The sequence below is a fragment of the Cyprinus carpio genome, chromosome A2 (genome assembly GCF_018340385.1).
Source record: "Cyprinus carpio isolate SPL01 chromosome A2, ASM1834038v1, whole genome shotgun sequence".
Classification (NCBI taxonomy): domain Eukaryota; kingdom Metazoa; phylum Chordata; class Actinopteri; order Cypriniformes; family Cyprinidae; genus Cyprinus; species Cyprinus carpio.
In genome coordinates, this window is record NC_056573.1 from 5,189,371 (window position 1) to 5,333,549 (window position 144,179).

Below are 144,179 nucleotides of genomic sequence, written 5' to 3' on the forward strand. Positions count from 1 at the left end.
GGTTTAGGGATTGATGTATTAAGGGCAGCTGTTTGTGATTTGCTCTGTGTGTACTGCGTCTATGCTGCAATATGAATTAGAAAATTTGATAAACAGAAAATCACTCAGTGCTTTTAAACTACTAAAGACCTTTAGTAGTAGCTTTATAAGAATACATTTCTTACTTGAATGCTGATTTTAAATGCTGTAGCGAGAAGATAAACACTGCTGTGTATAGTTCACTCAGGGGAGGAGCTAAGCTAAAAAGTAGATATAGTTACCAGTCATGGGCGGGGCATGTGCCTGTGTGTCACAGTGGAACACAGTCCTGAACGCTTATTTTAAGACTTCTGATTTAAGGGGGAAATATTTTTAACACATAATAGAGTGGATGTGAACATATACCGTGGACATATTATTATGTTCAAAAACAATATAAAAGTGAATTTTTGCATAATAGATCTCAAAAAACATTGAAAATAATTTTTATGTTCTATGAAACACAAATGGCAGCAGATTTTTTAATTTTTTAATTTTTTTTTTTATATCAATCTATAGAGAGACATAAAGAGAAACATTTGAAATACAATGAAACCATTATGCCACAATAAAGTTTATGCAGTGAGAGTTCAGACAATGAAATCAGTATTGGTAATCACACAACAAGGCATGAAAAAAAAAAAGTTTTGTGTTTGCAAAATATAGTGCAATAACAATGTAATGTAAATAAACTACTCAAAATATTATATATAAAAGCCTTAAAATATAAAAAAAAAAAAATAAAAAAAATAAAAATAACAATGTAATGTAAATAAAATCAAACAAAAAAACACTAACAGCAAAAATTAATTATATCAACAGCACAGAAACACTTTGGCAGAATATATTATTTTACCATCAGAAAACCATGATAATATATTCCAAATAAATTAATTCATAGGCAATACTGTTATCTAAAATCTTATATACATTTTTACAAAGGTGTATCAAAAGTATTTGTATGAAAACATATTTACACTTCGCATTCCATAATCACATTGCACACAGATTTAACTTTCACACCACAAATACATGCATTCTGAATGCATATATTAATATCCACGCACACACACAGGATATTTAATGCTCCTCTCTTATGAGGGAGTCTTCATTTGAAATCCTAGAGCGATGCTCTTTAATATTAATGAGGTAACATCTGATTGCAAAATATGTGAATGAACAGCTGGTCTTCCTGACCACCCTAATGAGAATTTTTTTTATTTTTTTTATTTTGTCTGACAATTTATTCAAAGGATAGGACACCCTCCTAATATAAAGTATAAGGGAAAAAAGCTTTAGCAAGTAAATCTCACAAAACATGTTCAGGTCATATTTCACCCCAAAATCAACAAAAGAAAACAAAGTGTACTTTTGGGAACAATAAGATTTGTAAAATGTACTGTAAAATTTGAAAAACATTTAGCCATGGTAATTCTCATTCTCATGACGATCTTCTTATTTCCTTACTATGAAATTTTGTTTGTTTGTTTTATTTAGTAATATTTAAAATGTAATTATTTAAATTTAGTACAATTTACATTCAGTGTTTATACATCATTTATACAACATTGAATAATAAATGCCTGGTATATGTACAAGCATGATATATAATTTATAATAAAAGTAGTGTTAAGATAATTTAATAATAATAATTAGAATTTTTTTTTCAGCAAATCAGCATATTTGAATGATATCTAAAGAATCATGTGACACTGAAGACTGGAGTAATGATGCTGAAAATTCGGCTTTGCATCACTGGAATAAATTACATTTTATAAAGTATTAAAATAGAAAACAGTTATTTTAAATTGTGATGTTATTTCACAGTATTACAGTTTTTACTGTATTTTTTGACTGAATAAATGCAGCCTTGGTGAACATAAGAAACATCTTTCAACAGTAGTCTGTTTAAATACAGTACATATTTCCCCATTTCAGACAGCTTTTCTTTGTGCCAAATATTTTTTCTTTCTTTTCATTCTGGGGTGAAATGTGACTTTGGCATGTTTGGTGACCCGGACAACAATACTAGTATCCCAACATTTTCATAATTTTTTTCGACGGTGAATACACATTATATCCTATTCCAATTATCATGGCTAAACTAAAATCCCTCAATGTTGACACTCTCTATTCCATCTCCCTGAGACAAAATGAAAGATCCCCACAGCACATGACAGAAGAATGCAGAGGTACCCCATGTTAAAAACAAGCGCATGAGTAAATGTCCAGCATTTGGAATGTATGGCCTTTGAGAGCGTCTTTAAAGGTCGATACGTCTATTACAGTGAGGCATGAGCACTAAATCTGCTGAGCAGGCTGTCTGCACATATGGCAGCCCAAGACACTTTTTTCCAATGTTAACGTGATTCTAATGTGTTTAGACGTTAACCTAGTGCTTATGTAACCTTTAGCTTAGCGCCTGTAGCTATGCTAGACCCTTGGGGCGACTATCAGCTTATGTTCTCCCCGTTTCTCCGCTCAGAAGACAGTAAGTAGGCGGCGTGGCAAACCCGTTCTGCATGCAACAACTCCAATAACAGAAACATACGTGTGAAACTGTGACATTTCATAAATTACCACTGGTTTACGCCTAGCGAAACGCAGCTCAGTGTGAACCACAAGAGACCCCGCTGTGTAACGTTCTCACGCTGACCCTCGTAACATTTATTCCAACTTGTTGTGATTACGCTAGGGTTTGCTCCACTAAGCAGGGTACTCTGCCAATGTCAGTGTCTTGCCAAGTTGTAGCTGCAGTGCGGAGGATCCCCACAGAGACCCGTCCGCAGTCTCACCAGACAGTCGTGTAATTTCAAGGACAATGGCTTTTGATTTGCATGCGAGTGATGAATATAGATTGTCTTTCTTTGGAGTAAACACACCTATAAAAATTGGATAATACTGATGAAACGGACAAAACATATCAAATTTGTGAATATTTTTGTACTGTTATCTTTCTGTTGGGTGGGTTCTAAGTTGAAAACCTAAAATGTGTTTCCTCAAAGTGAATAATGGACATCCTAGTGTTAAATATATATAGTTCAGTCATGAAACTCTAGATGGCACATGCTGTCGGGTTGTTAATGTAACAGATGATATTCAGAGAGTTAAATGACTTGGCACAAGCTGATTAGTTCATGCTGCATATGCAGCCAATGAGCTTACTGCCTTGCATTTATACGGCTGGCTAGCATTCACTAGAGATTCAGCGTGCTTTCAGAGTTTCTCGGAAACCCTCCACCTTCCCCAGCTCCACCTGTATAGATCTGCTACGGGTTATTTTATATGTTATTTGTGCAGCAGTAGTATGTCTTAAACACTCACGGCATCATATTGCCATATGCATTGCAGCAATAATCTACAACTACAGCAATAACCAACAGCAGCAGCAATTCAGCAGCAGCGTAGCAGATCTATTCCGCCAAGACCAAATACATTAACACTGTCATATCCATCACCATGATAAAATCTTCAGAGAGCTGTCATGATTGAATGACTGTTAATTCAACATGAAACAACATTTGCAGCCCATTTTACTCTTACAATGGCATATAAAATTTGAATATTTAATGAGGAAAAAGGGTGGGACTTTGTTTTTATGCACTGGGAATTGAAAGGGTGTTATTATGTCTGTAATGAGGCAACTGGTCAAAGATTATTAAAATAAAACAGTTATACTGTATAATGTGTGATACAGGTAAACAGTTTTAGAAATGTGGGTCATTTTTTTTTAACTACTTGAACTGTTCATGCATGTTATCATTAAACAATAAAAAAAAGTCATGACACCAAGCAGTTAAAATCTCTAGTTTGCCCATGAGCCATCAAAAAGTGTTACTTCTGTAATTGTCTAATTATTTGTTAAGCCTATTAAAAGGTACTTTACATTTAATTGAAATGGTAATAAATTGATTAATTCAAATTTATTAGGTAATTTTGAAAACAAGCCTGATAACTGAATGAAACAATGCCATGTTAGTGATAAGGATCAAAAATGGTTTCTCTCTGCAGCTTTAGCTAAAGTGCTAGACATTTCTAGTCCAGTAGACTAGTTTCAATATTTAAGTAGTAAATTTAATACCAGTTACAGTGCTAGATTGGTCTGTGATTATAAGATAAATATATATAATGCAGGTTTAAACAGGCTTGCCCTGCTGGTTCCAACCAGCAATAAAATGATGCTTAAAATGGCTCAAATAAATATGGGTCTGAAATGTCTAAACCTTTTGTTTAGTAATCAATCCAGCTTTTGCACTCCAGCAGACTTCAAAACCTAGGCATGTTAAGAATGATTCAGCTCATTAAATGCCATTCAGTTCCTGCATAGCTTGGCAGCCACGTGTCAGTCCTGCTCCCTGCAGTCATAGTATTTCTAGAGTCATTCCTTCCTTTCATTTAGCACTAGAGATGGTGGGCTGTTCTGTGTACCAGTGTGTGGCAGGGTCTGGTAAACTGGTCCCCAATGGCAGAGCGATGAATGGCGGGCACGTCCCTGTGCCGACTGGTGTCATGCTGACCACGGGCCCAGGGTAAGGGTGGTGATGGCCAGTGAGCCCGTCAGTCCGTCCGATGTGAATCTCGTCCTCCTCCATCTCTCCTGTGGTTTTGCGGTAGACAGGGTTGTCGAAGTTCATGCTTTTGGTACTGTTCCTCCTCCAGTTGCGGTAAACGAGGTAAACGCCGGCACACACCACTCCGAAGACCACTGTGGCAACAATAGGAACTGCATGTGTTTAACATACAGCCGTGAGGGGACATGTTAACACACGCTTGACTGGCGGTGGAATGACTGACAAGACAGCCAGTGTGACAAACAAAAACAGACAGATAGACAGACGGACAGAGGCAAATAAGTGTATAATTAAAAGAATAGTTCACACAAAAATAACAATTCCGTAATTTTCAAAAATTTATGTTGTTTTAATATCTTTATTTTGTTATAATGTGTTAAGCTTAGTGTAATGTTCATGCTACTCTGTTCCTCAGAAGAAAAAAAAAACTCTTACATAACTTCAAAAGATTTGAAGGACAGTATAGTGCATGAGTCAGATAAGACAGATCATTTTTATGGTGCTTTTTGTTATTTTTAAGCTCTTGTAGATTGTTGGTGTGAAAAAGAGCAGGATGAACAGTCTACCTAATATTTCCTTTTGTGTTCCCCAAAGGTCAGTCAGTCATACCGATACGAAACAACATGAGGGCAAGTATTGTAAATGATGGCAAAATTGTTATTATTGGTGAACTGTTCTTTTCAATTGGTTGTATTGAAACTAATGATAGTAAAAAAGAATGTGATTAGCAGATGAAAACTGAAACAGAGCAAAAAGGGTTGATAGGGAATGAAGAATAAAGGAAGAAGGGCAAAAACTCCATACAAACTGATCAGAGAAAATTCTTATATGCCTCTCAGAAATCTTTGTATGCTGCTAAAAACCTAACCTAATAAAAATCAAATAAATTCTAACATCTGCTCTCTCTGCAATGCAGCAGGCTTGATGTTAGTCAGTTTCGTTGTAATATTACCAAGGGAGTTTCTTTCTTGGATCACAAACACAATAAAGTAGAATGAATCTAAAGTCGTTCAGACAGCACACACACAAACTGCATCTCCATACAGCTGAGTCTGCTGCCCTGGACTCTCTCACCTTGTAGTTAGAGCATCAGTGAGCAACACTGGTGTCAAAATGTCCTCAAAATAGCACAGGGCAGGACCCTAGCGGCCCCAGAGAGGCAGAAGATGTACATACCTATGGGAATTACAACTCCAAGCACTGCCACTGTCAGATTACGGCCAAGGAGAAACAACTCATTGCCAGCTGGGGGAAAATGAAAGAGAGGAGCAACACTTACACCTTCAGATAAACATTTGTCACATTTGTTTAACATATCTAGTCAAACAAGTTGATGTGGCTGATTGACCCTTCTCTAAGCTACCCAAACAAAGTGACCAATTACAGCTTGGTGACTATTACTAGCATTAGATAGTGCAAGCTTTCAGGCTTTCTCAGTATAGATGAAAAGTTTGGAGGGAAGAGTATACAGTAGTACACAGTAGTTTAGGCCACATTATCATCTAAAGCAGGGGTGTCAAACTCAGTTCCTGGAGGGCAGAGCCCAGCAGAGTTTTGTTTTAAACCTGCTCCAACACACATACCATGTAGTTTTCAAATAAGCCTGAAGGACTTGATTAGTTGGATCAGGTGTGTTTAATTAGGGTTGAATCTAAACTCTGCAGCGCTTCTGCCCTCCAGGAATTGAGTTTGACACCCCTGATCTAAAGGAACTTTACAGTATGTAAAAACTGTAAAACCATTTTTGCAATCTTTTAAATGAAGATTTTGAAATCCTGGTGAACTTCTGAAGCCAAGCCACATGAATTACCTTTATGAGTTGTTTATAGGTTTATCTTAATCTTATTACATGGCTCTGTTGAATACTTGATTCTGATTGGTCAGTCACGACATTCCAAGGTGTGTTATCCCTCAAGATGACACTACAGACTCAGTTATTTACTTTGTTTAGAGTTATACTCTTGCTAGGAACAGTTTTTCCAAAATTATCTTAAAATAATGATGTTGAGGTTTAAATATTTATATTTAAACTTTATATTCTGCTTAGAAATGCTAAAATTGCAACAGTAACCAAATCACGTTCATGGCATTTTCTCACTATGCAAGGCATTTCTGATTAGCAGTTTTGCACTCAAAGCATTTCACTCCAACCCACATAATAACACAAACTTCTATTTAATGAGCATATTTTGCCAAAAAAATCATTCATGGAAATCAGTCCTCTGAAACACTCTGTGAGCTCGTCAACAGTAACTAGGATGGCTTAGCAAAGGCTTAACTGAGGTTCCTCAACTGCATGAAAGCACACAGACCCATACTTACAGTGATGAGACGGGTTACTCAGGCTGTCTGGTGTGGTGCTGGACGCTTGTGTAGGACTGTGCTCTGCTGTAGTATTAGAGGAGACGGCCAGTTCTTCTTGACTAGAGGTGAGGAGTGATGAGAGAGTGGTTTCAGCCATACTGTCGGACTGAGATGTCACTGCTGCAGGGGACTCTGGTGCCCGGCCAGCCCCTGTCTCCATGGTGATGTTGATGGGCACAATAGGTGTGAAGGCAGTCTCATTTTGCACTGTTGGTACAATGATGGGAGAAAGGTTAGCCATGGAAAAATAAAAAAAATTGCCTATAGCCACTGACTTAATATTATGGAAGTTAATGGCTACCAGCAACAGTGTCTTTACCAACATTCTTCAAATATCTTCTATGATGTTCAAAAATAAATAAATAAAATAAAAATTGGTTACATGGAATAATTTGTGTCCTGCCTGGTCAGGACACGACGTTAGATACAATGTGATAAGCTTATAGGGTGTACACTGTGGTGTGTGTGGGGTGTGATCTTCTCGATGTGGGGGAGCGCAGGTGTATTTGGGTGAGTGTTCACTGATCTGAGGAGCTCGCAGACACAGGAAGTCACAGCCTCCGTTAGTCACGCCACTCAGGTTACAGCTGTCAGGAGCTACACACACACACACACACACACACACAATGATTAATCATCCATAAGTGGAGATGCGTTCTCATTCTGTGAGCCACATGGGTCAAATACACTTTATCTTCAGTCTGTGGAGCCTTAAACTATGATTAATATTTAACTGTAAGCTGACACTTATTGTCTTCGGTACCAGACTGTTAAGTCAAAATGACTTAGATGCCGATTAAAATAGAAATGCCGGGTGTGATGGATAACAAAAGGAACAAATCCTATGGTGGATTTCATAAACTGGATTAAAAATGTTATGTCGTATGCCAAGTCAACATGTCAAAAAGGGCCATAAGATAAATAGAAATAGCTGAGTTGAAGTCCAAATACCTGCAGGCTGGCTCAGCTCGTGGAAAACCACTATATCATGAGGGTCATTGAGGTGCTCGGCAAGACTGGTAACATCTTGTCCTGTGAGTCTGTTTGCACTGTAGATGGCCTCCTTCTCACGGTCTGTCCAGTACACGCGATCCTAAGAGACACAACAGTCAACACAAGATTTTCACATGTCCTTGTGAAAAGAAATCTGCTAGGTGGTTGCTAGGGTGTCTTAGGTGGTTTCTATAGTGTTGCAAGGTGTTCTGGGTGGTTTTAGGTGGTACTCTAGCTGAGGTGTTCTAGATGGTTGCTAGGGTGTCTTAGGTAGCTTCTATGGTGTTGCTAGGGTGGTTTTAGGTGGTACTCTAGCTGAGGTGTTCTAGATCGTGTTGTTAGGGTGTTCTAGGTGGTCTTAGGGCATTTCTAGGTGATACTGTGGCTAGGTTGTTCTTAGTTGGTTTCTAAGGTGTTGCTAAGGTGCTAGGGTGGATTCTAAGGCATTGCTAGGGTATTTTGAGTGGTTTTAGGGCATTTCTAGATACTATAATTGGAGGGTTTAGAGTGTTGTTCTGTGTTGTCGCTAAGGTGTCTTAGATGGTTTCCATGGCATTACTAAGGTGTTCTGGGTTGTTTTATTGAAAGGCTAGGTGGTTGCTAGGGTGTTATCAGAAGGTTTAGAGCAGACATGAGCAAACTTGGTCCTGGAGGGCCACTTTACTGCAGAGTTTAGCTCCAACACTGATAAAACTCACCTGCCTGTAACTTCTAGTAATCCTGAAGACATTGATTAGCTTGTTCAGGTGTGTTTGATCAGCGTTGGAGCTAAACTCTGCAGGACAGTGGCCCTCCAGGACCGAGTCTGGCCTAGTGATTGCTAGGGTGTTCTGGGATGTTCTAGTTCAGGGGTGGCCAACCACAGTCCTGCAGAGTTTTGCTCCAACCTTGATTAAAACTCACCTCCCTGTAGCTTTCTAGTAACCCTTAGATCTCGATTAGCTTGTTGATTTTTGTTTTTTTTTGTTTTTTGGTGATGTATTCTGGATTGTTGCTGTTCAGGACCAACGTTGGCCACCCCTGTTCTAGGGTATTTCCTTGATTGATGATTGGTGGGTGGTTGATGGTTTTTTTTTGTTTTGTTATGTAGGTTGTCCTGTTTTGATTGCTATGGTGTTACTAAAGTGATGTGTGGGGTTTTAGGGCATTTCTAGTTGATAGCTAGGGTGTTTTCATTGGTTGCTAGAGTTTTAGGGTGTTGGTAGATAGCTGATAGGGTGTCCTCGCTGGTTTCTAGTGCATTGCTAGGCTGTCTTGAGTGATTGTTAGAGTGTTTTTGGATCTTTTTTAGAGTATTGCTATGATATTCTGCACAGCTGCTAGGCAGCAAAGTTTGCGACTGTAATTTATGTATTTAAGTAAATGCAGCAAATTTCATTCTTTTGAATTGTCAAAAAACGTCACGTCAATCACATGTTAAGTGAGTGAGCAGCAAGCAAGCAGCGCAGTTAAGTGTTCAGTGGTCTGTGTGGTTGCTAGGGCATTGCTAGGTGGTTGCTAACACATCTTAGGCAGTTTATACATTTTTGCTCAGGTGTTATAGGTGGTTTTAGGGCATTGCTAAATGGCTAGCAGGGAAAATCTGATTGCCTTCTGTCTGTTCTCCTCTCTTCAAAACGCATTGAAATTTTAAACTATAGCACAATGGTGGGGGACATATTTAGCATACTAACATTTGATATTTTAGGTTATGAGTTTGTTCTAACATTTGATATTTCAGGAGGCTGGAACCAGACATCAAGAAGGAAATCACAGTACAGTAAAGGCAGCCAAACATAGGCATGCCTGTATAAAAAACTATAGCACTAGATCATCGATTGCATTAAATTGGAAACCCTAGGGCAAAGAATGAATTAATGCTCAACTAGAAAGAATTCCTCCTTTGAATGTGTTTAAAAATATATTGCGATGTAAAAATGAAATGAAGTGTGTGACTGTTAAACCAGGCAAAGCATCTGCTTGCATCATAGATTTTGAAGTTTGATTGAAACAATGAAAATGGTTTAAATAAATAGCTGCATAGTCTGTGTAATGTGTAAAACATTAATTGCTTGTTTTAAAAAAAAGTTCCACATTAAAAACTGCCTAGCGATCCCACATTGTTTTCTGTAGAAGCTCTGTTACTGGGGTGAAATCCACAGCAGGATTCTCTGTCCAGCAAGACCTTTAATTCTGCAGCTGATGTGTAGGTGTGTAAGACTACAGCCCTTCAGCATTCAGCCCTGCTCTGCTGTGAGAGGAAGTCAATCTTAGATTAGTGTGCTCACCACTTGAGCCGTGCTTGTGTGAAAATACTATAATCTTCTTTCTTCCTCTCATAACTCTGCCCAGGATCCGTCTCTACGTTACCAAGGAGACCGTTGAGCTTAAGCAGCAACACAATAAAGGGAATTGTCCCACAAAAAATACAATACATCACTAAAGTAGGTTGTTGAACATTAATAATTCTGAGCATGTTTCAGTTTTACATTTAAAGTGGCTTCAGAGACAGCTTCAATCAATTCCCACGGTCTTCCACAGCCAACAACAGCCACTCACCTAAACATGGCATTTCTGTAGATGTTTTAATTCTAGACAATACAGTATATAGCCCAGGGAAACTACAGTATATTGCTGATATTTGTCTATTTTGAGACCAATTGTACCCAATAAGCATGCCTGCTGAATCAATTAACAGTTGAACAGTGTTCATTATATGTAATATGAATGGATTGATATATCATCATATTATTCAATTAGACAATATTTGGACCTTTTGAGATGATCAGAATTGGTCAGTCCCTTTTGCACCAGTTCCAAATCTCCAAAATCCATAATTTTTAAGTGACTAGATACACTTTATTGATAAAAAGTGACAGAACACTGCAATAATATTTCACAATATTACTCTTTTATTGTATTTTTGGTAGTGTGAATGGTAGTGTGAATCAATCCAACAATCCATTAGAAAGCTCCACCACCAGTAAAAATTGCACAAATCTCTCATTTGCTTTCATTAAATTAAATATCTGCATTATATTTGCTTTCCTTATACTGCCATTGGCTGTTGAAAAATCTATATTTTTTAAAAAAAAAATGGCTCTGAGCATTGCTAAAAATGTAATCTGATCTTGATATGCTTGATGTAGCTTTTGATTTATGAAGAAAAAAAAAATAGATCTGGACTACATCACTGGCCAGAGTCCTGCAGCTCTTAAAATGCTGCTATATTAATAAATCATAAAGAGAAAATAAGAAAGGCTTTAATGCTAACTCTGCTGTAAGATACTAGTCTCGCATAGCCAATTCATGGCATCTGGAATACATGGCAACTTTCATTGGCCAAGGCCCTTCCATGAGGCCGTTTGACCGACATGTCAAACAACCAATCACAGTTCGTTTCGTTCATCGTCACATTTCGGGGCGTGGAAATGTCGCCACAGTAACAGACCGATGTGTAAAAACAAATTTTAAAGTTTTTGTGACGCAAACTTTAAATATTTCACATACTTTTGAAAATCCAGTGTTTAGCTGATCCTGATAAGCGCTCGTTGTCACAGTTGTAAACATGACGGCTTTCTTTTTTTTTGTGAAGGGGTTTGGCATCACGGCATCTTTGTTTCCAGGCAGAACGTTAAAGAACGCGACACATCTACCGAAAATCCTGTATAATTCAACCAATCCAATGAAGACAAAGCTCCTCAACTGTTCCACTTTTGTGTGCCATATGCATCAGACGTTTAGCCAGTGGTCCGTGGGCGTGACGTCTGAGGCTGAGACTAGTAAGATACTGACCACACACACACTCATTTACATATGCTCCAGTCGGCACTGCCTGCGTGTGAGCGATATGACCAGGGCTTCTCAGCAGTGTGAGTGGGAGTTATTATTAAGTGCTGGACAGCCTTGGGCAGCGGTTAAATTCACTGTAATGGACTGATTAATTCACACAAACACAGACTAGCTGGTGTTAACCACATGCATGTAAACACACACACAGAGTTTACAAAGAAATTGAAGAAGCTGAGACACACAGATATTTAGGAGACTCACTCACCTCAAACACAGCGAGGGCATACGGATGGCCGAGTCTCTCGCTGGAGGACAGGATGACTCTGCGATGGGCCCCGTTTAAATCCACGCTGCAGATCAGGTGCAGTTTTGAGTCCACCCAGTACAAGCGCTTACCAACCACATCTGAATTCAGAGACACAACGCTACTGTCAAACAATTCATTCTTACTGATTCATATAGAGTGCATAAAGCTCAACTGTTTTAGACACAAGACATCTCAATCCTCTTCCTCTTTCCATAGAGCACTAATAACAGAAGGGAATAACCATAATAATTCCTACCGAGTGTGATTCCATTGGGCCACTCAATGTCCTCAGACACCAACACCTGTCGATCTACACCGTTCATGCCCGCCTTCTCAATCCTGGCCCTGATGCCCCAGTCAGACCAGTACATGAACCTGTGAAAACAACCTGTTTATTTTTGTTTTTCACCAAAAATACATTCAAAATGCAATTCATACATACATGACCTGAATCCAATATGATTTCTGAACTAAAACTGATTTAGATAATTTTTTAGTTAGTTGAAAATTTTGGAGTGGCACAACTGTCCTTGTGAAAAGCCTCATTAAAACAATGTTATTCTTGGAAAGACAGTCTTATAAAGTAATTTGATATATAATATTTTTTATAATTTATTATAAGTCATGCGACCAACAATGTCATAGTAAGTCTTTTATAATATCGGATAATTTGACCTGTTTATTAGTAGGCAAGTAATAAAAAGCAGTGCCATTTTACTATTATTTTTTTACTACTATAATATTTATTAATATTTTGAATTGTCTTTTATATGTTTTCAGTTTTCATTCAAAATTTTAAGTTTTAGCAATTTTTATATTTCTATTTAGTTTTAATTCATTTTTTTAAATTCCAGTTTTAGTAATTTTATTACTTTAAAAACATTTTATTTCAGTTAGTTGCCAAGGAAACATTTCTAATTTTTAACAAGTTTCAATAAGTCTTATGTTTTCATCTAGTATTTATATTTTGTTGTATTTCAGATTTATTTCAATGAACAAACATATTTTTATATTGTTTAAGTTTTTATTTTAGTTAATAATAAGAACACTGTGTGTCATGGGGTGTGACTCTCCAAAAATATTATAGATATTTATAAATTAATGAGTCATGATATTTGCAAAAACAAAAAAACAAAAAGTCTTGAAAATATATTATCACCTTTCACTTGATGGTTGCACGTCACATTTTTAAAGTCATTAAATTTAAACTTTTTTTTGAAAATGGTATAAAATTTTCAAAAGTGAAATAGATGTGTAAAGGATTTTTCTCTTTTTTACTGTCAAGACAATGACAAAAGTCAAGACCAGAGCAGCCCTAAGTTTGTCCATTAACAAAAGGACAATTTTGTGGCATTCACTACTGCAAGCAAAAAACAGCACAATTAATGTGGCGGTAAGGTTATCTCTATGGATTAACAGAATTCAATAACATTTCCTCTGTAAGACTCCACAGCCTCCATGTGCATGTCACTGAAAGCTTCTCTTATCATCTCAGTGACCTTTAAATGCAGTCAGTCTGGCCTTTTGTGGTTTTGTCATTTGGATGGCAGTGATGTGTCTGATAGCGGCTCACCCTCTCTCTGGATCCACAGCGATGGCCCGTGGTTCGCTCAGATCGGTGCTGATCAGCACGCGTCTCCTGCTGCCATCCGCTGAAGCCACAGAGATGGTTCTGTCACCCGAGTCGGTCCAGTAGAGGTTGTGTTGGACCCAGTCCAGTGCCAGACCCTCAGGGGAATGCAGATCTGAGTCAATCAGAGTAATGTGTCGAGACGGGTCGCTTGCTTCGTGGATGTATGCACTGCAGAGACATGTAGACAATTATAGGTTCTGCTACTAGATGCTGAGTCTAACAGTCAAATCACATGACTTCAGGTAACAGGCAAAAATACTGTCAATGAATGTAATGTCCACAACTGTACATGTTTTTAATGCAATATTTGCATCTTGGTTTGTAATTTTTTGCAATATCCCAAAATTCACATAAAAATACCATTCAAAAATGTATGGTCAGTAAAATTTTTTTCCATGTTTTTGAAAATAAAAGTCTCTTATGCTCCCCTAAGATGCATTCATTTGATAAAAAATACAGTCAAATAGTAAATGAAAATAGTAATATTGTAAAATATTATTATAATTTCAAATAACTGTTTCATGTTTTAATATATTTTAAAATATTATTTATTCCTGTGACGCAAAGTCTTCAGTGTCACATGATCTTTCAGAAATCATTATAATATGCTGATTTACTATTCAAGAAAATGTTTTATTATTATCCATGTTGAAAACTTTTGCTTCTTAATATTTTTTTGGAAAACTGTGATCCATTTTTTCCAGATTCCTGGATGAATAGAATGTTTAAAAGTACAGCATATATTGAAACAGAAATATTTTGTAACATTCTAAACGTTTTTACTGCCATTTTTGATCTCAATGAATGGAACGTCAGTAACTGCTTTTTAATGCTTTAAAATGTTATTTATTTGCATTGTGGAGTCTCCAAACACTTTTTAATTTTAATTTTTTATTTTTTTTATTTATTTTTTTAGGATAAAATGAAATTCTACTTTTGGAAAACTTTACTGTTGTGTTTTGCATATTGTTTCACATACTTTACATGTAGAAAACATAGAAGACCTACAGTATAATGTGCAGTATGCAATAAACCCCTGGTTAGTTACTAATATAATATTTTTGTCTGAAGCATGCTTTCTATTTTTCTGTTTTATTAAATATCATTTATGTTGTTATTCTGGACAGTTTTAACTAAAATCATTATCTAATACTCAGTGCTTCTCGTTATAGATCCTCAAGTCATCTGAAGTGTTCATGAGTGCCACAGATGTCTAAATGAATGAACGGCCCTGTAGGACCTCAACTCACCCCTCAGCCTTCTATTATCAGCTTCAATATCATCCCAAACTAGTTCAAGCTCACAGTGGAGCAGTTACGGCTAATGACTTTGGACTTTATCCTGACTTATAAGTCCAAAAGAGACAGACGATAGGCAGAGAGAGAGAGAGGGCAGGGGCAGAGTACTGACATTTAATAAGATAACACATCATTTTGGGCAGCCGCAGAGGTATCTATTATTAGGAAAGTGATGTCCCAAATTAAGGAGATCACATGGAATGTGCAATCAGGAGGAAAGGGAGATGGACCGTGGAAAAATGAGTCAAGAGGTTCCTTGCAAGTTTTAAATGAATTTGTAACTGGGCCAGACCTTCATATGGCAAGAGTCAAAACCTTTCCTGTATTACATTACAAAGAGCATTCGACCTGATGTCTACACAGGGCACTTTGAAGGGAGAATAAGCATTGTAGGGTCGTTACAAACATTTTCAAAGGGTTCAAATGATGGTCGTTTCACTCTCAAAATTGCTCATATTATAAAAGGGTTACTATCATTAACTTTTTAATAACATTTTTAACCTCATGGTATTTTGCTGTTATTATCATTGCTGCTGTCATTATGCTAAAAATCCTGTTTTTCTCAGCTTTTTTTGGTAATGGAGTTTTACAAAAGTGTTTTAAAAGCACACACACACATTTAATTCACAAATAACAGACAAATTAATTGACAAAAATAATGGTAGCACTTTATTTTACATTCATGCTTTGTGTGTACATACTGTGTACGTATTATAGTGATACAATAACTGGGAAATAACTAGGTATTTAGTTAACCCTGAACCTAACCCTAAACCTTATCTTAACCCATGTAGTTACTTATATTGCCAGTACTTTCTTAGGTACTTCAGTACATTGTAAGCACACGTAAGTGTATGTACTGTAAAATACAGTGCAACCAAAATAACATACTGAAAATATCATTATTGTAAAACAACAACAACAACAAACAAACAAACAAAAAACAAAACAAATGGGACATCATAAAAAAATGCATAAAAATATGCATTAAAACAAGTAGTTACTGATGTGCCATTCATTAAAAGTGCATCATGTTACATTTGTTTATATGTTTACAGTTTTTGTCAGTTTTTGTCTTTTGATTGAAAACGCATATTTTTGAAAATGGCACTGTTATCGTTTCCGTGTAAACACCCAATACGGGAATCTTTGAAAATGGTGACGTCATGCGCGTGTGTAGTACGTGTTATATGTAGACATGCGCAGTACGTGTCGATTTTAAAGTCAAGTGCGAACAAACATATACAACAATGGCGGAGTACATGGTACTGTTGTTGCTGCTCAAGAGTTTGCTAATGCTTCTTCAGCAAAGTGTGGATTTAATTCAAGTTTATTTTATTTGTATAGCGCTTTTTACGATAGAAATCGTTGCAAAGCAACTTTACAGAAAATTCAGTTTCTACAATATTTAGTAGTAGCTTATCAGTGGTGACTGTCAGTTTATGGACATATGGCAGAAATGTATGGAAAATCAAAGACGTAATCAAATAGATGATGAACACTATTTACAGCAATTATTATATGATGCAATCAAACTTATAGCAAAATTTGGTAGTTCTGTATGTTGTTTCAGGGTTGGCATCATATGAGGGGTTTTTTACTACTATTACAACCAACAGCGGAGACTCGTCATATACATCATATAATCGTCACTTCCATTCAGGTACTGTTTAATAACAAGGTGACAGCGCCAACTCCTGGCCTGGCATACGTAATACAGCGTTTTTGGTTGTTTTCGCATATATGTGTAAACGCAAATTGTTTTGAAACGTTGTTGTGTATACGTGAAACTTTTTTAAAAAGCAAGGGAAAAACTTTTCCGTTATCGTTGTCGTGTAAATGTAGACTAATAATATATAAAAGATTTTTATTTAAAATAAATGATGTTCTTTTGAACTTTTGCTCACAGTATACAGACTCATAAATAAGCAGCAAAACGGTTTTCAACATCTGTAATAAGAACTGTTTCTTGAGCAGCAAAGCAGCATATTAGAATGATTTCTGAAGGACGCTGAAAACTGGAGTAATGATGCTGAAAATTCAGCTTTGATCACAGGAATTAAATTACATTTTAAAATATATTAAAATATAAAACTTATTTTAAATTGTAATAATGTTTCACAATAATCAAATAAATGCATAAGAGACTTCTTTCAAAAAAATAAAAAAATCTTACTGACCTCAAAAGTTTGAGCAGTAGTGTGTATATACAGTACATACAGTACATAATCCCAAGAAACATAAGAATGATCACTTCTGAATGGAACACCTAAAAAAATCTGTTTCAGTAATGTGGCAGTTATAATGTTTCGTAAGTGCTGTTTTTCAGCCTCTCTGCATCGCATTTTAATTAATTTCACTAGAGAGAGTGTTATCTTGAGAGTAACGGTCTGAGTGTGTGAGGGAGGGATATGTAAATAAACTGAGCCATATCTCCTGAGTTTAAAATAATTAACACATCACAAGCATGTGAAGCAGCACTTTGCCGTTAAATAAATCCTGGCTCTCACTGTAATGGCCACGGCTTCCTTTTAAGTGCTCAGCTAAACCGCTTCCATATTTACAGCATAATATCCAAAAGGTCAAGATGAGGTCACCTGTATATTTTGTGTTGAAAACGGTCACACCAGTACATGCGGTTGGCGGCGACGTCGATATCAATGGCCACTGCGTTCTTCTGAGTAGGAACCACCTGTGTGTAGTCCCTCTTCACCAGGTCAATGCGTCTGATCTCATGCCTGTTTGTGAACATCAGGTAAGGGCTTTTTCCTAAAACAAGCACAAAGACACAGAGATGCACAAAATCACAGAGAGTTCAGAGATAACTCGATCTTGAAACAAAGAAAAGCTTTCTGCCCAGGATTACCAGTATATATACACATATAATATAATTTATCAAAAAAACAAAAACAAAACAAAAGCACCAATCATTCAGAATCATTAGGATACATAAAAATAAAGTTAACGTTTAAGCGCAATGATTTATATATACAGGTGCTGGTTATATAATTAGAATATCATCAAAAAGTTGATTTATTTTATTAATTCCATTCAAAAAGTGAAACTTGTATATTATATTCATTCATTACACACAGACTGATATATATTTCAAATGTTTATTTCTTTTCATTTTGATGTTTTATAACTGACAACTAAGGAAAATCCCAATTCAGTATCTCAGAAAATTTAAATATAACTTAAGACCAATACAAAGAAAGGATTTTTAGAAATCTTGGCCAACTAAAAAGCATGATGAACATGAAAAGTATGAGCATGCACAGCACTCAATACTTAGTTGGGGCTCCTTTTGCCTGAATTACTGCAGCAATGCGGCGTGGCATGGAGTCGATCAGTCTGTGGCACTGCTCAGGTGTTATGAGAGCCCAGGTTGCTCTGATAGTGGCCTTCAGTTCTTCTGCATTCTTGGGTCTGGCATATCGCATCTTCCTCTTCACAATACCCCATAGATTTTCTATGGGGTTAAGATCAGGCGAGTTTGCTGACCAATTAAGAACAGGGATACCATGGTCCTTAAACCAGTACTGGAAGCTTTGGCACTGTGTGCAGGTGCCAAGTCCTGTTGGAAAATGAAATCTGCATCTCCATAAAGTTGGTCAGCAGCAGGAAGCATGAAGTGCTCTCAAAACTTCCTGGTATCACGGCTGCGTTGACCTTGGACCTCAGAAAACACAGTGGACCAACACCAGCAGATGACATGGCACCCCAAACCATCACTGACTGTGGAAACTTTACACTGGACCTCAAGCAACGTGTGGATTGTGTGCCTCTCCTCTCTTCCTCCAGACTCTGGGACCCTGATTTCCAAAGGAAATGCAAAATTTACTTTCATCAGAGAACATAACTTTGGACTACTCAGCAGCAGTCCAGTCCTTTTTGAAGCGAGACACTTCTGACGCTGTCTGTTGTTCTAGAGTGGCTTGACACAAGGAACGCGAAAGCTGAAACCCATGTCTTGCATACGTCTGTGCGTAGTGGTTCTTGAAGCATTTACTCCAGCTGCAGTCCACTTTTTGTAAATCTCCCCCAAATTTTTGGAATGGGTTTTGTTTCACAATCCTATCCAGGGTGTGGGTTATCCCTATTGCTTGTACACTTTTTTTCTACCACATCTTTTCGTTCCCTTCGCCTCTCTATTAATGTGCTTGGACACAGAGCTCTGTGAACAGCCAGCCTCTTTTGCGATGACCTTTTGTGTCTTGCCCTCCTTGTGCAAGGTGTCAATGGTCATCTTTTGGACAACTGTCAAGTCAGCAGTCTTCCCCACGATTGTGTAGCCTACAGAACTAGACTGAGAGACCATTTAAAGGCCTTTGCAGGTGTTTTGAGTTAATTAGCTGATTAGAGTGTGGCACCAGGTGTCTTCAATATTGAACCTGAAGATACTGAAGTTGGGATTTTCCTTAGTTGTCAGTTATAAACATCAAAATTAAAAGTAATAAACATTTGAAATATATCAGTCTGTCTGTAATGAATAAATATACAAGTTTCACTTTTTGAATGGAATTAGTGAAATAAATCAACTTTTTGATGATATTCTAATTATATGACCAGCACCTGTATTTTTTAAAAACATTTTAAAATTATATACATACATCTGTCTATATTGTACTGTAAATATTTAATATTTATTGATATTGATGTTGTATGACTTAATATTTTTGTAAATGTCATTAACTTTATAATAGAATTTATTTTAAAAAATAATACATTGATTCAAAAATGAAAATATTGTGAATCTGATTACACTAGTGGCTCTGTATGTTTTGAGTTTTGTTGCAAAAGTGTTGTATCAAGATATCTGCTGGTGTATTTGACCCCTTTTGCCTGTTTGACACTGATTTTTAAGATTGCCTTCTAAACTTGGTTTTGCTTGGCTCAGTAAATAGTCTTGAAAATACTGTAAATACTAAAAATTGGGATAGTAAGAAGTTTGACACCATTTCATTTGTAAAACCTTTTGATCTCTTTTTTTTGGGCTGTACTTTCTTTTCTTTTCTTTGGGTTAAAAAAGGTTTAAAAACTAAGAACATTTAGTTTGTTGTTTTGGCCTTGTCGGCTCCCGAACTCAAACTTCCAATAAACCTGTTGTTATTGCAATCTTTTTTTTTATGCAAGTCCTTTCATGTTGCGCTTACTCTCTAGACGGGGCGTAACAAATATACATACTTATATATATATATATATATATGAAGTTCTGGTCCGCTCGTAACAAGCACCTTACTAGCATAAAAACATCTGCTTTTTTATAGGAATGTCTTACCCTCAGCTTTGCAGGTCTTGCTTACAGGGTCCATCTCATAACCCGGGTGACATTCACACTTGAAATCCCCTTTCAGATTAATGCAGATCTGACTGCAGGCATCAGGGTTCTCACACTCATCAATATCTGTGGAGTACACAGACACGTGACTGCAGACATGCTCACTTGCTCAAGACGGCTGAATATCATGACTACATTGTACAGTATATAGGAAAAGACTGTCTGTTATGACCTGCTATTGTTTAAGGGCACATTGTCAAGACCAAAATAGACTAAACATGCCTCATTTAAATGTAGTTATTACTGTGAGATCTTAGTTTAATATTTAAGTCATATGTACCATGTGTTATCCATGAACAGAACACAGATGCCTGTAAGCTGAAGGCCCATGTTCTTGCCCAGTATAAAATTCAGTTAAATCAGCTTTACTTTTACTGTCAAAATCATCTCATCATTGAGCCAGGCCTGACCTCCACATGTCCTCTTGTCCAGGAGCTTATAGCCAGCAGGACACTGGCACTCGTATCCAATGGGACGATCCACACAGATGTGTGAGCAGCCTCCATTGTTAAGCAAACATTCATTTAAACCTACAAAAGAGAGAAGAGACGTAGAATGTAGATTTTGAAAGGTACAGTGCCCTCCAAAAATTTGGAAATAGTCTAAGTGATGTTTTTTTTGATAATCGAAATATCAATTTAATCCACAACTGATGTTGACAAAAACATGTTTCCTTCATATTAAAACAAAACAGCTTATCCCTTTTAAAAGGGAAAATAAAGAAGTGCATTTAATTGTATTGAATATACACTTGTTAGTGTTCCTCAAATTTTTTAAAGTTTATTTTTTGAAAAACTGTACTTTATGACTTAAGTGCACTTTTAAAAGTACATTTTAATTGATTGATATACAAATATATTTAATTAGGATAATAAAATAAAAGATAATACAAATTACATTAAATATATTTTTAAATATATGTTTACCATAAATTATTGTCAGTACATTCAGTCAGCACATTTTTAACCATATTTCAAAAACAGCAGAATTATGAACTTACATATAAAAGTGTACTTAAGTCCCACTTAAGTGAGGAAAAAAACACTCTTTATATACATTTAAACTTTAAATAAATTTTATTTAATTGTAATTAACATGCAGTTGAGTGTCAGAAAACATTCCATTCAGTTTGCACTTATGTATATTAAGTATAGTACTTCCATACTTCATTTTAAGAATAACTTCTTTCACAAGAGATGACTGACAGAAGATTTCATTCAATTTATGCAAAATACAAGCCATTAGAAAATAACTTTCACTCTTTGTTTACATTGATATATGATTATTTCATGTTACAATAATAACAACTGAGGCGTGCTGTTAGTAATAATAACTAGTGCAAAATAGGTGCAGCGCAAATATAATTCAGACACATTCCCATGTTGTCAGCAATTATTTTTGTATCACTTCAATTTGCTCCACTTGTTTAATACTGTTGTCGCTTCCTTGTACTGAAAAACATGAGCCATGAGCTTTTTCCTTCATCTGGCAAAGAAAATTTTATTCTTCATCTACGTGAGTGAGAGCAGCTGTCTACATCTGAGCAATAAAAAACCAACACAATTACCATCTTCAGGCCTCATTTACATTCCAAAGGGTCTGTTTTAAAAACATATGCAAGTGTGAGTGATATTATAGAGAAAGCTTCAAGACGACATTGAAACTTTCAGGCACTGAACCATCTTGTGACTTAGTGTGTTAAAATAACGTTGCATTGTTTGCAGTTGAATCCCAGGAACATATTGTGTCTGAAAGCTTGAGTGAGCAGCAAGACATATTGAGCATTCTGCAGACAATAATTTAATGAGGCAAAATGGAGATGGCTGTGTGGGCCAGAAACGAGCAACAATGTGCTTTCTCTTTCTTCTGCGCTCCCTCATAAGGTAGCATTTGTGGACCAGGTGTTCTTTTCAGCTCTCTGCGTTCATTAGTAGGTGCTGGCATCCTGACAAAATCCATGGAATTTAACAATTTGGGGCAGAGCCACGTCGCTCAGAGCCAGCCATATGTCAGAGGATGGGGGATTAAAGGTGAAGACACTGAGGGCATTAAGATGGAGTTATGAGCTCTTTCTTTGGAGATTTTGATTATTACGGCACGTGGGTGAACGTGGCATTTGAGGGAAGAGGATAAGGGTTCATGTTTGGTGATTATTTAAAGAAGAACATTTTGTCGGCACGTGGGTGAACGTCACACACACACACAACACACACACTTCATGTTTGGTGAGGACACTCAGGCCTCTAGAACAACCACTGCAGGTCTTCATTCCTCTTTGAAGCTAATGGATTCTCTGAGAAGATGGCAGTCTGTCAGCTCTGCCCCAGATAGTGCTGGGATATATGAAAGTGAGAATGAATAAAAAATCTTGTTTTCTCTGCCATATAAATTACGATGCACTTTCAGTGGTTCTCCAGCAACTTCCTACGTACTGTAATCTATTTGATTTTGGCATTTTTAGCATGTTGCTACATAGTCTGGGAACACCCTCAGCATAAACCGCTCTGAATCACGTGTGTAATCAGTCCAATGGATGGACGAGACATCATAGGCGGGTGACGTCAGAGACCAGAAAGCTTAAAAGCACGTGCGGCGAAGCCGGCATTAGCCTTGTGTCTTTCAGCAAGCGCTCTGTGTGTGTGTCAATTGCTATCTGTTTGTGAATCTTATTTAGAGTTGTTTGTCCACTGATAAGCTCCACTGTGTCATAGCTTCAGTTAAGAGAAGTTTTGGGCGAGAGCAGGGAGCGTTCAGGCTGTTTGTTTTCCCTGCTCACAAAAAAAAGGGGTAGGGACACACACAGTTTGTGTATTTTCTGCTTGAGAGTGAAGCACGCAGAATCAGCTCTCGAGGGGGTTGACGGCTGCGACGCGAGCATTTGTTACTGCTTTGCTTCACTCTCAGAAGGCTCTCTTTGGCGTTTCTCGCAGTGCCAGCCCAGCTTTCGCCGAGGCGGAGCGGTGGTTGTACTCGCGGGTTTCCCTGTCGGATCCGGTGGAAGGAATGTAGATGGGCAAGTCCCTATCTTCTTCCTTAACCACCAGATCCGGCACGCTCCGAGGAGTGTGTCCGTGCATGCGATCCTGCGATTGCGGTTCTGCTGCTGCTGAGGTATGGCGGCGACCGAGTGTGCGGGATCGCGCATGATCGCGCATGATCTGGCGGACAGGTTGGAGACGGCTCATCCTATCTCCACCCGTGTTCCCTAGATCTAGAGCTCATTTTCGAGGCTCGGAAGCCCGTGCTGTGGTTTCTTCCCCCTCTGAGTGAGAGCTCGCTGCAGTGTTCATCTTTCTCTGAGGAGATTGATGTTGTTTGTGTGACTGAGTGTCTCGCGCGCTGCCGAGGCAATGTGTATATTACACCATTTCAGTTTTGATGTGAATTTTTCTACACCAGACCGTGTTACTCGTCTGGTTGTTTGACTACATTTAATTCTGAGGAATAAAATTAAATATTTATCTGACTATGAGAAGTTAGATATACGGGCTCTTGGGATATAATTTCTCGAGTGAGAACACATGTTTACCTCTCTTCCTCTGAGGAGGTTGAAGACGTCAGCAAGGGCTGCTGGGCAGGAGCAGTTCCAACCCTACTGTGTTCCAGCCCCTCGTGCTGGGGGTTTTACTTCTTGTACTCCTCAGAGTGGCGCTCCCAGGCCGAAGGCTTCTAGCAGAAAGCGGTTCTGCAGAATGTCATTTTCGCTGGATAGCCTACACCGCATTACATGGTGCCCGTCTCTCCTCAGTGCCCTCAGGAGATCGATCTGCCAACCCTGCCGGTGTTCCAGGGCACAGCGGCCTCCGGCAAGCACTTCTCTCAGCTACCGCCTGGAAACGTAGTGGTGCTAAGAGGCGTGCGAGCTCTTGGGAGGTTTCCAGAGCAGCTAGTTGGCCGTCTCCTGCTGGTGCGCCGCTTCAGGGCACCGAGTTTACTGTTCTGATGACACTAGAGATCAGTCTCGAGGGGCTGATTTCCTTAGAAGACTATTTGGCAGCGTGTAAACTACTGCCAAATGTGTCTCAGTGGGACCTGCACACTGTAGTGAGAGGCCACAGAATCCAGTTCGGTTCTCCTCCGCCTCAATTCAGCGGGGACTTTCCCACCCTGGTGGGCCCCGAGCAGGCTCTGGTAATGGAACAGAAGTAGAAACTCTCTGAGGATGGAGGCCATCGAGGTGGTCCCTCCTCGCGTTGCAGAGTCTGGGTCCTACAGCCGGGTACTTCACTGTTCCGAGGAAGGGTGAGGTGATGCGTCCTATTTTAGATCTGCGTTTTTTGGAACCGCTCAGTCAGGGGACTGAAGTTCAGAACGCTTGCAAAGACCAAACTACGAGGACTGGGTGCGTCACGATCGATCTAAAAAGATGCACTTATCTCCATCCTTCCTCATCGGAAGTTCCTGAGGTTTGCTTTTGGGGGCAAAAGCCTACCAATACCGGTTCTTGCTCTGGCCTTGCACTCTCACCCCACACTTTCACGACTCAACCACATTGAATATTTTTTTTTATTTGCTTAGTTTTTACTATTGATCTTCTTTGACTATTGGTTTTTTGGGTATTAAACTATACCCATCACTTTCGACTTAACGCAGTACAGAGAACCACTTATCTGGGCGTGGTGTGGATTCGCCACGATGCAGGCACATATGTCACCTGCTCGGAATTGAGTCGATCTTCACTGCAGTTGCGAGAGTGAGAGAAGGCCGGTCACTCACTGTCAAGCAGTCTCGGAGACTGCTGGGTCTGATGGCAGCTGCATCCAACGTGGTACCTCTTGGCCTGCTGCACATGAGGCCCCTACAGTGGTGGCTCAAGACCAAGAGGTTCTCCCCGAGGGGAAACCCACTTTGCATGATCAAGGTCACACGGCGGTGCCTACGTGCCTTGGGACCATGTGGAGAAAGCCTTGGTTCTTGTCTCAGGGCCCAGTACTGGGAGCTCCTTGTCGCTGTGTAGCACTAGCGATGGACATGTGGCTGACCGGCTGGGGTGCGGTCATGAGTGGCCACCCTGCCCGCGGTCTGTGTAGTGGTTGCCATCTGACATGGCATATAAACTGCCTGGAGATGCTGGCCATGCTTCGAGCACTATAATATTTTATTTTCTCCCGGACCTAAGAGGTCACCATGTGTAGGTGCGCACCGACAACACAGCAGTGGTCTCTTACATCAAACACGGTGTTTGATGTAAGAGATGGCTCACGCCATTTGTACAAACTAGCGTACCAGATCCTTATGTGGTCCCAGGATGAGCTCCTCTCGCTGAGAGCAGTTCACATTCCTGGGTATCTCAATTTGGGAGCAGACATCCTGTCAAGGCAGGGGCCGAGGCCCGGGGAATGGTGGCTTCACACCGAGGTGGTGAAGCAGATTTGGAGAGTTTTTGGCCAGGCTCAGGTGGACCTGTTTGCGACTCGAGAGACATCGCACTGTCCCCTCTGGTTCTCTCTCTGACTCATCCAGCTTTACTGGGCTGGATGCCATGGTACAGACGTGGCCGAGGCTTCCTCTGTACGCTTTTCCCCCGATTGCTCTGCTCCCGGGAGTTTTGGAGAGAGTGTGCCGGGACTGAGTCCGGCTGCTGTTAGTAGCCCCGTTCTGGCCGGGCCGGGTATGGTTCTTGGGCCTGATTTCTCTCTTTGACAGCACTCCATGGGAGGTTCCCGTCAGGAGAGATCTCCTATCACAGGCGGAGGGCGTGCCCCCACATGGAGTTTGGAGGCTGTAGGTGTGGTCTCTGAGGAGGCACAACTCATAGCTTCCGGTCTCTCAACCAAGGTTTTTGAGACTATTCTCCAATCCAGAACTCCCTCAAAGAGGAAACTGTACGCCTTGAAGTGAAAGCTTTCACTTCTTGGTGTGGAGACCGCCAGCTTGACCCAGTTAACTGCCCGGTTGGTACAGTTCTGGTGTTCCTGCAGGCCCTTCTCTCCGCAGGGTTGACCCACTCCACCCTGAAGGTCTACGTGGTGGCTATAGCAGCCTACCGCGTCCCTCACGGTGGCCAGTCAGTGGGCAGACACCCTCTGGCAAGTTTCCTCTGCGGTGTAGCAGCGTACTGCGTCCCTCACGGTGGCCTGGATCAGGGTGCTGTCCTAAAGCCTCGAGTCCTCTGATCTCCCCTCTCTTGGGGGTCAAGACTCACTCCTTCTGAAGTTTTGCCATTGGACGTGTTGTCCCTGATTACTGTCAGGCTCCTGGCTCCTTCTCTTGCTTTAGCTGTGCAGTTTCCCACACTAGGCATAGATTTGTAAGTCTGGCTGCGTGGGCATTCTCGTTCCTCAAAGCGTTTCCGACGCAGCTCGAGTTCCTGAAGAGGAACGTCTCAGGTTACATATGTAACCATGGTTCCTCAAAGGAACGAGACGCTGCGTCGCAGTGCCACACTTCCGGCATCTCTTCCAGCGCTTGCTTCATCCACTTGAGGCTAATGCCGGCTTTGCCGCACATGCTTTTAAGCTTCCTGGTCTCTGACGTCACCCACCTATGATGTCTCGCCCATCCATTGGACTGATTACACACGTGATTCAGAGCGGTTCACGCTGAGGGCGTTCCCCGAAGTATTTCCGACGCAGCATCTTGTTCCTTCGAGAAACCATGGTTACATACGTAACCTGAGACGTTTTCATATCAGACACAGTTAACTATGACATTTTACACATAATTCTGTAATTCTGCATGTATCCTATTGAAAACAAACTAGACACTTGTGACTGTCACGTCCCGTGTGAAAGGGCTTTAAGTATGAGCGATAATAAATGAGATTTTGCAGAAGATTTCTTAATGTTTCAACTGGTTCTTACAGACAGTGGTTTTTAGGCTTTGTGAGGAGCAGTAAATGTTGCTCCACATGAAGTCAATGTCTGCATGTCGCTAACAACGTGCATTTGGGAACATGCACAGGAATAACTTTATTTTTACATTCATATAATTTCCAACATTTTTGTGGACCATTTTCAGCATTTAATAGAAATGAGAAGCAAGAATAAAACCACTGTCAACTAAACACACAAAACCTCCCTGCAGTTTTCCTGCAAAAAAATGTCAACTAAACACACAAAACCTCCCTTATTTACGTAATTTATTATTATTATTATTATTATTATTATTATTTTAAAGTTATTTTTTATCATAAATTTTTCTTCTGCTTTTTCTTCTTTAAACTGAAACCAGTTTGAAACTGCCCCAGTTTCCTGCCATCACAAACATGTAACCAATCCCATCAATGTGTGGGGCAGGGCTTTTCATATCTGGTCACAGGTTTCTATTTACAACGTATTTTTGGTGCATTGAGCATTGTAGCCAATCACAGACATTTATGTTGATGTCTTGAATGCCATGGTCAATCAAATCCACTCACTGCTCAAAACACCAGAGTTTTGTTCAGTGCCGAGTTCTGCACATTCGTGAATCCTCTCATTGTAACAAAGTGTTGCCACAATGTAAATAAGAGATTCATTGAGCAGTTTAGAGCTTCATTGATTATAACGGAACTTTGTGTGATAATAGTGATTATATCTGAATAAATTCACTCATGGATTCATTCTCGAAATTGCAATGAATTACACATTGATTACCATTTATACAATATTGCCACTTGCCATTGTATAGCGTTAATAGAGTGAAAGTGGAGCAGGTCTGAACTGGTGCGATTCAGTGGAGGTGGATACTAATTAGCATATTCATGGATCTTCATATACTTAATGAGTTGCATTCAAGTCATTTTAAGACATGAATAAATTATTTTCATGGGAAAAATGCTTAAATATGTAATTTTGATTAGTAAATATGAGTTTTAAAGGATCAAATTAGTGGCGGGGGGGCTTTAAAAAGTTATCCATTCGACTTTTCGCACATGCACTATATACTTTTCTAATTTCAAAATATTCTCAGAAGAACTTAAAATGTCTTAGATGTGTAATCAAAAGTCAAAGATTTCAATGTAAACTCTACATTTCTAAACAAATTCTTCTAAGACCAAATAAACTGAACTAAACTATCCACATTCCATTTACAGCTCTCTACTCTTCCAGTATGTCAACAAATAGTTTTCTTACTGCATTCCTTCTTGGGTTCGTCTGACCGATCCTTGCAGTCCTTCACGTTGTCACACACCTTGCTTCCGTCTATGCATTCCCCATTCCTGCAGAGGAACTTCAGAGGTCCTTCACACTTTGTGGCTAAAGCATGAGAGGGAAAAAAGATGATGATGCTTACAGAACATATGGCAGCTGATTTGTTAAGTTCTTTTCAGATTAGCTTTATTTCCTCCCACATAAGCACAAATACTCAGAGGTCTTTTGTGTACAGACTGGTGATTTAACAGATGTGGGCCGATTAGGTGAAGTCTCTGCATGTCTTCCATATAAAAGCCACTTTCAAAGGATTGGCCAATTTATTTCCACACATGAAAGCTTATTACTGCTTAGAAACAATAGGACATGCTTCTGCTATGGACAGACAGGTCTGCACTCATTAAACCTTGAAGGGTGTCATATTAAAGGCCAGAACCAATCTCTGGGATACATTTCACCCTGCTGAATAAGCAGCACAAAAGATTTGTTTAAAGAAGTACACACACACATACACGCCAAGACGTACCATTGACACAGCCAGCCTCGTCGCTTTTGTCGAGGCAGTCATGTATTTTGTTGCACTGCTTGATGCCATGGATGCAGGATCCATCTCCACACTGGAACTCATCAGGCCGGCACGTGAGCAGAGCTGCAGATGAGCCAAACACAGCACAGACATCAGCCAAACACTGATACTTCATGATATTTTGTCTGTAGGGAACATGCATTGGAGCTTCATAATTAGTAAACACCCATATGAATACTTATCTTTTTAAGTCTTTTTTGTTATATGTAATTGATTAAAAAAGGTAAAAATGACACATTTTATATCCACATTGTTATTTTCCTAGTAAATTAAAATTTTTAAACAAGTTTTTGACAGATTCATATAATATGTGTGTTTTCTCTTTATTATGACAGGTGGTCTGCTTCTGTTTTTTAAATATTTAAACAAAATAAGAAAAATGTACACTTTGGCACTTAATGCATCGTGTTTCCCTCTGTAGCATCAGTGAATTTTTTAGCATTTTGTAACAGCTGTAATAGTTTTGTGATAGCATATGTGTCCCGGATCATAGGTATCTACACTCAGCATGTTTGTAATTTTTTGAAAAGTGTTTTATCTTTTGAAAAGGGTTATCTTTATAAAATCAGCAATTTTTTTTCTTGAGAACTATATGTAAATATCTTTTATGTAAAATATTTTATTTTAAACAGTACTTTGTTAAATTTATTTTGTTAAAATAAATAACATTTTGCAGATTCTGCAGGTTGTATGTAAACTTTTGACCACAACTTCACTCACTCACACACACACACACACACACACACACACACACACACACACACACACACACACACACACACACACACACACACACACACACACACACACACACACACACACAGTATATGAGCAAAACAAATCCGACCTGATCTCAAAGTGTGTGTGGCACTTTCAAAGTCCAAGAAAAACCACAAAAACACAAATGTTTCCTCTTTATTGAGTGTTTCTGGAAAGCTGCTTTTGAATAACTGCAGCTTAATTACGCAAACACATATGAGAACACAAACAATATTGGCCATTATGAAGTTCAAAGTAAAACCTCCTGAAATGCTGCATAAGAATGAGGGATTAATGTGATTATAGAGCAGTCTGTGGTGGATGTATACTCCCTCTATTTCAAGGGCTTTAAGATGCTCAAGGGCATACACCTGATGGTTGCCTAGTAACGCATGTGCCACTCTGCTCACCCGTTTTCCCTCTGGCCTGGGCAAAGCGACATCATAATTGACCTGGATGTGTTACCTGACGGTGGGAATGAAGAAAGAGGCAGCAGGTTTAAAACAATAACCCAGTGAGCTTATCTTGCCAACAGAAGTCAAGTACAAGAATGCATCATAATTAAAATCAGGCCCTCTCCTGAGCACCTGTCTTTCTCCCATGACTCTCGAGATCTTCAGGTCGGTTTATACTCCTGGGATCTTGTTGTTTACCAAAGCCGCTCTTCTTAGACTGCTATGTTAGATAACAAACACCTTGTGGCAGCTCCATTTTGTCAGAGGCGCCTGGGGAATGAGTATGACAGCGGTGATGTGAAATCTGAATTTTCCCAGCTTTCAGAGAAGGGTGTGTCCTGGAGATTTTAAAAGGATGTGACAGCATTTTGACAAATCTGATTTCTGCGCATCAATGTCATTGCTGATGTAGATGATATTAAATTGCAAAATCGAAACAAACCATCTTGTGCGATATTGTAACTAGGGCTGGGTGGTAAGAGGTATACTGCGCAATAGAAGTGGAGATGCATTAATGTAGAATTCTGATGTGTGGTCAATGTTATATCTGCTATTTAAAATGGTTTTCAGAATGAAACCCTGTTTCCACTACTGAATAAAAAATAAAAGGTAATTGTGACTTTTTATCTCGCAATTCTGACTTTATTTCTTGCAATTGCCAGTTTATATCCCACAATTCTGACTTTATATCACTTAATTTCTCAAAATTGCGAGTTTATGTCTCACAATTCTGAGGAAAAAATGTCATAAAATGCGAGTATGCATCACATAATTCTGAGAAAAAAAGTAATGATTGCGAGATAAAAAGTCACAATTACCTTTTTTATTTTTTATTCAGTGGCGGAAACAGGCTTCCATACTTCAGATATGTGGTTTGTCAAATCATATTAATAAAGTATGAAATTAAATGAATCACTACTGTGCAGACTCGGGTTCCAAATAAATCACTACTGCACAGACTCGGGCTGCAAATGAATCACTACTGCACAGACTTGGGACTTGGGTTCCAAATGAATCACTACTGCAGAGACTTGGGTTCCAAATGAATCACTACTGCACAGAATCGGGCTCCATATGAATCACTACTGCACAGACTTGGGTTCCAAATGAATCACTACTACACAGACTTGGATTCCAAATGAATCACTACTACACAGACTTGGGTTCCAAATGAATCACTACTGCACAGAATCGGGTTCCAAATGAATAACTACTGCACAAACTTGGGTTCCAAATAAATCACTACTTCACAGAATCGGGCTCCAAATGAATCACTACTACACAGACTTGGGTTCCAAATGAATCACTACTGCACAGAATCGGGCTCCAAATGAATCACTACAGACGTGGGCTGCACAAACTTGGGTTCCAAATAAATCACTCTACTTCACAGATCGGACTCCAAATGAATCACTGCTGCACAGACTCGGGCTCCAAATGAATCGGTACTGCGCAGACGGGGGCTGCAAATGAATCACTACTGCAAAGACTTGGTCTGGAAATGGTGTTATCTAATCATCTTCCATAATGCAGTGATTATTTATATCTTATACCATATGTTAACACTTAAGTGATGACCATGCAAATATTTAATGATGCCAAAGCTTATATCTCAGTAGAAATGAAATTATTATTTGAAAATAAAATAAAATTAAAAATTATTTTTTAAAAAGTATTAAATTCTTAAATGAAGGGTTATTTCACCCAAAAATGAAAATTGTAATTACTTACTTTTATGTAGATTCAAAAATTTTCATATCTTTAATTATTATTATTTTTTTTTACTAAATCAGAGATTTCTGCCCCTTTATTGACAGTCCATTCCACAAAAATTTCAAGGAAAAAGTCCATAAACACATTGTAAAAGTAATCCATATGAATTTAGTAGTTTAATCCAATTCTTCTGAAATGACATGATTATTTTATATTATGAACAGATTTAATTTAGGCCTTTATTCACATATAAACATTGATAAATGTACATACATAGAGCACATCAAATATGGTACTGCTTGATTCATATGTTTTATGTTTACTATGTCTATATGAACTTTCTGAATCATTGACGTTTTGACTGTGTGGGCTTTCACTGAAGCAACAAAAATCTGTCAGAAAATATCCTTATTTGTGTTTCGAAGATGAAAGAAAGTCTTATGGGTTTGGAACGATGTGAGTAATGACAGAATTTCCTATCCCTTCAATATAAATAATTTAATTTTCTTTCCACAAACTTTCATATCAGGCAGTGAAGGATACATGCTTCCATTGTAGCTTAATTCTAAGTCTTGTTTTTTTTTGTTGTTGTTTTTTTTTTACCCACTATGATGCGACACAAAGATAAATGGTGTTATGTGTGGGTTGTGCAGAGTATTCTCTACATTAATGAGCATCAGCACTGTGCCCTTGAACAGCCCATTTAACCCCAGGATGGTCCAGATGGCCTTCTATATAATAAGTGCACTGGAAGATAAGACACACTGAACTCTACATGAATACACAAACACTTGGCTAACATACTGCAAAAGTGCATGAAAATGCTATCATTGTTCTATGACGTTACACAACAATGGTGTGTGTGCTGCCATCACTGTCAAACTAAATTAAAGTGTGTCTCCACACCAAATGCCTTGAGTCACGTGGCAATAATGGCTTCAATAATACGAATTGTCTTTGTGTGGGTGGAATAGATAATAAATGGCAGGCAGTCAAAAAAAATTATCTGCTGTGAACCGTCGCCTTCCATCTCTTGCAAAACCTCACAGTATCTAAGAGAATTTAATTCCCATCGGAGCATATAAGAGCGACATGCCCTTCAGAAACATTGTTGAGGTTGTGTGGTCCTCACAATGAGAACTCCTGCTGAGAATCCTGCAAAGATATTTCCAAAAATGTGGTGGAGATGCTGAGCACCTTCATGTACAATCCCTGGGAGTGTTTGGTTTGTGTGCATCAATGCAGCAGCCAACAAGTTCAGTAAGTGAAAACTGAGAAAGAAAGATGAACCATGAAATCTTCAAAGAGACAAACGGAGAGAGGGCTGATGCACACTCACAAATACACACAAGCATGTTACAAAACCAATCCACATTCTTAAACATCCTCTTAAATGCTACTTTTATGAAAGAGAATTTCTCATAAACAGAACACCCTACACAAATTTATTTTATTATGCTTTTGACAGGTGTTAGGTTGTGTTATTGTTAAGAAGATTGTTACGACACCATCATTTTAGATACCAGCGAAATAAAACAAGTGCTTTAAAGGGGACAATGGTGAAATTTTCACTTTTTTAGCTTTTTTGTATTTACTTACTGTAGGTTTCTGGCTTGTCTGCCAGCTCAGAAAAGCTGAAAAGAAAACACACAAGCAGCTGATATGCATTGTCTGATTCTGGAATTGTCATCCAGCACGTTGTTTCAATATGCAGTCGGTTTCTACGCAGATAGCTACTGTAGCTATTTGAATGAGACCTCCAAGCCATATACGGAGTGAGTGGAAGGCATTCATTTATTTGTTTGTTTTTTTTGTTGGTGGATGTTTTATTCATGTTTTTTGTTGCCTTTTTGTTTCTCTGAAAATATTATTTGATTTCATTTCATTTTTCATGGGTCTTAATTTTTTCACATCTTGCGAACATAAAGCATGGCGCTAGCAATGTCAAGGTCATGTGTTGGATTCCCAAGGAAAGCTTGAACTGATAAAATGTGTACCTTAAATCATTTATATCTGCATAATTTATAGTTATTGAAAATTTAAAAATCTAGATTTTTCCAGAAGAAATAAACGAAACAAAAAGAAACTAATTAAAATATTTTGGTAATGCTTTTTTGGTAACCAATTTTCACTATTAAGTAATTTCTTATTATCATGCATAGGAGCTAATAGTGAGAACTGGTCCTTAAAATAAAGTGTTCCCATTTTTATTATAAAGTAGTTATTGTCAAATTAGGGGTCAAAGTTGTACAGTGAGATCCAAGGACTCAAGTAATAGGAAGTATATAGGAAGTAAGTGATAGTGCACACTCACGGCAGTCTGCCTCATCTGACTTGTCTTTGCAGTCAGGGTCCCTGTCGCACCTCCAGGCCAGTTTCACACACTCTCCACTGCCACAATGAAATTCTCCAGCCCCGCACTGCAGTCTCCGGGTAGGGGGCAGAGCTGGCCGTCCAGACCCACCCCCACATCGCCCCGCCCACTCATCTGAGCCATCAGCGCAGTCAGGGTCGCCATCGCAGGTCCAGGGCTGTGGCACACACTCGGAGCTGTTACAGCGAAACTCGTGTGGCCCACAGGTGGGCGGAGAGCACTTCTCCTCATCGCTGCCGTCTCCACAGTCATCATCACCATCGCACACGTAGACCGGTGCTAAACATTTACGGTTACGACACTGGAACTCCCCCGCTGAGCAGGACCTGGCATCTGGGGATAAAAAACACAGACTTGATCAAAAAATTGCCCAATTAGAAATGAGATTGTCTGAATGATGTGTAACAACCAGCTACACTTCCTGCATAGTGGTAGCTCTTTCAAAGTGTGCAAAAAAAAAACTATATTTTTTTGAGATTTTAACAGAAAGGTGATTTTTGCATTCGACATCCAGTTCATATAATTTAAAATGTTATGAAAGTGAAATGTTATAGATTATTAATAATATATTGCACAACATAGGAATTATTACAAAAAACACTTATTCATGAATTAATTAGGTACTACCAGAATTTAATATTAAAAATGAAATATACACTGCCATTCAAAAGTTTGGAGTCTTTTATTAATTATTAATAGGTGTCTACAATTTTTTAACACGATAGGCCAAAAACAAACTTGATTAAGTGCCATGGGCCAAAAGTGATGTGTATTAAAATTGTTCAAATGTGTTAATATGAAAAAAAAAATTACATTATTTAGAATTCAATTAATGCACATTTTAATCCAAAAATGAAACAAAAATGTTAAAAAACAAAACAAAAATATGAGTTTAAATCCTACAATCCTTTTTGTTTTTCCTTGTGTGTGTGTGAAAAGTGACATGACATACAGCCAAGTATGGTGACCCATACTCAGAATTCATGCTCTGCATTTAACCCATCCAAATTGCACACACACAGTTGTGAACACACACACACCATGAACACACACCCAGAGCAGTGGGCAGCTATTTATGCTGCGGTGCCCAGGGAGCAATTGGGGGTTCGGTGCCTTGCTCAAGGGCACCTCAGTCGTGGTATTGCCGGCTTGAGACTCGAACCCACAATCTTAGGGTTAGGAATCAAACTTTCTAACCACTAGGCCACAACTTCCTCAAGTCAAGTGTGTGATATGGCATGGTGGGCCAAATCAAAGGTCATCAAGGGCCAGCCATGGGCCCCGGTTGAGCATCTCTGCATTAAATTGATCAAAAGCCACAGTAAAGGCATTTATAATAATACAAAGGTTACAGATTTTTATTTCAAATAAATGCTGTTCTTTTGAACTTTATGGAAAAAAAAGGTTGCTGTTTCCACAAAAAAAAAAAAAAAAAAAAAAGTAAAAAAAAAAAATAACCAGAGCAACTGTTTTCTTCATTAAAAATAATAAGAAATGTTTTTTAAACAACAAATCAGCATATTAGAATGATTTCTGAAAAATCATATGACACTGAAGATTGGAGTAATGATGCTGAAAATTCAGCTTTACCACGAGGAATGAATTACATTTTAAAATATATTAAAATTTAAAACAGTTATTTAAAGTTGTAAAAAAGATTTTTTTAAAATTTTAATGTTTTATTTTTTTTTGTAAATTGGACCTTAGGACTTGTTAGTATAACATTTTAAAAATCACTACTATATTTGGTAGTATTATATATATATTCAAAACTATATATAGAAAAAAATTACCAGAGTGTACAAAAATACTGAATGAGTGAAGCCAAGTTATGTTAGAGGAACGTTATTTTATATTTTATTTTGTGAAATGATTCATTCCATTTGTACTGTAAGTTGTTATTATCATCCCTTTCACATTTTTGGCTTCTAACAGGTTTAAAGAGGTTTTCATAAGCAGGCGTTTCTCCTGTGTTTGTGGCACAGACAGATAGCAGCTGAAGTGAAGGGGGCGGTGAAGTAAAGCACAGGGGCTCAGAAAAAGTTACCCGCTAGGTGTGAAAGGGGCAACAGAAAAAGAGAGCGATCCTGTGAAACCCTGAATATGCAGTACATCACTGATGTCTGCAGAAGCAAAGCACATCTCATTAAAGGTAGGGTAGGTGATTTCGGAGAGGTTAGCAATAGCAAGCTAGCTTTGAAAGCATAAGATCCCACCCTCCCTGCAAATCACTCTTGTAACACCTGGGCAAATCAGACCCACAATTATTTGTTATATTTAACAAATAATCCCTAACACCCCTCACCCAACCAACAAGCCAACTATGAGGGTCTATGGACCCTTCCCCCGAAATGCAAATAACCCTCTGGTTATCACAGTAACCAGATAAAGTTTTCGACTTGTAGACACAGAGTCTCCCTTTTACTTAATTCCCACTGAAACAGACACATACTATATAGATATTTAGATACTATATAGATTTTTTTCAGCACATCAAAGAGATTTACATCAAATGGTTCTGTATCAGAAATTTGTATTATCTGGTTCCGATTATAATCGTTACATTTAATGTTATTTGTTTTTTATGATATGCATAAAATCACAGAATAGTGGTTATTTTTAATAGAAAAGCAAGCATGGGCTGCTGCATGCATGGTTTGGCATGGCAGAATGCGAGCAGCTCTTCCTTTGTTTTCACTAAAAGCTGACATCTCAGTTCATCGCGATCTCACAAAGCTCTGTTATAACACAATGAACATATGCACAATGCATTTACATTTATGCATTTAGCAGACGCTATTATCCAAAGCGACTTACTTTTGTATTCAGGCTATACATTTTTTTTATCAATATGTTTGTTCCCTGGGAATTGAACCCACAACCTTTTGCACTGCTAATGCAATGCTCTACCACTGAGCCACAGGAACACTGGATCTTTGTTTGTTCCCTGGGAATTTTGCACTGATAATTTTGTGCTGTTAATGTGATCCTCTGCAACTTTGGATCTTCGGTGAGTAAATTCTAACTTAATCACCTCTGATTGGCCTTTGCGTTCCAGAAATCAACAGCTGAGCTGTGATTGGCTACATTGCGCAACCCTTTAATCACGTGTTATTAAAGGGGTCATATGATGCGATTTCAATTTTTCCTTTCTCTTTGGAGTGTTACAAGCTCTTGGTGCATGAAGAAGATCTGTAAAGTCTCAAAGGGGTAATGTGTTGAGATTAAATAGATATTCTTTATCAAAGTTAAGACTCCGCCACACCCCCCTGAAACACCTTGTTCTAACACGCCCCCACATTTCTATGTCACTATGTGGAAATATTTGTGTAATGCCACCCAAATGTTTACGCAAAGAAAGAAGGTATGGTTACAGTAACCACAGTTAGTGTTGAAGCAGTCATGTCAGGGAGATGCTGTGTGTATCTAGGCAAAAGCAAAAGCACTTTATTTGCCTTTCCGTGAGTAAGATGCATTTAGGAATCTTTAAGATTACTTACAACAGAACAGCAACGCATTTTATGGACGACCATTTCGTGAACCTAGGAGAGGAGGTTATGCTGACTTTGCTATGACATTCTGGCGCTTCTGAAGCAGCTACTGTAAGTGTTTTTTGTTTTAAGTTTAAGTATTTGCTACTGACTGTTCAAATGCGTGTCATGTGTGTGTGTGTGTGTGTGTGTGCGTGCACGTGTGTGTGTGTGTGTGTGTGTGTGAGAGAGAGAGAGAGAGAGAGAGAGTTAAGTATTTGAGAGAGAGAGAGAGAGAGAGAGAGAGAGAGAGACAGGGTCACACAGTGGAGTCAGCTGTCTTAACCGTCCGTGGATTGTGTACTGCAAACACATAGGAGCTTCATCACTGTGTTCCCCTTTCAGGCTTGAACTAATGGTAAAACAAAGGACATTATTAACTTTCTTTACATTTATTTTGAAAGATGAAGCTCGCGATTATAGAAAGGGGCATTACATTTCTGACGAGTGCTTGCGGTGTTCAGCCAATCATGATGCACTGGGCCAGTTGGCCAATCAGAGAAGACTGCGCTTGTCAGAAGGAGGAACTTTGTAGAAAACGACACGTTTGAGAGAGACGGGTCAAAGAGGACCTACAAAAATGTACAGTATTTGAAAATAATGTGTTTTTGAACATTAAAGCATGTCAACATATTCTGTTACACCAAATACACAAAATAATGATCTTATTATAGAAACTCTGCCTAGCTTGTGCGTGTTAATCATTTTAATGTCATTCTTTTTGCTTTTGTGCAACACATTAAAAACATTTTATATGTTTTAGACATTTTGTGTTTAGATCATTTCTATTTTGTGGGTGTCCCGCAAATCATTGTATTCTCCCGCATCCCGCACACACAAGAGTCTCTTCCCGCTTGCGCCCACACTCGGCCATCAAGAGTTGTCCGGCTGTTGCGTTGGGACCCGCGGGAGTGCAGGTCTCTAGTTTGAGCACATGGCTTGTTGTGTGTTTGTTGGTGCCATGTGCTTGTTATCTCATTATTGTTTTAGTTACTTTACCTGTGTCTCCCTCGTTACCCTCCACATTTGTCTCCCTATTCATTCTCCTGGTGTCTGCAGTCCTGTGCTGTTTCATTATTATATGTTTAGTAGTTCCTGTTGTGTAGGTTTGATGTTTCTGGTTTCCTTGCCGTGCTGTGCCCTGTCCTGGCTGGTCTGCCTGCCTGTTTTCCCCCCTCAGGGTAGCTTATGTTTGCTTTTGTGTTACTTTTTATTGTTATTAAAAGCCCATTCATTCAGAAAAATATTTCCCCGACTGAGAAAATTTTCATGAACGCAAATTGGAAAGCTCTGATGATACAAATCCAACACAGCTTTGTAGTAATGCTAGTGTCCATGTTGTTTTCACATTTTGGCTTAAAGGCACAACTCAGAAAATTAGACCATCTGAGGAGTGCATAAATATAGCAATTACATTTGCTTTGATGGCAGCAGGTATAGCCTACCGTTAGCTAGCTACATTAAATGTGCTTCCATAAAAATGCAAAAATAGGGATTTAATGGAACATCATGAGTTGTATTACTTCTGTGGCTCATAGGTGGTGTTTCTGCATGAGGGTGCCCTCTGGCTTCCAGTATGAATGAAACAGACATTACATAAGGAATAATTGATGACGGGCCATTGAATTTTTACAAAAGTAATGCACTCCCGTGGTGTGCATTATTTTTCTAATAATTCAACGGCCCGGAGTCAATTATTCCGCTTATACTATGGTTACCAGACCTCAAGACATCGATCCGATTTATATTTAAAGGGATTCCATCCGGTTTTTGTACTTAAATTGCTATTGTGAGAGGACCTATTTCTTCCGCATCTCATCCAATGCCTCTTTTGCTAGTACCAAAACGTCATTTTAAACTGGTAATGGAGGCTTGAGACGTTGATAGCATTCTAATGCAGTTATTAATGAAGTTATTAGAAAGAGAGCGACAGAGACACACACAGAGAGAGAGATTGTGTGAATTAGGCTAACATACCTCTGTGCGTCTCTAAACACTCTTCTACTGCAGCGTCTCTAAACAGCGCTGTTATTACATCGCTAGTGAGAAATGTCATGTGTAGCCTTTAAGTTGCTACACTGTATAGGCTAAATGATAAAATCGTCAGGCCTTTTTGTGCAAACTGCGTGACCGTTATTATAGCTTTACTATATGTGAAGTGATATGGAACTTTAATGCGGTCAAGAGAGCTGCCTGGAACTACGTTCGCCGTGCGTTTCCCTGAAAATAATTGCACACCTCAGAACGTTCGTCAGCCAATCAGATTCAAGCATTCAACGGCCCCGTAGTATAAATGTGTTTATAGCACTCAATAATGGCCAATCCATCCTATTTTGGGTAAAAGTAGAAAAAAAAGAAAAAAAAATGTAAATGAAAAAAGTGTTACAAGCTCTTGGAGCATAAAGAGGATCTGTAAAGTTGCAAAGACTAAAGCCTCAAACCCAAAGAGATATTTTTTTATAAAATTAAGAGTCAACCACGCCTACCTTAAACAGCTCGTTCTAACACACCCCCACATGTCTATGTCACGATGTGGGAAGATTTGCATGACGCCGCCCAAATGTTCTACTTTTATTCTCACTGTTGTCGCCGCCATGTTGTGGAGACGCTGTGTGTTTTGTTGTGAAAGCGAAACTACTTTGTGTGGTCTTCCAAAAGAGGACACAACTAGAAATCTTATTTATTTGGTTAAGTAGTATTTACAACACTGTTCTAGAACAGTCCAACCCAAATATTCAGATGTGTGCAGCATATTTTACAGAGGACGAGGACTGTTTCCTGAGAGAGTAGCCTATAATTCCGGTGTCTGTTTCTTTAAAGTGGGGCAATTCCAACTTTACAAGGACAGTCTGGAGCTTCTGACTCACAGTCTGTAAGTACGTTTTCATATTGAAAAAAATTGCCACTGATGATTCAAATGCGAGTTTTGAGCTGTGTAGAGTAGTGCTTGTTGTTTCTCCGATCACAAATGCAGACATGGTTTTATGTTTGCGCAGCACACGTAAAAAAAGCCAGTATAAGTCATTATAATCAGTAATTATGTCCCCACTGGATGCATCAAATGCTTTGTTTATAATGGGTTTTATTGTTTTTGTCTCGTCGTGCTGGGAGACGGCATCACAGTATGGTAAGGGGCTTAACATTTCTGTCACATGCTTGAGGTATACGGCCAATCACAATGCACTGGATAGCTGGCCAATCAGCATACACCTTGCTTTTCAGAACAAAGAGCTTTGTAAAAATCGACATGTTTCAGAAAGGTGGGGCATAGAGGAGAAACAATAATGTACATTATGTGGAAAATAATGTTTTTTTTTTTTTTATTAAACCGCATAAACTCATTGCATTACACCAAGTACACAAAATAATGTTCTTTTTAGCAACATCATATGACCCCTTTAATGAGAAGTTATTCATCAGATACAATATGGTTTAATTTGAAAAGCATTAAGTTCTGACTTTTTTATAAGGATCAAAATTGTCCCAGGAATGTAACAGGCTTTGGCAGTTTTTGAATCCATTACGATGGCTATCTTTTTGTGTTATCCTTTCAATAACACAACAAACACATAGCCAAACTGACAGCAGTGTAAAGGACAGTTAATAAACCATCTGATCATAGGGATGTGGATGTAAGAAACCAATTTAAATTAAATTAAACTGAAATTGTAATGAAATTTAATATGGATTTCATTGGATTCTTGGATTTCTGAAATGTATGCATTTTATCTCACAGTATAATCCTCTATTTGACACATGTAAAAGAGGCTTTGAATGATGTGTGCAGCTCCAGTTTAAAGGCCTCTGGCTTGAGATTAGCCTAGATTAAGTGCAGATTAATGCGTGGGAACAGGCAATTATCAGCATTGTGCCAAAACTCCCTCCATTTAGATGATTCATTTATTCCAGTCAGGAAGCAAAATCCCTACAGCACTTCAACATACAGTAGAAAAAAAGTGATATATATTTTTCATGGCCTGACCTTGTTTCAGATAAGAATTTGCCTTATTTTCCTGGCCAGAACAGACAACATTAAACCCTTGCTTACATAAACTAATGTTACATTTAATTTTCAATCAATCATTAATGTCAAAGTTAAACAATGTTAAAACTGATTTTATATTAACTGAGAAGAAACATACAGGCCAGTAATTTTGAGGTATACTACATTGCGCTTTCCATTTCAGAATGACGTCATATCTGAACGCAATGTTGCAGTGGCTTGTGGAAGACTACTGCCATCCTGAAATTATATGCTAAATTTTCAGCATAATTACTCTAGTCTTCAGTGTCACATGATCTTTTGGAACTGGATCTTTCGGAAATTACCAAATCAGTATATTTTTGTATCTGGTGCTCAGACAGCATTTATTATGATCAATGTTGAAAACAGTTGTGCTGCCTAATTTTTTTTTTTTTTTTTTTTTTTTTTTTTTTTTTGGAAACTGTAATAACATCATACATTTATTTTTCAGGATTTTTTTTTTTTGATGAATATGAAGTTTACACAGAACAAAGGAACAGCATTTATTTGAAATATTTTGTAACATTTTAACTGTCAGTTTTTCTTTTGTTTTTTGTTTTTTTGATTTTTTTTAATGAATTTTTTGTCGTCTTTGATAAGTTTTAATATATAAATTTATATTGTCTTTTTTTAATCTGTTAATACAAATAAAATTAATTATGATAAATTTTCTAGACAAAAAAAGCAATAATGCTACATTCTGTAAAGTTTAACATTTTGTAAAATTATATTTATGATGTTTTTATTATATTATAATATTATTTTTTTTATTATTAATACGACTTCTACTATATGCAAAATCATATGGAACCATTTCTAATTTTCTGAGCTGAAATTACTTTGAAGTAACACTTGGAGTGGACAAAAATAAAATAAAATCAATCAATTTAAATGAGGCACTCAAAAATGGTTAATATTTTATGTGTTTAAGGTGAAAAGGCAAGAAAAACTTGACGAATTAGCTTGGCAAAGATTTGGAATCTGAGTGGAAGGTTGGTCTGCATTGATTTTTCTATAACTCTGAGCTGCAGCCCAGTCAGCCGTGCTTCTAAGGAGACTCAGTAGAGGTGAATGCTGGAGCAGAGCCAGTCTGACCCAGTTCCCTGGAAACTACACTGCCATGATGATGAGAGCTTCTGATTAGTAGAGGTGAAGCTCTGGGCCGTGGCCAGCCTGGGGAAGAAAGGTATGATGGACCAGTCCACCCACATTACACTGTACTAGTGCCTGCTGAAAGCCTTTGAGCACACAATTCAGCAGGGTCAATCCGTTTTTTTTTTCTTCTTTTTTTTTGTGTGTTTTTGGTATATATATATTATATATATATCTATATATATATATAGATGATATATATATATATATTATAGATGTGTGTTTTTGGTATATATATACCAGGGGACAGTTTTTATGCTCTTGGACACAATTGTACTCAAAAGCAGAGCCAAACATGTTTCCCAGGGGACAGTTTTTGTTTTATTGATCCCATGCAACAGTTCAGTCACCCAGAGACTATATATTTTTGTTTTTGGCAAGAGAGAAAGTTAAGTTTAGATTAGTAAATATTTTTTCTTTAATCTCATTCTTTTTTTTAGTGAATTAATTAGTGAAGCGTAGCCTCCCATCCAATAAATCGCAATAAGCATTAATCGCAAAAGGTTTCATGTTTCAATATACAGGTGCATCTCAATAAATGAGAATGTTGTGTATTTCAGTAATTCAACTCAAATTGTGAAACTCATGTATTAAATTAATTCAGTGCACACAGACTGAAGTAGTTTAAGTCTTTGGTTCTTTTAATTGTGATGATTTTGGCTCACATTTAACAAAAACCCACCAAAAAAAAAAAAAAACATCTCAACAAATTAGAATATGGTGACATGCCAATCAGCTAATCACACTCAAAAACACCTGCAAAGGTTTCCTGAGCATTGAAATGGTCTCTCAGTTGGTTCACTAGGCTACACAATCATGGGGAAGACTGATGATCTGACAGTTGTCCAGAAGACAATCATTGACACCCTTCATAATGATGGTGGTAAGCAAAAATTATTTGTTGTTGTTAAGTTTTTTTGTTAGTGGGGTTGGAACGAAACATTTAGTTATATTGCTGTGATTGTGGTGGTTGTAGAAAGAACCAGACACAAATACGTGTTTATCCCCAATTAAATATTTTTAATTTCCAAAAGCCGAAGCCACTAAACAGTGTGTGAGCTATCTACAATGCATATATTAGAAAACAAGAAAAAAAAAAAAAAAAAGATACATTAAGTTAAGGGGAAACAGGGAACGAGGAGGGCGGTGGGTGGTTCAACAAAATGAATAAAAAAAATGACTAATGTAGTTCCTAAACTGAGTTCTTAAAACCCTTGTTGATTAAAATGTTGATTAAAATGATGTATTACTGTATTCCATGATTTGTTGTTGTTGTTCTTTTTTTTGTTTTGTGATTGAATCAAATGTTTTATCAGCTGTTTTCATATCTGTTTCCTAAAGACATTTTTACAGTAAAACTCAATATGAAATGCAAAATAACTATTTTATTAAAAAAAAAAAAAAAAAAATTCCAATGGAAGTCACTTGCAGACCAAAACTGCCTGTAACTAACCAAAAAAAAAAAAAAAAAAACATGTAAAATGTTCTTGTGGCAGATGTGACAATAATGTAACATTTATTACTGTTTGAAATGACTATTGTTGCATACTATTTTCAATAATACACTACTGTTTGTTCAAATATTTTAAAATAATTACTATTTATTAATTATTAGTTATTAATACTTGCTGACTTATGGATGTATAAAATTGATCAAAAGTGACAGTAAAGACATTAATAATATTACAAAAGATTATTTTTCAAATAAATGCAGTTCCTTTAAACTTTCTATTTACCAAAGTAGCCTGAAAAAAAAATCACAGTTTTCTCATTAATAATAATAAATGTTTCACTATATTAGAATGATTTCTGAAGGATCATGTGACACTGAAAATTCAGGTTTGCCATCATGGGAATAAATTAATAATATATATATATATATATATATATATATTAGATTAAAATATCATTGCATAATATTGCTGTATTACTGTACTTTCATAATAAATTCAGAGACTTGAACTTGAACACTAGTGCAGTATTTAGTGTACAGTATGCAGTGAGAAGTACATGAGTATTCTAGTATATCTTTTGTGTTTTTGAACAGCTAATAGATCAGGTACAGAAGCTGAACGCTGATGTTTGTCAGTAAACAGTAATTAGCATTGCACATAGCCTGTGACCAGATTTGAAATGCTGAGCGGGATGTTGCATGTGATTTTACATGATGAGCAATTTGAGCTTCTAGAGGGGCTGATAATCAAACCTGCTCAGGAGAATCATGCATAATTCAATACAGGGAATAATACATTCAATATTGCTTGCTAACACTGATGGTTAGGAGGGATCTGAGGAAGGAAACACTGTACCAGCAAAGTGTGTTTTTGATCAATGACTTGAACAATGAATATGCCTGAGAACTCCACCTCCTACACAATATCTGGTAATAACACAGCTAATTACACCGCTCTGTAAAATACTTGATTCTGACTGGTCAGTTGCAACATTCCAAGGTATGTTATTGTAAATGGCTGCCCACTGTTCTGGGTGTGTGTTCACGGTGTGTGTGTGTTCACTGCTGTGTGTGCACTTTGGATGGGTTAAATGCAGAGCATGAATTCTGAGTATGGGTCACCATACTTGGCTGTATGTCACGTCACTTTGTCACTCAAACAAGAATTCAGAAGCAGGTTTTTTGTTTTGCTATTTTATTTTATTTTATGAAAATATAAGTTGATATGAAGTTGCTAAACAGGTAAGTTTACCACAGACCTTAAAATGGATATTTCCCCCCAAAATGAAAATTTTTACATCATTTATTCATCTTCAAGTTGTTTCAAACCTGTATGAGTTTCCCACAAAAAAAGATATTTTGAAGAATGTTATACTATGGAATGCTAAATTATGGACGTCAATGGCTACCAGCAAGTCTTATCTTAACTATCTCTAAATATCTTCTTTGGTAGAACTATCCCTTTAATATTCTACAGTGGACAAAAATATAAAAATTCTGAAAACTATAAAAAAAAAAAAATCTAAAAATAAAACCACAAATTTTAAACATAATTGAAAATGTAAAAGCAAAATAAGTCAGAAAGCAATACAACAAAGTTATATTTTGTAAAAGGAATAATTACTGCTGATTGATCAATATTTTATTTTATTTATTTTGTACCAAATTCAAATCCACTCTATAGGTTTCCTCTCACAACCAGAAAAGCTCAATGTTTTACGGCAATGTTTTACCATATTTCGGATAGTTTCTGTGAAATTGTATAAAAACACAGATCCTCCATAGTGGATTATTAAAGTATGCAATTTCTTTTCAGCATTTATGCGAAAGCGTCTGCCAAGAACATTAATGTTGAATCAAACTATTAGATGCTGGTAAAGGATCTTTTAGCTTCATTCTGTGGCACTAGAGGTCAAACCAACAGGAAATTAGACAAATGCAGTACTGAGTAACATTAGCGTTCACTGAGATGAGACATATCCTGTCTGAGCATTATGGCAGTGAATTCAAGTTATGCGGCCTTCAGCAGGGGATAATTAGAGGTGTATTACACTGCACAGACCTGGCAAGGCAAGGCAGGAAATCAATTATCATCAGGGCCCAAGGTGAAATATAATTTCGAGCCAGGGCTACGGTTGTCCTGACTCAATACTGTGGCATTGGCACAGATGTACTAATCAAGAGTCTGAGCAGTAAGAGATTGTCTGGACTCTCAGTTTATAGCTTGATGAAAATAGTATCATGATTACCTCAATAGGAGGAAAGAATGGCTCAGTGATGCCAAGATTTGTGCCATTGATGAGGACGGCTGAATAAAACGCTGATTGATAAAAATAATTTGGAAAACATACAACCATACCAACCATCCAAAATAACTGCTTGTAGAAGATGCATTACGATTAGACTTTGTGTTTCGCCAAGCCTTTTAAAAACCATGAATTATCATCCCCCGAGAGTGAAAAATACTTAGGGGGTATTTCATTTGCTCTTAATAGGGCAATTAACATTGCGATTTATATCTTGTGAGATTGCATGAGATTTTAATGTTTCAGATGGCCTGACAAAATAACAGAAAGGATCTGGAACATTAGTCTGGGTTTTAATTCGTTATAAAGCAAATATATATTAAACAAAATCCGTGGCACCTTTTCAAGTTAATTATAAAGGCAAACCTTTTTTTAAATGACCTTTCTCTAAAAACACATTGATGCGTTTTCAGCTAATTTGCCTTAAATCCTCAGAGTGTGTCAGCAGAAGTCATCTGCAGGTTAATTACAATTAATGCAGACCAGCAATAAGGAAATATTTGTCCTTTAAAAAGACCAGATCATAATCAGAAATGAACTAGACAAATTAATTAAAACACAGACAGATAGGAAACATTAAATTACGTAAACTAAAGATAACCCAAGAAAATGCATGCTAGAAAAGCATTATTACTGGATATTTAAATAAAATAAACTATTGTTATGTAACTTCTGGAAAGGCCATTTAAATAAAGACTTGACTGTAAAGTATTATTTAAACAAATATACTATTATATGTATTATTTAAATAAAGGATTCTATGCCTTTTTCACATTTTCTACAATTATTTAGATTTTTTGTAATATAAAAATATAATAGTTATTATATTATACTTTATTACATACAAATGTATATATATAAAATTTTATGGTAACATTTTATAGATAAGGTTGTAGTTAACAAACAAAAATCCATATATTTGTAACAGTTTTAAAAATTGTTTGTTAGTTAATAAAAATACAGCTGTTCATTGTTTTAATTGTAATAATTTTAATAATGTATTAGCAAATGAAAAAATAATAAATGCTTTAGATGTGTTTTTTTATTGTAAGATCATGTTAACGAATGTTAATAAGGTGGAACCTTATTGTAAAGCGTTACCACATTTTAGAGAGTTATAGAGAGAGAGAGAGAGAGAGAGAGAGAGATAGTGTTAGAGAGAGAGAGAGAGAGAGAGACTTTGAACAATATTTACATTATTTAATTTAGTTTTTTTTTTTTTTTTTTTAGATATATTTTTTATATATTATTATTATTATTATTATTATTATTATTATTATGTGTGAGTAGCTCAAAATGATCATATTTTAGCACCTTCAAAACTATTCTTTATTTTAACTGGCAGAATTAAAAAATAGAGAGAGATTGGGGGTAAATTGAGGGAGAGTGAGATGCCGTGAAGACAGACAGTGATGAGATAATATTACAAAGAGGAAGGGAAGGGGAAGCTAGAGAAAGAGTCAATTTTCACAGCGTCTTAAAAGTAGGGCAGCGGGATTCACAGCGGGGGTCTGTGAGGATGTCTGATTGGATGAGGTAAAACAACCGTGTTTAATAAGCAGAGCTCAAGCACCTCCCACCAGAAATGCTGAAACATTCCATGATCATGACACATGGATGAGCTCTGCCACTAACATCAGTAACCAAGAGTCTATAGACAATTTATCAAGGAAACCATGGCATAGGATGTCAAGGACATGCTCTGCTACTCCTTAAGAATAATAGCATTTAGCAACTTAGCATTCAGTTTAAGCTTAATATACTGTAGCAAATAGTTTCTAGACACCTAAGCCACTTTTAAAAATAATAAAGTATTAATTTAAATGCATATGCAAACAAATAATATTATTATTTTTTTCCCTTAGAACTAACTTTTGAGCCATTTTACTACTTTTCATGTAGATTACCACATTAACAAAGAATTTCTGAAATGTACATTATTCTGAAGAGTATCTATAATTTTACTGATAACACATTAGTTTAAGGACTAATTCTCACTATTAACTTGTTGTTTATTAATCTGCATATTACTAGCATATTGGCTGTTTATGAGTACTTATAAAGCACATATTAATGTCTTATTCTTAAGGATGCAACGATTCACTTAATTCTCGATGCAATACGATTCATGATACTGGTTACATGATACAATTTACTTGCCCATTTCTTTGTGAAATTAATATGTGTAGAATAACATAACTTAATTGAAATTTTAAAACAAACCCCCAAATCAAATAAATAAATAACACAAACAAAAGTAATCTCTTCATATAAACAAACTAAGGCTTTTCCGTTTAAAATGAGAGGCAACCACTATATTTAATCACAATAACAAACAAAGATGATGCATACATGCAGCATGAGCAGTTTTTTTTTAAATTAATTATTTTTAATTCATTTTTAAAATTAGATTATATAATTTCAAAAATTGAAGTAAAAACAGAATGGTTTAGTTTATATAATTTAGTTTTGTATAACTATACTACGTTAAACATCTGAACGAAACAAAAACAGCAGATGGACTGAATGAAAATGCAAATTCACTCTCTTATAGCAGGTGGTGTTATGGAACAGCAGTGATACAGCGTTTCCTTGGTTACACAACTTTAATATTCATTACACAGAGGCAAGTATTTGAAACGATAGTCTGTGAGCAAATTCAATTCTTCTTTAAGGAGAATAATTTATTCTCTGAATTTCGGCATGCAAGTCAGGAAGGACATTCAACAGGAACTGGATTAACACAAATGACAGATGATTGCTTAGCAGAGATTGATAACAACAATTTAGTAATATTGTTAGATTTTAGTTCAGCTTTTGATGTACTGAATTATAAATTATTGCTGGAACAATTGAAATGTTATAAATGTACTTCTTATACAGTACACTGGTTTAAAAGTTATCCATCTAATAGGAATGTGTATTGTATAATGGAAGTTATTTGGAAGTGAAAGAGTTGCAATGTGGCGTGCCTCAAGGAAGCTGTTTAGGACCATTTTATTTTCTACTTTTACCAATGATCTTCCTCTATAGTGTGCAAGGACATTTATGTACGGAGATGATACAACATTGTGTTTACCAGCAACAGCAAATTGAACAATTGTCTACTGATCTGTATGAGGAATTGCAATTAGTTAAAGTGGGTATGGATTTATAAGTTGGCTCTAAATCTGACAAAAACCGAAAGCATTGTGTTTGGATCAAATTTTTAATTTAAATCCAAACCACAGTTAAATATGTCTGTAAAGCAGGGTTCAATAATAGGTGGCCCGCGAGAGAAAAATGTTTGGCCTGCGCTAATTTCAAATAAAGTGGCATGAAAATTCAAATGCAGCATCAGAAAGCGACATTACCTTACATCATGCTACACCGGAGATAATAGAACTTATTATAATTAGTGATGCTGTCTACACTGGATGCGGCGTGACAAATCCCCGACAGAAAACTGAAAAAAACAGAAAACTCGTTCTATTTATGACGTGCTAACACAAAGTTCAAATGATTTGTTGCATCCAGTGTACATATACGATATATGATATATATATATATGTCAGTGGCCCTTTGCTTGGTATCGTTGGCAGAATTCAGCCCCCGGCGAAAACTAATTGAGGAAGCCTGCTGTAAAGCGTTTGCTTATTGAACAGGTAAAGGGAACCAGACTTTTTGGAGTACTAGATAGCAGGTTGAAGTGGTCAAAACAGATCTATCAGTTATTAATAGATGTGAAAATTTTTACACAATATTGCTTTTCTCAAATTGTGCAAACAATGGTTCTTACTTATTTAGACTACTGTCTAGTGGTGTGGTTGAGTTGAGTGCAAGTAAAGATTTGTAAAAATTACAGTTAGTCCAAAATAGAGCTGCACGACTCACTCTAAACTGTAATAGAAGGGCTAATATTATAAAACTTTAGGTTGGCCACTAGTGAATGATAGGACAGTTATTTCTCTGATTTGTGTTAGAAGTATTTCAGTATCTAAACTTCCTAATGTCCTGTAAACTAATAAATAAACAGCACACATTTGTGGATCAGAATGCTTAAAAGTTCACCCAAAAATGAAAATCACCCATGATTTACTCATCCTCAAACCATCCTATGTGTATATGACTTTCTTCTTTCAGACCAATACAACGCACAACAGACAGGTTTTTTGCCTGGTTACAATGCTCAAACTCTGCAAAACTCATTGTAAATTTAATAATTACACACCGGAGCAGACATAAAACAAATGCTCTAATCAACACTTAATTGTAATTATTTAGTACTAAAATTGTCCAATCAGTGTAATTGTCCAGTACTGGAGATTTTAAATAAAAGACAGAATATACACATAACAAGACAACAGTGTGCTCAGGACTAGGTCTTTCTTTCCACTTTGTGCCTTTTTGAGTCACGACTAAAGCAGGTCCACAGCATCAGGGTGAAAGTCAGTTCAAACTATCACCTCAGCCTTGAACAAAACTCCCTGCGGAGAATCAAACACACAGTCTGGGAAAGAGAGCAGACTTACCTGCTGCACAGTCTGCTTCATCTTCACCGTTTTCACAGTCTCGTTCGCCATCACACCGCCAGGACAGCGACACACACTTCCCTCCACAGTCAAACTTCTCTGGAGGACACGTCTGGTTGACTGCTGTGGAACAGAAACAAATGTTTGAACATGTCAGCCTTAAACATGTGGCAAGTAAACTGACCGGCATCGACTCATTTTGTTGATCTCCCTGTGTTCCTCAGATCAGTGCTGTCTGTCACAGTGAGAAATGAGAGATCGCAAATATGATAAAAACACACAGGAAACCTCTAAACCGAATTTCCTCAGATTGTTTGTGTGTGTGTCGTTGAGATATGTGATATGGCAAATATTTCAAATATATGGCTAGGGCTTACAGTGCAGCTTGCTTCAGAACTGTGAAATCAACATCTAAGTTGCGTGGTCTGCCTAATTGAATTAAAAAATGAGCAACTATAATCAAGTTTAACTAAGTGTCATGTTAGCAGTTTGCATTGTATGCAGGAGCGATTATATTAGCAGCAGCATTTAGCATCCGTGTTATACAGCTGGAGCAAAATGCAGTTTAGAGCATATTAGGGATTACTAATATGCTAATACTGCATATTAGAAATGCTAAATTATATGCTAATATTGATTTCTCCTCTCTAAACTTTCTCAAGTGCATTCTGTCATCACTGCTGCTGCGTGATTGTGACACATCACAACACTACGGTGACCCGAGGAAAAGCGGGGATTAAAGTCCATGCGTGATTGTTAAAAGTGGTTCCATAAATGACAAATTAAGTTCACACAATCTCTCTATTTGTGCATGCTTATTCTTAAGCAGCCCTTAATGTCGATCATGGATCAAGTCAATGCACCATCGCAAACAGCAAATATATCTGTGCTGTTTAATGCATTTGAGATGTTGCTAAAAAGTTTGTCTGGGCGCTAAAAAGAATGTCTGCGCGTGCACGCAGCGTGATCTGTGTGAGTGACTAAATGTGCGTCTGAGATACAGTGAAGACAGTGCATTAGTTTAGAACTCTTCTAATTTTTATATTTTAAACGTAGAGGGTGTGTTGATTTGTGCAATGATAACCTACCAGCAATGTTATGATGATTTTAATATACTAGAATGAGTACAAGCATTCAGATAATGCATTTCATAATTTTGGACTGCAGTTATATCTGATCAAATGCGCATTATTATTCTTTAGCTTGGGTTAAATTAATTAATTTTACTTGGTTGGAACAGCAGCTACACTAATTATGTCTCTATTTGTTTCTCTAGCTCCAGTCTGGATCCAGAACACCTGAGAAGAGATGATGCCAACCCCTCAGAGGACCTCAGATGATGCTAACCCTGAAAAAACATACAGAAGTACCACATTTTGCTATAAGTTTAATTGCATCATATAATAATTGCTGTAAATAGTGCTTATCATCTGTTTGATTACGTCTTTAATTGATTTTTCTGTACATTTCTGCCATATGCACATAAACTGACAGTCACCACTGATAAGCTACTACTAAATATTGTAGAAACTTAATTTTCTGTAAAGTTGCTTTGCAACGATTTGTACCGTAAAAAGCGCTTTACAAATAAACTTGAATTGAATTGAATCACAAAAAAACAACAAAAAACTGTTAAATCATAGCTAAAAAAAAATCCTCAGTTGATGGGATACTGTACCCAAAAACCTGTATCCAAACCTGCAAGGCACAATAACAGAGGGTGAGTAAATAATGACATTATTATAATGTTTGCGTGAACTCTCTTTAAGTGAGAGTAAACAGGGTCAGGTGGTTGATAAGAGGGTCTGTGGCCCCTATTTTACCAGATCTGTCCCCCTCTCTCCTTCACAGTCACATCGAGTCTGCTCAATTTGGCAGGCTGTCTGTTGATATTAGATCACAGTTTGAGAGGTATCAGAAATGCAGGTTTAAATAAATCATCTCTGGCTGCAGAGGCCTGGAGAGCCGCCACAGTCAATGAGTCTGCCGGGGCCATTCGACTGGCCTTACATCATGAAAGAATTCAAAACGGCTCAACAAGTTATACAAATTAGCCTAGCCATATTATGTTTGGAATCGGGGTGTATGGGAAGGTGTGTTTAGGGTTGCTGTTTTTATGATCGTGCTCTTGAGCGAATTTATTATTCATCACTGGATTGGTTTCATCATTTAAATGAGTGATACATGTGATTTCTACATTAATGCAGCCTCTGTCAAACCTTCAGTATCATTCATACTGTCATTTATTTTCCTGACTTTATTATTTTACTGAATTCAAGCCGACCTGGCTATGAAATATTGAAAACCAACAGTGTCATTCAATAACACTTCATGCCACTCCATGCTTTTTTGGGGGGGGGATCTGCATTGCAGTAATGTGGTGTTTGAGTGTGCAGGTTGGAGGGTGTGTGTAAGTATAAAGGCACCAACCCAGACATAGCAGATGCTTACACAACTAGAGGAAGTGAATTAGTGAATGTATTATGGACTAGTCATTGTATAAATGCACAAAGAAAGAGCAAAAGATCAGTGAAACATTTATGATTTTTTCTTAAATCATTTGAATGCTTTAAGCATAGACTAATTGTGAAAACATCAACAGGAAACATTTAATCTGGAGCTCTGTTCCAACAACTACTGAGCTGTCTCGCTGTCTATAGCCTATGTAGGCAGCTGATAGCATCTATCTGACATGGAACCTCAGAAGTGACAGATTTAGAATGTTCTTCATAGCATGTGTCCCAATCAAAAACATGAGACTTAGTTCACAACTGATATCCTTTTCACATTTCTGGGTTTCTCAAGCAGAATTTGTCATAGTTGGGTAAACTTTTGGCTAAACCATTTGCTAAAATAGCAAAAGAAAAACTCAAAATAGGAAAAAGAAAAAACAGAGAGATTGATAATGGCAGTCAGAAGACAGGACAATGTCAAATTTATCATCACTCCCATTGCCACTGTGTTAGAAACACTCTGACAGCAGCACTGACTATTTTTTGTGATTTGATGCAAAGGTAACATAATGCAAAGTATATTGTTGAAATGTGTCATCACAGACTGTGAAAATGTTCCATTTTTGAACGGTAAAATGTTGCTGAGCTAATGACACAAATACAAGCATAAAAAATATGCAGCACATGAACGTTTGGTGAAAGTAATTAGATGGAACTATTTTTAATCAATTCTTTTCAGTATCATTGTTAACTAAATGTATGATTACAAAATGATAATATATATATATATATATATATATTACTTTATAGTTTGTGTCCAGTATCTCTATTAGTTCTGATAATGTATTCTAAATGTTATTACATTGCATTGCATCTGTTATCTGTATACACAGGGTGCGATTTGCCGGGGGGGATCCCCCTCCCCCCCCCCCCCCTCTGGTCTATGCATCCCTGCCTCTGCTGAATAACTTTTATCCCCGGTAGGGAAAAAAACATCATGCAAACCCGCTCTGACATCCCGATCTGAATCAAATGATTCGCGATACACGCTTTGAAGTCCCGATCTGAATCAAATGATTCGCGATACGCGATCCGATTGAAGCGCTTCGAAACAGTGAATCATTTTGCGACGCAATGGTTTAACTGATTCGGAGTTTCAAAAAGCTCATTACAATTAATAGGCCTAACGTAGGCTTACAATGTTTTTATTAAACTGAGATCACACTAAATACAATTTCCGTCGTATTAAAAACATTTCATAAAAACTTTCGAAAGCACCCCCCCCCTCTGTTTTTTTCACAAATTGCACCCTGATTACATTGCATTGCATCTGTTATTATAGAGCTTTTTCTACTTGACGTAACCCATAAACTTTAGCTTTGTTGGTAGAAATTAATATATTTAGGTTTGGTTCAGCGATATGAAATAATTTTTTTGGCTTGAATAAAGCTTGAGTGATGTTTCCATTTTTAGGTTACCATTTTTTCAGTGTTGTTCTGATCTTCATATAGTGTGTGTGTTTGTGTGTATACACTAATGTGTATGTATGTATGTATGTATGTATGTATGTATGTATGTATGTATGTATGTATGTATGTATATATATATATATGTGTATATATATGTATATATATATATATATATATATATATATATACATACACATTAGTAAATGATGGCATCTTTTTTTTTGGGGGGGGGGGGTCAATTATCCCTTTGACTGAATTATTTTTTAATGTAATTAAACATTTTCAGAGCATTAGTACAGCTTGAATCTTAGCTCTATTGTTAAGATTGTTATTGAGGCACGCATGAAGAAATAAAGAGAAGAAATAAAGTCACATGAGGGTGAGTAAATGATAACAGATTATTAATTTTTGCTATGTCCTAAAGCAGATTAATAGTGTAAAATACTGTCAAGATGAGGTTGAGATGACTGTGGAAAAGTGGGAAAAAGAGAGAGAAGGAGAGTGAGTGAGAAAGCATGCGAGGAACAAATGATAACAAGGTCAGAAGAGCTTTCTCTGCTCCCATGTGACTTTGCACTTGTGCTGTAAATGCAGTGAGGTAAAAGAGAACGGTGTTATGAAAAGGTCACAGTGAACTCAGAGGAGACATCTGGCTTTGCTGATGACTATTTGATGAAGAGCTTCTTAACTCCACTTCACTGAAATCAGCAGAGTCAAATATCGCTGTTAATCTCTAGACACATTAAACTGACCAACACTTCTTGAAGCCAATTCTGTTGTTGGGGAGCTGCCATATGGAAATAGAGCACAGGAATATCATGTGCTGGAACATTAATGCAGTCACCTTTAACTTAAAGCTGCAGTGTGTCATTTCTAAGCCAGAAGTCACACCAGAGAGAATAACAACAAACTATATATTGGCTCGATCAATGACATGAGAATAAGGCAAGAATATGTGTTTTTGGAACATTAACAACAAAACACCTTTAACCCGCTGGTGCACTTTGTCATTTTAGACAAAAAAATTTATGTTTTGATTTTCTTGAATTTTATTTTCCTTCATCAGAATGGTATGAAACTTTGTCAATGTTATGACACTTGCTATGTGAACACCAAAAATAATCATGGCCATAATAAAAAAAGGTTAAATGGGCCAGTCAAAAATGACCACAATAGAAATTAATAGAAAATGGATTTCATCTAATAGAAATGTTTGGTACTGTGCCCAAACAAAATCTTACCGAAACTCATTTTTTTGACAACAACCTCAAATGTAGAAAACAAAGATTTTTACTAAACAAGATGTTTTGTTTTTTTGTTGTGATTTTTGTGAAGTAGATGTAATGTAGAATGTTTTGGAATGTTTTGTTTCATGTACTACGCTAAAAATAGTGTTATTATGCAGGTTTTCATGGACGTAAAACGTAAACTTCTATAACTTTCATTTTATTTTTTTAACATAAGGAAACATAAGGAAATTTCATATTCAGAACTCTGCTCAAAATGGGTGGGAGGGTGGAAGGCGGTCAGAATTGGTATCCTTAGTAAATATGATCCAAAAAGTCTGTGAAAATAAATCTGCTTTGTTGATACTATTGATCTTTTATTTTTAAAATGTACAAAAATCTAAACTTTCATTGAAGAATAAGAATTTAAAATGGGGGGACATCTCATTATGAATTGATAATTTGTTTTTGGATCATTGTCCTGTTGTAAGATTGGTCCATTATAAGATTTCTAGCATGGACAGTCTGTTTTACATTTTTTATTTGTCGTTATTTGATACAATCAATGATTGCCTTGTATCTGAACAAGATGTCCAGGACCTCCAGCAGAAAAATACACCCACAACATTAAATATACAACAGTATATTTCATTGTACACATGGGGTACATTTTTACTCCTGTGTGCACCAAACCCATCTTTAGTGTTTGCTGCTAAAAGGATTTTAGTTTAGATTTTTTAGTTTTATCTGACAATAGAAGCCAGTCCTGTTTGAAGTTCCAGTAGTGTCTGGCAAATGAATATGCTGGAGTTTGTTTTTGAATCCGAGCATTTTCTTTTCTTGATTTTCTTCTTGAAACTGTCCTAAACAACATGTGGTGATGAAGGTGCTGTGTGGCATTTTTTTTTTTAGTCTTTCTGGCCCCTAGACTCAACTAATCTCTGCATTTCCCCAGCTGTGATCCTTGGAGAGTCTTTGGCCACTCAAACACTTCTCCTCTATGTGTATTAGGACGATATAGACACACGTCCTCTTCCAGGCAAATTTGCAACATATTTAGTTGATTGGAACTTCTTAATTATTGCCCTGATGGTGGAAATGGGGATTTTCAATGCTCTAGCTCTTTTCATAAGGCACTTTCTAAGTTGTGAAGCTCAATTATCTGTTGCTGCACATCAGAACTATATTCTTTGGTTTTACTCCTTGTGATGGATGATTAAGGCAATTTGGCCTTTGTTTTCCCTCATATTTATATTCCTGTGAAACAGGAAGCAATGGCTGGATAGTTTCATGTTCATAATCAGCCTGGTGTGCTAAAAATTGTAAATATGAATGGGATTATACTTTAGAGATATCTTACTCATAAGAATTTCTAAGGATACCAATAATTGTGTAATTATGTAATATGTATTAGAGAAAATTATTTATTTTACAGTGTTACATCCCCACCCCCCCTTAATGTTTTACTTCAATTAAAGCTTAGATTTTTTTTGTTATTATGTTTTAACATAAGATCAAATGGATAATCAATGCAGATGTATTTTCTTTTTTGATCATATACTTATCTCTGCATATGAAGAGCACCAGAGGGATAAAAACTAAAGAAAAAAAAATAAATATATATATATATATATATATATATATATATATATATATATCTAGTATATATATATATTACGAAAAAAAATATTTTTTATATATATATATATTGTGTCATCATCATGTCATTCCAAACCTGTATGCCATCCAAACATGGATGACTTTGCATCACAGGAATAAATTACATTTTAAAATATATTAAAATAGAAAACAGTTATTTTAAGTTGTAATAATATTTCACAATATTGCTGTTTTTATTGTATTTTTAAATCAAATAAATGGGCAAAATAAACAAGGGTTTGTAAATGCTGACATCTCTCACTTTTGTCAATTCAATTTTAACTTTATTAAACATTTACAGAGCAATAGTACAGCTTGAATCATGTTAGAGTACCTGCATTTTTAACTATATATTGTTAGTGGTCATATATATATATTTCTGTTTCTTTAATTTGACCCATATCAAGAAATGACCTTGTTTATTCCTCTGCTTAAATACATTATTTAAGCAGTGTTTTAGTTCAGCTAGTATTATAGTTCATATAGACAGATCGGTAAACTAGTAATAATCCTTTGATTATAGCTGGGTAATGTTACAGCCAGACAGACGATATATTTAAGGAAAAGACTTCATGTAGTCAAGCAGTGATTTACTAAACATATTGGACAGCATATGGCAGTCAATTAGATAAAGTGGGGCAGCAAAACCCTATTTGTGCTGTATTTTGACCTTAGAGATCACAAACATTCTTAGCTTTCAGTCGATAATGCTTTCCCTATGAAAGGGGGTTTGACTGTTTTTCCTTTTAAAATCCATTAAATCAGCTTTTATAATTCCTGTGTGTTTCCTTGCAATATGAAATTGTGCTGAACATGGAAACATCATTTATTAAATAAGACATCCAGAACAGTGCTCCTGCAGTAGTGTTTCACCAGTGTGAGAGCACAAGGTTACTACAGCATGAAAACTGTGTGTGACAGACCGAAAAGCCATGTGTGTGTGTGTGTGTGTGTGTCTTTTACAGGAATGTGCTGCACCTTTGGGTTTATGAGGATGTGTGTGAAGCTCAGCTTATATAGTAATTTATATCAATTATTATTGGTTATTAATAATGGTATGTTGATAACAATTTTTGTTTCTTAATAGTTTTGTGGAAACCATGATATGATAATTTTTCAGGATCCTTTAATGAAAGTTAAGTTCAAAACTGCATTAATCTGAAAAAAAAAAAAATGAATGTTATTTATGTATTTATTTAATGTTTTTTTTGGTTTAATTAATGATTGATTGATGAAAGTATTTGTTTGTTTGTTTGTTTGTTTGTTTGTTTTTTATTATTATTTAAACTTATCCCAGTATCCCAATTTCTACAAAAATATGAAGCAGTGAAAACTGTTTTCAACATTGATGATAATAAGAAATGTTTCTTGAGCAGCAAATCACAATATTAGAATTATATCTGAAGGATCATGTGACACTGAAGACTAAAGTAATGATGCTGTGAACTCAGTTTTTTTAATCACAGGAATTAATTATATCAATTAAAGAGATTCTACACTTAAACATAATTCTGTTATACTGTATGTACTGTAATAAAGCAGCTAGTTTTAAAGTAAAAGTGACAGTGAAAGTTATATGTCATACAGCCAAGTATGGTGACCCATACTTAGAATTTAACATGATTTTGTTACATTTAACCCATCCAAAGTCCACACACAACACAGCAGTGAACAACACACACACACCACTGTGAACACACACCCGGAGCAGTGGACAGCCATTTTATGCTGTGGTGCCCGGGGAGCAGTTGGGGGTTCAGTGCCTTGCTCAAGGGCCACTCAGTCTTGGTAATTGCCGACCAGAGGACTCGAACCCACAACATTGTTTTGGCAGCTAGATAAATTTAAACACGAAATGTAGGCTAACCTGTGCAAACCTTAGGGTTGTATGTTGATAGGAGACAAACTCTCTAACCACTAGGCCACGACTTTAGTCTCAAATAAATTTCACGACTTCCCCAACTTCCCACGACGTTTGATAATATGTATATATATCAATGCACAGCAGTTTTGCCTTTACTGTAGACAGACAGATTGCAACAAGCATGATTAGGAGACAGTGAAAGTCTGAGGATGCTGAAAAGCTTAGGGCACAATCTCAGGACTGTCATCTTGTAATGGTTTTTTGACAAGACCTGAATGCTGAAGAAGGTTGTTTGAGGCAAAACGCCAAACAAAGCCGCTGAGATATTGCTGGATAAAGGAAATGCTTCATTGTTTATGGCAGCTAGACAAATTAAACAAGAATGAGGCTACCACTGTGTTTTGCTACAGACATAGAGCTTTTGGAGAAAATATGTCGACTCGAGAGGATCCAATCATTCAGTTGTAATGAGTTGTAATAGGACACTCAGTATTAACAAATTTCAGTCAACTAGAACATGGCATTATCGTCCTCGAATATATGTCCTATTTGACGACATATGATAGCATACCAAGACTGAAAGTCTGTGCTAAGAACTGTATTCCATTTGCTAGACAAAAGGGTCTATGCAAAAGGAGATGGAAAATTATATATATATACCCTCTATATATGTATATATATATCTCTATATATATATATATATATATATATAATTATAATTATGATATGAATAATTCAATTTTATTTCCAATACAAACAATTACAATTGAATTTAACATACTTTTTGGGGAATTTTGACTAAAATTATGTAAAACCTGTCAATAGGTTAACAGTAAGGCCTGGTCCTCTCTCGTCCCTGTCAATAGGTTAACAGTAAATTACTGGACTACTGTGCAGGGGATGTGTGTTAAAGTCATGTAATTGTAATCATTCTAATTCTTAATGAATATTTAATATTATAAGAAAGAATTCCAAGTCTTAAAAGTATACAGATTATTTTTTTTTATATCTTGTCCATCAGCTAATGGTTTTCCAGAAAGCATCAGTCTTACTGTGTGAATTCATTAGAGGACCTTCTGTTAAAATGGCCCTTGAGTATTTATTCCATTTAAATGCATCAGGAGACTCTTTTGTTGGACATTTCTGTTGAAGATGCTTCTTAAAAATTATAAAATCCTATTAGCATGCAAACTACTTTCTCAAAACAGCCTACGTAAAATGAGCAGCAGTCTACTGATGAAGGGAACAAACACAATGATATTCCCGTGCATTAGCGGAAATTAAATTACTTATTATTTCTGTCTACATTACTGGCATCCACAAAATGAACATGAAAGAACATGATGGTCTCTTTATGCTGAAGTTAATGCAGACATGGAGCGCCAAAAGCAGGAATACCGCTGGGACGGCTCATATCTGTACTGCAGTCAATCTAAGATGACGTTTCATTTTGTAAAGCTGCTCTCCTCACCTACAGATGCCATCGTACAGTAGTCATGGAAACACGGCCATGGTTTTATTGTGCAGTTCAGAAAATACACACATTGGCCACATTAAATCAATGTGATCCGTGTCTCTTTTTTCACTTGTCAAAACAGCCACAAGAGGTCTATTGGACAGACTAAACCTGTTTGAAATAATGTTATGTTTCAGTGAACTGATGTACCCATGTGCTCAGCTGAACACACTGAAACAACTTTTCTAGCACTATGGCGGCTAAAGAAAGCAACAGTAATAAGGTAAAAAGCATAATTCAAAGCATGACGTACAACCATTGTAACACATGGCCTTGTATGATGTATTGCTTTTATAAAACAGCACTTAAATAAAACTGATAAAAGACATCAACTTATTATTATTATTATTATTATTATTATTATTATTATTAAATATACTGGAATATTAACAACAATAATATTATTTAAAAAAAATAGCTAGGTGTAGATAGACAGTAAGGCACCACATCCAATAAAAAGTGTGACTTATTATCAATAATAATAATAATATACATCATTGCATTAGAAATATATAATATTGCACAATAACTATTATCCAATAAATAGTTATATGTATTATTATTAGTAGTATTGCTAATAAAAAAAAAAGTAATTTTATTGGGCATGGTGTCTTGTCTTATTAAACAACAAAATACTGCAGAATCTTAAATATTATGTCATAACTTTCTTGTACATTTTTAATCCTAATACTTTTGTCTTTTTCCAGGTTTAAATTAGATTTTGTGTCACAGATGTTCAGCATGAAGACTCTAGTTCCTCTGCCTGGTTCATTAATTCATTAGACTGTTTACAGCTGCCAAGCCATGCAGCAACTTGGCATATTAATACATAATTCAGATGATGTGTGGTCACAGGTGTACGTTTACAATGGCTTTGAGCTGATCTAATCAGAATTTAGAGTTGGAACTATTGTGTTTATAATAAGCTTATGCTTCATATGCTTCAGATTAGAAATGCTAGATTCTTTCTTACATATTTACATGCTCAAAAGAAAGTATGGACAAACATATCAAATAATGGTATGATCCACAGGACAACAACATAAAGTCAATCTGATCTTTTTTCTGTTTTACAGTAATGAAGATTCATGTTAGGGTAGAATTGAGCTGTGGACTCATTCATCTTTAATGAAATTTAGCATACACAGCCCATTCTTTTAATATCTCTTATGTTTTCCCACTGAATATCATCACTGAACAGATATTTTCTCAACTGGTTGGGGATGGCGACTGAATCATTCATGAGAAAAGTGCACATGCAATGGCAGAAGGTGAAAATGTAATTAAATACTAGATGAGCTGAACCGATGAACTTCCCCTGAATAAAATAACACTCCTATAACTTGTTCCAAGGGCACGAAAACCATTGGAAATAATGAATTCTATGTTGCTTCTACTGTAAGTTCACACTCTGATTTTCAGCCTTGAATACGGTCACAAAGCCATGAGTTCATTCAGTGTAAATGACTTGATGCTACCTACATGAACACTACAAGATCACATTTGATTTTCATTCAGAGAAGAAACAACACTTACTAGATAAATCAGACCAAATATCAGACAAACACAATCAAGCTGTTGCACAACAAACACACTGGGTGGCCAATCAGTGACTGAGAGGCCGACTCCACATCAGGTGTGGTTTACAGCAGCGTGCTTAATGTTAGTAGCCCAAAGGAATCTTCTGGGTTCAATACAAGTTTAACCCCTTGGATTACCAAAGAAAAAAAAAAGAGATTTTACATGTGCCACATGTGACAGTAATGCATTATAGATGGTTCTATTCTAGAGGCTTGTTTTGTTGGTATAAATTACTATAGGTTGGTTGAGTGATGTTAAATAATATTTTAACCATTTAATTTAGATATTTCCATTTTAGGTTGCCACTATTTTCGTTGTATAAAGCAGCTCCACAGAAGACAATAGAGTCATTATTCAGCTCTAATTAGTTCAGTGTTGATTCGGTTCAGTTGCAATGCGTTGTAGAGGCTTAACCAACTGAAATGTGAAGCTTGTATTTATATTAAAGCACTTATATTAAATCTTCTGTTCAAAAATATGTAATTGGAGCTGTTAGAAGTTGTGTACATGATTCTTTTAATGCTGCGACTATTGCTCTGCAGATTAACTTCCATCAGTGCCATACTATAAACATGATTGTGCTTGATTTTGCAAACAATTGTGGTTGTTTTTGCAAAAATGAGTATTTCTCAACCCAGGGCCTCGACAAACTTCCAGATTTCCAATCTTAAAATTATTAAATACTAGAACAGCCTTAAAATATTATCTCAGACAAAGGTGGACCTTGAAATCCAAAAGGTTGAGAGCCACTGCTTTAGATAGATAAACTTAAGTGATAAGACTTTTATGATGTGACTTACTGCAGGTGGCATCAGCCTCATCTGATCCGTCTGGACACTCGGGTTCTCCGTCACATCGCCAACGCCCGGGAACACACTGACCGTTCGCACACAAAAACTCTGAGGGAGCGCATGTGTTCTTCACTGGAGAAAGAAAAGAGAGAGTTAAAGGTTTTTACACTCTCTAAGCAACAAGCATTCATATAGTGGCATGCAGAAGTCTGAGACCACATTGAAATGATCTGGTATTTAAAAACTAAAAATTAATTAAAAAAAAAAATAATAATAATAATTCTATGATGTAAACTGAAGAAAGAACACTTAAAGTCCCCATGAAATCAAAATGGAAGTTTTTGTTTTTTAGCACAATAAACTAACACATTTATAGCACGTCAATTAACGCGATTATGACGTCATCGCAGATCACATTTAATTTATCCCCACCAAGTGTGCCGCACAAGTCCTGAAAAGTGAAGCCAAATCAGTCGAATCAGTCTGCGGATGTCGCTGTATGCATAAATAATGCCCAGGTAAAATTATTACTCACAAAATCATTACTCACAAGGCTGATATGGATGGCCATTGGCTTGCAGTAGTCTTACACTTAGACAAAATCATTTTCATTCATGTATATAATGTCCGCACCCAGAACAAGGATCTTTTGGAGACCGTAATGTCATAGATGACCTCAAAGCTAGATATACTACAATTACACAATATGTGTTAATTGGCGGTGATTATAACCTGATTATAACCGGATGAATATATAGATAGACATCCTTCTAAATTTAGGATTTCTCATATGAACAATATTATTCAAGACTTCTGTTTATCAAATTCCTTAACTGCTATGAGAAGAAAATTTAACGCCACTGCCAGACACTTTTCATGGTTTGAACCAATTGCTTCTTCAAAATTGAGAATCAATTATTGACTTGGATCTGATATACTTTCAAGTTATGCAAGTAAGTATTTCAGGTGCCCCCTTAACAGATTATTGTGTGATCAATTTAATTTTAGAACAAAATAAGAATCTTCTAAGGATATTGGAAATTTCATGCAGATTTACTAAATCATAATCAGTGTTTGAATTGAGGGGAGGCTGGGGGGGTCATGGACCTCTCATAAGCATTAAGGGACCCCCATAAAGCCCCAAAAAATTTACTTGGAGGTCCCCTGGTTTTTCAAAAAAAACTATAATACTTGAAACATGGAACTAATGAAAATGAAAATTAAATGAAAACTGTTGATTGCTTTAATAAATTTAAATCAGTTCATGTCACATCACAATTAGTTTTTACGCGCTTTTACAGCATTGCACATTATAACCAATCACACATGATTCTGTTGAGTTTAGGAACACAATGGCCAATCAGAGGCGTCCACATTAGTCATCGCTGAAACCTCAGAGTTTTTGCATGCTAAATACGTGCTAAATGAATCGCAAATTTTCTCATCATATGCGACAAAGTGCAGTTGTATGAATTACGTAAGTAAGAGATTCATTTATGATACAGTGTATGGACAGCTTCATTGATTATAACAGGAATTTTGAGTGCTCTGGCTAGACTGAAGTCAATGATAATATTCTTTAATGCGAATGTTTTTTGATCAATTTCTCCATAATTTACTCGCTATTGAATAACTATGTAAATTAAAGCATCTGAATTTGTAACTTAGAATGTTTTTATTGAGTTGTGATCACTTTACAAATTCAGTCGTGTTAAAATATTTCCTGACATCATATTAGGTCCTTGTCTAAACAGGGGGGTTGATGATGTGTGTAGTTTATAGCCAACATTACATTAACATTAGGCTACTTTTAGCCGTTGGTTCACACTCTGCCTATAGGTAGATATTTAATTCTTCTTTGCATAATGATAGTTTGGTACACCAAATTAACTGATACTGAATAAGCTTTTGTCTTAGAACCGATGAACAGCCACAAGGTTCTTAGGTTTTCAAAGCGATAAAGAGGATAAGACAAAAAATATATATATATATATATATATGTACCAAATTTAATTTAAACAATGGATGCATGCATGAATTGTTCACAATAAGATAAATAACATGCATTTAGAAAACAGACAGGGTGAATTCTTATTTTATACCGATTTCGCTTGTGTAATACTGCTGCATTCACTGATCTGAGCAGACTGAGCTGTATGCAACAGAGCATGGACAACAGTCTGGAGCTGCAGATATTATATACAGAGGCTTGCGCTCCACCTGCCGAGTTCTCACAAACACTCACAGACCTTCAGTGGACGGCAATCACAACATCCTAACACAACTCCACAAGACCTGTCGACAAACCTGAAGGATCTGCTGCAGCAATATTGCATAATTTTCTTTCTCCACAGCTCTGTGAGGCTTCCTATTGTCCTTGGACTCTGGTAAATGCAATGTGTGGTGTGGGGCAGTAACCAACCAACAGGGACGTGTCTAATCAAATGGAATGCACCCGCAGCCCTCCCCGAATCCTCAAGCTGTGCATCTGACTCATCTGAGAATGTGTTTCTAACAGGAACATTACATCAGAGACTCTCTTTTTCCCCTCACAACAGGAAACACACATTTATTGAACAGATTGTAATCATGATAGACCCTTTGGCCCACTTTGGAAACACGCTGACCAACTCTTTTCACTTCACTCTTTTCTAATGCAAGTCTGTGTGTGTGGTTTTTTAAATGCAATTTTACACTAAATTTTAGTCTTTTTAGCCATGCTACTGCATAATTTAATTATTTATTTAAAGAAAAACATCATATAAAAATAGTTTACATTGTCTCTTTTTAGAAATGCTACTGCATGAAAAACATCAGATAAAATTCCAGGTCAAGTAAAAAATGATTTCTAATTTATTTTGACCACTTTATGAGCACATTTTGCAGAAAAAAATTACACTGTGCACAGAAAGACAGAGCTTAGCAAAAGGTCGATTAGGTCAGATGAATGTGTTTGCCCCCTTTTTCTATGACTACAGGTGCAGCTGTTAAATTTAAGAATATGTAATATGACCTCATTTTAAAAAGTACATTTTCAGTTTTTATGAAGAAAATGTGAGTGGTCAAATAACATCACCACACAACACACAAACAATGCTGCTACTGAATTAAATCAACATTGAACTTAATTGAGTTGAACAATAACATTATCGTATTTTATGAAGTGCTATAGAAATAAATGTGTTATGAATGTTTTTTGCACGTTGATATATGGCTGCCAGAAAAGAAAAAAAAAAAGAAAAAAAAACTTGGTTTTGGTTTTACCGAGATGAAAATCTAATCCAAAAGACTAAAAAAAATAATAGTAATGATTAACCTTATCATGTATATGTACAAAATGCTCTGTGATCCCCAGAGTTTTTATTGCATGAGAGGCAAAATATAAAAAAAATGCATAATCTGTTGGGACATGGGAATATTGCACTGCTGTGATCATTTGGGAATATGTGACATGAAATGAAAAATGAAAAACCATATTGTGTGCTTTAAAAAAAACAAAACACAGAGCAGCTGTTTGTATGCTTAGATTAAAATTTGAAGTGAGTTTAGTCGGAATGATAGATTTAATTTTGAAAATGTGAATTTTTTTTTTTTGGAGCTGGATGGGGGTGTGTGTGAGTGGGAGGAAGTGGATGTAAGTGTAGTTAGTAACTAGAGTTCCCTTTCAGTCAGACACTCTCGACGTCACATTGGGTGACCGATGAATTGGGATATCGCTTAGATAGACCAATCTACTTTGAGTGTAAACTAAATGAGCCAATGCTCATTGGCATGCGATTATTGCATCCAACTGCCGCTGATCACAGCGTGAGTATAAGTAGGCAGCAGGTGCACCGCATATTCAGCTTTTTGCTTTGGAGCCGAGCGGTTCTATCGTTCTGCTCCTGATCTCCTGCTTTGAGTCTGCAAGACAAGTCAAGCATGCTCTTTGAGGGCTCTTGTGTTGGTGGTACGGTGCTTCACCGCAGTAGTTTTCCCGTGTCGAGTGGGTTGCACACAGCAGGCTGCACTATCCCCTTTCTGAGTTGTAGGCAGCCATCTCCCCTGTGCGCTTCAGCACACTAAAAGAGCAACTTCTCTAAAAGAGCATTCACGGGTGGAACGTCTTTTGAAAGATGCCTTTCTATCTGTGCGTTTCTGGAATGCGGTCGTTAACTGGCGCCGGGTGATGGTCACGATCACTGCTTCACTTCTCTGGGCATTAAGCACGCTGAGGTGGCTTTCGTGGATGACTCATCCTCCCATTGCGGGAGGATGACCGTCTTGGAGTTGCAGACCAGACTCCGTTTCCTGCAAAGGGGCGGAGTGCCCATGCCTAGATCTGGGGTTCCCTCTGGTGGCAGCTGGGGGCACCCTATTTCTGTCACTGGCTGGACTGGTCTTACGGTGACGGTGAGGAATTCCCCTTTGAGGGGAACCCCTCCATCCGCCGTGCTTCGAAACCAGTGGAGCTGTCGAGAGAGCAGGCTGGACCCACCACGGGGGTAACACCTGTATCTTCTGAAGCTCCCCCGACGATCGTATATATAGATCGCTGCATTGGAGGGTGCACCAGCCTTTTCTCTCAAGGAAGATCCGTCAGCACTGCCACCCTCTGGGCGGCCAGTGGTGCCGGATTCGTATCCTGAAATGATGGCTATGCTTTCCCGGGCCGCTGAGAGTGTTGGGCTCAAGTGGAAAATTCCACCACGTCCCGAACCCTCGAGGTTGGACGATTGGTATCTCGGGGTAGCTTGCGCTGGTTCTCAGGGCCCCATACCAGTGCCTTTCTTCCCGGAGGTGCATGATGAACTGACTGGGTCGTGGACGGCACCTTTCACTGCCAGAAACTGCCCCAGTGGCCCATCCTCCCTCACCACTCTCGATGGTAAGGGGGTACACGGGATTACCCCAGGTGGAGTGATCGGTTGTGATTCAGTTGTGTCCAAATGCCGCTACACTTGACGGGGCAAACAGTTGCTTCCTTCCCGGGCCTGTAGGCATTCGTCGGCTCTGATGGACAGTGCTTATACGGCCTGTGGGGAAGCTGCCTCTGCAAGTGCACCAGGCTAAGGCACCAAGAGACTTGTACGAGGTTGGTCACGACCCGGAAGTTCTCAAAGAACTCCGTACCGCTACGGACCTCACGCTACGAGCAACGAAGTTTACGTCTCTGGGTTGTGCGATGCCCACTATGGTGGTCCAGGAGCACCATCTCTGGCTGTTTCTGGCTGACATGCGGGAAACGGACAAGACACGATTCTTGAAACCCCCGTGTCCCAGGTTCTTGAAAGTCCCTGGCCAGTGGTGCCCACTTGCTCGATAAAAGAGCAATTTCCTCTATCTCTAGGTCCCCAGAGGGGACAGGGAGTTGTGGACGATCCAGTGTCGTATCACACTGTATCTTCAATGTGTCGATCCTTCCGCGCCACAGGCCATTTCTGCTCTTTGCGTTTCGAAGGATGGGCATATCAGTACAAGGTCCTTTACGAAAGTTGCGGAGGCGGCCCTGGTTCCTCTGAGAGAACAGGGCATTCACATTCTCAACTACCTTGATGACTGGCTCATACTCGCTCAGTCTCAGGATCAGTTGTGTGAACACAGGTCCTTGGTGCTCTCACACCTCAGCCTTTTGGGCCCTCGGGTCAACTGGGAAAAGAAAAAACTCTCCCTGACGCAGAGGATCTCTTTTCTCGTTATGGAGTTGGACTCGGTCGAACAGACAGCATGCCTCACACAGGAATGTGCTCAGTCAGTGTTGAACTGCTTGAATAGGTTCAAGAGTAGGATGGCGGTCCCACTGAAACAATTTCAGAGGCTCCTGGGGCATATGGCAGCTGCAGCGGCAGTCACGCCATTGGGGCGGCTCTATATGAGACTGCTTCAGCACTGGCTCCATGGCCGAGTCCCGAGGTGGGCGTGGCAATGCGGGTCCAAGTTACACCAGCCTGCCGCCAAACCTTCACCCCGTGGTCAGACCTTGTATTTCTTTGGGCAGAAGTGCCCCTAGACCAGGTCTCCAGGCATGCTGTGGTCCGCACAGATGCCTTAACCACTGGCTTGGGGGCTATGTACAATGGGCTTGCAGTTTTATGGGTTTGGACGGGGCCCTGACTACACTGGCACATCAACTGCCTCAAGTTACTGGCGGTGCACCTTGCCTTGATCCGTCTCAAAGGGCACTTACAAGGTAAGCATGTACTGGTCTGCATGGACAACACTGCAACCGTTGCGTACATCAACTGACAAGGTGGTCTGCACTCCCGTCGCATGTTGCAACTCGCCTGCCACCTCCTCCTTTGGAGTTAGAAGCACCTGAGGTCACTTCGTGCTGTTCACATTCCTGGGCTGCTCAACCGAGCAGCCTACGAGCTGTACTGGGCTGCGCTCCCGGGAGAATGGCGACTCCATCCCCAGATGGTCCAGCTCATTTGGAGATGTTTTGGAGCTGCTCAGGTAGACCTGTTTGCCTCTCCAGAAACCTTTCACTGCCAGTTGTTCTACTCCCTGACCGAGGGAACACTCGGCACAGATGCACTGGCACATAGCTGGTCGCAGGGCATGTGCAAGTATGCGTTACCCCCAGTGAGCCTTCTTGCACAGACACTGTGCAAGGTCAGGGAGGACGAGGAGCAGGTCCTGCTTGTGGTGCACTACTGGCCCACTTGGACCTAGTTCCCGGAGCTAATGCTCCTCATGACAGCCCCTCCTTGGCTGATTCCTCTGAGAAAGGATCTACTGACTCAGAGAAAGGGCACCCTGTGGCACCCGCATCCAGACCTCTGGAAACTTCATGTCTGGTCCCTGGATGGGACATGGAGGTTCTAGGTGACCTACCCCAAGAGGTAGTTGACACCATCACTTCAACGAGAGCACCATCTACAAGACACGCTTACACTTTGAAATGGAACCTGTTCGTTGAGTGGTGTTCTTCTCACAGAGTCGTGCTGTCCTTTTTGCAGCAAGGGTTGGAGCCAAGGCTGTCTCCCTCCACCCTTAAAGTTTATGTTGCTGCTGTTACTGCTAACCACGACCCAGTGGAAGAGAAGTTGCTGGGAAAGCATGACCTGATCACCAGGTTCCTTAGGGAGGAGAGAAGGCTAAATCCTCCACGGCCCCCCTCTATACCCTCTTGGGACCTGACTCTATTGCTTACACCACTACAGCAGTGCCCATTTGAGCCTTTGCAGACAGTCAAGCTGAAGTTTCTTTCAATGAAGACTCTGCTCCTGCTTGCACTGGCCTCCATCGAGAGGGTAGGAGGTCTGCACGCATTTTTTGGTCGACGATTTGTGCCTAGAGTTCAGGCCGGCTGATTTCCAGGTAACCCTGAGGCCCCGACCCAGCTATGTGCCCAAGGTTCCCACTACTCCCTTCAGGGATCAGGTGTTGAGCCTGCAAGTACTGCCCCTGGAGGAGACAGACCCAGCCTTAGCTTTGCTTTGTCCCGTCCGAGCATTAAGATGTTACGTAGACTGGACACAAAGCTTCAGGATCTCAGACCAGTTGTTTGTATGTAATGGAGGCTGGCAGAAGGGGAATGCAGGTGGCTTTCACAGGACACTAGAAGGGGCAGTCGCTGTGGCCCTTTGGTAGGGATCCCTATTAGTCGGTCACCCGATGTGACGTTGAGAGTGACAGACTGAAAGGGAACATCTCAATTACATATGGTAACCCTCATTCCCTGAAGGAGGGAACGGAGACGCCAAGTCCGTCGCCACGTCTCATTTGCCACAGCTTATATGCCGGGTCTAAGGGTCGGGTTCTCAGGGTAGGTTCATATGTGGGGTTCAATTGCTGCCTACTTATACTCACGCTGTGATCAGCAGCAACTGGATGCAATAATTGCATCAATTATGCATAATTACATGCAAGTAAACCAAACCCTAATCCTAACCCTAACGATATAGTAAGTACATGTAGTTACTTCATATTACTCAGTGCTTAAATGTATAATTAGACTGTGTGGGATAACAAATTTAAGAATCTGTTTAAAATATGCTGATCCTATGTTCTGACATAGCATTACATGAAAAACTAAGGGTGAAGTACATTGTATTGAGCATTTAATGTAAATATGATGACATCAGGCAAATGATTCTATTAAGCAAAGTCTGTAGCAAGAGGTTCCTGTCAGTTCCTGTTCTCTTATTGTTAGTCAAATAAACCAGATTACTGAGAATATCACCTTTTGTTTGTAATGGCTCTTGGTGCCTCTGCCCCAGTCTTTGAGTAGTTATTCTGATTGGATTAGGACTGGTGAAATGGGGCAGGTTGCTATACCCGAATACTTCATTTGCATGCTTTGTTAAAGGTCATCACCCAGGTGCTTTATCTCCATTTCTAAGCACTGCCCCCTAAATGTATATAAACTACAATGTATCACTGCCTCTGTTAGACTTTTGATGACCACGCAGCGCGTTCTCAATAAAGAGTCCTGCTGAAGATACCCAAGAGTCTCCTGGTCTTCACTTCTGAGTTTCCAACAACTGTAATAAGGATGCCATAAAATAAAGTGTAACCAATAATGTTTATTTTTTAAAAAGTTTGGACAAGTTACTAATTAAAAACTGCATATGTGCAGATGCCTGCACGCAGATGATATTGTGATGCATTTCAGTTAAAGCGAATGAAACTGTAAAGCTTTGATGCTTGAAAGACAATGAGGACATCTGCACATTCTCTGAGATCTAGTGATTCACTACAGAGTTGTTTACTCACTAATAACCGTTTTCACTAACTAGTGCCATCTGTCAGGGAGGAACTGCTACTGTTTTACAAAGAAACAGGGAAAGAGAGGGATGTAAAATGTAAGGAATGTAAAACTGCATCTGAACAATGTGTCTTAACTAGATAATATTACTCAAAGTAGGGCTGCTCACTGTAAAATCTCACTGGTTTAAAATTCCATTCCAACTGTATATAACATATCAAATCAACATTCACTGATAACTATTTTTAATTAGCTTCAGGTTATAAGATGACCATGCGCTGCTAAATATAAAATAAAAATTACAATTTCAGCATCATTAGCAAGTTTCAGACCTGATGATGTCCAACCTGACATCTCTGTACACAAAAACATTTCTAATGTCTCTGGCTATAGTGTAAGAAAGAAAAGTTGTATTTATTCTCACAGTTACTTCCCATAAAGTCATTATCCTATATCACCCAAGGCAGTATAAAGCCAAATTCTTAAAAAGCAGGTCATATGGTATTTTAAAGTGTCCTAATATTGTGTTGGAGTCCCCTACAACAGGTTTAAATGCATCAAAAAACATTGTAATTTTCTCAAAATATACATTTAATATTAGAGTCATTTGCCAATGATTTCGAAACGATTCATTCCAAGCAAGTTCGGAGCAAACCCCTCCCTTCCATATGCCTTCCCTGCTCTGATTGCCTACCCTGATCCAGTCCTCTGCTATCAGCAAGAGGAACGTCTGTACTTCCGCAACAGACAGCTTTTTGATTGTTAAAAAAAGGTGCACTCGTTCAAAACAGTTGCGTTCGACCGTTGGCTGGCTATGCTGATTTAAATCTAGCGGTTTTGTTGTGTTTGTGTCGTAAGTTCAGTGACGCAGTAAGCAACGATTCTCTCCGGCCAATCTGTGATCAGCAGAGCTTACACGTCACGTTTTGGTAACGGTATGGTTCACTTGGAATCCCAAGAGTGCACTGCGATGAACTTGAGAGGAATGGATTTCATTCAGTACTTAAGTAGTGATAATAACGGACTGTTTTTACCATTTAGTATGGTTTTTCCCATATTAGAGTATTGTGTGATTAGCTTAGCAACATGCTAATGTAAGACTATTGGAATCAATAGAATTTAGTCAGTGTAGATGCCGTTTTTAATTTGACGAAAATGAAAATGAGGATATTCCTTGAAAAAAAAAAAAAGATGATTAATTGTATTAACTGTCCAATGGTAGTATACTTAAAATCTTTGTTAAAAAAAAGAAAAAGAAAAAAAACTGTACTTACAGATAATTTAATATTACTGAAATTAAATAAAAAGTCCACAAAACTGTTCTAAAAGAGAGTACACTTTTATGATGGTTTATAATAATGTAACATTGTGTGTGTTGTTTGATATTACATTTAAAATGTATTTTTTAAATAGGGATAAGGATGCTCCAATCCTCCATTTTTGCCTCCAATACTGATTCCGATATTTGGGGTTCAGTATTGGCTCATACCGATCCAATCTGATACCAGTGTAGTTTTTATCTTTTAAAGGGGTGGTTGACTGTTTTTTTTTCTAGGCTTGATTGTGTTTATGGGGTGCAGTCTATATGTGTTCATGCTCTGGCTCAGTGTCTTGTGACTTGCTAAACTGCCTCCAGAGCATGTCTGAACATCCCGCCCCTCAAGCTCAGAATGTGCTCCGGTTGTATTGAAAACAATGATGTCCTCTATATTGCTTATCTATTTGAGCCTGATTGAGACACAGAGGATATTAATGAAGAGGATCGCACAGAACCTGTGCAAGCACGACTCTTATGGCACTTTTCCAGTGTGTGGTACTACTCGGCTCGGCACGGCTCAGTACGGTATGGCACGACTCGGCTTGCATTTCCACTGTAGTTTAGTATCACTTTAGAGTGGGTGGGATTATTCACATGATGTTAAATTTGCGCCGCCTCTACTACCACGACTCCTAAAAAAACTTTTTTATTCTGCATCGCCCCATAAAGCTCTCGCTTGATCTGATCCTCTGCTATCAACGAGAGGAACGCCTGTACTTCCACAACAGTACTTGAGAACACCTGCTTTAGAACATTGGTTTTGAAACTTGTGAATCCATTAGAATCGTTAGAAGACAGAATTGCGATTCATATATGAACAGATTTTTTTGTGCACCCCTAGTTTTCTCTTCCTCTTCTCTAAAGCAGCACAACATGGTGAACCCTTTAAATAGTTGTATCGATTTCTACTTTCTCTTTTTGTTGAAATGTTTATTTTTTTTTTATATTTTTGTGGATATGGTTTTCACTCTTTCACAATCTACTAAATACAGACTTTTTATTCTATGACAAAAATATATTATAAACTAGGTAATGAATAATTCAGCATCAAAAGCTTTTCTAGAAAAATCAGTGCACAATAACTTTATAAATCCAAACACTGAGTGAAAAAACATTATTTAGTGGGGAACAAATAAAAGTGTAGCACTAAATCTGGTAAAATGTTAAAAATTACTATTTGTATTGTTATAAAAAAATATATATATATATTTATATATAAATCAATACTAGAAAATTAAAAGACATCTATTTTAAAGTATAGCGCTTTTTTTTTTTTTAAATGAGGCAACAACATATGATAGATAAGAAAAAAAAATTGGATTGGCGCATCCCTAATTTTAAAAGAAATAAATTGCAATTTCATCATACAAATGTGTAATTATAAATATATTTGGATTTCATGTGATACGTTTTAATAAAAATAACATTAAAGTATATTTTAGTTTACCATCAATGCTTGTCAGTTAATTCAACAGTACACTTTAACCATACTTAATTCTGAAACTACATATAAAGATGTACTTAAGACCTACTTAAGTGGGTCAAAAAAATGCATTTAATATAAATTCAAACTATAATACATGCAATTAAGTGTCTAAAAACAATAAATTCACCCTTTTATTATTTTTCACAATTTGATGACATATTTTCAACCCTAACCCATATCTATTTAATCAGATTTACTGACTTTTAATTCAATTTTTAGCAGAAATGTAAAAGTCCTGAAGTTTTTAACCAGATATATCAGATATAAAGCAGTACCGCACATCATAACCCAATAGCAAGTTTGTATGGGCTACAGTCCTTTGAGTTTCACCTCCAGATAAGAAATAGGGTTCTGCCTGGCCAGCTCAATCTGGACGCTGTAATCACCCGAGGCCTGCCCACCGTCAGCCAGATACGCTTCTCCTTTCTGTCAAACAGGGCAGACAAGTGAACATCTATCCGTTTCTACATCTTGTTTTGGTCCTGCAGTCTTCCATTATTGTGTGTTCTAGCATGATTTAAAAGACAAAGCCTGAGATGAACCAACACAGGCCCAAAAATATAACTCTGTAACAACAGACTATCTAACCTGCAGTGAACCTGAGCACTTTCAAGTACAAAATAAAGTCTGAGCAGTATCTGAAAACAGAGGATTGAGACATGGGAGTACACATATTTTACTCCCACACAATGTAACAACATACACAAAACAAAAATAGTTTTTTTTTTTTGTTTTGTTTTTTTGAAATAGCCTTTTTCTGAGTCTCCCATTCAAATTCAGCCCAAGCAATTTCATTGGTAAATATCATCCCTGAAATGAAATGGTGTGCATTTGAGGAATGAAATCGCATTAGGCAGGATTGCAGCAGTGTGTCTGGGCATCAGTGACGAGTGAGAAGAGCTTCTACAGTTCAGAAATCCCTCCCTGCGCCTCTTCTGATACTCCACTCTCCTGCTCTATTGTTAGCAAACACTCACAAATCCCTGTTTCATTAGAGCAGAAATCAAAAGGACCCTCTGAGAATCCAAGTACAAACCACAGACCTTTGTTTAGAGTAGAGCTGGTAATTGAGTAATCTGATGATTCTTTTGACAATAAAATGCATGTTCTGTGACATACAGTCTGGTGAGCAAGTATTACTGTGTTGCATATCTTGCTAATCCACCAGTTGTCTAACAATTTTGATCATTAACCCTTTGACACATACAATCACAAGGCTATGATCACTCTAGGCTGGTCCCTGAAGTATAAAACGTTCAGTGCATCCAGTGTTGGGTAATAAATAATTACATGTAATCTGGATTATGTAATCAGATTCCAAAAAATAAATACCTATATTTAAATTATATTACATTTTAAAATACCCATAACGCTGCCTTCATGTGCTATCAGAAATGATCTACTTCTCATTTCTCAAGCTGCAATTACGAGTTTGCTCGTATTACGTGCTTTGTCTTCAGAAAGAAGCGCAATCATGGAGGATGGCTCATTCATGAGTTCATTCTTGCCCATTTATTGGGGAAATTATATTAAAGCCTATTGTATAGGAACTATTTAATCAATATCCAACAGATTGTTAATAAAATATAGCATCTGGTTATCCAGCTTGCTGAAAATGCCAAAATTTTGGTCACATTTTGTAACAAATGGCTATTTATATACTTAAATATGCATGACTGTAATGACAAGAGAAAGCAATGTAGATGTTGTGGGGGAAATAAAACTTATCAGTACAATAGCTATATTTCTCTCCTCTGTCATTTTTAAAGTTTATGGCCTGACTAACTTAAACTCTGGTATCAAAATTATCTCAGAGTATTAAAATTATCTCAGACTTATTTACTATAATTCTGATAGTACATGAAGGCATCATACTTAATATTTCATTTCTGTCATTTTGACAACGTGTTTTATTCACATCAGATGCACATTGTGTAGGTAACTATAAAGTTTACTTACACGTATTTGAAAAGCAGAATATCATTTCATGACATAGTTACCAAGTGAATATTTTGGATGAAAAAGAAAAATGAATTAAAACGGAAACATCAGTAATACAGCACTATTGTGGTAGCGGTGTGTCACATGAAAAGCATGATGCTTAGTCAATTAAAAAAGGTGGCGATATGTTCTAAAATAACAGATGCCTCAAAAAAAAAAACTCACGCTGGGGGTCCAGCTAGAATATTTTAAATTTATGACTGAAAGGGTTAATCGAGTTATACACATTGTACAGTTTAGAAAGCAAGCAATCTAATAACTGCTGTAATGGTTAATCGAGGAACCTGTGACAACTGAGTAATCTAAAAAGTCAATTTAGTCAATTATTCGAGTACCTATTTATAATCGAGTAATCTGCCGTTAAATTCTGGTGTTTAATCAAGTAGATTTTTGTGATACATCCTGATAATTGAGCCAAACAAGTTTATTGATTAATTGAATAATCCACATTATACAGATTGGAAAGCAAGTAAACTGATGACTATTTAATAGAGCAAACATGTAACCTGACAACTATACTGATATTTGAGTAACTTTCATTGTTTATCTTTGTAACTGATTAAACTGATGATTATTTTGATAAATGACTGAGTAATCTTGTTAATCAAGTAACCTGCAATAATTTTGACAATTAGCAATCAAACAAGTAACCCAACAACCTAACCTAACAGGTTTGTTGAGCTAATATTTGTGTGCTCTGTGTTTTTCCTTTTATCATATCACACCATTATTCTTGTGACTTGCTAATGTAAAACTCCTGGAATCAATAAACCTTAGTCGGTGTAGACAATCTACTGATTATTTAGAAGATTAATTAAGCAACAGTAGTCTACCAAAAATGTATCAGATTGATTGAGTATCATTGTGGTGTATTTTAAAAACAAGCACTCTATTTCATTGATTAATCAAGGTTTAAATTTGAGGACATGATCAAATAAGAGCAAACAACTATATATATATATATATATATATATATATATATATATATATATATATATTATATATATATATATATATATTTATATATATAAAAAAATTTTTCTGTGCACTGTTCATCTGAATCCAGGCTAAGATTAATGGCAAAGCAATAACTGAGACTACAATTAACTTCTCGGCCTCTCTCTCTTTCTCTCTCTCTCTCGTTCATTTCCTCTTACTCCCATGTATAATACTACAGGATTTGAACAGGAGTCTGATCCAGAATTAGGGCTTAGGGACAATTTGAAATACCTGGAGCTTTGAATACCCGCTCCAGAGAAAAGCATGTCCCCAATCATGTTTATTTGTGTAATCCTAAAACCATAAAATGTCTCTATCACACGATTGGACATGCTACACATATCAGAATTTAAACCCATGACATGGCTTCACATCTAAGCCAGATTCCCTCTTACTTTTATCCTCAACAATGCAAAACAATCAACAATGCAAAATCAATATTTGGCAGCCTGACGGAAATTAAGAATTATATTTTATTATCACAGATGCTGATAGTTACTTACACATTTGGTTTATTTTACTTGTGTGTATTTGTGCTTGTAAAATAGGATTGGAGAGATATATCTACCACTATAGTACTATGAGGATTTGATAATGTGTGTACTTTAATACTCCCAGTGGTAATTTTCTGCTGCCGCTTCTCTAATGGTCTCTCAAGAGAGGTTATAATAAAATACACATTTACGTGAAGCACTGTAAAAAAAAAAAAAATAAAATCTACTGTCATCAAACCATTCTTTTAATGCTATTTAAAGAGGGTTTTCTCAAGTTTATTGAACTAGGGATGTGCAAAACTACACATTGGACTACGCAGTGACTAGTGGGTATAAAGGAAGTGAAGGAAGTTCGGTATTAGGCATTTTTAAGGCTTCAGACATTTTTTATGGTTGTATGAACCTGCACACAGTATTGTAGTAGTAGGTCGAAGGAAGTGCTATAACTGCACTGGCATGGGTCCAAATTCATTACACTTCACTGAACAATCAATTTCCTGCCTCAGTATTACTGAACTGAAGATTTTATCTGCACAATGGCTACATGCAGCCATTGAAGCAGCCAGGCAATAAATATTTATACTTATTGCTTATTGGCTGTAACAATAAAAATAAAAGAGCTATGAGATATAATCAAATAAAAGCAAAACTGGTCACCAACTTTCAAATTGTTAAATAATTTACAGCAGAAAAAATACAAAAAGTACAGTACACATGATTCTTTCCCTCTCTAAAGCCGTTAAGTACTCTGTCTTATAACTTTTTCCTTTTCTTTCAAATCAAGTTTGTACTGTTTTAATCGACTTTGTAGCTGATGGGTTTGGTTCATGGCTTGTAACTCTTTAACAAAAACTTTTTAAAATCCCTATTTGGAAAACCAAAGCCGCTGAAAAAAAGTGGTTGTGCACTATTGCATTTAATGCTTGTGAGTATAAGGCAGAAATGTATTATATGCGATGCTACAGGCTACTTGCTATCTGTGGGGTGGGTATTTTGAGATGCGTTCGAGAGGGCTCCTTTAGCTGAAGGGATCCCCTGAATTTGGTGGAGATCCACCACCACGTTAGCGAGATAGTGACAACCCTTTCAATTCAGTAAGGAGGTCTCTTGTTCAGGCAGCAGCATTCGAGTGGTGTCTTTGCTTCATTTGTGCGGTGGTGGCTTGAGTCTGAATGGTGATTTACCGATTTAGTGCTATGTTGATTTTGTGCAACGTTGTCAACTTGTAACTTAGTTGGTGAGACGCAATGCTATTAAGCAGCGGTTTTTATTATTTGTGGTTTGGGTGTGGTTTTTCTGCACATTTTGTATGTCTCAGAGGTTTGTTCATTTTGACCATGCGAAGTGGACATCACTGGATATTCTGCCATGATTCCAGTTTGAAGGGAGCGTACATGTTACATTCAAAGGGCATTAAAGTGTGTGAGATGCGAATTTAAATTGTATTTATTTACAGAGGTATATAATGTCACACTTATCTATTAAGTTTTGTCTGTGTGTGAAGACAGTGGCGTAGCGCAAATCTGTGAATGAATGTTCCGAAGTGAAATAACATTCAACATTCAACGTAAAGTTAAATGGAACTGAAATAAAGCTGACTAAACTTCAAATTTCCTGTTAAGTTCACTGATGTTCACTCATTTTGGATAATAAAGTTTATTTTTATATTACCTTTATACTGGCTTTTATATATCTTAGTCATGTCATTATAAGTGTTTGATCACCACATTTGAGTGATCATTGATAAAAAAAAAAAAAAAAAAAAATATATGTATATATGTATATATGTATACATATATGTATATGTATGTATATATATATATATATATATATATATGTATATATATACATATATACATATATATGTATATGTATATATATACATATATATATATATACGTATATATATATATAATATATATATATATATATATATATATATATATATATATTCTGTTTATGTATATACTGTATCGTTATCAGCCTTTTTTACACCCAAATATCGGTATCTGCATAGGCCCTCAAAAACCCATATCGGTCGGGCTCTAATTATAATCATGCATTTATTTGGTTTCACATTTGTTCTGTCCTTTTCCCCTTGTCTTTGTTGACTTCTGCATCTGAATACATCATAGATTTCATGCACTCTGTGTAACTCTGGTAAACTCTCTGGATTTCTGTCTGTGAGCTTTTCTCCCTGTTGCTTTGAGACGTCCCGTATAGTGAAACGGAAGACAGCGCTCATACATTGTGGAAAATTTATATAAATGCTTATTCTTCTTAAAGAAATTTGATGTAAACATACAAGGCTTTGTCAAATTTTTTCTATTAATATCAGTTTGATTTAGCATGCTGAAACAAATAAATACATTACTTTTTTATCGTAAATCATTGGTATATAAATATCGTTGCTGAAGTCTTTATAGTTAGTTAGTTGATATAGTTATAGTTTTAATTCATTTTTCCCCTCGCTGGTGAAATGGTGGGGTTGTGTGACATTTGCTTCAGGTAGACATGTTAAGGGTGGGTTTTACAGTAGCGCTGGTCCTACAGTGGAAACACAGCTTGATTTTGGCCTCACAGCTTGAGGTCTGAAGCTTTTGGCCCAGCACGGCTCGTTGTTAGCCCTGGCTCACACTGGCCTGAAAGTGGAAAAGCGGCTAGGTTGGAGATCTCCATCCTACAAGTATTTGATCAAACATATAAAAGTGTTGATGCTAGTTTAACCTAAGAATAATGAGTCTGCATGTGTGGATGTGCGGTGTGAACATGTTTGATTAGTAAAGTGCACATAATTGTGTGGGCTGTTTCCTACAGACATCATTTAAGCAGTGGCATTCAAACATCAAACAAGCCTCCAAACAATCTCTACTCACAGAAAACAGAGCACCTCTAAAAATCACAGATCCCGCCTTATGCTTAACAGCAAATCGACTCAATCGATTTGTTTCTAGAGGGTGTAATACTTCACCACTGACAAATTGGTGGTAATTGTTAATCTGCATTCTCCTTTGTTTTGACCTCAGGCCTTGCAATATGTTTGCGATAAATGACGAAGAACGTCATTTCATCTGCCACAGCTGCTCTGTTTAGTCTAATGGTGACGTTAGATGAAAACACAGCTTTTAACACCCTTTCTTCTCTGGGCAGGTTTCAGCACAGCTTTCCTCAACAATGATGCACTTTGACTGCGTCTCCTCCAGGCAGAGCTCAGAGGAGCTTTGATCACTGAGCACAAGCCTCACAGGGGTCAAACGGAGCCTCACGGGGGTCAAATGGTGATTGCCAGGGGGCATACTGCCATCTGGCATTACAGCCCAAACATTAGAGATGCACTGAATAAAGTTTCAGCAGTCAGTCAGTGAACTGTCTGTTCTGCTCCTCCAGGATGGATTTCACCCTTGAAGGTGGTTTAATGATAGTTTTGCAGGTGGAGGAGGGAGCTCTACTCTATAGGACCTTGCCACAATCACTTGAGGCACAATCAAGTTTGTACAATTAAGATTAAGATTTGATTCATGAGAAAGAAGTTAAGGCATTTCTTAAGATAAAGATAAATAAAAGATGAGGAGATACATTCCAATAAGTTTGGGATGGGGGGTTCACAGCGATGCCAAAGAAAAATCATTCTAGGTTCACAGAAGTACCTTTCAGTCTGCAGATTTGGGCAGTCGGAGTTGACAGATTGCAGGGAAAAAAACGATTTGCAGAAAATCATGCATATAATGACTTTTTAGCTTCTGACCATGAATCTGTCCTGTCGGTGGATGTCAGACAAGTGTGATATTTTGAGCTTATTTCAGAACACATATTGTTTTCATTTGTCATGCGTCTACAACAAGGTACATTTCTGCATGAGTTTGTTGTGTTTGGAATAGCTTGAATGTCTGGGAGTGTGTGATCATCAATCGTTTAGAGTATGGTGCCCAAACACACTATTTTCTTTGCAACTCGTTTGATGGGAGTTCAGCACTCAGAGTCACATTTTTAATGCTCGGTGTAATTATTCTTAAATAAGCTGTCTCAAGATGAAGTGGTCTGTTGCATTCAATTGCACTTGTTCTAGAGTGAATGTGTCATGTATCTTTGCATGTGAGTGTGTCCGAACAAGGTCCCCATTTGAGTCGGTTTTTGTGGAGTTGTTACTGAATTCCTAAATCAGTAGAAAGTCATGTCATGCATAACTAATCAAGAGCGATCATTATTTACATTATCAATCAATGGTGTCACTCAGTACTTGTGCACACCCCTCATAGAATTATGTATTATATGTATTTAATGTTATGTTGTAATGCTTAGTGTTTAAAACAACCCACTAAATTCATTTAACATCTTACCTTTGGGTATTTTAGGCTTTTTTATTTATTTATTTATTTTTTAAGAGTTTTAGACAAATTCTTTTTCAGAACATTCTTTTCAAGTGTTTTGCCTTTGGAGCAATCTTTAGAACAGTCTTTAAGAAAAAAAAAGATAAAGAATAAGATAAGAACATTCTTACAAAACGTTTTCTGAGAATACAAAATATTCTTAACTTTATTCTCAAGTTAGCAGTTAAGAAGATTTTTATTCTTAAAGGGGCTTTATGTAGAATTCAGAAACCATTGTTATTAGCGACCTGTGGCTGTTAAGTGAACTGCAGCCAGCAACTTATTTCTTTGTGCTCCTCGTCCCATAACACTACAAGAGACTGAATGTGATTCATTGCACAGATATACTCACGACAAAGTTCTTTTTCTGTCTTTGTTTATTAGTAAAAAGAAGTTGGAAAAATCCTTTTTTTTCTGTCTTTGTTTATTAGTAAAAAGAAGTTGGAAAAATCCTTTGCAGCGATAGGTTACTCGAAATTGGTGCTTGCATTTAACCCATAGTGAAAACACCGTGAAAAAGAAGTTGGAAACTGGGGGGTCAGTGCCTTGCTCAAGGGCCTTCAGCCATGGGTATTGAGGGTGCTCTCCCTCCCAACTACAACTCCTGCCCCAGCACCGATATACTGTTAACGTTACAAGTCCAGACTCTCACGTTCAGCTGGTACTGATATACTGTTAACACTTTTTCTGTCTTTGTTTATTAGTAAAAAGAAGTTGGAAAAATCCTTTGCAGCGATATACTGTTAACGAACATCCAGACAAAAATGATAGCGGTGAGAAAACAGCAGTTATGAAAGCATCTGATCATAGAGTTGTGTTTAAACCAGCTCTGTTATTAACAGACATCATGTCAATGTAATTAAAATTATACTATTATGATAACTTGATTATTAAGTATGTTTGCGATTATAGATTATATAAATCTGGCTATGTGATAGCTTGAATAAATCCCTTTTCCTTGCATGACACATTGACATTACAGTACAGAATAGCTCTGTCGGCATTAACCTGAACATTGCATAAGCATTCGTTTCAGAAGAGAGGTTCTCGGGAACGTGTGTAAATGTCACATCCTTTTGATTTTCCCAGCAAAAAACATTCTGAGTCGTTCACAAAAAACAAAAAAACAAACACACACACACACACACACACACACACACACACACACACACACACACACACACACACACACACACACACAAAAACAACCCGTCACACATTAAAAAAGCCATTAATAACATTATTATTACTTTTTAAATATATTCCTTTTAAGAATGTTTTTCATGAATGTTTTAAGAAAGGATTCAGGAAAACACTTGCTAACATACTGTATTTTTGTTTTGATATAAACATGGATAACCAAGTTAACATGTTACTAAGTTAAACTATTAATATAGCTAACTGAGCTGAGTTAACAAGCTGATTAGCCAATTACCTTAGCCAATGCAATCAGCTGAGAGTTAGCGTACTACATCTATGTTGAAAACGATTGCCATGTAAGTATATTTCTTTCACAGATTAACAATATACAGTGCACTTTGATTGAGTCTGCTTTTTGATTTGTATCTCTTTTAGCCTTGAAGGTGCTAAAATAGAGCTTGATTCAATGAATCATTAATAAATAGCCTACGGTGTGTGTTGTTTTGAAGAGCTGGACATTAATGTACATCTACAGATTGAGGACCATTTGAATGAAATGGATATTTCGATACTCGCTGTACAACCTGTGCAATACTAATTAACCAGTACTGATTGCTTGTTAGCAATGTTATTTAACTCTGTTCTTTTGCTTTTGCAGAGTAAAAGAATTGCGGACAGAAGATAGGAAGATGTATTTGTTTTTTATTTTGTCTTCTCTTTTAATGAACGAATACATTTACAATAATTCAGAAATATTTTTCAGAGAAAATGTTGTCCGTTAAATGATATTGACTTATGTTCAGATATATATATATATATATATATATATATATATATATAATATATATATATATATATTATATGTATATATATATATAAACTTTATTATGTTTGTGTGTGTGTGTAAATAAACTTTACTTTGAAATAGAGTAAGTAAACTTTGCTTGAGAATTTCTAACTAAATCCAACAAAAAATATGTGGAGCATATACTTGAAAACATGCAGTTAAATTCACTGAAATGTCTGAGTAAAAATGGTTTCATGGCTTTTTTCAAGTAAATCCTACACCATTTTTTTTTTTTTTTTCATTATTCACTTTCAAAGCAAGACAGCAATACTGTTATAATGAGCAGCTGACATGGCATCAGAGAATGTTGGCAAACAAGAAGCTCTGTTTCACTTACATAATTAAGCCCACTAGCAATAATGTGCATAGTCGAAGACATACCGTTAATTTAGCATTAATAATAAATGGGTCAGTCAGGATTAGGTCATTTCTATGGCTTTGTTCTGCTGAATCACATAAAACCAGATCTGCAAAGCAATGTAGTTTTCTGGTTGGCCCTCATTATCATATGACCAATAAGACAATATTGGGGAAATCAAGAGACAATACGTAGTTAGATTGTTTTCCTGTATGCTGTAATGCAGCCAAAAAACCAGAGATGGCAATACACACAATGAATTAACACCAGTGTAAAATTGCCTGAAACAACATTACATGTTACACCGTGGCCAAACCATATGGTAATAAAGAACATAAAGTAAGTTTTCAGTGAGAAGTAATATGTCTGTCCACACTGAAAGCAAAAATGTCTCCAGCAAGAAGAGGCGTGTACCAATTCATCGTCAGAAACCTCTTGCATCTCTTTGATAATGTGACACAGAAAGAGCATTTTAGTAGATCAATATTATGGATTCCTGTTAAGCACAGTAGTTAACAAATAGCAAGTGGATGAAAGACTGAGCCACCAGAAATTGTGCTTTCATAAAAGACTGGAGTGAGTCTTTGAAGTCTGTGTTGTGGAGGACTGTTCGACTTTTCTTGATCTCAAAAGATATTTCAAATTCAGTCTGCATAGAGATATTACGTTTTTTCTTTTTTTTTTATGTCAGTTTCATCTCATTTTCAACATATCTGTAATGGAATGGATAGATTTCAAGAGAGAAAAATCAATGTCGGAAGATAATAAGGGGTTCTGAGATAAATTTCCATTTTTGTATGAAAGCAGATAAATAACACAGATGGTAGTCAGTGGTGCTGAAATCACAACAGTTCTGCATTTCTATACTGATCTGTGCATTCCAGAACTCTCGGTCATAAAGAATGTGTTATTGATCTAGTGTGTTATTAAATTAATAACACAGATCAGAGACTAATCACTGCAAATTCTTTGCAATTACATGTGCGCAGGAAAACAAAGCATAAACACTATAATCATAACCTTTGAGACAATATCATAAGAAAGAAATAAAAAATATTCCTTGTTACTTTCATTAGAAAAACACACACACACACACACACACACACACACACACACACACACACACACACACACACACACACACACACACACATATATATATATATATATATATATATATATCGGGGCTGTTAATTCACGCATCTCTTGTCGAGTGTTTCTTCACCCCGTGACAATATACACACACACACACAGTCAAACCAATAATTATTATAGTTCATGTAAGTGAGTATAGCAACATAAAGTAAACTGTGACATATTATACCCAGAAAATCTTCATACTACCAGTGAAATTGATAAAAATCTGGGACCAAAAATGATTTAGACACTTTGACCTGACCATGTTTTGCTTAAGTGTTATCTGACATTATCAAGATTAAATTTGTGACTGTGATAATTTGTGAAATGTTGAAGGTGTGTGAATAAATTTTGGTTCGACTGTAAGTGTGTATATATATATATATATATATATATATCTATATATATATCTATACACACACAGACATCATTGTAATATTTATTGTACTGCCTTAGACTTATGCTAATTAAATAATATATTAAAAGTATAAAGGATATGTTAATATAACAAACTAATTTATATAGCAAATCTCAACTGCCTGATTATTATTTTGCTGCATAATGTAACCATAGCTCAGCTCTAAACTGCTAAATGCAATTATAAGGCATGAAAATATTAAGATATTATAAACATTAACATTATGATTTTCTGTAAAACTGTTTTGATGTGTGACAATGTGTATTGTGAAAAGCACAATACAAATAAACTTACTTTACTTACTGGAATACAAAAAGTACTTTGCAACAATGAGAACAAACTCAAAACTAAAATGTCTAGATGCAGTATAGGAATGAGACTTTGGGAATTACAGTTGCATAAATGTCCAGAAAATAATATCACAGAGTAAAAAATAAATATTAAAAATCCTAAAAATAGGCTTTTTCTTTTTTCGGATTTTAAGGGCCAGATTATAACCTGAAAATGTTTTCAACACATTCATCCTTAAACTCATCATATGGACCTGACCAGCATCACTCTCACCAGATGCATTGTGTATTTATGTAGTGTTTGCTCCAGTAACTAAGAAATGATTTACAGAAATCATTAAGAAATATATGAATTTAACGGCCACCTCTCACAAGACTAAAGAAATCCCAAATGTAAACAGACGCCTACTGTCTGAATGATTTTCCCCTCGTATAAACAGCATCATTTACATGCATTTGGCTAGTGGAAAAAATAGCTGTAGATAGATTCTTTTTAACAGCCACTTTATTTTTGGACCACTAGTCAATAACTCCTCTGTAAACACTACAGGTGTCATGATGGCCGCGGATACAGAGGTGCAGCTTTAATTTAACAGAGCTGAGTGCTTACTAACAGATCATCATTTCAAGATCAGTTTGATTCAGATGTGACTGAAAGTGATGATATCTGAGTGGGTGAGCTGTTTACTTTGCAATTTAGTCTGTATGTTTCAACAGTCTGACCCAAACTCATGGAACATTTGTGAACACGATAGGCGAGCATTATTCCATTGACGGGTAAATGAGGCAGACAGTGTGACTGCCTCCTTTCAGATGAACTTTGACTTGTATTTTGCGCTTACCAAACCTAGAAACTTCATTAACACTCTTCAAAATAAAGGTTTCAAAAGGAGAGCCATTTTGGGAACCTTTCAGTGAGCAGTTCTTAAAAGAAAAAATGTTTCTTAGTGTGAAGATCTTTTTCAAGATGAACTTTTTGGGGAATTGAAAAACTCCATGGATCTTAAAGGTTCTTTATGGAACGGTCAATGCCAACAAAGAACCTTTATTTTTAAGAATGCAGTGGTGTTGCTCAGTGTTACTTTAAAAAGTGTTTAACAGATGTTTGACTGATATATGAGAAACTAGATCCATATCCAGTTTGCCCTCTAAGAATATTAGCATAACACTTTTCAAGATTTTCAAGAACGCACAAGAGCATATATGAAACAGATATGTTTTCTGCATAAGGTAAATAGGTGTGAGCTGATTCTGTGCTATTTTTTGATGTCAATGTTAAGCTCTCCTACTCAGCATGCACTAATCTTCCCGCAGCATCACCCTGACTAATCACAGATAATGGGTGGATTTGAACCACTGACTTCCTAATAGCCTCATCGAGGCGCTGGCTCATGAACCCAGATCACACAGGAGGGGGAGACACCTCTCAGACTGATAATCTGCTGTAGGGATAAGAACACATACCCCACAAAGGACTAATGCACAGGTATTCAAATGTGAAGACTTATATGAGTCAAATCTGAAACTGGTTACTCAGTGTAGGAATCAGACTTGGGTAAAAGAAACATTATAGATTTTTCTGGATTTTTCTTTTTCATTTGAAAGAAGGGGGTGGAAATATGAAACATATACTGTACTTGTTTTTTTTTTTTTTTACATTGTGATGATATTTTCATGACTATTTAAATCTTTTCACCCCAAAATTTCATTATATTATTTAATTTCACTATTAAGTATTGCATCTGGTAATACTTTTACCAGATGCAATACTTAATACTGGTATTTGCTTTCTTTAATAATTTTCATGAATTCTCATTACTGTAAAGACTTTTTTTCCAGTTCAAATACAGTTTTGTAATCATTAAAAAAATTATTTTGCATTAGTAAAGGCAGTACAACAAATGCTAATCCATGTTACAGTAATACGAATGACAATGCGGACTTTGCATTACAGTGATGCCAAATGTAAATTGTAAAACATTTTAAATTAATATTAGACATCTATTATTAATAGTAGACCATTTTAATAATGTGCACTGCGTTCTGTGGAATTAACCAGGAACATGCATCAAGAAAGTGAAATTGTGATTTCATAGACATTCTGAACTCTATTGGGGTTAGACAACATGTCTCAGGACCTACTCATTATTGAAATCATACTCTAGATTTAATACTGTCACATGGGATTGATGTTGATGGTGTTGAAATTATGCAGCCGATGATATATCAGATCATTATTTAGTCTTGTGCAAACTTCATATAGCTAAAACTGTAAATTCTACTCCTTGTTACAAGTATAGTAGAACCATCACTTCTACCACAAAAGACTGCTTTGTAAGTAATCTTCCTGATTTATCTAAATTCCGTAGCATATCCAAAACCTCAGAACAACTTGATGGTGTAACAGAAACTATAGACTCTCTCTTTTCTAGAATTTTAGATACAGTTAGGAAGATTAAGCAGATTAAGGAAAACAGTCTGACACCGTGGTATAATGAGCACACTCACACCCTATAGAGAGCAGCCCAGAAAATGTAGTTCAGCTGGAGGAAAACAAAACTAGAGGTATTTCATATTGCTTGGCAGGAAAGTACCCTATCCTACAGAAAAGCATTAAAAACTGCTAGATCTGATTACGTTTCCTCTCTTTTAGAAGAAAACAAACATAACCCCAGGTGTTTATTCAATATAGTAGCTAAATTAATGTAATTAAGCATCAACAGGTGTTGACATTTCCCAAAAACACAGCAGTAATAACTTTATGAACTACTTTACTTCCAAGATCGATACTATTAGAGATAAAATTGTAACCATGCAGCTGTCAGCTACAGTATCGCATCAGATAGGGTGCTATAGATTGCCTGAGGAACAATTCCACTCATTCTGTACTGTAGGAGAGGAAGAATTGTATAAACTTGTTAAATCATCTAAACCAACAACATGTATCCGATCTTGAATCTCCCTTTTCTGTCCAAGATATTAGAAAAGGTAGTATCCTCACAATTATATTCCTTCTTAGAGAAAAATGGTATCAGTGGATTTCCAGTCAGGATTTAGACCGTATCATAGTACTGAGACTGCTCTAATTAGAGTTACAAATGACCTGCTCTTATCATCTGATGGTGGTTGTATCTCTCTATTAGTGCTATTGGATCTTAGCCCTGCATTCGACACTATTGACCACAACATTCTTTTGAATAGACAACTTTGTTGGCATTAATGGAAGTGCAATAGCATGATTCAAATAATACTTATATGACCGCCATCAATTCGTAGCAGAGAATGAAGAGGTATCATATCGATCACAAATGCAGTATGGAGTACCTCAAAGCTCAGTTCTAGGGCCTTTGCTCTTCACGCTTTACATGTTACCCTTGGGAGATATCATCAGGAAACGCTGTGTTAGCTTCCACTGTTATGCTGATGATACTCAGCTTTATATTTCTTTGTGGCCCGGCAAAACATATCAATTTGAAAAACTAGCAGAATGCATAGTCGATATAAAAAACAGGATGACGAGTAATTTCTTACTGCTAAATTCGGTAAAAACAGAGGTGTTAATTATAGGACCTAAAAACTCTGCATGTTATAACCTAGAACTGTCTTAGACTTGCTGGCTGCTCTTTCAATTCTTCGTCATCAGTTAGGAACCTAGGTGTGCTATTTGATATCAATCTTTCCTTAGAAAGCCACGTTTCTAGCATGCATTTAAAACTGCATTTTTCCGTTTAAAAAAAAATATATCTAAACTACAACTTATGCTCTCAATGTCAAATTCAGAAATGTTAATTCATGCATTTATGACCTCAAGGTTAGATTATTGTAATGCTTTTACTGGGTGGTTGATCTGCACGCTTAATAAACAAACTCCAGCTAGTCCAAAATGCAGCAGCTAGAGTTCTTACTAGAACCAGGAAGTATGACCATATTTGCCCGGTTCTGTCAAAACTGCACTGGCTACCTATTAAACACCGCATAGATTTTAAAATCTTGCTTATTACTTATAAAACCCTGAATGGTTTAGCACCTCAGTATTTGAATGAGCTCTTGTTGCATTATAGTCCTCCACGTCCGCTGCGTTCTCAAAACTCTTTTTTGATAATACCTAGAATATCAAAATCAACTGCGGGTGGCAGATCCTTTCCTATTTAGCACCCAAACTCTGGAATAACCTACCTAACATTGTTCGAGAGGCAGACACACCTGGCTTACACATAACACACTAATATGCTTCTAATATTGAAATCCATTAAAATATTTTTAGACTGCATTAATTAGGTCAACTGGAACCAGGAACACTTCCCATAACACCCGATGTACTTGCTACATCGTTAGAAGAATGGCATCTACGCTAATATTAGTCTGTTTCTCTCTTATTCCGAGGTCACCGTAGCCACCAGATCCAGTACGTATCCAGACCAGATGGTGGATCAGCACCTAGAGAGAACCTTTACAGCCCTGAAAGTCAGCGGAGACCAGGACAACTAGATAAAGACCTTGTCTCAGACGGCCACCGGGACAAGACCACAGGAACCAGTTCAGTCCTCTGCACAATGTGACTTTGCTGCAGCCTGGAATTGAACTGCTGGTTTGTCTGGCCAGAGGACAACTGCCCCACCGACTGAACCTGGTTTCTCCCAAGTTTTTTCTCCATTCTGTCACCGATGGAGTTTTGGTTCCTGCCGCTGTCGCCTCTGGCTTTCTTAGTTGGGGACACTTCATTTCCAGCGATATCGTTGACTTGATTGCACAGGTACTATTTAAACTGAACTGAGCTGGATGATGACATCACTAAATTCAATGATGAACTGCCTTTAACTGAAAAATTTGTGTTTACTATTGTCATTTTGCATTATTGACACACCATTTTCCTAATTAATGCTGTACAGTTGTTTTGACACAATCTGTATTGTTAAAAGCACTATATAAATAAAGGTGACTTGACTTGACTTTCAGGTTAACCTGAATTCTAAGGGCCAGCATGAGGCTGGAAAATGTGTATGTAAATGAAATTACATAACTGCTGCAAGTGCAAGAAACTCTCAAGAAAAATGAGTAACTGAGCATCTTCAAGCAAAAAAAAAACCATTAAATGCTACAAAAACTGCATAAGTTGTGTATAATATAACTGTACAGTCCTATTTGTAATACATAATTTGGACAAACACACTTGTTATATTTTGTTAGGAGGGTATATACAGTACTCTGAAGGTGAAAGGGTTAAAAAATGATTTTTTTAGTAGTTAAAATTCAGTAGATAGGCCTAGTTATGTGAACATCTTCTTAACTCTATAATGAGAATGCAGACATCCCATGAGCCTTTTATCATTATAAGGATCTTTGCTCTTCACAATCTGCTACAGAAATCTTCCAGAGACGCTTTCTTTTTAATAACATTCTGTTGCACAGAGTCCAGCTCTAAAGATCGCTGTTCAGTGCTGCAGGTTGTTTCTCATTCCACTCTGTTTTGAATTACTGCTGTTTTCTTATTCATCAAATCTTACATCTTACTCTCCTCTGGTTTTGCTCTTTTATTCTGTTGGTCCCTACAGGTCTCTCTCTGTGGTGGCCTTTGAGTGGTTTTCCACCACTGAGTGGGAGTCTACACACAAACGGGGCTCGCACTCAAGCCAAATACAAAATAATTTTTGGGCAGACGGAGGAAGATGCCTCTTGAGGTGTCCACAGACGGGGGCTTCAGCTGTGCTGAGACCACATGGGGTTGCGGTGCTATGGTGATAGTGATAGTTGATTTTTAGTTTATATAAAGCCTTTAAATTTCACATCCAGTATCGTTTGGAAATATGTTGTTTTTCTAAAGCAGCAGGAAATGTATCCAACACCGAAACGCATATGAACATATGCTTGTCTCTGAGATGAAGGAAGACTTTCTGCCTCCTCTGTCATTACTGTTCATACCAGATCACATCCCAAAATGACACCGTTTTAAAATACATTTTAATGCTTTGCTCTTGACAAAAAGAGAGCCCTCATTTGAACATATGCAACACGTATGGTTTGAAACTGGATTTTTATGAACTATTCTAGCTGGTTTCCTGCCCTTTGCATTATAATCACACTAAAAAGAGAAAAATATGGGAGAATTAAATAAAAAGAGGTTAAAATGTTGGATAAACAACATTGGCACAGCTCAACTCTTTTTGTTTCTGTGCCAGTTTTTAGTGGAACAAGGTGTGGAATTTTGGATCTTGATCAAATATCTGTGTTTAGTCATATCGCTAATACAAAAAAAAAAAAAAAAAAAAAAAAAAAAAAAAACTTGTAGAAATTAATGTTACTCCAGAAATAACTATAACTATAGTCTACATATGGTGCTTCAGGTAATAATAATAAATTACTATGTTGAATTTTAAGGACTTTTTGGGCATCACTTTGAATAAATGTGTATATTTTTGTATAATTTTGAATAATAATAAATTGATAAACAAGTATGGGTCATCAGGTCTGCATTTATTGATCAAAAATACAGGAAAAGAGTAATATTGTGAAATATTCTTACAATATAAAATAACTTTTTAATGTGATTGCAAAGATTAATTTTCAGCAAAAAACATGAAAATGTTTTTTTGTTTGTTTGTTTTTTTGGTAAATAGCAAGTTACAGTGAACAGCATTTATTTGACATAAAAGTAATATTATATATCAGTAACATTATAAACGTCTTTTCTTTTGATCAATTTAATGCATTCTTCCTGAATGAAACTTCATTCATTAAAAAAAAATTGACACCAAACTTTTGATGTGTAGTGTATATAAAGATGTGCTTATTACCAAATATTCTAACCAAGTTTTACATTATAAAAAACCTGAGAAAGTAGATTACTGCAGATATCACTATTACTATACTCTGCTGCACAGTGTGGTGCTTCAGGACCCAAAAATGGCCCAAAAGTAATAGTAATAAATTACTATGTTGGATTTTAAGGACATTTTTGTTTATTTTTGTATATGATAAACAACTATGGGTCACGCTAGAAAGTAAAATCTGGGTCCTGAAGCTATATAGCTGCTGAAACCTAATGTGCTGCTTATCACATTTATCACTTATGACTCATTTTACACTCTCAGTCTCAGATTATTAATCATTTTATACTGCAGAAAGACAGTTCAGCATGACTCAATAAGTCTGACAAATATGACTCATCTTCATGACACACGATCAAATGGCTGCGATGGCCAGTGTGCGCTATGGAGAGGGCAGGTCATGAATCAAGAACTCATCACATGATCCTATACATACGCATGGCCTTGTAATGCATTAGAGGCGGACATATAGACAGCGTGCGGATTTGACATGGGGGTGGGGATGCTGGTATAGGGGGAGGATAAAGGGAAAACAGGGGGTTGGGATGGGATGGAGGAGCAGCAGTGGAATCCATTAGGGCAGAGGTCAGCGGTGTCTCTGACAATATTTGTTAGAACAAGGTTTGGAATTTTAGATCAGGATCAAGAAACTATTTATCTAGTTAATCTATTTATAATCAAAAAATTAATTCTGTTCTATTTTATATATATAAAACATCAACTTTATTGCAAAGACAAAAAAAGTTTTGATCTACAGCACCTAACTGTGTGTTTGGATCAATGAAAAATTGGAGGAAAAAAAACATTTCTCTATTATGACAGACAGGATCCCACATGGACGTGCATGCATCAGACTGCATGACTGCCCTTTGTTGAGAGCAACTGAAGGAGCAGTCACAACAGTCAACTCAATACGGTGACACATAAATTGCTTAAGAAAACAAGCACTCACTTTGACCTGTTTTCAGCTTGGAGCCTTTAAAAATAACCCGATGCAATGAGGCAAGACACGCTTGACAAAAACCTCTTAAAAGTAGAGTATGTGAGAAAGTTACTGTACAGAACACAAGTGCATGGATTGGTCTTGTACTGCAATTAACCGTCTAATGAGAGAACAATGCAGGGAATGTCTGGCTGGTTGAATTCCACAGATTTCGTTTTTATAATTTATGCTCCAAAAACAGTCAAATCAGAAGCAATAAGTTTCAAATTTGCAGATAGTCTTTCAGTTACTGTTCAGTTGCTTTGTAAAAAGAGAGCATGACCTTGGACTTTGAACATGTATAGACTAATAATATTAGTATTGCTAAATAAATATTTAAAGTTAAGCTGTTACAAATACAATTACATTTTCTGAGCTAATATATATATATATATATATATATATATATATATATATATATATATATATATATATATATATATATATACTTTTATAAAATATAAAATATTGATCAAAAGTGAAAATAACATTTAGAATTTTACAAAGATTTCCTATTTGAAATAAATGCTTTTTTTTTTTTACTTTCTATTCATTAAAGAATACTGGAAACATTATAATGATAATAATAAGAAATGTTCTTTGGGAACAATGATGGCAGTAATAATGCTGAAAATACAGCTTTGTCGTCACATTAATAAACTATATTTTAAAATATATCAAATAGAAAATAGTTATTTTAAATAACATTCATTGTAATAACATTGTACAATATTATTGTTTTTACTGTATTTTGATAAAATAAGTGCAGTAAAAATCATACTGACCCCAAACATGGGCATATTGGCATATAAATGTGTTTTGTGTATAAAATGTTTCTAATATGCACACACACACACACACACACACACACACACTAAATATACATATAGTTTTGATGTTTTCTTGTGTCGTCTGTCACAAATGCACAGACGTCGGTTAAATCAAAAGCGAAAAGTTTTTTTTTTTTTTTTAATTCCGAGTGATGCGTGTGGTCTGGGTTTTGTTTGCTCTTAATAACACTGCGGTTGACCTCTCATTATGCACGGCTGCTCTTTTCGCCTGTGTGTCATTGTGAGTGAACGCTACTCACGGCAGTTCTCCTCATCGCTGTTGTCGGAGCAGTCATCATCATCATCGCATCTCCATATGGTGGGAATACATCTCTTATTGTTGCACTGAAACTGTCCATCCTCGCACTCCGTGTCAGCGCCAGTTTCAGCACCTGTGAACGACGGCGAAGAGAATTACAGTCGCCCACGACAGATAACCTGTCCTGCACACATCACAATATATCTACTACTGCACAATAACACATGACTGAACCGAGCGAATCCAAACACACAACGCGGCGATGCTATTACTACACGCGCAATTCAGTGAAGCCATGACAAAGAAAACGAAGGAAACCCCCACAAATCTGTATCTTTCTCTCAGTGCTGTTTCAGACGAACATGTTTCTGTTCGGATGGTGATGCTCATGAAACAATAAATGCAAATGCTGCCAAATCATCCTCCTTTAATAATTTGCTCGTGTTCTTAACTACCTTTTTTTAATAAGTGCTTTAGTGTGGGTTTAAAGGCAGAAATGTGGAAACAAGACTGCAATGTGCCCGTGGCATCAAGAATGTTTAGTCTCGCGCACCCACGAAATAACCAACACAGCATCATTCACTCAGTCCATTGAAAAAGCTCCGGATGATTTCATTTCAAGAAGAGATTATAACAAACCTTTTGCCGAGTATAGTTCCGACACTAAAAAATGCACAAATATTAATTTCCCAATTTCTGTCCACATTTCCGAAACGGGTCAGAGTGTTGATCCACAAACAAAAGCGCGTCCGGATGGCGTCGCTCCTTCACTGAATCTCCAATAGATTCACTGGCAATATTTGAACCAATGACGACATCAAACGTAAGCGAGCATAAATAATAACTGCACTGAAGGATAGTGTGCAATCAAACAAATGAGGCGTGATGAAGTCAAAACAATGCAATAATTATGGTATTGTTAAAAAAGGCCTACTGTAAGAATTTTAGCATTTAAAACAAGTTCCCCATTATTAACAAGGCCTTATTCTTTTGTTTATTCTTTTATTTATATATATTTAAAAGATATATTTTTATTTAATATATTTACTGTAGTTTATTTATTAAAGAGTAACAGTAGGATGAGTGGTTGGCAAAAAAAAAAAAAGATTTTTGATGATGAATCATTTTTTCACTCAGAAACTGCTAATAATTTCACAGTTATTTACAAAGAAAAGGCAACACTGAATTAGGCTAAACATTAAATTTTCAAGAATAAAAATACTAAAAAATAGTATTTTCTCGTAAAACATTCTCCAATAGCCTTCAAAAAAATTAAAAAAAAAAAGCCTTCATTTGATACTGTATATGCTATACAGTTATTTTTAATCAATATATATTAAGTAGTTTTCCCTGTGAATTTCCAGATACATTGAAAACAGATATTGAGTGCATGGATAATTTCGCCTAAAAATCTGATGAAACTCAACACCACCCTTCCGGGATGTTCACACACATTTCCTTAAAAACTTATCACCCTGAAGCAATATAAGAAGGAAGAAAAGAAGGCATGAGATGATCAGTTTTGAAACTGCATTAATTAGAATCCTTATTAAGATAATGGGGTTAGGTGACCTTGTAAAAGAGTTACAGTAATATACTGCATCTGTGGCACTGTGCCAGCATGAACTTTTCTGTCAGTCAAAACTAGGCCAGAGCCATCCTGACAGGATAATCAGTCATTTTAATAGCAGTGAGATGGGACTGAAGCCCCTCCCATGACTGCTTAACTATGTGCGTGGCCAATGACAACAAGGTATTCAAAGGGAAAAATTTACAGGGGCAAAGACCCTATTGTCATGAACTTGGCATATACCCAGATTATGTAAACCAGTGGCAGGTGGCTGTCAGTCCGCCTTCAGGGATCCAGTGAATTGCCACTGAAAGAAAACGTTAATCCACACCACTGCAGTCCATCAATTTACAACTTGTGAAGAGAAAAGCTGCGTTTGTAAGAAATAAATGCATCATAAAGTGTTTTAACTTTGAACTGACTCTCATTCTGATGGCCAATTGTTTATCAAGGCTGCATTTATTTGATCAAAATGACAGTAAAAACAAAAATATTGTTTAATATTTTTTACCATTTTAATCCATTTTAATATATATTTTTAATGTAATTTATTGCTGTGATGCAAAGCTGTATCACAATATCCTTCAGAAATCATTCTAATATGCCGATTTGAAACTCAAGAAATATTATCAATGCTAAAACAGATTTTGCTGCTTAAAGGGATAGTTCACCCAAAAATAAAAATTCTGTCATCCATCAAACAGTTGGTGGTTGCCATTGACTTCCATAGTATATTTTTTTTCCTACTATGGAAGTCAATGGGAATCACCAACTGTTTGATTACCAGCAATCTTCAAAATATCTTCTATTATGGTTAACATAAGAAAGAAACTCATACAGGTTTGGAACGACACGAGGGTGAGTAAATGATGACAGAATTTTCATTTTTGGGTGAACTATCCCTTTAATATTTTTAAATGGTGATAAGCTACCATTCAAAGCTTTGGAGAATGATCAAAGGAAAATAAATTAATACTTTTATTCATCAAGGATGCGTTAGATTGATTAATAAGCAGCAGTAGTGAAGTTTTTTTATTTTTAAAAAATATTTTTTTTATAATTAATGTTGTTTGATTTTTTTTATTTTTTGAATGATTATTTATTATGATGTTTCACAGTTTTATTAAGAAGTATTATGTTTTAAATTTTTTCAATAACAAGAACCATCATTAATTTATTAATAACTGAGTATATATATATATATATAGAGAGAGAGAGAGAGAGAGAGAGAGAGAGAGAGAGAGAGAGAGAGATAAAACAAATTTAGAATATAAAATAAAGAAAAGGAACAGTTATCTTAAATTGTAGTGATATTTTACAGTATTTGTTTTTAGTGTTTTTTTTTTTTTAATCAAATAATTGCAGACTTGGTGAGCAAAAGCGTCTTCTTACAAAAACATTATGACATCGTTATTATTCCAAACTTCTGTCAGCCAGTTTAAGCTTCTTGTATTTAAAAACACAACGATTTGTTATTTATTGTCTTTAGGTCAGATATTTAAAAAAATAATAATAATAAAAAAATAGGTTACATGTCAAACTGTAACCGAAATCAATCATATTATATTCATAAAATTAAAGGCGTTAATAAATAAAAATAAAAAAATAGCCCTACATTAAATTCTCATTAATGTTCTCCGTGTGGTTAAAAAAAAAATATAATAATAATGTAAAAAGCGTTGTTTCATATAGTTACAACTTTGGGAATTTCCCGCTTTAGGGGAACTCCAGAAAGTGCTTTCTCACGCTGCTGGTGTATCACGTGAACCTTTTTTTTCTCTTTCTTTTTTTCGCAACATGCACTCATTGCACTGCCAATTTCAAGAATTTGGCGGACAGACCCACGCGAAATTTATTCAGCTGTAACACATTAATTTGATATTTCAAACTATTATTGATACTGATATTTCGTGGATTTTCGTGCGATGGCAAATATTCTAGCAGCGGCACCAAATAATCGAATAACGGCAGAAAGAGCCGCGCGCAGCCCGAAGTGCGCCAGGTGTCGGAACCACGGCTTCGTCGTCCAGTTAAAAGGCCATTCTGGACAATGTCAGTTCAAACAGTGTTTGTGCTGGAAGTGCTCTCTCATAAACGAGCGAACGAGAATCCTCGCATCTCAACGACGGATCAGATCCGGTCAGGGAAACGAGTCACCTGGTCCCGAGCAGACCGCTCTATCCGGTAGAAAAACGGTCTCCGCGGGTAACAATAAATCAACCAACCGGGTTAACGGTGACACCGACACCAGCGCGATAAAGGAGATTACTATTAATGCGCCCGTTGACGATACAACGTACATCGAGCTCCAGGCGCCTATCAACACGCGCGGCGCCGTTAGCGTGAGCGCGGTTCATCGTGATCCGAAGACACCGGCGGGACCGAGCGCTCCGAGTGGCACTGTTGGAGGTTTGTGCTCTTTTTTTTTTAAATCACTTTTATCTATATATATATATATATATATATATATATATATATATATATATATATATATATTAAATCTTATTTTATAATCAGTATTCCATTAGGTTCGATGGCAACCTTTATTATTAACCATATAACTTAGTAACGTTATACCTTTCATGTTTTGTAGGGACTCTTATTACAGCTTAATAAATCTCAAAGTCATTAGACTATTATTAAAAAGGGATCAGAAAAATCTAAATTTAACAAAAAATTAAATAATTCAAGAGCATTTAAATTCACTTTGTAATATTACTGAAAATAAATATATAAGCTTTCTTTTTATTTACCTTAATTACCTTAATTACTTTATTTAACCTTAATTACATAATGCGAGGGCTGTTGCCGTTCCACAGGCTCGTGTTTTCACAACAGTTCGCAATCAATGAATACCTTATGACAACGTTTACTTCATTTTTACTTTATGGTATTTATATAGTATGCTGTAGATGGTTGTAAGAGTCTGTATTTTATCTCCCTACTCTCAAAGTTGGCCTTATTATAATCAAGCTGCTTTGAAAGTGGTTAAGCAAAAACATTTCAAAATAAGAGTCCCGGCGTTCTCACGATTTGTGCTACCCTGTCAGATTTTGCTACCTCCAATTGAAACAGTAGGTAGCACAATGCGAAAAAAAAATGCTACCCATCAGATTATGCTTTATTAACACGTACACCTACCCCAACCCTTACAGTAATGCAAATGCAGCAATTATGTGTTGTTCAGCCTGATGCAATATTGATGTGCGCATGCGCAGTAAGCGCTGGTAGGACAATGATGGGTAGGATGAAATGTCAGGACACCTGTGTATTTCGGGCTCGTATATGATTAAAAATAAAATGGAAATAAATTATTATTTTCTGGATATTACTAGTAATTTAGTTAAACAATAAACTATATTTAAAACATGGCAACAATAAACTTAATAAACAATAAACTTGTCTCAGGAAGGAAAGATTTAAAGTGGCCCTATTATGCCATTTTTAAGGTTCCTAATATTGTTTTGGGAGTCTCCCACAATAGGTTTCACAACATTTCACTGCTGGTCATATGCTCTCCATATAACCATGTATGTGACAAAGAAAAATCTTGATCTTGAATCTTGAATCAAAAACGCTTTCATTTTTTTTAAAATATGCATTTAATATCACCTCATTTTCCAGCGATTCTCAAATGATTCCTTCGAAGCAGTTCTCTAATTCAGCCTCTCTAAGCTCTGAAGGCTTGGTAGAAAATATAAACATATTATTTATCATGCTTACAGGTTGTGATTCAGTGGAGCCAGCTAAACGGTACTGAGCTCATCTTTCAAGAGCAAGAGTTTTGTGAATCCGTCGAACTCCAGATGTCAGTAACATGATGTGTTTTTGGGCGGCGTCAAGATGTTCTCAGCAGGCCAATGTAGAGCATAGGAGGGCATTATGCAAATGTGTTACTCTGTGACATGTAGCCTTCATGGAAATGGGATTCAAATTCCTGACGACTCGTCTAGACTGTTCAGAGTCAATTTAGTGTCAGTACAATAATCTGTTTTATTGCCTTCCTTGAAACACGTTATCATAGATTCCAATATCAATAGACCTCTAATTTGTATATACCGATATATTACATAAATCAATTTCAGTGCATGTTGAATAAAACATGCATTGACTATTTTAAACTTTGTAATTTATCAAAAATGCAATTGGCTGTATAGTCTAACTAATTCAATTCCTCTGGTCATACCAAATGTTTTTCGTTCGCATAAAAGTAATTAATTTAGATGTGACCACAATGCAGCAAGATTATCTTTGTTAAGTTTCAAAACATTTTTTACAGTGTAATAAATACATGAACTGCTATCTTTTAAACATTCTATAATTTTTTTTTTTTTTAAGTATGTAAAAGTATTAGAAAGAGTTACAAATTTTTTTACAGGTATTAGAAAAAGTTAAAAATATTGTGTAATACTGTATACATCCACAGATGCACCATCTTTTCCTGGAGAGTGCATAATTAGAGAGGCAGTCCCAGGGCAATTTTATCCAGCAGAGATGTTCGCAATGCCTCTTCCCCTGTACCAACATTACCCGGACGGATACATGTTCCCGGCCATGCTGGTGGCCCTGAGACCACCTGTACCAGGAGCCTTCAGGGAACATGTCGGATTTGTTCCCTTTCCACCAGGGGCACTGTCCCATCCACTGGAGGCTCATGAATGGCAAGTATGTTTCACAGGCATGATTGCTCTCTAATGGCATCCATGACAAACTAGTATGTTAGTACAACAAAGACAGCATTGTAGTCAATGTGAGAGCTAGTACAAAATTTGGTATGTGACTTAAGTCTTTGATACATACATGATCAAAAGTTTGGGGTCAGTAAATAAAAAAAAGGAAAAAAAAGAAAAGAAATTAATACTTTTATTTAGCTAGGATGCATTATATTGATCAACAGTGACAGTAAAGACATTTATAAGGTTACAAAAGGTTCCTATTTCAAATAAATGCTATTCTTTCAAACTTTGGTAACACTTTATTTTAAGGTGGCCTTGTTACACGTTACATGTACTTACTACTATAATAAAACACTAATTATGCATAATTATATGCAAGTAACCAAGCCCTAGTAAGTAACCATGCAAACTAAGCCAAACCTAATCCTAACCCTAACCATATAGTAAGTACATGTAGTTAATTAATATTACTCAGTACATAAATGTATAATTACACTAACAAGGACACCTTAAAATAAAGTGTAACCCAAACTTTCTATTAATCTTGATGTTTCTGCTGAAAATTCAGCTTTGCAATCACAGGAATAAATCAGATTTTAAAATATGTAAACATTTTAAATTGTAATAGTATTTAACAAAATTTGGTGGTAAATTGTTCCGAAATCGATTACTATTAATTACACCAATTGAGGTAAAACATTTTAATAAAGCCAAGTCATTTACAAACATGTAGTTGCTGTGCACACAATATACAATGTATACAGAAACTCAAAATTTAATGTAATAAAAAATAAAATGAATCAAAAGGTAATGACATTTCTAAGCTGCACTTTGTTACCCTTCAAATATCTCTTCATCCAAACCTTCTGGTCAAGAAACTTCAAAACTGTCACAGCAATACTTAGGGATGCTCTCACTTTTGAGAAAAAAAATGAGGAGAAAATATGTCTATTACTTATTCTCTTTATCTTGTGCAGTCTACTTACTGTATGTGAAAGCTTGAAACACCAAAGCAAGTTTAACTTCTTTGATGTTCTTTTTCTAATCACTTCATTTTCCATAATCTGCAAAGACGGCAGTCTAATGAGTAACTCATTAGATTTGTCAGAGGTTATCAAAAAATTTGGGAACAGTGTAAATCAAGAGGAAGGTCATGTTTATGAATGTTCCTTCAAAGTTTAGCTCTCTCCCAGACTTTCTCAGTAAAACCTTTTCTGGTGTATTTACACTAAGTCTGTTTCTTCTGTTCTTGTGTTTCTGGAGATCCATGTTCCGCATTATAGTCAGTACCCCCCATACGCAGGGATGAGAGATGAGCATTCCCACCATTCACACAGTCACATGGAGGGAGAGCCAGGAAGATCTGCGTTTTCTCCTCAAGTCGCAAGAGTTCCAGGTATTAAAGATTGAAACTGTACTTTTGTACTTTACACTGTTGATTATTCTGATAAAACTAGGGGAAAGGACAGGGTTTCTACTGGTCTTAAAAAGCCTTAATTCACCCTTTCACAAATTAAGGCCTTAAATCAGAGCAGAAAGTGTTAAAAACATAAAGTCATGGCATTAAATGTTGCATGCACTGAAGAAAGAAAAAAAAGCATCTTCCTCAGTATTTATGTCGTTTTCCAGTACAAATATCTAAACATTCTTAAATCAAGAAACATTAAAAAAAAAAAACATTCGCTTGCAATGCATAATGAAATTACGGTTGCCGTGAAGGGCAAAACAGATTACAATTCTGAAAACAAAATAACAAATTACAAACGCAAATGCAAATCTTAAAAACAAAGTAACAATTCAGAAAACACAACGATAAATCCGAAAACAAAACAAGAAGTCACAAAACACAACGACAAATCAGACAAACCAGAAGAGGTAGGTATAGTTTGAGACAGCGCCATTGGCTTGGGATTACTCACCGCTGACTGGACGAGACATCTGTAGATCAACGTATACAGAAAGAACCAGTCGAAAAACAGCAGAGTCCTGGTAGAATGTTGGGAGATGGTCTTAAAGTAGCTCGTTTTAAATGTATTGTATGAATTGTGCTTAAAACATACAGAGTGTCTATTTACACTTTGTCCAAATAAGCTGCCTTATTAGCATTTTGGTACTGATGGTTTGTCAGCTCTAGTGGTGCAGGTGGTTAAGTGCAAATTCTTGGCTTTTTGACGCGATCAACCTGGGTTCAATTCCACCTTTTGCTGAACTTTTTTTTTCTTCCTTTTCAAATCTAGTATTAGCAATGGATTATATTTACACTAAGTAAAAATAGCAGTATTTTTAGCAATATGCTATTTAAACTATGTGCAAATTCCTATTTACACTATGTTAAAATTGTTCTGCTATGTATACTACTTGTTGCAAATAGTGGCAATTATGTGCTCTTCAGTATTGTATTACATTATAAAACAGTATGCAATAATAATGTGTTGAGTGTAAATTATAATTTTAATTCAAATTATTAAATGGATGCCACCTTATTGGTACAATAAATCCCTCCCTACACCTACCCTAACCCTACCCTACCTTATATTTTGTTTTCTCCTTTTTGATTATTTCCTTAATTTTTATTGAAAATAAATGCCTTTACGATGTGATATAAAATTTGAAAAGGGATAAAAAAAAGTTTGGTAAAAGGTGGGATCGAACCCAGGTCAATCAAATTAAAATGTCTAGGACACATGCTTAATCACTTGCACCACTGGAGCTGACAAAGTGCTGATGCCAAAAAGCCAATAAGGCAGGTTATTTGGATAAAGCTTAACTAGACATTTTATGTTTTATTCCATAGTAAGCACAATTCATATAATACATTTAAACCAAGCTATTTTAAGACCATCTCCGAACGTTCTACTCAGGCTGTTTTTGGCTGGTTCTTTCTGTATACGTTGATCTACAGATGTCTCGTCCAGTCAGCGGTGAGTAATCCCAAACCAATGGCGCTGTCTCAAACTATACATATTTCTGACTTGTTATTTTGTTTTCGGATTTGTCATTGTGTGTTCTGACTTTTTATAATGTTTTCTGAATTGTTGTTGTGTTTTCTGAATTGTTATTTTGTTTTTTAGATTTGCATTTGCGTTTGTAATTTGTTATTTTGTTTTCAGAATTGTAATCTGTTTTGCCCTTCACGGCCAACGTATGAAATAGTTTAAGTCTTAAATTTCTGAAAAACTGAATGAAATTAAGTGAGTTTTTGCTTTAAACAAGAGCAAACATCTGTCATTGAGGAATGGAAATGGGATTTTTTTTTTTTTTTTTTTTTTTTTTTTTGTAAAATGAATTAAATAGTAATGGAGATGTGTAGAAAGTTGTATTTTCAAACTGTTGCTACTACAACTCATTTTCTGCTCTCTAGACATTTATAGGACATACTGACATATTGTGTTCCCTTCAGTTTGATCCTTAAATTTTCTTTATTCAGTCTTAATTGTGCCCTTCATAAAACCTGCAGAAATCCTGGAAATAAAAACACTCCCACTGACTTATCACAAATAAAATTCATAATAGGTAAATTCAGTCGGATGACATTATGTATGACATGTTTGCTTTGTGTATTGGACTGAACTAAGGTAAATATTATAATCAGTGATTTTAGCTGTTTTTATATGATCTATTATGTTGATAGAATAACAGTAAAAAATACCTAGCAAAACCTTGTGATATATTATAAATATCTGAAATAAGTTAAAACCTTTTACTAAAATACAGTGATCTTCAACTTTAAGTGATCTAAAAGTCTTCAACTAGACATTTTAAAACAGTTACTTTACTTCAAAATACATACTTTTTTTTTTTGTTGTTATTGATTGGATGTTATAGCATATTATGTGATATATTGTATTGTGGTTTTTTAAAAATTTTTGTGTATATTATAAGTGTATAAACTATATTCTAATATAATCAGTTGGTTTTCATTTTTCATTTGTTTGGTACCATAGTGTCTGAAAAAGGTGAATAATTTTGCTCTGATTTTTCATATTGATCATTGAGTTCTGTTTGCTTAATACAGAAAGTCAAGTTTGTGGTATCCAGCAAACAGATGCTGTACCTGCTGACAGTCTTTCCTCAAGAAACGCAGATGAGAACAGATGAGATCTTTGGTTTCACGTCGACTGATACCACATCATTTGTACAAGACATGCATTTGTTGATTCCTTTTCAAAAATATTTTTCCATATTCTTCTTCTGTTTCTTGTAGCATCTACTTGTTCATTACTGTGACAATTTTTTATTCTTGATTTTTTAGAAGATAAATCTGATATCAATGCTGTCTGCTCCGGTAAAGGCAACTGTTTGACATTTCTTTTTACACTACAATCAGTTTATTACTGCATCGATTATAATATCAGTCTTCATTTGCTGTTGCACAGTTTTTACATTTGACAGGTTAGAAAGTTAAAGTTAACAGCAGTTAATCTTTATGCCTGTTGTTTAGGCCTTTTGGGAGAGAAGTGACATTTGGAATGTTCCTTTTCTAATTCTGGATAAGTGTTTGATGAATAAACTGTTCAATTCTGAAGATTTATTGTGTTTTTGATTTTGTGAAGCTTAACTGAAGCAGCTCTCAACTCTTAAACCAGTATTTCCTATCATCACCCCCCCCCCCCCCCACCCCGTGTAATTGTGATCCTGTTTGTAAAGAGACATTAAGATTCCCAGGATGAACATCTCACTTCATTTGCTTATCTGAACCCAGACAGCACAAGACGACACTGTCAGTATACTACAACCAGGACCAGTGGGCAGATAAACTAATTACAGTCTCATGAATATCAATGTGCTCCTCTGGCACAGAGCAGCGCTGAATGTAAAACTCAGATCCGGTGTGTGCCAAACCCAAATTTGTGCACAAATGTAAGCAGTATGTTTATTCCCATAGCAAATACAAACATTACTGTGAAAAGAGATTTGATTTGCTGACAGATTCAGTACAACACTGTGTGCTTGCTGGACCCAGACATCTAGGGGGGAAAACTAGCTTTATAATCTGTCTCTACAAAAAAAAAAAAAAAACGACATAAAAATCTATGCAAATCTATTGAAAACTTTTAATTAACTAATTGGTTTAATTTAATTAACTGAGGAAATTTTTGGTGATCAGAGAGTCACCACCCTCAGTGGTTTTGTGTGGTGTTAACATTGGTCTGCTAAATACATACAGTACATTACCAAAAAAACAACAAATCTTCTGAAACATTTGCTCACAAAGGAGAAGTCTTGAAAAATACAGAGGTATTTGTCAGGAAAAAAGAACAAGCCATGACTTCACCCAAGTAATATGAAATAGAGATAAAAAAAAGTCTTTTTAATGGCACAATCCATTTGAGTGCGAGGTACTAATGGGAAGATACAGCTCATTTGCGTGCCTTCATTTTCCTCCTGGCCTCCTTCCCTGGCCGTTTCTATATTAAAAAAAAATAAAATAAGAGAGAGTGATGAATACGTGTGAGGGGACATCTTTAAAACTGAATAAAACAATACTGATTTTAAAAAATAAATAAATAAATAAAACACTTACATTCGTCTTGCCTCCTTTGCCAAAATGTTTCCTACCTTTCCCATGAGCAATTTTGGCCTTGAATCCTAAAAATGTCATCATGGCTTTCTTTAGTGTTCCATTTGTTGCCCTTCTTCTTGCCTCCAAAGCCAAACTTCTTATCCTTGTATTTCCTCTTAGCATTTGGACTAAGAACAACAATAAATATGACTATAAATGATGAAAAACACTAAATGTGAATTGTACTGTACAAAATATTTTGTGTCACAAAAATAAGAAAGAATGGAAGGAACAACATGAAGGTGAGTAAACAGCAGTTTTAATTTTTGGGTGAAATATCCCTGTGAAGTAGTTAAACAGTCAAGCCACTTTTTTTTCAAAAAAATAATACTACTAACAAAAGAAGCCGTTAAAGCTATCCATGAGTGCAATATTTTTTTTTACACGTATATCTATCAGCTGATACAATCAAGGTGCAAATAACATTAGTATTTGTGTGTGTGCAAATTGATGTGTGTGTGTGTGTGTGTGTGTGTGTGTGTGTGTGTGTGTGTGTGTGTGTGTGTGTGTGTGTGTGTATGTATAAATTAGATATACACTACCGTTCAAAAGTTTGGGATCAGTAAGACTTATAATGTTTTTTTTTTTTTTTATAAATGTCTCTTCTGCTCATCAAGGCTGCATATATTTGATCAAAAATACAGAAAAAAAAAAACCCAGTAATCTGCCAAAATGTTATTACAATATAAAATAATGTTTTCTATTTTAATATCCTTTAAAATATCATCTATTTCTGTGATGCAAAGCTGAATTTCCATCAGCCATTACTCCAGTCTTCAGTGTCACACGATCCTTCAGAAATCCTTCTAATATGCTGATTTATTATTAGAATTACCAATGTTGGCAACAGCTGTACTGCCAAATATATTATTTTTTTTTTTTTTTTTTGGAAACTGCAATACTTTTTTTCAGGATTCTTTGATGAATAAAAAGTTAAAAAGAACAGCATTTATTCAAAATATAAATCTTTCCTAACAATATAAATCTTCTATTTTAAATAAATGCTCTTCTTTTGAACTTTTTATTCATCAAATAATCCCCCCCCCCCCCCAAAAAAAAAGAATCACAGGTTCCAAAAAAATATTAAGCAGCACAACAGTTTCCAGCACTGATCATCGTATTAGAATTATTCCTGAAGGATCATGTGACACTGAAGACTGGAGTAATGATGCTGAAAATTCAGCTTTGCATCACAGGAATAAATTAGATTTTGATGTATATTAACATAGAAAAACTTTATTTTACATCATAATAATATTTCACAGTATTTAATTTTTTCTTGTATTTTTAATCATATAAATGCAGCCTTGATGAGCAAAAGAAACGCCAGTAAGAAACATTCAAAATCGTTCTGATCCCAAACTTTTGACCGGTAGTGTGTGTATATATATATATATATGTGTGTGTGTGTGTGTGTGTGTGTGTGTGTGTGTGTGTGTGTGTGTGTGTGTGTGTATATATATATATTACCATTCAAAAGTTTGGGATCAGTAAGAGTTGTAATGTTTTTTTTTGTTTGTTTGTTTGTTGTTTGTTTGTTTGGTTTATATATATATATATATATATATATATATATATATATATATATATATATATATATATATATATATATATATATATATATATATAACGGCCCACTTTTTTCATTTTTGGGTGAACTATCCCTTTAAACCATAACTACTAAACCAGAGGAAAGTGATAAGCTGTGGTATACTGCACTTCACTACACTGCACATATTCAATTACCAGGTCAGTTTTACTGATTTAGACTGAAGATTCTAATTTCTTCATTAACTGCACACTTATTTTTTGTTTCTCTCACCTTCATGAGCTTTGTATTGTTGGCCTGAAAGACGTTTGTGTCCCTGGTGAGCTGGTTCTTCAGTGTCGTGATAATCTTTTCATAGTGCTCCCTCTGTCTGTGGTTTTCCCTCTGGATATCTGTGTCCACTGCCACTTTCGTGTCCCTGGTGAGCTGGTCAGTCACACATTTACACACCAAAAAAAGAAAAGCTCCAAAATGTAGATGAGTTGTCACTGGACAACTGATCCGCTTGATGGGGCCCGTAAATATTTTGGGACTATGTATTCTGTCACATTCTTATTTTTTTGTTCTTTTTGTTATTTAATGTTACTTTTTAAGTTTGACAATGCTCAATTATTGCATAATTATGTATTATGTTTGTAATTTTTCTCAGTGTCAGGCTGTTTTGATTGATATTTTTTTTTTTACTTATTATTTAAGGAGTTGGTTCAAAAAAAGAGATTTTGTTGTGAATTCTGATTATGATTTTCCATCCATAATACATTTAATTATTGACCTATATTTACTTCAAATGTAGCATTCCATCACTTGCTCACCAATGGATCCTCTGCAGTGAATGTGTGCCGTCAGAAATTTGAGTCCAAACATCTGTGACTATGTATTCTGTGCCACATTCTTTTATTATGAATTATTTTTGTTTTTGTTATTAATGAATGTTACTTTTTAAGTTTGACAATGCAGCAATGTAATACACAAAACGATGTGGCTCAGGCTGAAACGGTTTAATAAAACATGATGACACATGAAACATATGCAGTTAAATATGTCGCACCTCCACCATCTGCTGCTTCAGCTTTATTTTTTACAATTCTTTTATCTTTTGGCTTTTTTTGTTTTTTGGCTCAATCTGTTTTTTCATATATTAAGTCCTTAACTTCATCTGTTTTTTTTTTTGTTTAGTTTTTTTTTTTTTCTTTTTTTAGCACATAGATGCTTTCTTCCTGTTGAGACAGAACAGATTTTACTCTCACGTACTGAAACTTAATTATACTGACTCTGAGTTCATGTATCTGATCTAGACTCTGACAGATGGGATGCAAACAATCCTAAATCATTTTTATTGCCCATATAAATCAAACTAATTAAGGCTCTGTGATTGATTTTCAATCCATAATACATTAATTCATTGACCATATTTACTTCAAATGCACATTTTTTCCTTAATCAAGTGCTACTGGAATGAAACCTTTTAATTAGCATTTTTGAACTTTAGTTCCATCATCCTGAAGTTAATAGGTTTCTATGACTCTGTAGGGTGTGAAATTCATAATTTAAAATCTGTCAACAACTGCTTAGACAGCTAAATGTCGTAAAATGAACAGGAATACTGAGGACTTACAAGACTTGCTTTCTTTGTGTCATCATGAACAGGGTTCATATGTGCTCACCTTGTCCTGTATGATCCCATCTCTCTTCTGAATCGTGGTCTTCAGCCCAGTGAATTGAATTGAATTGATTTGTCATTGTTTATACATAGTGTATTTGAAGTGATGAACTCAAAAACTAATTATAGTCACTCACCTGCTATGTTGTGGTATCTTACTTGACTTTGAGCCTAGTGTTGGCCTTTTTTTCTTCTTTAAGATTTTGCTCGCATTTCATGAGGATCTCATGGATTTCCATATCTGCATCCTCTTCCTCCTGCTTTATGTATTCCTCAAATTCCCAAACCTTCTGCTGGGATTCATCCTGATACTGCAAGTTGGACAGAAAAGGGTGACACTGTTTGCAAATTATAATTCTGTTATCATAACTTTAATTTTAATCTGTTTTTGTCATTTTTGGGGTTGACAGCCAGAGACAAATATTTTCATATGAAAAGAGCAACCAGTAAATGATTCAACATATCTCCTTTTGTGTTTCAGAATAACTAGCTGAATGCACACTGGGGATATATGTATGGAAAATTCACCACCACAGTCAATCCAGAGACGCACCTCATGGCAACTGCATACAGTGAACTTCTTGAAAGTCCTGATGTCATCGATGAGCAGAGTCATGAGACAGAGTTTGTCTGAGAATCCCACCAGGATGTAGAGTCCAGTGGGGTGAAGAGCTACACTGTAGGCTTCCTCCCGGAACTCCTTATACATCTCTAAAACAACACACACTCACGCTATTACAAATATCCAACGTAATTCCTGCTAAAAAAGCCATGACAGCACGGACCTGATGGAATTTGATATGTTTTATTGCTGTCAAAGTCAACTTCAAATATTAATTAAATATGTTTAATAAAAATAATAAATACACTAACATTCAAAAGTATTTCAGGGGTCAGTATTTTTTATGTTTTTTTTTTTTTAAAGCTTATTTGCTCAATGAGGCTGCATTTATTTGTGTCCAATAAGTGTGAAAACCCCCTATAAATGTAGGATTAAAAGATTTTGACATTTTTACTGAATTTGCATTAAGATTAACCAAGATACAATTTGTACATTTCTAGATGTGGACATTTTTGCAAAGTGACCATTTTCTCAAAAAGTACTTTGAGTTTTACAAGAGCATAAAGAGCCAAAATAAGAGCACTGCCTCACAGTCTTAAGCTCACTATGAGACACAATCAAGCAGAAGAACAACACCTTGTCTCTTTAACAGAGCTGAACTTACCTGGTCTCATAGTTCCCGATGCACACTGAGCGGTCCAGGGAACAGATGGCATTGAGCGGTGTACGGATGCAGGTGGATAAACCTGTGATAACGCTGGAGTGGAACGAGTGAGACAGGTGCTCAAACTGAACACAAACACACTGATAACACAATGGAAGAAAGAGCTGAATTTGCCATTACTGGTTTTATGAGTAAAAACAGAAATACTGTATCAGTAAAACACCTCTTTTATTACACTAGATCTGCTGCTACTACGGGACAATGTGAAGTTTGTCATCTTGTTCCTTACAATAGCTCTCTCAGTTTAAAAAAAAAAAAGAGAATAAAGAAACTGAACCCACATTCAGTAGATAGATAGATAGATAGATAGATAGATAGATAGATAGATAGATAGATAGATAGATAGATAGATAGTTTGTAAGATTTTAGAGTTAAGAGGTCTTTCAGTTTTCAGTGATGAGGGCAGTAAGTGATGCTCTGCTGCCCTCTTGCGTTTGGATCCAAATATTTAGACTGGATATATTTATGTAATTAGCTTAAAAAGTAATAAACTGACATGATTTTAACTAATGTGATGCAAATAAGTAAGCAAAGTAATTGTGATTTGTGTGTATATGTTATACACATACAAAATGTATATTAAATAAATGAAGTAAGTTAATTTTGACTAGCAGGCTATTTGTGTTAAAGTGATCCGATAGCATGCGTTTAACACACTAATAGTGGAGATGGAGAAATGTTTTATGTGATTTTATTATATTTAGCTGCTTTGTTTGTTTGTTTGTTTGTTTGTTTAACTCCAGTTATAAACATTTAAATGGAGCTTTAAAGTCAGCACAAGTCTTGTATGTGTAAGGTATGACTTTTATTATTTGTGTTATTTCCATACTGAATACCGAATCTATACTTTGCAGGTCGTTCAATTAATGACGCCTTACATGCGTGTGATTGAAACTATTTTAGCTTCTTGGTTGCTCTGAACAAAAATAAACTGGGTAACATTCCAATGTCGTCATAATGGACAAGTTGAGCTGCAGTATGTTCATGTTTATCTTTGCCTGAGCGTTCTATACTGCTGATATAAAGTCATAAAGTGGAATACAGTAGTGCTGTTGTACTCTGTAATTCTTGTGCAACGACGAACGACGAGTATTAGAAATATCTAATACTGGTCTTCTCTCTTCCTTGTTGTGCATGACGCTTTCCCTCTACATGCTGCTGCTTGAGAAAGTTAATTGAACAGCAATTAAAGAACAGTTAAGTAACTCACATTTTTATTCATTAATCTGAATGTTGCATATAAATACACAATACATTTTTATTAAAGCATGTTAAAGTGCAGCATAAATCCTTTGAAAAATCCCTGGTCTACTGTTTATTTCTGTGAATGATGCTGTTTGAGCTGCTGGATCACAATGGCTTAATGTGGAAGAAGAGTCGTGTGACAGCAAACAAATAAAAGGTCATTATTACTGTTTCCTTTAACATTAACATTGTGCACTTTTAATTAACAGCTTTTAATTAACATTGTGCACACTGTGCGGGACATTTAATGATGTTATCATGGACACATGGAAATATCACAAAAGCCTTTATATTTACTGTACAGTCGTGGCCAAAAGTTTTGAGAATTACATAAATATTGGAAATTGGAAAAGTTGCTGCTTAAGTTTTTATAATAGCAATTTGCATATACTCCAGAATGTTATGAAGAGTGATCAGATGAATTGCATAGTCCTTGTTTGCCATGAAAATTAACTTAATCCAAAAAAACCTTTCCACTGCATTTCATTGCTGTCATTAAAGGACCTGCTGAGATCATTTCAGTAATCATCTTGTTAACTCAGGTCAGAATGTTGACGAGCACAAGGCTGGAGATCATTATGTCAGGCTGATTGGGTTAGAATGGCAGACTTGACATGTTAAAAGGAGGGTGATGCTTGAAATTATTGTTCTTCCATTGTTAACCATGGTGACCTGCAAAGAAACACGTGCAGCCATCATTGCGTTGCATAAAAAATGGCTTCACAGGCAAGGATCTGGTGGCTACTAAGATACATTGCACCTAAATCAACAATTTATAGGTTCATCAAGAACTTCAAGGAAAGAGGTTCAATTCTTGTAAAGAAGGCTTCAGGGCGTCCAAGAAAGTCCAGCAAGCCCCAGGATCGTCTCCTAAAGAGGATTCAGCTGCGGGATCGGACCAGTGCAGAGCTTGCTCAGGAATGGCAGCAGGCAGGTGTGAGCGCATCTGCACGCACAGTGAGGCGAAGACTTTTGGAAGATGCCTGGTGTCAAAGAAGGGCAGCAAAGAAGCCACTTCTCTGCCCAAAAAAAAAAAACATCAGGGACAGATTGATCTTCTGCAGAAAGTATAGTGAATGGCCTGCTGAGGACTGGGGCAAAGTCATATTCTCCGATGAAGCCCCTTTCCGATGTGTTTGGGGCATCTGGAAAAAGGCTTGGAGAAGGGAAAAAAAGATGAGCGCTACCATAAGTCCTGTGTCATGCCAACAGTAAAGCATCCTGACACCATTCATGTGTGGGGTTGCTTCTCATCCAAGGGAGTGGGCTCACTCACAATTCTGCCCAAAAACACAGCCCATGAATAAAGAATGGTACCAAAACACCCTCCAACAGCAACTTCTTCCAACAAACCCAACACAGTTTGGTGAAAGAACAATGCATTTTCCAGCACGATGGAGCACCGTGCCATAAGGCAAAAGTGATAACTAAGTGGCTCGGGGACCAGAATGTTGAAATTTTGGGGTCCATGGCCTTGGAAAATCCCCAGATCTTAATCCCATTGAGAACTTGTGGTCAATCCTTAAGAGGCGGGTGGAAGAAAAAAACAAAAAAAAACCCACTAATTCTGACAAACTCCAAGAAGTTATTATGAAAGACTGGGGGTTGCTATCAGTCAGGGATTTGGACCCCCAGAAGTTGAAGTCATGTGATGCCTTGATCATAAAACAAGTCATGTGATGCCTTGATCATAAAACAATTGAGAGCATTGCCCAGTCGAATTGCAGAGGTCCTGAAAAATAAGCCTTTGAACGTATGAAGTGCTTGTAATTATATTTCAGTACATCACAGGAACAACTGAAACAAAGATCTAAAAGCAGTTTAGCAGCAAACTTTTTGAAAACTAATATTTATGTAATTCTCAAAACTTTTGGCCACGACTGTATGTGCAGAAGTGAACCACCTCAGAGACTTATAAGACAAGGTCCATGATTCTGAGAACCCGGCAACAGTTGGCAGTGCTTATGCTATAAGGGTGATGTGTAGCAGGTGACTAGAGCACTGTCCAATGTGATTTGGATCAGTGCTGGACTGGGACAAAAAAAATCTGCCTTGGAATTTTTTGGTCCAAACGGCCCACCACTACGATCAGAATCGGCCCAGTCAGACAGCACCCATACACATATACACTGTCATTCAAAATACACACACACACACACATGCACACACATATTTGGAGCACATCATAATGTAGGGAACACACTAACACTGTTTATGTGTGTATATACGTTTACATTTAGTCATTTAGCAGACACCTTTATCCAAAGCGACTAAAAATGATGACAATAGAAGCAATCAAAATCAACAAAAGAGCAATAATATGTAAGTGCTTGTTTAGTCTAAGGCAGTACATGTTTTTTTTTTTTTTTATAATAAATAAAAAGAAAACAAGTAGATAGAATAGAAAAATAATATAGAATGCCAGTACCAGTTTAAGTGGACCAGTGTACTCACTCGCTCTTGACTTGCTGTTAATAGTCTATAGGCTATCTACAAATACTAGAGATTTTTTCATGGATGATTCCAAATGTAGGGCCCTATGAAATCCGAAATTCTTTTTTATTTTTTCCCAAATTCCGTCTCCATATTAATGGTTAAAATAAATTGTATTAATCAAAAAGCTAGTTTAATTAATTAAAATCATGAAACTTATACACTTTAAAATCAATTTATTAAAAGTTTGACAAAAATTACGTTTATAGTTTTATGAAATTTTTGAAAATTCTGAAAACCTGACCAAACCCTACACTTTCTTTAAGTTATATAAATACTCAACTTTAGCAAAACTGAATCGTGGTGACAAACATCATGAGCCAGTTTATGCGGAATAACATGTCTGTATAGTCCAAGAAAACAAAAACAATTGCTCATTCATTCATGAAATCATTTCCTGTCCTGTTGTAATGTGCAAAATAATTGTGGATTAACTATGACTGTCAACTTCTGACATGAGTTGGTATTCATTAATCTTACTCTATATTCACGAGTTCACACTTCCATATAATTAGCTGAAGTATTTATAATGCATATTTGGCGTGCTGTCCGGGGAAGGGCCCCGAGCTAGGGAATGGCCCGAACCTAGAGTACCCCCCTACATAAAAGTGTAAAATGAACTCTAAGTGGAGGAGATGGGGTGGAGGGGGGGATGTTGATAAACCATCAATGGATAGGGGTAAGTCAGCTGTATTTATACCCTAGTGTTGATTATCTTAAGTGAGCTCCACCTGTGCTAATTAGGCTAAGTATCTGACGTGCTCCTCCCGAACCTTGTTAATAAAACATCATTCAATTTCATATACGATCATGTACAAAGGAGGTTTATAAAGAATAACATGCCACATATGCTGTTCTGGACAATCAGCACATAAACACTGAGAAATTATGCTCTGTTGTTGCAGAAGCATAGTAAACGTATGTCATGTGAATGACACCATCCTTACAGTCACAAAATGCCCATTATGCTGCGAGCATGACATCAGAGATTCACTTGGTGGGATGTCCCTCTGTAAGTCCCTCCAGTTGGTCTTTTGTCTTTCCCACAATGCCTTGAAAGATGTCCTTGCTTTTCTGTGTCAGTCATTCTGTCTGCTAGGCAAGCACATGTGTGAGAGTGAGCGTTTGTGTGTGTTCACGGACATGCTGTTTAGTGTCACAAAGGAGACAATGATAAACCTTTTATTGTCCTGCTGGAATGTGACAGGAGAAGACAACGGGAAAGTATGTTATCGTCCCGAGTGCTTGGCACCAATGTCCAGTCAGACAGCATGAGAGAGACAGGTAAACAAAAAGACAGAAAGAAAGAAAGAGAGATGTAACAGTAAACAGTCCTGCTCTACTGCCAGTGTAAAGGAGTTTGAGGATGGTAGGTGTGTTTGTTAGAATCAAGCTTTCTAAATCAGGACCATCTTCTTCACAGGAACGAATGACTGCTGTCCAGGACAAATGATCACATTCGTGGAAATTTCATGATTTTAAAGTCTGATTCTGAATCAAGAATTGTAAACATGCACTGATGAAAAGTGAGGAAGCTCTGCATTCGTTACAATTATCTCTGTGGTTTATATAATGATTGCAATAAAGCTTTAATTGGATTTCATCATCTCCCCTTTTATGTTGAAAAACTGTTTTAGTAGTATAAACTAAATGTAAGTGAATAGGTGAAGTTGTTTAATAAAGGTTGGGTTGCACACACTAAAGCATTCATTTAGCATTGATATGTTTTGCTAAAGTGAAAAAAAAGACTGAGATGTTAAAGATAGATAAAGAACTGACAGTGTCACTTCGTAAGCTTGTGATTTAGTGAAGATCGTGCAGGAACTGCACCTAAGTTCTCTTATAATTTAGGATTGCTATGAATCTTTTTAGCAATCAAATTTCAGTTATAAATAAAAAAGAATATTACTTACAAACATTTTTGCACACAGATCATCAAAATCATTCTCTTGCGCCCCCCAGTTTGGGAACCCCTGTTATAAATTAAACATGATGTAACATAAAGTAGTCATTTGACAACAATGTAACATATTATTGTTTAATAAATGTAAACGTAGTAATGCATACTGACTCACTTGAGATTTATAAAGCGTATGGTAATATACACACTACTGCAGATTATTCAGTTCCAGAGTATTCCATTGCAAACATGCTCCATGTATTCGTAACAATCATGTAAAAAAACCAAGTATGGTTTGTTTTGGGTGTTATGGTTTTATATATATATATATATATATATATATTATTGATTGTTTGTTTTTTGTTTGTGTTTTTTTTTGTTTTGTTTTGTTTGTTTTGGTTTTTTTTTTTCCTTGTACTGGTTTTGTATTTTGTTTGAAATTTCCCTGTCTGCTGTAAAGATTTCAAATATAGAGTGATCAGACATGGCATCTAATGCTCAGTTGACTGGTTCAAATAAATGACTACCCGCAGCATGGCAATAAATGACTGCCCATAAAGCAAAGATGGCAGCATTCAAATTGTGTGCTTGAGGGATGCATGTGCAAGCAGTAAACAAGAAAGAACAATGAACAATAGCTTTAAAGCATTTGTTATTTTTTGTTAAATTAATTATATATATATATATATATATATATATATATATATATATATATATATATATGTTATATATATATATATACTTAACATTTAAACTAAACATAATAAATGAAAACAAGAATTAATATATAGTTCAATCATGAAACTCTAGATGGCGCATGCTGTCGGGTTGTTAACGTAACAGATGATATTCAGAGAGTTAAACGACTTGGCACAAGCTGATTGGTTCATGCTGCTTATGCAGCCAATGAGCTTACTGCCTTGCATTTATATGGCTGGCTAGCTTTCACTGGCTAGCATTCCTGCAGCGTGCTTTCAGAGTTTCTCTGAAACCCTCCACCTTCCCCAGCTCCACCTGTATAGATCTGCTACGGGTTATTTTATATGCTATTTGCGCAGCAGCAGTATGTCTTAAATACTCATGGCACCATATCGCCATATGCATTGGCAGTATTAAGTTCCTGTACTTGCTTGCGGCAGCAGCAATAATCTACAACTACAGCAATAACCAACAGCAGCGTAGCAGATCTATTCCACCAAGTCCAAAAACATTAACATTGTCATATCAATCACCATGATAAAATCTTAAGAGAGTTGTAATGATTGAAATACACTTATACTGTAAATTAACATTATTCTAGATTCATAAATCTTGTAAACATGTTGCTCATTGTTAGTTCATCATGCCTGCACTTTAAAAATGTAACCTGACCTGCAACTGTTTCCTTAAAGAGCAATTTTATACGATTTAACCCATAAGAATTAGTTTTGCTGATATAAATTAATTTAGGTTGATATAGTGATGCTATATATATGTATATATATATATATATATATATATATATATATATATATATATATATATATATATATATATATATATATATACTTTTTTTTATTTGAATAAAACCAGTTAATTTAGATGTCACCATAACTTATGTTAATGCATTGAAACTTATTATAAAGTGTTAATTATAATTATTATAGTTTTACAATTTGTAACGCACCACCAGACAAGTGCAGCATCTGAGAGACCCTTGAGATGGAGCTTCTCCCCCTGAGTGTGATGAGTCCTGGAGCTCCCCTTCATCTGCAAGCGGACCCTTTATGGCTTCAGTGCCATGCCGTGGAGGAGCAGGTGCAGCTGTGGTGGTTCAACGAGCCGCATGTGTCTCTCCTGTGCTTTTGCTTTTCAGTGGCCATGGTTCTGAGCCTGGGCTCGGCCGGCGTGGGGCTCCTCGCAACAGCCTCCTCTACCCCAGGGCCCTCGGTGCTGTGGCGCTTGGGTGTAGGTTCTACTCTCTGTCTCCTGGCAGTGGTGGTCTCATGAAGCAGCTTCTCAGCTCTGCTGTTCAAGACATGGGCTGCATACACAGCCGCAGATGCATTGAGCAGCTGCGCAGTGGAGGAACAGCGGATCCCGTGCTGTTGCTCTTCACTGGTTTGGCACTGGTGGTGTGTGGGACTATGCTGCTCAGTCTCACTCAGCTGGACATGCTGCATTCTGGTGTGACCCTCCTTGCCAGTGGGGGCGCTGTAGTGCTAGGTGTGATGGCATATGGAGTGATGGTTTATGTTCAGGGAAGGAGAAACATAAGAAGGTGAAGACAACTAAGGGTGAGAGTGTATACAGTGAGGGGGCAAAGGAACCGACCATGGAGGGATTCAACTTCCAGTCAGTCGAATTTGTTATGAGAGAAGAATCGAGGATTCCATCTAGCTCTGGTTCCTACATGATAAGAAGACATATTTGCACATACTGATGTGTAAAGCACAATAAATGAGCTTCTTTTGTGTTAATTTACACTGGTTACACCTGCAGTTTGGCTAGGATACATCTTTATTGACAATCAAACGCCTCCAAATCAAATGCTTGCTTTGTCATTTCTTGTTTTATGTGTCGTCTTATGAGCACCAGGCAATAGAACTTGGTTGGAAGTCAAAATGATCAAGTAATATTCCATATCTGTATGGAAATTAATCCTGAATTGAATACCTGGGTTTGCCAAAATGTGCCATGTATAACAAAGTTCACACCTTTGAATACTATATCCCAGAATGCAATGCGTTCGACATCATCATGCATTTTCATCTGATGAATGAACAGAAACTTCTAGCACACTGGCCTACTGTTTATGTGGCAAAAAGGTAAGCATACCATGCTAGGATGCTATTCTAAAGTTAGCCTTTTTCTATTTCTATACACATTCCAGAATAGTTATTAAACCAAGAGGCTCATATTTGTTGAATGACCAATATGTTAAGTATGCACACTTTGCAGAATAAATCTATGGTAGAGTTTATGCAGCTGCATTAAATATAAGTGGTATATGTCTAATGTAGTAAACTGGCACAAGCTCTTCATAATTGTATTAATTCACCTAAACTAAATAAATGTCATGCTAATTGTATGCTAAGCAGTGAAGTAAATGTACAATTAAGTGTGGCATTTTTTTTATTATTATTCTCCATTCTTCCATTGCAAGTTACTTTTTTTTTTTGTAGACAGGCTTTTAAACATTTAGAAAGATATTCAAAGAAAAAGCCACACTTGCAAATAAGAAGAACAGGCAAGTACAGGCTACATATCATAAAGATTGCATGGTTAACAATTATTATGGGTGGATTAATTTTCATAAGATTGAGATGTCGAGCTGTTGTGCAAACTGTAAAGATATGCATGCAAAAAAATTATTAGAGGAAACCTCACCTTAATCATCAGCATTTGTGGCATGATGTTTATTAGCAAAAACATAATTTATTTAAAACAATTGAGGTTACAATGAGATACGTACAATGGAAGTGAATTGAGCCCATTTTTGGAGGTTTTAAAAGATGATATATTAAGTGTTTTTGTAAAATTACAAGTTTATTTTCATTCTTCTGTTAAAACCTCACTGGAAAGCTGTTTAAACAATAGTTTTTGCAGTAATTTTAGGGTTTCAGGCAGAGCAAAAAAAAATTTAATAAAGAATTACGCTAAATCTAATCATCAGTGGGGCGTATGCAGAACGATTTGTTTTTTGTTTTTTATTTTCACACTAAAAATCATGTTAACTTGATTTGATCTAGTATTTTAACATTTATGGATTTGTCCTATTCACTTCCATTTTAAGTGCTTTTGTAACCCAGATGTTTTTTGTTTCTTTCTTTCTTTTAAAGAGGTCATATGATGCGATTTAAATTTTTTCCTTTTTCTTTGGAGTATTACAAGCTCTTTGTACAAAAAGAAGATCTGTAAAGTTGTCTCAAATCCAAAGAGATATTCTTTATAAAAGTTAAGTGTCAACCACACCACCCTAAAACGGCTCGTTCTAACACGAACCCATGACTACATCACAATGTGGGAAGATTTGCATAATGCCGCCCAAATGTTCACGTAAAGAAAGAAGGCGTAACTTTCTCGCTGTAGTATTGTTGCTGCCGCCATGTCGTGGAGACGCTGTGTGTTTTGTTGTGAAAGCCAAACTACTTTGTTTGGCCTTCTAAAGGAGGACACAACTAGAAATCAGTGTTTAAGTTGTATTTACAACAATTCAACCCAAATATTCAGATGTGTGCAGCGCATTTTACAGAAGACGAGGACTATTTCCTGGAAGAGTAGCCTACAATGCCTAGTCTGGCGCTTTGAGTCTGGCGCTTCTGACTCACAGCCTGTAAGTACGTTTACATATTTAAAGAATTTGCCACTGATGATTCAAAGGCGAGTTTGGAGCTGTGTAGAGTAGCGCTTGTTGTTTGTCATTTCTCCTATCATGAATGCAGACATGGATTTATGTTTATGCAGCAGGATATGCAATGCAACGCGTAAAAAGACAGTATATGTCATTATGATAAGTAATTATGTCCCCACTGGATGCTACAAATGGCTCGTTTATGATGGGTTGTATTGGTTTTGTCTTGTCGCACCAGGTACTCAGCAACACAGTATGTTAAGGGGCGTAACATTTCTGTCACACGCTTGGGGTATACGGCTGATCACAACGTACTGGATAGCTGACCAATCAGCATACACCTCGCTTTTCAGAACGATGAGCTTTGTAAAAATCGATGTGTTTCAGAAAGGCGGGGCATAGAGTAGAAACAATAATGTACATTATGTGGAAAATTTAACCTTAAAATGCATAAATACATTGCAGCATTACACCAAGTACACAAAATAATGTTCTTTTTAGCAACGTCATATAGAAACGCCTTTAAGAAAAGGAAGAAAGAGGCGATATACAGTTTTGTGGTAATTGGCATTATGCCGCAAATGCTGCTGATTGAACTTAATGTTTGTTAACTGCTAGACTGCATAAATGTGGAGGATTCTTTGATGACTTTCTCTTCAAGTTTTGAAGAACATTATATATTAGAAATAAAAATGTCATAGTGAATCCAAATTTTATATTCATAGTGCAGACATACAGTGCATGGGGAAAATCAGTCCACATATGGAATGACCAGTTCATCATCACTGTACTCAGCATCTTCCTGTTGGATTTCCTCTTCCTTGTCTTCCTCTCTCTCAGTTGCCTGGATGTAGTTGTCCTCGATGAAGCCATCATCATCATCTGAACTTTCTCCACTCCTGATCATTCTACCCCTCATGCCACGCACTGGAATCTCTCCCTCCTGATCTCCAGCTTGGCCGAACTGACTGGCCGTTTCTCCCTCCAGTAATAAAGCGTGACTGTTTCTGGTCAGGCACCATCGGAAGAAACGGTACCTCACAGCCAGTGCTATGAGGAGGCCGACAGAAAGCACTGCTGTCAAAGCGCCGAGCACAATGGGCCAGGCGGAGTAGTCTTTAGGGATTCCTGTTGAGTCTGTGGCTGACAAAAGAGATGAAAGTAAATTAATAAGACTTATATATTGTTTTTTAATGAAAATACAAAAAGTAGTAGTTGGGCTGCACAATTATACACAATTACTACAGAAATCATAATTGTTGATTATTCCCTTGAAATTGTAATTGCAATTATTAATTACGATTATCACAATTTACACTGAATGATGTTTATACCATTGTTTGATGCAACTGCATGCCGTATATTTATATGACATTAAACAAGCTGAAAACACTCTAACTGAAAAACTTTTAGTGCTTTTCTATAGTATTAAGCCTCAAATGTCAACTATACATTGTTATGGTTTCTTCTTTCAATTATAAAAAAGTAAAAATATGAATGGTATTATAATGTTATACTAAAAATAAAATTTAAATAATGGGAAAATCCCTTAAGATAACATGTAGGAAAAAAATGCATCTTTAGCACGCAGAAAAACATAAGTGGACTTTGAACGATTATTTGCCGCTTTGAATGATTATGTAATTGTGGCATCAATAATTGTAATTGCGATTAGAAATTCATTTAATTGTGCAGCCCTAAGTAGTAGCCTGTGTCTCGAGAATTTCTAATGCATTACTTATATTTGATAGGACTAAAGTGATTAATTAGATAATGTTCACATGAGTTTTCACTTAATTATAATAACATTTCATATTTCATATATGCTAACAGACATAAAATTGATGCACTAACCGTTTTGTCCACCTGAAGTACTTTCCAGTCGAATAAGTTCTGATAAAAGAGTTGCTCTGTCTTCTTGAGAAGTCAAACATTCATGTGCAGACATTACCACAACCAAATATGTAATCAGAACCATATTAACTCTGTGGTGTTTATTCCCCATGATGTCCTGTCTATAAGAGAGAATATTTTTATTATTTTTTTTTTGTTGTTTCCATCTGTAAATCACTCTTAGCCTATCATACTACAGTCCTGCCAGACTGCTTAAAAAGCAAATAGTTTCCTGGTGTGAACTAACATGATGAAAATTATAGTCAAAGTCAATGTAAAGCAATGCAACACTCATATGACCCTCATGTGATCATTTGAAAAGAGAAATGCATTATCATACAGTCAAAAACCCACTGAAATAACAGTAAAATAAATAGTAATGTTTTATACATGCCTGTTGCTTGGTATAGTCCAATATTTCAGCGTTTTTTATTATTTTTGATTTTCATGTTTACAGTACGGAGTGCATCACAATGGAAGCATCGTGAGCAAAGGTTGAAAGAGGTGTAACTCTTCAACTGGGTTAATAGGTAATTTTTATTACATGTTAACTCATTTCCTTGTATCTTTGCAGGTATCAGCTGATCCGCACTAGACATTTAAATACAGTTTGTGAATTTTTGTGTTTCACCCTGTGCAATTTCTTCCCTTACGTACCTTGTGAAAAAGAAGTACACTTCAGCATACTTTAAAAAAGAGTACTTATTATGGAAATAATAGGTTTAGACTTTAAATGAATATTGATGAATGTATTTTTTCTGGTGCTTAATTGCATGTTAAAGAGATAGTTTTACCAAAAAATAAAAATAATTTGCTCACCCTCCTGTCATTCCAAGCCTGTCTGAATTTCTTTCTTCTGCTGAACACAAAAGGAGACATTTTGAAGAATGTGGGTAACCAAACAGTTTTGGGTCCCATTACTTTTTTTTACTTTTTTTTAGTCAATGGTGACCATCTACTGTTTGGTTACCTATTAGTCATTTGTCTGTTTTAATGTTGTTGTTGTTTTTGTAATTTTATTCATTTGGCCTCATTGTCCCTGACAAATCAGTTCTCTTAAAGGTGGTATATATGATTTTTCCACCACTATATATATATATATATATATGCATGTGCCAGCAGCTCTTGACTGGTTACCCAAGCTGCCTTTCAAAACTAGAAGAACCTAGATTGCTGCTGGGAGAGATGTTTGTGAAGCCAGCAGGGGGCGCTTGTACTGAGGTTATGAGATCCAATGTCCTAATGGAGACATACATAGATAAGATGTTTAAGGGACATTAATCACTCCCATGTCGTTCCAAATCCATAAAAGCGTCGTTCGTCTTCAGAACACAAATTAAGATATTTTGGATGAAAAACGGGAGGCTTGTGACTGTCCCATAGACTGCCAAGTAAAATACACTGTCAAGGTCCAGAAAAGTATGAAAAGCATCGTCAGAATAGTCCATCTGCCATCAGTGGTTTAACTGTAACGTTATGAAGTGATGAGAATACTTTTTGTATGCGAAGAAAACTAAAATAATGACTTTATTCAACAATTCGTCTCCTCTGTCTCTCCGCATCACCGTAGCACCATTTTGGAGAATATGAGCTAAATGCAGGCAGTGTACGCTCTTCTGTGTCAGCCGCTACACAAGGATAGGTTACGTGTATTTACGCTTTGATTTGAAAGAAAACAGCTTATCCGTGTAGTGCAGCTGACACAGAAGAACGTAAGCTGCCTGCGTTCAGCTCATTTTCTCCAAAATAGCACTTCGGTGATTTGGAGAGACACAGAGGATACGAATTGTTGAATAAAGTTGTTATTTTAGTTTTCTACACGTAGAAAAATTATTCTCATCGCATTGACGATGCTTTTCATACTTTTCTGGACCTTGACAGTGTAACTTACTTGGCAGTCAATGAGACAGTCACAGGCCTCCAGGTTTTCATCCAAAATATCTTTAATTGTGTTCCGAAGTTTCATCAAAGCTTTTACGGGTTTGGGACGACATGGTGACATCTGGTGGTAGCTTTTTAGTGTTTGAGTTTTTATTTTTTTTTGGAGTATGCCTTTAAATAATGACAAAATTTACTCTGTAGTTATTCTACATCCCCCAGACTGTAGGTACATTGGTCAATAAGCCACATCATTCTGCTCTGAGGCGTCATGCCCATTCAAAGTGAGGGGGCACGTGCCCCCTCAGATTTTTGAGCCAAGTGGATTTTGAATACAGCTTCTAAAATACAAAAAATAGCAGAATAATATTTTCTATATTTAATACAATCACACCGGTGATTTATAACGTTATATAATTATAATGTTCAGTGCGTCATATCATTAGACGTGTTTTTACAGCACTGCGCATTATAACCAATCACAAACACACAATGCTGTTGAGCTTATAATGCAATGACCAATCAGAGGTGTTCAGATGAGTCAATGCTAAAATGCCGGTGTCTTCACTTGCTCGCTGACTGAACACCTCTTTCTGGCAAATTCTCTCGTCAGAAACAACAAAGTGCAAATGTGTCTACGAATCTGTAAGATATTAATTTCATAGTGTAAACAGCTTCAGTGATTTTAATGGGAGTTTTTCAGAGTGCTCGAACTAGACTGTCAGTGAAAATGTACTTTGATAATGTAAATGTTCTTTGCTCTCTTTCTGCACAATGAAAGTGTTAAGATTAGTAGCCTAAATTGCAATGTATTCATTCACATTAACTTTCAATGTTAAATTCACATTAAATATAAACTCAGTAATGTTTATATTTGTTAATGTTATGGCATGTCACCAGTGGCGATTCTAGGATTTTCATTTTAGGTGGCTCAGCCCCAGTGAGTGTATAATAATAAATTAATAATAAATAAATAAAATTTTTACAAAATGTTTGACTAAAAGGGTGGGGTGGTATACTAAACCTATTGCAGTATTCCACTGCATGTCATTCTGATCACACACACACACACACACACACACACACACACACAATTTTAGCCTACTGTTTGCATTTCTATTACAAACCTCTTTCATAGGCTCAAGTAAACAAACCTCTTTCTATGCCCAAGTACTGTCTGTCACTGTCTTTAATCATTTCTGTGCATGACTATGGTAGTTAATGCCACATGCACTGTAATATTGTATTGAAAGTTAAATTTTTAAATGAAAATAGCAACATTTTTATAAAGTAGGCCTATGCATTCATATGTGTTAAGGGCTAACGTTACATTTTCTCTGGAGGAAACAGCTGTGGTGTGATGAGGGGTGAACGGAGTGAAAACTTTACAGTATAGGAAACCAATTGTTCCCTCGTGACTTTTTGTAAGCTGTAGGCTATTTATGGCAAAGAACTGCACAGATGCAGATATTATAACAATCTATCGATAAACACACACCTTGTCCTATCTTTCTCGCTCTGCAGTCTTCGGATTGAAGAACGCACTGAAAGCCACCCTAAACATGGCCTAGCGACGCCCATGCATGACACCCATATCTGTTAATTAAGTAAACAGACATGTTTTTTATGCGTAGTTAATAGATTATATTAGTAGGTTACTTTGACCATCGCCCACTAGATCAAAATAATCTATAAAGGTGAGAATCAAGATATTTCATGATAATTCAGTTAATGCGCTTTGGAATGTTTTGAATAAAAGGAAAAAATAAATAAAACATAAGTGCTGTTGTGGCCACTGTGTGTCACGTGACAAATCCCCCCAACCACCTCCCCTTCCCCAACTCGTGCCCCCTCAAAAATAATGAGTGCATGACGCCCCTGATTCTGCTCTCCTCTCCACTGATAATTGGTGTGAAGTGAGCGCAAGATAAGACAAGACCATAAGGGAGAGAAAAAAAACCTATAGACATTGTGTAGCCCCACCCCTTTTCAGCACTATGCTCATTGTCTTCTGTGTTTCGTTTGTATTTCCACTGAGTGAAGGTAAGGTCTTATGAATTTATGAATGATCCACTCGTTTTAAAATATTTTAGGTCTACTGACATTTGTTATGACATCCGCTTCTAACATTACAATGTACATGATAACTCACGGTAACTCTACAATAAGTAAATCCACTTCACCAGCTAATTAGCCTACTCTTCAACAGCAGTGTTATAGAAATATAGGCTACAGAGCTACCACAAAAATGGAAGTTCAAAGACGATTCTAAAGACGCACTTGTTTCTCAACATAACCAATGACAGACAAAGCAGAGTAAAAAAATAAAAAGATTCATCTGAAAGGTACATATATTTCCTGACTTATATACAGACACTTGAATATTTACATATTTCATTGCCATAATTGAAAATATAGCAGTACTATGAATTCAAATTCGAATGATTTCACTCAATGATTTTACTCAAATGTCTGAAATGTACATCTAATTCATGGAATTATTGAATAATAGTGTTACATTTGGGATTCATTCCTTCATTCATTCATTATTAAACTCATGTTCATCTAAAACTGTAACTCTAATCAGGTAAATTTTAGTTCCCTTTCAATCATTCACTTCGATGTTGTGTCGAAGTTTCTGACACTAGGGGTCACTCTTGGGAGCCCAAACACCCCTGGCTTCTCATTCCTCCCACACTTTGTGTCCTCCAGTTGAGCTTCTGGATGAGTTTGAGAGCTCGTCTCAGGGTTCAATTTCTCATTTGGGGCTCTAGATGAGGATGAGCTGTTAATCGCACCATTGAGAGGGTTGGCTAGAGCCATCTGAAGCTGATGACTCGGTTGAACTTGCACCCAAGGGGCATTGCTGCTTCGTCAGCTTTAGTGAATGGTGCCTCTCTATGGCAGACATTTGCAGAGCTGCAGGTTGGGCTACACCTAACACATTTGCCAGATTCTACAGTCTGTGGATGGAACCAGTCTCATCCAGAGTCTTGAACACTAGTTCTTAGACTAAGGTGACTGGTAGGGTGTAGAACTTGCACATGGCGCCTCCCCCGTCTTAGGCATATGTGACCATTGAGCACAGTTTAGTTCATCTTTATGAACTCTGGGCTACATGGCTGAGTTTGGTGGAGGAACTCACTATTAGAATCCATTGCAAGGTAGTATCCCCAGAGTGAAATCTCATTATAGGTTAGTGCCCCATATGTAATGGCTACCCTTGGTGGCCCCATATGTGTATTATTCCACTGACTTGTCCCTTAAGGTTCAGTGTCTCCCCTAGACAGACACTCGATCTGTCATGAGGTTCTGTGTTTGGTAGTTCTCCCCTTATCCAGAGCCCACCACAGAATCTTCCCTACATGGTACTTCTACCATAAGTCCATAGGTTGATCTTCACATGTTACCTCCCCTTTGGGTAGGATGTGCTCTCAGTTGTGTCCTTTCCCCCACTCTAGGATAAGTACATATTTTGATCTTTAATTACCAGGACTTTCACCTGTTACTTATTCTGTTTTCCTAACAAAATGAGGAAAAGGCACTGGCTGATGTGACCTCTGCCTTCTTGGTGGCTCTCCCAGTTGCTGGATAGAGAAAGATTATAATTCTTGGGCATTGGAAGGATACAAGGAGGAGAGGTGCATTTGGATGTGACACACTGGCTTGTCAACATCTATGCCCCCGTGGTCTCGTAACACAGTTCAGCAGCTGTGGCATTTTGTATAGTGACCCCAAATGTCGGAAACTTTGACACAATGTCAAAGTGACCAACTGAAAAGGAATGTCTTGGTTATGTATTGTAACCATTGGTCCCTGATGGAGGGAATGGAGAAGTTGTGTCCCTTATGCCACAACTCTGAACTAACTCTGAGTGGGTTGAGACACTTCTTGCTGGAGTTGTTTGAGTTGTTGTGTAACTTTTGACTCAACTCTGAACTAACTCTGAGTGGGTTGAGACACTTCTGGGCCAGCTATGCAATCTTTTGCTCGCCAGTTGACTTTGGCGAGCGACCTCTTGTGTCTGAAACGTTGACACAAAGACATAACCGAGGTATTTTTTAGTGTGAAGAAGAAGAATATGCAATATTTTATTTAACAATAACAAGAGCTGTAGTGAGACTGAAAAACACATTTAATTAATTTATGGTACTGTCAGGTTTTTATGCTACTATGTTTCTGAATTTCTCATTCCCTCACATTTTTCATCAGTAAAATTGATTGCATGATCTGGAAATTGTTTGGTGGTATTTTTTTAGTGTTGGATGTGTATGTAAATCGTTCGTTGGATGGAAGGAGTGTGTTTGTTGGGTTGTTTGTATGAATCAATAATTTGATTTGATTACATCAAATTAATTTTTATTTAGATGGTCTGACCAATAATTGGCCCCAAACACAAACTTCTTTTAAAGGGGTCATATGATGCTGCTAAAAAGAACATTAAATGGTTTAACGGTTTAAGGTTAAAGAACACATTATTTTCCAGATACTGTACATTATTGTTTCTCCTCTATGCCCTGCCTTCTGAAACACGTAGATTTTTACAAAGCTCATCGCTTTTGAAAGCGAGGTGTGCTGTGATTGCCCAGCTATCCAGCGCATTGTGATTGGCCGAATGCCTCAAGCGTGTGACGGAAATGTTACGCCTCTTAACATGATGCCTTGTCTGGCCGGAGCGACGAGACATAAACATAAAACCCATTATAAACATGATAGAAACATGATTTCTAGTCGTGTTTTCTTTTGGAAGGCAAAAACAAAGTAGTTTCGCTTTCTCAATGAAACAGCATCACACACCGCGGCCTTGAGTGAGCAGAGGCCGGAGGCCTAGAGTGAGCCGCGGGCGGCTTGAGGCAGATTCTACGAAGGAGCGTCCGTTGGGCTTGAGGCAACCACATGTGACGACCCCAGGCTGGAGTCTGCTTCGTCCACAGTGAAAGCCGATTCGGTGATCCACAGTGCAAAGTTGATGTATTTCCTCAGCGACCAGCACGGATCAGCTCCAGGCATGATGAAACAGATATCGTCCTTTCACAGTGAAATACACAGCACCTATACGAGATGGTGGCGGTGGCAACAACAATACTAAAACAAGAATAAAAGGTACGCTTTCTTTCTTTGCGTGAATATCTGGCCAGCGTTAAGCAAATCTTTCCACATAGTGACGTAGAAATGACGTGTTAGAACGAGCCATTTCAGGGGGGTGTGGACGAGTGTTAACTTTTATAAAGAATATCTCTTTGGATTTGAGACTTTAGTCTTTGCAACATTACAGATCTTTTTTATTCACCAAGAGCTTGTAACACTTGTAATATTTTCCTGTTTAAGTGATTTTGAAGTTATTTAGTCTGCTTAATGGCTTCAACCTTAACTTACTATATTAACTGAATATGCACATGTTCAGGTTTGCCAAATCATAGCAAATCAGGTTTGGCATAAAGTTTGGCAACGAAAGTAATTCAGTTTGGCACAACATAAAAGTGAGCAAATTACACAAAATTATTATTTTTTATTCGAATGGATATCTGAGTAAATTCAAATTTATCTATTTATTTATAACCCATTGCATTTTTTCTTTCATAATCAGTTTTGTGCCAACAGTTCAATTAAAAATATAATAACCACCATTGTTTATAGTAAATATTTTTTTGCGATATGCCAAGAACATTATTTTTTTTTAAATATGTCACTATGACTTTTCCCATAAAAGAGTTGAGCTACTGTGTGATTAAACAGAGCTTGCTAATTACATTCAATGTTAGAAAAACAATAAATAATAAAATAATAACAATAATAAAAAATAATTATTAAAATAATACAATAATAATAATGGTGCTGGTGGTTATGGTTAAATTTTTTTCTTTTTTTGACTTGTCAGACATTTTCTCCAAAAGGCAGAAAAGTGCCAGACTCTCAGATTATGCTCTTGGTTCATAAACACTTGCCAGAAATCAAAATGTCATAATGACCAGTTAGGTTTACAGTTGAGCTAGGTGAAGGCACAGGTAGGTCAGTGACAAATAAGAAAAGAAAAGGCAAAAAATAGTCCAAAATATATGGACACAATTTATATTTTAAATTCAGGTAAAAATGGACAAAATCATTTAATTGTAAACTGCTTTAATCCTCCTTACTTAATGATAGTGCACGGATAGTGTGTGTTATGAACACCACATAGATATTTTCTTATACTGTAGTTACTTCACCAATTGAAGGAACAGCTAACTCAGAAATTAAAACTTGCTGAAAATCTTGTCATCCGAGATGTAGATGAGTTTGTTTCTTTGTTGGAACAAATTAGGAGAAATCTCTGGGGTGGGGGTTTTGGGGATATTCTATGGGATATTCTGCTTGCTATTTTGGAAATTTCTTGCCTTAAGTGGATAAACTTAAATAGTAAACATACCTATAATTTCTCTTTTTTATCTTACTTTTGAATCATTGAGAAACTGTATCACTTAATATTCTTCAGTAACACTTTAGTTTAGGGGCCAGTTCTCACTATTAACTAGTTGCTTATTAACATGCATATTACTAGCATGTTAGCTTTTTATTGGTACTTATTAGACACATATTATTGTCTTATGCTGCATGACCATTTTTTATATCTCTTAATCCTACCCCATTACTAAACTTAAGAACTACCTTACTAACTCTTACTGAGCAGTAAATTAGGAGTTTATTATCATAGTTTAATAGTTAATAGTGACTGGTCCCCAAACTAAAGTGTGACCTATTCTTCTTTCAGGATTGTTCACTTTGTGTATCAGCATGCAAAATATTGAATTAAGCATGCAATAAGTGAATTGAGAGACATATTATAGGACATTTTTTAAAAATGTGCTGTTTCAGTAATATCACACCTCAAAAAAATCAACATAAATGTATTGTACCAAAAAGTTGTGAAACAGGGTTAAATGTAAGCATTATGTGCATTCATTTTACTTTCATGTTTATTCATAGTACAATGCACACAAATGAATTTGTTTTGTTTAATTGAGTTAGTGACATAAAAAATAAGAATGTCAAATAAATAAATGCAAATAAGGTAAGTACATTTTACTGTTTGTATGACATTATATAATGCAATGCATACTTTAGTCCAACAGGTGAAGTCAAAAAAGTATTTGTATATTATATATTATCTTAACATTCATGCTGATTGTCTGGCATTTCTGCAGCTTTGCTAAATCAGAAATACTGTTGCATAGAATTGCATACTACAGTATACTGATAAATGGGATCCATAACCACTTTTTAAACTGATTTGCACAATAACAAAAGCTGAAACAGTTCAATTATAACAGATAATCATTACTAAATGTGTTACTAAATAGCAAATTTAAAGAGGAATATCCTGAGGAATCAAACTTTGTTTGATCTTGATATAACACAGCTTGAGGAAAATACACAGTGACTAATGAATAAAAGCACACAAACAGCAGAAAACCATTTCACTACTAAAAACTCAATCAAAACCATAAACCTCTACACTATTTCCATTAGCTGTGCACAGTGTGAAGGGCTCTTTATGCGGGTCCTTCCACATTGATTCTGGTGACAGCTGTGGTAAAGCAGCGCTGAAAGAGCCGCTCAGGGTCAATGGGACGGTTTTCACACTCCAGTTTGCGGTTAAGGAGATGTTTGAGACCCTGATGTCCAGTAGAAAGGCTGGGCTCAGATGTTGGGTCAGATCCTAAACAGAATAAAGACTATTAATATCTGGAGAGAAAACATTAAGGACAGAGCTTTGTATACCAGCCACTGCAGTAGGAGTGTGGTTTTAGTGTAAGGGGGGAGTGTGTGAACATTTTAATATTCTCTTTTTTTCAAAAGTATAGCCACAAGACATAAACAATGTTAACAAGATTTTAACAAGACTTTTTTATGTAATGTTTCATCCAAATTTACAACTTTGTTGGCATGAATTACACAGTTTTACAGCTCCAACACAATACACTTTTTAATATAAGAAGTGCTTTTATAAAATTATGGGCTTTAAATTCTCCAAAATTGTCCCCATTCACTTTCATTGTAACTGCCTCACCATAGCCTGATTTTTTCTTTAATAGAAATATAATGTCATGACAGCCAGGGGTTGGGAGTATTTGTATTTCAGCCACTGTTCCATGTGGCATGAAATACAAAATAGTATTTTGTAATTTGTATTTGATAGGGTTGATGAAAATGGCTTTGTATTTTGTATCAAAATACTTCAGTGTTTTGTATTTTTGTAGTTTTAAAATACTGTGAAATACTTTGTAAGAAGTCTACATGATGATATCATAAAAATGCGGCCTCTGATTGGTGCCTACTCAATAGGCTAGTTTGCTTAGACTTGTTGAGAACAGAACAGAAAATTGATGCATATGGAAGAAGGTGGTCAAGGTAAGAAACGTGCAGGCTGCCAGCTTTCCATAAATTTTTTTTACATAAATTGCTTTAATTTTTAACAGTTCATGTTAAGTTGTGTTCGTTTTAGTAGCCTAGTACTAGTTTACCAATTAACAATGTTCTTGAAAACTATTATACCGAGCAGCAGCCCCACAATTAACGTTAGCTTGATATTTTCAGCCTATGTTAAGTTAGGCAGTTGTACACACACACACACAAAATAAATAATAATAATACAGTGTTATATTGTTGTACAACATTACATTTTAATGTCACGATATTGGTGTAATGGTTAACTCGCGTGGAGCAGCATCATTTACTGTGAGCCGCTCTGAGAAACTTGTTTTGCTTAAAGGCATCAGCAGCTAAAGAGGCCTCCTTCAATGTAGTCCACAGGCTACACACACTCATTCACACACACACACACACACACACACACACAGTGTTACACACGCACACACACACACACACACACACACACACACACACACTTACTTTCTCACCCACATTCACACATAAGTTTGACAATTCCTTCAAAGAGCATACGCAGCATACAGTGATATGAAGAGACACAGAGGAGACTGTTGATTAAGAAATTATTGAATAAAGTCGTTATTTTTGATTTCTTCGCTTACAAAAAGTGTTCCCATCGCTTCCTATAACCCAGATTACACGTCTGATGGCAGATGGAGTATTCTGACGACGACTTTCATACCTTTTATGAACCTTGACGCTGTTATTTATTTGGCAGTCTATGGGACAGTCACAGGCCTCCCGGTTTTCATCCAAAATATCTTAAATTGTGTTCCGAAGATTTTTGGAACGACATGGGAGTAAGTGATTAATGACAAAATTTTCATTTTGGGGTGGAGTATCCCTTTAATACTCCTTGACAAATTCTGTTGCTACTTTCTGATTACGTTCTGGCTACATTTAAAAACAAAACCTATTGATCATTTAATAATCGTTGAAAAGCTAATATGTTTGTTTTCAACTTCCAAATAGGTGTCCAATGACTGATAAATAAATGTTTGATTACTGAATATTGTACCCTAATTGAAGTAGCTGTTTAGTAGGATCATGATTTTGCATACTATTGCATACCTGACACATAATATATTATAATATTTATGAATAACATTCAAATGATTAATTAGTTAGAAACTTGTTGCTATGAATTCAGGTGCCATCACTTTGTTCAGTTTGCCATCATTGTTTGTCATTGAGTCAGTTTTGCTGATGCAAAGTAGGCCCTTTGTTACCAAACACCAAGTAACTAAATTAGGATACAATTATGAGTCATTTGCAAACTGCAGACTGCAGATTTGAATTGACAGATTTCATAGAAAATTATGTAGTGTATGATGTTCACAGACTCTGATTTTTTTAGCTTCAGACTATAAATCTATCTAGTCGTAGTATATCAAATATGTTTGATATTTTCAGACGATTTTAGAACAAATATTGTTTTCATTTGTATTTTTTTTTTTAGAATCTAGTTACACACATATGGTTGAGATTTTTCATGTCGGAACAACTTTAAAGTCCGGTACTTTATGATCCTCTGTCGTGTAGTGTATGATGGCCAGTTTTCCTCTGTGTCAGTGTAAGGTGCCTAGTGTTTTAAAATCTGTTCAGATTTTAAAAGTCATGTAGTGCATTCCACCCTTTAATCTCATATCAGTAAAGGAAATTTACATTCATTTATAGTTCAGCAGAACATTAACATGTTCTTCAAAGTCTTTGATATATCTAGCACGTCATGTTCATTCAGTATGTCATTTTCACATAATGTGTCACAGAGATGGAGGAACATCATGTATAATCTAACATCCTTTTCAGTGTCCGCATCCTTGATTTTGCCATTCATAGATCCATTATGGTACAGTGTGCCACATTAATGCTATTATTCCTGTTTCATTCATTATTACTCGGTGCTTCGGTAGATTTGGATGTACTAACCTGGCACACTAAGGTTGAGGCCGTCGTCCCTGCTACTGGGTTTAGTGACGATGAAAAGGTAACAGAGGACGCACACAGTGATGACAAAGACCAACAGGACCACAGCAGCTATGGAGAGACCAACCAGAGCTCCAAAACTGAAGATACAATCAACAAACCACTGATGAAAGCATAGCAGGACGCTTGGTGCACTCTACATTTATCGCTACATTTATCACATATTTTATTAATACACTAAATTAAGAATTATTCGAAAGCTTAAACACCTAAATTTAATCTGTGAAAACTGCTTTGAAATTGGACATTGTGTTACAACAAAATTTACTGAACAATTTTATAATCAAATCGTTTTCTAATCTTGACACATATCATTGGAAAGGTATGAAACTCCATGTTCTATATTTGGCACATATTTTATGATAGAAGTGATGTGAAAGTCATTGTGACAGAAATGTATTAATTTGTGACATAAGAATCCTTCAAAAACCCAGTAGCTATTTTTGGTATAGCTCCTAATCAAAATCTCTCAGGAACCTCAATTTTTATAATATCAACTTCAAATTTGAAACACTTTGTTAGACATATGGCTTTGATTTTTCAGAATCTAAATTATTTTGGAAAATATATATCTTCATTTTTTAAGTGTTTTCAATTCAGAAATAATCTGCTGAGTGTCATCTTTAAAAAGAGAGTCTGTATTCCAAAGCATTCATAAATTACAACCATTTACGTTTGGATATGCATACGTGCATTTTCACACAATAAGGTTTGGCCACAGTTAACAGATTAAACTGATTTAAGCCTAAATATTATTGAGTCAATTTATTAATTGATCCACTCAGACCCAGAGTCTATTTTATTAAGGCATTCCTTTTCCAATATATTAATATTAGATTGAATAATATGATACGGTGCATATTAGGAAATAAGAAAACTTGTAATACTGTTTTGTATTTATATCTTTAAATGGATCCAGGATGTTTTCTCTGTATACAGTAGTCTAAATATTAAATAGACTAGTTCAATAACGAGTGTTGGAAGCAGATAAAGCAGTGTAAAATCATTAACTGTTGTGCTGTTTTATATAGCCACCCATATAAACTGACTATTTTAACTACTTGCGTCAGAAAAAGAAGAGGGAAAAATCATCGAAATGCTACAGGAGTGCGGTTGATAAAATCTAAAACATCTTCGCAACTGATGAATAAATAGTCGATTTCTTACCTGAGCCACCACATATATCCATATTCATAAGGGAAAAAGCTGTTGGGATCATCACAACAGTACTTCATATCATTAAATCCACAGCAGAAAACAGCTCGAATGTTACTGTCCGCGGTGGGACAGGAAAAGCCCTTCACAAAACCTCTTTCTCCGCTATTGTAACTCGTACATATCGAGCTCATAATGATGCCGAAATCTCATTTACCGGAACAACTGTCTTACATGCGACAAATACGGGCTACCTCTATAATAATGCAAAACTAAGACTCCTTGTAGAAATTCCTGGACTACATTTCCATGTTAATGAAAGACAAACTTCAGTAGCAAGGCGCTGCAGTTTCTAGTCCAGTCCAGTATTCCGAGGATGCTGTAGTGTAAGAGAGGACTGATAGAGAGCCAATAATTATTAACACACACTGAACATGTGCAAATAAATAAATAAATAAATAACTGCCGACTCGAGATGGGCTGTACATTCCTGAGATAGCCTGAGACCCAGCACACAAAAAGGTTTTCATTAAAATTGTTGACCACTACAACATAACACATAGGCTACTGCCAAAATTATATAAACAATTCTAATTATTTTAAATTTTGTAGTATTATAGCCGATAGCTGTCATATAGGATATATTCCTTTCTGACATTTGATTTCAAAGAAAAGCACATTTGATGTAGCATAAAGCAGTGTCATGCATGAACTCAGAGATGTTATCAAAACTTATTTCCTAGAAAATTTCATGGGTTTATTAATGCGGTCACGTTAGTGAAATTTCGGCGACATTTCTTGTTTGTCTTCATAATCTTCAGTCAAAATCTGAACATATACTTTGCTCTGGAATGGCATTCCTTTTCTGATGACGTCAGTTGGACGGCTTGGGCAGAATATCCTTAAACACACCCCTCCAACCATTAGATTGCTATGAGTGAGAGACAGCGTGTCTACACCGGAAAATCATTTGAAATTTGTGTCAATACTTCATAAATAGAACGCAGCAGCAGTTTTATGTTGGGGATTTGTCGCTGCGTACCGTGCCGCATCCAGTGTAGACAGCATCACTGATTATAATGAGTTCTTCTAATGAGTAGACACGGTGAGAGAGGAGGAGCGCAAACATAAAACCATGCCCTCTATTCAATATTCCGTTTCAGCTGTAAATACGACACTACACTGAAATAAAGTTGGCAGCAACTTCCGGTTCAGGCGGACTTTAACGAGGCGAATCCGCATGATCAACTTGAACCTCTTGCGAAATCTGCGTCATAGTCAAGTCACCTAGTGCTTTTAACAATACAGATTGTGTCAAAGCACTTTACAGTATTAAATAGGAAAACGGTGTGTCAATAATGCAAAATGAAATATAGTGTAGTGTTTGTTTTATATTGAATATTTTGGTTCATTGAATTCAGTGATGTCATCATCCAGCTCAGTTCAGTTTAAATAGTATCTGTGCAATCAAGTCAACAGTATCGCTGGATATTAAGTGTTCCCAACTAAGCAAGCCAGAGGCGACAACGGCAAGGAACCAAAACTCCATTGGTGACAGAATGGAGAAAAAGTTCTCCTCTGGCCAGACAAAACCAGCAGTTCAATTCCAGGCTGCAGCAAAGTCACATTGTGCAGAGGACTCATCTGGTTCCTGTGGTCTTGTCCCGGTGGCCGTCTAGGGGACAAGTGCCTTGTCCAAATACCCACACTTGCGGTCTTTGCTGTTTACTATTTATTTGTTGTATTTCGTGTTTTTTGTATTTGTGTTAAGTTTTGGAATAAGACCACAAGTGTGTCGAACTTTTCATTACCTGATTGGACACACTTATAGTATTGTAAAAATGCAAGTGTTTACATAGCTTTATTTTAATTTTAATTTTAAATACTTTGCATTTTAAAATCAACTCCTAAATGTCTGTTCAGTAGTCCCTGTAACATGACATAATTTTAATTTGTGGTGCTTCTAATAAAGTGATAAAAAGCAGTTCCAAATGTTGTACAAAATAAATATACCAATCGTTGCAGCAATAGACGTGTAGCACTTTATTTTACTACCAAATTATATGTAATATCTTATTATTAATATTTAACTTACATTGCAAAGGTTTCCATGACCTCTCACGCAATCTTGGCAAAAAGTCTCATGATTTATTTCCAGAACATGATGCATGATGGGATACACTAAGCCTAGAATAGGAGATAGTGTGGATTTAGTGAGTGTTTTGGCAGAAGGTGTGATGATCCCCTAAGATCTGGACAACTTGTGCACTTACGTACATGTTTTTGGTTTAGATGGTTTAACAAGTTTATACAATTCTTCCTCTCCTACAGTACAGAATGAGTGGAACTGTTCCTCAGGGGATCTATAGTGCTATGTCTGATGCGATACTGTAGCTGACGGCTGCATGGTTACAATTTTATCTCTAATAGTATCGATCTTGGAAGTAAAGTAGTTCATAAAGTCATTACTGCTGTGCTGTTGGGAAATGTCAACACCTGTTGATGCTTTATTTTTCGTTAATTTAGCCACTGTATTGAATTAATACCTGAGGTTATGTTTGTTTTCTTCTAAAAGAGAGGAAAAGTAATCAGATCTAGCCGTTTTTAATGATTTTCTGTAGGAAAGGGTACTTTCCTGCCAAGCAATATGAAATACCTCTAGTTTTGTTTTCCTCCAGCTGCGCTCCATTTTCCGGGGTGCTCTCTTTAGGGTGTGAGTGTGCTCTTTATACCACGGTGTCTGACTGTTTCCTTAATCTTCATTAAGCGTAAAGGAGCAACCGTATCTAAAATGCTAGAAAAAAGAGAGTCCACAGTTTCTGTTACATCATCAAGTTGTTCTGAGGTTTTGGATATGCTGAGGAATTGAGATAAATCAGGAAGATTACTTACAAAGCAGTCTTTTGTGGTAGAAGTGATGGTTCTACCATACTTGTAACAAGGATTAGAATTTACAGTTTTAGCTATATGAAGTTTGCACAAGACTAGATAATGATCTGAGATATCATCGCTTGGCTGCATAATTTCAACACCATCAACATCAATTCCATGTGACAGTATTAAATTTAGAGTATGATTTCGACAATGAATAGGTCCTGAGATGTGTTGTCTAACCCCAATAGATTTCAGAATGTCTATGAATGCTGATCCCAATGCATCTTTTTTATTATCAACATGGATATTAAAATCACCAACAATTAAAATCTGCAGGCAGCACTAACTTGGATATAAAATCAGATTTTTTTTAATAATGTCTGTATGGTGCCAAGAAATTCTACAAGTAAAATAATTAATTTTAATATGTATGGCGCCAAGCTAATCTACAAGTAAAATAATTAATTTTAACTTTCTAAATAATTTTAGTTCTTTGTCAATAACATTGTCTTTGAGTTGAATGCATGAAGGCATTTTAAAAGTTTGCAGTATGCTTTATTTCTTTATTTCCTGAATAACATGTTCAAAAATGAATCATGGTGGACAACTGTGTAACAGGATTGTACTCCTTTAATGTTGTGTCTCAATCTGGTATCACTACTACAGACTGAAGAGGAATGCAGCACATGATTAGGTGAAACAGAGATAAACCAATAAAATACATATGTCTTAATTATTTATCACAAGATTAAGCTAAAGAAGCTTACTTAAAGGTAAATGAGATGGGATAGGGTCAGACCTTCTGATTTAGCAAAATAAAATAAATGGAAGAGAAAGCACTAATGAAGAGAGCATTAATGATCTTCTGAGAGAGCAGATGGACCTCTAGAAATCCACTAGAAATCAACCATAGATCAGAAGTGGTACTATTTCCTGACTAAATAGAAACGTCTCAGTTACGTATGGTAACCCTCGGTCACGTCGGTGACCGACGAAAATGGGATATCACTTCGATAGACCAATCTACTTGTAAACTAAACGAGCCAATGCACATTGGTATGCAATTATTGCATCCAGCTGCCACTGATCACAGCGTGAGTATAAGAAAGCAGCAGGTGCAATGCATACCAGCTTTTCGCTGAGGAGCCGAGCCGGAGACCCGGCAGCTCAGCGGCGGTACAGCAACCATGGCGACGGTAGGTGGGGAGCCCGTTCCCTCCCTCAGGGAATGAGGGTTACCATATGTAACCGAGACGTTCCCTTTCAGTCGGTCACTCTCGACGCCACGTTCAAAATGCGTTTCTGTGTCAACATCTTGAACGGTAGCCGATGAAGGGCCCGGTTCTATCGCGTCCTTTGCCAGTAGGACTGCGATCTCTTCCTGCAGAACAGGGGCATTGGACGCTTTCACTGTAGTGAAGCGGATACCGCTGAACTTGGGGGGATGCCGGGCGAACTGAATCGCATAGCCGAGGCTGATGGTCTGCAGGAGCCAGCAAGACGGGCTGGGTAGCGCTGACCAGGCGCTTAGAAACCGTACAAGCGGGACCAGCGGAACCACAGCTGGGGGCCCGCCCTCAGTGACAAGCAGGCTGGGGCACTGCGGCCAGTGGACAGGTGGAGGCAGCAGCTGCCCGCCGGGGCAGGATGTGTCGGATCGCCTCAGTCTTCTTCTGGGCGGCCGAGAACTGCTGGGCAAAGCTCTCAACCACGTCGCCGAAGAGGCCGGTCTTGGACACAGGGGCATTGAGGAACTGGACCTTGTTAGTGTCCCTCATGTCTGCCAGACACAGCCAGAGATGGCGCTCCTGGACCACAAGCGTGGACATCGCACGACCCAGGGAACTCGCGGTGACCTTCGTCGCTCGGAGCGCGAGGTCAGTGGCGGTTCGGAGTTCTTTCAGAACTTCTGGATCGTGACCACCCTCGTGCAGGTCCTTCAGTGCCTTAGCCTGGTGCACCTGCAGTACCGCCATGAAGCAGCTTCCCCGCAAGCCGCATAGGCACTGCCGGTCAGACCAGACGAGTGCCTACAGGCCCGGGAAGGAAGTACTGGGTCTCTACGCCAGGAGGAGGCGGACTTAGGACACAATTGCATCGCTACCGCCCGCTCCACTGACAATTGCCACCACTGTAACCCTCAAACCACCGACCGCCAGAACGAGCCCCAGATCGCGGCAGCGGGACTCCGCCCCCCTGAAGGTAGCGGAGCCTGGTTCGCAGCTCCGAGATGGTCATCTTCCCGCACTGAGAACATGACTCTTCCACGAACGTCACCTCAGCGTGCTTGATGCCCAGACACGTGAGGCAGCGATCGTGACCATCACCCAGTGCCAGGTAACGACCGCATCCAGAAACGCATGGGTGAAACGGCATCCTTATAAGGACGATCCGTTGTCTTTATAAAGACGCACCCGTGGAGCTCTTTTAGAGGAAATTCGCTCTTAGGAAATGCTCTTTTAGTGCTGAGGTGCACAGGGGAGATGGCCGCTTGCCACACGACAGGGGGTAGTGCACCCTGAAGTGTGCAATCCACTCGCCACTGAAACGCCGTCTCGCCAACACAGAAAGCTTCCCAGAGCGTGCTGAACTCGCAGTCCACCGTCAACAGTTGAGGTAAGCAGAACGATACTCTCGCTCGGCTTCGAAGCGAAAAGCTGGTATGCATTGCACCTGCTGCCTTCTTATACTCACGCTGTGATCAGCGGCAAAATTCTATACATTTCAGGTTTTTTTTCTAATTCCCATTTTTCTCAATGGGGATTTTCATTAGATTACTGTAATTCTAGTATTTTTTTTTTTTTTTTTTTTTTTTTTACAATACAATATTTAAAATACTGTGGTAAAACAATTTATTTTAAAATCTGCAAAAATGAAAGGTAGTAAATTACCATGCTATATAAACTGTAAGGAAAAAATGAAAATGTACTGATGATTTTCTGCCAGTACATTATCTGTTAGATTTACGGATGTTTCCTTTAACCCTAAACACAACTCTATACAATGTGTAATTCAAATAAAACACCTGTGAAAAATAAATATTGAACGTTCTTTCATATAAACAGCACATTGGAACCCATTTTTATTAACTTTTTTTTTAAGTGTCTATATACTGTGCAATTTGAACAATGTTTGCAATTTGAACATTATGTTTATGAAAATTTGCTGGAAATAATGTCACAATGCAAATAGCAGTTTTTAATTTAATTTAGTTTTTTTATTTGTATTATTTAATTGATTGATTTATTTATTTTGTGTGTGTGTGCAACAAATTTTGTATAATTCTTTGAATGCCCATAGGTGTACAGTGTATTATTTTCAAGCATTTATTAACAACCCTTTAAATATGTTTCTCCTTAATCATGATCACAAGGTGAGATTTGCATTATAAATGAACTTGCATACGGACTGAGTTAATACACTTTCAGAAAAAAAAGCTACAAAAGCTGTCACTGG

At 36.6% G+C, this 144,179-nt stretch overlaps 4 protein-coding genes and 1 pseudogene across 4 annotated transcripts in view; 3 read left to right on the forward strand and 2 right to left on the reverse strand.

The window, feature by feature from the left end:
- Window positions 1–1,821: 1,821 nt before the first annotated feature.
- On the reverse strand, window positions 1,822–97,030 carry LOC109098856 (low-density lipoprotein receptor-related protein 8-like). Its single transcript, XM_042714169.1, has 18 exons — window positions 96,875–97,030; window positions 96,237–96,368; window positions 63,803–63,925; window positions 51,235–51,357; window positions 34,199–34,591; window positions 28,898–29,020; window positions 28,354–28,476; window positions 20,707–20,826; window positions 20,237–20,362; window positions 17,553–17,724; window positions 13,598–13,825; window positions 12,281–12,399; window positions 11,983–12,122; window positions 7,905–8,046; window positions 7,407–7,550; window positions 6,912–7,253; window positions 5,766–5,834; window positions 1,822–4,741 (listed from the first exon to the last, which is right to left on the reverse strand). Exons 1-18 carry the CDS (start codon window positions 96,939–96,941, stop codon window positions 4,410–4,412), a joined length of 3,018 nt encoding a protein of 1,005 aa, XP_042570103.1. The 5' UTR covers window positions 96,942–97,030; the 3' UTR covers window positions 1,822–4,409.
- Window positions 97,031–99,529: 2,499 nt separating this feature from the next.
- LOC109064377 (doublesex- and mab-3-related transcription factor B1-like) lies at window positions 99,530–107,002 on the forward strand. The gene is made up of 4 exons (XM_042767170.1): window positions 99,530–100,214; window positions 102,232–102,470; window positions 103,745–103,877; window positions 106,497–107,002. Exons 1-4 carry the CDS (start codon window positions 99,731–99,733, stop codon window positions 106,577–106,579), a joined length of 939 nt encoding a protein of 312 aa, XP_042623104.1. The 5' UTR covers window positions 99,530–99,730; the 3' UTR covers window positions 106,580–107,002.
- Window positions 107,003–119,853: 12,851 nt separating this feature from the next.
- LOC109076021 lies at window positions 119,854–121,468 on the forward strand (annotated as a pseudogene).
- Window positions 121,469–133,410: 11,942 nt separating this feature from the next.
- On the reverse strand, window positions 133,411–138,184 carry LOC109076023 (protein shisa-like-2A). The gene is made up of 3 exons (XM_019091846.2): window positions 137,862–138,184; window positions 136,638–136,774; window positions 133,411–133,977 (listed from the first exon to the last, which is right to left on the reverse strand). Exons 1-3 carry the CDS (start codon window positions 138,041–138,043, stop codon window positions 133,811–133,813), a joined length of 486 nt encoding a protein of 161 aa, XP_018947391.1. The 5' UTR covers window positions 138,044–138,184; the 3' UTR covers window positions 133,411–133,810.
- Window positions 138,185–144,140: 5,956 nt separating this feature from the next.
- Window positions 144,141–144,179, forward strand: part of LOC109070797 (excitatory amino acid transporter 5-like) — a 17,121-nt gene continuing 17,082 nt past the window's right edge. Inside the window, exon 1 of the mRNA XM_042770346.1 lies at window positions 144,141–144,179. This exon is cut by the window's right edge and continues 886 nt beyond it. The gene's annotated coding sequence lies outside the window, so the exon portion shown is untranslated.

Excerpts from the sequence above, each read along its gene's own strand:
- LOC109076023 (XM_019091846.2), bottom strand. The coding sequence starts at position 138,043 with ATGAGCTCGATATGTACGAGTTACAATAGCGGAGAAAGAGGTTTTGTG. Across the intron at positions 136,775-137,861 it reads GGATATATGTGGTGGCTCAG|TTTTGGAGCTCTGGTTGGTC; the intron begins GTAAGAAATCGA and ends TTGTATCTTCAG. Across the intron at positions 133,978-136,637 it reads CCTCAACCTTAGTGTGCCAG|GATCTGACCCAACATCTGAG; the intron begins GTTAGTACATCC and ends TATTCTGTTTAG.
- LOC109064377 (XM_042767170.1), top strand. The coding sequence starts at position 99,731 with ATGGCAAATATTCTAGCAGCGGCACCAAATAATCGAATAACGGCAGAA. Across the intron at positions 102,471-103,744 it reads TGGAGGCTCATGAATGGCAA|ATCCATGTTCCGCATTATAG; the intron begins GTATGTTTCACA and ends GTGTTTCTGGAG. Across the intron at positions 103,878-106,496 it reads TCAAGTCGCAAGAGTTCCAG|AAAGTCAAGTTTGTGGTATC; the intron begins GTATTAAAGATT and ends TGCTTAATACAG.
- LOC109098856 (XM_042714169.1), bottom strand. The coding sequence starts at position 96,941 with ATGTGGACAGAAATTGGGAAATTAATATTTGTGCATTTTTTAGTGTCG. Across the intron at positions 51,358-63,802 it reads TGAGGCTGATGCCACCTGCA|CAGTCAACCAGACGTGTCCT; the intron begins GTAAGTCACATC and ends TCTGTTCCACAG. Across the intron at positions 20,363-20,706 it reads GGACAAGAGGACATGTGGAG|ATATTGATGAGTGTGAGAAC; the intron begins GTCAGGCCTGGC and ends TGTACTCCACAG.